Source organism: Arvicola amphibius, chromosome 4 (assembly GCF_903992535.2).
Source record: "Arvicola amphibius chromosome 4, mArvAmp1.2, whole genome shotgun sequence".
NCBI classification, from domain to species: Eukaryota; Metazoa; Chordata; class Mammalia; order Rodentia; family Cricetidae; genus Arvicola; species Arvicola amphibius.
This window is the reverse complement of record NC_052050.1, coordinates 91,276,657-91,420,159: the sequence shown is the minus strand read 5'-3', so window position 1 is coordinate 91,420,159 and position 143,503 is coordinate 91,276,657. Positions and strand designations below refer to the sequence as shown.

The window sequence follows — 143,503 nt, the reverse complement described above, 5'->3', positions numbered from 1 at the left end:
AGTCCCACGAGGGGCAGCTGGTCCCATGAGGGGTAGTGGCACGTAACCTGAGACTTTGGTGGGTCCCCCAGGCCTCGTGAGTCCCCTGTGGCCTTGGTGGATGGGAGACCGAAGCAAGTGAGAGACAGAAAGATACACCATGCAGAGAGTTTGGGTATAGAGTTTATTTAGTGGGTTATGGAGGGGAAAGGGAAGGGGGAATAAGACAAGAAAGGCGGGGGGGGGGGGGGGACAGTTGTTACCTCGACAAAAGAAAGATGGAAAAAGAGAGAGCATAGACTGGAGGAGGCAGAAGGGGAGGGTTGGGAGTAGGTGGGACTTTTCTTAAAGGGACAGGGTACCCAGGTGACAGGCCAGGCCAGCAGATCATAACACAGCATCCTCAGGAAATTGTGAAGTCAGTTCCCCTCTACCAAAAGGTGTCATTTCTCTTATTTCTGGTGGAAGGGATAAATGGCTACTTACTAGCATACCAAAGTGCACGCTGGCCTCCAGGCTCCCTCAGTATCTCAGTCCACCTGCTACACATTTCAGAGTCCATGCTAGCGTCCTAGCTCTTCTCACCTCTGCCCTAAAGCCCCCCCCCCCCAAGGCTTTCCTCCTCCAGCTACTCATTCTCCTTAGACCCCCGCTATGTCAGCTATGCCTACTTGTAATGGTAAAAGTAAAAATGCTACAGATCCCGAGTGGCTGCAGCGAGATGTGTAGCGGGGGCAGGCAGCTTGCCCCAGAGCAGCCAGTCCCAGGCAGGGACAGTGCACGAGACCACACCGCAGGTTTCTGGAGGCGGCTGGTCCTGCGCGCGAGCCACGTGGCAGGCAAGAGACAGACCAATAGGCACGCCATGCAGAGTGAGGTTGGATAATTTATTTAGTGGGTTATGGAAGGAAAGGGGGAGAAGAAGAGAGAGAGAGAGAGAGGCTCCTCCTTCCCTTTGCAGGCTCTACACCTCCTCTCTGGGACCTGAACCCCCACCCCCACCCGGAACTGGTCCCCAGCACAGTCTTCTACTTTCTCTCTGCTCTGGCCTCTTTCAGATGCCGCTGGCTGTTCTCTGTACCCTTCTACTCTGCCACGGCATGGCGCTTCACGCTGTTAGTTTATACACCAGCACCTGGGGGTTGCTTAAGGAAAGGAAGGCAGGGAGCAGGGAGCGCTAGGGCAATGGCTGCACCCAACCGCGTCCTTCCGCCCGCAGCTTTGGAGTCTTTGTTCACTACCCCTGGGTTATAGTAGCCACTTTCCTCTTTGTGGCAAATTACCTGATCAAAGAAATTCAAGGGAGAAAGGGCTTATTTTCCGTCCTGGTTGGTGTTGGCAATCTCTGCTCCAGTCTTACGCCACCCCCCATCCCAAACTTCCCCGGGATGTTCATCTGGGAACCCGCCCCATCCTCCCATTCCAGACCCTGCCCCTCAGAAAGCCCACTGAGGGCTGGAGAGATGATCAGCGATTAAGAGCACTGCCTGCTCTCCCAAAGATCCTGAGTTCAATTCCCAGCAACCACATGGTGGCTCACAACCATCTGTAATGAGGTCTGGTGCCCTCTTATGGCCTGCAGGCATACACTCAGACAGAATACTATATACATAATAAATAAATAAATAATTTTTTTTTTTTAAAAAAAAGCCCACTGAGGCTCAGCTCCTCCCTGGGAGCTGCTCAAGATCACGCCTATAGGGTATTTAAGATCTGGTTGCAGAACCTGCCATGTGATTTCTCTCCTGCCTTTCAAGACTCACCTGGGAGTTGCTTTACTTTGTTTATTAAATCTAGATTTATTTATTTGGTCTGATTTGGCTTATTGCATTGGTGGAGAAACCCAATAACTGGGGATCCAATACTTACCAGTTTTAGATTGCAGTCCATGTTGGTGGAGGGAGTCACGACAGGGGCGCTTGAATTAACCGGTCACATCCGAAGGAGCACACAGCAACAAATGTCAGTGCTCGGCTCATTTGCTCCACTTGCAGGGTCCAGAGCCCAACCCGGGGAATAGGACCACCTACAATACAGGCCTTCCCGCCTCCTTTAGCCCAGACACAGTTCAGAGGCCATTTCCCAGGGCATTCTAGAGCCGTCAAAGTCACATTAACTGTCACAGATGTCAGCTTGTAGCCTCATGGTCATCAGGTGAGCACTGACATTCGGCACTCCATCTGCATCCATGACTAATGGAAAGCTGATGGGCAACGGGTGTCTCCAGCTGAGTGCGTCCCTTTGATCAGAGGAAAACAGTCTTACTAAGAAGCCACTCACCTCATTGGTCAACAGGCCCATAGAACATGTGACCTAGTGACCGCGAGAAACATTTGTAAAATACAGTGTCTGGGGAAGGAGAAGCACTGGGAGAAGTATCGGCTCAGCAGCAATAGAGAAGTCCTGTGGCTCAATGTGTACTTTATTTTTTTAAATTTATTTATTATGTATTAGTGTTCTGGGCACCAAATCTCATTACAGATGGGTGTGAGCCATCATGTGGTTGCTGGAAATTGAACTCAGGACCTCCAGAACAGCAGTCAGTTCTCTTAACCCCTGAGCCATCTCTCCAGCCCTCAGTGTGTACTTTAAAACCCTTGTTCTGTTTGTGGGATGAAGGACAGCTGAGGGCCTGGTGAAAGGTTCCTGAGAGACTAGGAGACAGACTCCCTGGCAGACAGACAGACAGACAGACAGACAGACAGACAGACAGGACATGGCTAGGCAATAAAGACAGTGAACTCCAAGGTAGCCAGCTTCTCCTTCACTCTCTGGACCCAAGACAAAAGCCTGGCACCTTGAAACAAAGGCCTCATAGGCTTTTGTTTCTCCCTGGAAGGCCTCCTGCAGGTGGACTGACTGACCTCATTCAAGGATGTGCCAATCAACCACCTGTCTTTCCTTAGACTGGCCAGCCTTACATTAGGGGAGGGAAACGCTGTAGGAAGAGCTGGTGTTCTTTTCTTTCTGAGTCCCCACTCTGCTTTGCAGAGGGCCTTTTTGTGTGTCTGCTGCATGCGTGTGTCTTCTCATGCTACATGTGTGCTTCCTCTCTCCTGGGATCTTCAAAGCTGATTCTGTCTCCTGGTTGCTGTACCCAAGAGTTCTCCTCTGTAGACAGATTATTGGGGGGGGACAGCTCATAAATAATGACATGGAGACTTACTATTAATTTTGAAAGCTTGGCCTAAGCTTAGGCTTTTCCCAACTAGCTCTTATAATTTAATTAACCCACATTTTTAACCTACATTTTTTTGCCTGATCTGTACTGTGAGTCTGACTTCTTTCAAGTCTTGTAGATGGAGGCTACTTTTTTGTTTCCCGCTGCCCAGACCTGAATAATCACACAGAAGCTACATTAATTACAACACTGCTTGGCCAATAGCTTATGTGTATTCCTGCCTAGCTCTTATATCTTAAACTAACGGTTTCTATTAGTCTGTGTATCATCATGAGGCTGTGGCTCGCTGGAAAGGTTTCGGCAGTGGTATCTTTCTCCTTTGGCAGCTACATGGCATCTTCTTGACTCTGCCTACTCTCTCTATATCTCTGTTTGGATTTCCCACCAGGCTTTACTCTGTTAAGCCATTGGCCAAAACATCTTCTCTGTTAACCAATGGTAATAAAACATATTCACAGCATACAGAGGGGAATCCCACATCAGAGTCTTATTAGTGTCTCTCTGCCTCTCTTCTTCCCAGAGTCCTCTCTGTCCCCAGAAATCCCGCCTAACCTCTTCTTGCCTAGTTATTGGCCCTTTGACTCTTTATTAAACCAATTACAGCAATATCTCTTCTCTCAGTGAACAAATATCCCACAACACTCTGCGGCCATCTGTTGTGCTCCAGATTTTTCCTGCCGCCATTTCACCCTTTAACTGAGAAAATGAACACTATCATGACCCTACCTAGACTAACATTTCCCATACTGGGTACAAGAGGGATGCTGAGATAAATTGTGGGGAACTCCTCATCCAGGATGTGCCCTCCTTAAACCTTGCAACCAAAACTTTGCACTGGGTTGGAGGGAAGGTCCCCTCAAGGGTTTATAATTTAAGGAAAGAGCGGGGCGTGGGGAAGGGTGGGGACATCCAAACCTCAGGAACACGGCAGATAGTATCCTCACTGTGGTGACTTTTGTCACAGGCCAGGAAGTCCCCACCCAGTACTGGAGAGGATGCCGGAGCTCTGCAAGAGCTATGGAAGGCTGAAGGAACGGCACATCTGCTAGTCGGGGGTCAGTCCTCCAAGACGCGGGGGGTGGTGGTGGGGGGTGGGGGGTGTCAGTCCTCCAAGACGTCGAGGGGCGTCAGTCCTCCAAGAGGTCAGGGGTCAGTCCTCCAAGACGTGGGGGGGTCAGTCCTCCAAGACATCAGGGGGTCAGTCCTCCAAGACGGCCCAGTAGCCCAAGGTCTCCATGTGCAGCCTCAGCGGTTTTACGGAACCTTGTCCTGAGCAGGACATGTTCAGGGCCGGAGTTCCGAGTGCACAATGAGGCCCAGAGATATGGCCTGGCACTCCTAGCAGGGCATGCACCCAGGATCAGGAGCCACGGAACTGATGGACTGTACAGGACATGAACACTGCTAGGGAGTCCCCCGAGCGAGCGGGGAGGAATCAAGAAAACCCCAGCGCGCTCAGGAACTGGTCGCCAACTCCCCTCTTCACATCCCAGCCTTCCCTGGAGCCCTGGACTTCCAGGGCCCCTCCTGCTGTCGCCAGCGTGACTGAAATGAAGAGGCTCCGAAGAGAAACTTGCACCCTTCCCTTTGGCCAGCAGACTCCTGAGACAATGGGCTTGAAGAAACGGGGATTTTGCCAGGAATCTCAGGCCGGCAGAAGCAAAAGGCAAAAGCCTGGCGCCAGCCAGGGCATGACTCCAGAACAGAGAATTCGCTCACACAGCTTTACAGCTGGTCAGGCCATCTTGACCGAGAGGCTGGAGCTGAGCTGGTGATGGGCAGGACTGAAAGCACAGAAATCCTGGGGTTCGTGAGGAGGGAGGGGAGCCCCTCACCCTGGAACCTAGACGAAGCCTCTTGCGGTCCGGAACACAAGAAACCAGCACAACTGAGAAACTTCTGCTCGAGTTCTTTCTGCCTTTCCAGCCGTAAACCTGCAAGTCCTCTAGGAATTTCTCCAGAACCATTCGGTGGCGGCCATGTCCCAAACCCCTAGGCCCTATCGTTTTCCTTCATTAGACTATAATCTCATCTGTGGCAGCACCAGAGCCCCCTATAATTCGATTATCAAGAGAGATTAAAAGCACATTAAGGTGCTTGGGGGTTTCTTAGCAACCTTTTGAGATTTAAGCGGAAAACGGCCAAAGTTGAATATGTTGCCAACACTAAGACAGCCAGTTGCAAGTGTCCCTCAGGAAGCCTGGACAGTCACTAGCATGTCACTTTTCTGAGCCTCTTCTTTGAGAAGCCTACATTCGTACTTTCTTCTGAGAAATTCTCTTTCTTAACTCACATATTTAAAGTCTATATTAAACTATCTCTAATAAAATCCCTGGGGCTAGAGAGATGGCTCACTAGTTAAGAGAACTTCTCACTAGTTAAGAGAACTTGTTTCCCCACATCCACATGGTGGCTCACAAGCGGCTGTTAACTCTAGTTCCAGAGGATTTAGCGCCCTCTTGTGGCCGCTGCTGGCACTGCATGCATGTGGTACACAGCATATGCAAGCAAACACTAAACACATAAAATAAACATAAATAGATACTTAAAGTATAAAATCTCCAACTCCGTTTAATAACATCTAGTCCTGGACTTATTTTCAGCATTGAAACCATGGATCCTGGTTTGGCATCAAGGTCCCTAAAAGATTAGGGGAACATAGGCCAATAAGATGTACCAGCCTGCTGACCTGAGTTTAAGGTGGAAAGAGAGCCTCGACACCCAGAAAATTGCCCTTTGACTTCCATACTCCTACACACACACACACACACACACACACACACACACACACACACTTAATTAATTAATTAGCTAGTTATCTAATTTTAAGAAAGATTAGGGGACCTCCCAGGCTGCTGACAAGGACAATATGGGGCTGGGCCTGTGTCCCCTCACCACTGACAAGACCACATTTTGACCAGGCATTCATATCTCATGCCCTCTGTTTAAACCTAAACTTCATGTCAATGCCCCAAGATGACCTTAGGGGCATCGGCTCTCCTTACCTATTCTTCTCAGTGTGGCCATATTGATAAGGATCCCTTATCTCTTGTTTGTTTACTTGACCTGTTAAAGATTGGCAGCGAAGCCTAGCCTGCTGAGGCCACTCAGGACTCTGGCACTATAAGCTGTGGGAACAGTTGAAGACTGACTTCCCACCACCATCGCCCTACCTAAACATCTAGCCGTTGATTGGGGGCCCCGGGTAGCATCGAAGGGACTTCAGTAAGGGTAATATCAGAGGGAGGACGCCAGGGATGGACACACAGGCCTGGGGAAAAGAGGGTCAGAGTACAGGATAGAAGTGGGAAACTGGGGAAGGAGAAGAAGAGGGCAAGAACCAAGGCAGGGCTGGGGTGAGGGCTCTGGCAGGAAGACAAACCCAGCTCTGCAGATGGGGGAGGGAAGAGTAGAGAAGGGTAAGAGCATGGGACCCAAAGAAGCAGGAAGTAGCTGCAGGGGGAGAGCAACTGAGGGGAGGAGAGGGACCAGGGAGGGAGGCTGGGGGATAAGTGTGGGGGAGGGGGAAATATGGGGGATCACTACAGACAGAGGGTACTGCTGTGGGGACTCGACCAGCCATGTGCTGGCATCTGGGACACCTGAACCCCCAAGCATTCCCAGGCTCCATCCTTTACAAGCAGGTGGCTGGTCTGGCCTGTTTGTTTTTAAACAGCATTTATTTCTTTCTAACAATAATGGAAATCAAAACAACACACACAGGGCAGGTGCAGCTCTGTGCGGATGGATGGAACAATGGGAACGTGTTTCGGGATTGCACTTTCTGCATGAAGCACACACAAACCTGGACAGTGTTCTCAGAGACTTCTCACCTCCGCCATTCCTGGTAGGAGACATTGTTTAGCAAAGTCACCTTCATCACCTGTTGGAGCTGGCTGTTTCTGGTCTCGGGTATCAACCACTATAAAGACCACACTCATCCAGCCCCTGTGGCCTGGCCACTGCCCCTAGCCCTGAGAAATCCAAGCCCAGGCCTAGGGAGGGCCACCACCCGGTGGAGGACTTGGGGCCTGGGCTGCAGAGCAGTGGGGCAACAGACTTCTTGAAGCCCCAGACCTTCTCACAGCCTGAGTCACTGCTGTCATCTGCACTCCTCCCTCCTCCAAGGGGACAGGAGAGGTGACTCAAGCCTGCTGTCTCAATGTTTGCAGCTTCTTGGTGGAGAGGAATGTATGGCCTCAGTGGAGAGTCACTGCTGTTAATCAGCCGTGGCAGGGTGTAGCTGCTAAATCAGGGAGACAAAGCCTGGCTTCAAGTGCAGCTCACTCCAAGTCCTGTCATAGCAGCCCGGATCTGGCCTGAAGATGAGCCAAGCTCCATTCTCACAGAGATAAGCTTCTCGTAACCCTGAACTCCTCAGTATACCACAGCCAAGTCCCTGGGCCACAGTCCCCTTCTTCCTACCTCAGAGAAAAGGCAAGCAAGAGCAAAGATAGGCCAGGGGTCCGAGATGGAGCTGTGGCCAGGCCCATGTGCAACTTCACATCAACAACATCCCAGCATTTTTGTCCCAACTGGATTCCCATATATAGGGGGAAAAAAAACAAGAACTGAGAATAAATAATTTATTGAAACTGGAATAAATATGTGGCATGGTTACAAATAACTGTAAAAAAAATTAATACACACACACACACACACACACACACACACACACACACACACACAGAGTCCTCAACTGAGGGGCGGGGCCTTGCTGTGGGCGGGGCCAAGACTTCCCCGTTCTTCCTACAGGCCACTGGCGCCCCCCGGAGGTAGAAGACATATTTACAGCCGAGAGACCAGCAAGAGGCTGTTCTCCAGATCCCAACTTAGGAGCTCCTGGTGTCCCCACGGTCCGCCAAGCGCCCGCGCAGCTGCACCCCTTGCACGATCCTCTGCACCCAGGGGCGGTGAGCTAGGAGGCTGGTGTAGACTCCGGGCCGGTTGCGCTCCGCGCAGCCTTCTCCCCAGCTGATAATGCCCGTCAGTAGCCAGGCGTCGCCCACCTGGCACATCAAAGGACCTCCAGAGTCGCCCTGAAGAGAAGAAAGGAAGTCAGATACCCACACCGGCAGGCCGAGTGCAGAGCCCAGGCGTGTTTGGAGGTTGCAGTACTGAGCCAACCCGTCTGTGGAGGCCCTGGAAGAATAGGCCTTATGAATAGAACCACTTCTGGTGGCAGGCATGTCCTCCCCACAACCACAAGGAACAGGAGATAAGGACACTTCGTTTACAGGTTTAGAAAGTCTTTACACCAATTGGCAATGTGGGCGCCGAGGCCGGGCCGTATGCTGGCCGCCTCAGTCACGGGACTGGCCACAGAGGACAAGGGTTCTGAAGCACCCGACCCTACTCAGAATACCAGCTGCCAAGCTGAGGAGTTACAGCTGAGGAGCTCTGTACACAGCCTGTGTGTGAACAAGAAAATGGGTGACCCAGCCAGGCTAAAGGGGGCCCAGGCAGAGGTAGGAAAGGATGTCCCTTAGGAAATAGAAGTGATGGAGCTTTGGGGCCTCCCAGTTGGGGTGGGCAAAGGGTGGGCACTCACCAGACAAGCATCCCGCTCCCCTTCCAGGTAACCAGCACACAGCATGTCCTCGGTGATGGCCTCTTGCCCTGCACCCCGCCAGTACAAGCGTTTGCAGACTTCTGAGTCAATGATGGGCACCTTCAGCTTCTGAAGGGTCTGAGGGCGGGGCAGAGGCACTGGGAACAGGAAGAGAGAGTCAGCCCAGTGCTTGCATCTGGTCCCCTCTATCCCCCCAGCAGCCTTCCTCAAGGTAAATGAATCCGCTCTACTGGGCTTTCCCAAGGTGTTTTCAGGAAATCCTAATCCCAGGCTCCCCACCCCTTGGCCCAGTGAATCCAAACATGGATGCACAGCCCTAGATTCTGTGCCTTCAATAAACTCCAAGATGTCCACAGAGGGCTACACAGCATAGTGGTGTTTCTAGACTCAGACTCTAGGTTTTCCTACAAGGGCAGCGTGTTTGGTATTCCCTGAATTTCACCAAGCCCTCACCTTCCCTGGAGTTAAGATGTAGACCAAGAGAAGGCTGCAACTGCAGAGTTCCAGCATCCGCCCATGCCTGAGCAATTCTTCTGGACCCAGGTTAAGGCTCTGCCTTTCTTCCCTGCTGTCTATACCCAGTTTCTCCTTCCTGGTCTCTGCTGCGTAGTCTTTCATAGATCGTTTCTGTTCGGTTGGGCTTAACCCAAGGTCTGTCTCTCTAGTTACTGTCTGCCTTTCTTACCTCTATATTTCCTTCTGGTTTGTGGTTATAGATGGTTATTTTCCAAACCTCCATAACTGGTTTGAAAATTGTGTTTTTAGGAAGCCGTGGCAGTGGTGGCGCACGCACTCGGGAGGCAGAGGCAGGCGGATCTCTGAGTTTGAGGCCAGCCTGGTCTACAAGAGCTAGTTCCAGGACAGGCTTAGAAACTATAGGGAAACCCTGTCTCAAAAAAAAATTGTGTTTTAGGGCTGGAGAGATGGCTCAGAAGTTAAGAGCGCTGACTGCCCTTCCAGAGGTCCTGAGTTCAATTCCCAGCAACCACATGGTGGCTCACAGCCATCTGTAATGAGATCTGGTGCCCTCTTCTGGCCAACAAGCATACATACAGACAGAACACTGTATACATAATAAATAAAAAAATAGTTTAAAAAAAAGAAAAAGAAAATTGTGTTTTATGGTGATGAAGACTACATTACTCCTGGGACTTTTGCTTGCAATTCATAGATGCTGCCACCAGGGGTGACAATTCCCACTTGGAAGTCATAATGCTGATTACGTTTCCATCTTGTCCCCACTCCATGTCTACCCATTCTTGTGTCAAGAGCTTTGCAAACACCCCCCCCCAATAGGGTCTTTCTATGTAATTCTGACTATCCTGGAACTCACTCTGTAAACATCTAACTCACAGAGGTCTGCCTGCCTCTGCCTCCCAAGTGCTGGCATTACAGGCATGGGCCACCACGCCTGCCTTTTTTTCTTCATTCCTTCCTTTTGTTGTTGTTCTTGTTACTGCAAATCTCTATTGTTGCTTTAAAAGAGAGCCAGATTCCTTTCAGCTAGAGGTGACCTAAAACTGGCAGTTGAGTTCTGTGACTTCATTTCTCTAGTCCCCCAACTCACTCTTTCTTTCGTCTCTATAATGCACACATGGCCCTCTACCCTCTCCTACCCTCGTATCCATATCTGAGTGGCCTCCACCCTCGTCCCCAGCTATTCCTGACCTCTCGGAAGTTAGAGGGGAACCTCCCTCCATCACGGATGCTTGCCCCAGCCGCAATCCAGCAGTCAGTGTTGGGAGGGAGCCGTACGGAAGAATCGGGCAGGCAGATGGGCAGGATCCGCTCAGAGAATTGGATAGAGTGTTCACAGGCGCACCAGGGCAATGTCTTGCACGGGTTCCCTCCTTCAAGAATACCTAGGGTGGGCAGCACCCAGCAATACCCACTCGCTGGGGAACCTTGGGCCTGGGTTTTCCAGCTGCCAGGCCCCCAATAATACTGAGAACAGAGATGGCTTGTCCACGCTGCTGCAAGGAAAAGAAAGAAGACGTCAAGGAGAGAATGTCTGCTACAATGGCAGTAGGGATCCCTGAACCAAACCCGGACAGCCAGAGCCTGAGACAGGAAGCAAGGATGGGCCCTGAAGAATCAAGAGCAAACCCTGATTGCACATACCTCTTGAAGCAGTGCGCAGCCGTGACCACCCAGCGGTTGGTGAGCAAGGAGCCTGCACAGTGGTGGGAGCCATTCTTGAGGATGCTAACAATCCAAGGCCACTGGGCATCCACGCTGTTCCTCGCCACCCACGACGCGGTTCAGCGCTGAGGCTTGCCACAGTCTGGAGACACTGGCAGGAGGGATGTGAGTTTCCTGTCATCTCAGCGAGACCCAACTGTCTTCTAACTTGCCTGTCAAACCCACCTCCAGGTCCTCCAAGGTCTCAAGCCTGTGGCCCCAGCATGGCATGTGTCCAGCACAGTGTCTACCGCAGGTGAGTCCCTGCCCTGTCCCCCATTCCCTGTAGCTACCGGAGCACTGGCCCTTTCTTCCCTCGCAGCCCGTTAGCTGGCCTTCCCTCCACTTCCCTTAACCTTGATTTCTTTGGTTCTCTTGACTCTCATCCTTCTGTTCTTCCAGCCTTTTCTCCTCCTGGTTCATCCTCTTTTCTATACCCTGCCCCATACTCATCATCCCTGTATCCCTTCCTCATCAGCTTCCTCTGACCGCAGACCCCACTTCTGACCTACCCCATAGAGTGACATCCAGAGACCACCCATCCCACCCCCCACCCCAGCCTACTCACACTCACCAGGGATGTGGGCAGCACCAAAGGTAGCTGAGGACAAGAGAGTAAAAGGGGTCAGGCCCGGTGGTGAGGAGCCCTGATCCCCATGCCTGGGCCATCCCCCATGCTCTCAAGCAGACTCATCCTGGGCCCTCAGCACCGTTCCCCACTCCTACCACCTTTCTCTCTCTCTCTCTCTCTCTCTCTCTCTCTCTCTCTCTCTCTCTCTCTCTCCACAAACACTCACACACACACATACACACACCACACACGCATGCACACATACCACAGATACCTCCTGAAGCTCTGTTTGAAACAAAACATTTTTCAGACCCTGCCTCCCAGCTCACCAGTATTAGTCTTTCTCCACCTTCCTAAGAGTAGGAAGAGAAGCTTGGGACACATACTGCCAGCACCAGGGTTTCTCCCCAGCCCCCATGAAAGCCTGGGCAGCTGTCCTATTCCAGAACAGAAGGAGTAGACCCAAGATGGGAACCATGGGGGGGAGGGAGGAAAAAGCCGGAGGACAAAGGGAAGCTGCACTGACCGGATGGGAGAAGAGCCCCGAGCAAGCACGGAGACCAGGGCGCTTGCCCGCGTTCAGCTAGGGAAACTGAGGCACAGAGCAACGGCAGAGGCAGGGGACAAGGACAGAGGCACAGGGAAATGAATGAAAGGAGACAATGGGAAGAAGAGCCCACACTGGAGGGAAGGTGCTGAACCAGGGGGCTGGCGAGGAGGAGGGGCTGTGGGCAGGAAGGAGGAGTGAAGAGAGGAGGAGGCGAAGAGCCGCAGGCCCCGGAGCCTCACCTGTGGAAGTCAACAGCGCCAGAAAGATTGTGATCCTGAACTGGTCCCCACCCAGTGCGGGGGGAGGTCTGGAAATCACCGCTAGGGGTGGAGCCCCAGCGAGGCTGCTGACCATCTCCAAGGACCTAAGGGCTGTGCTGGCTGGGACTGGCAGGGCAGGTGGCTGTAGTGTCGGGTTCCCTGCAGGTTGCCCTAGGTTTTATCCTGTGAGGAGGAATGCTGTTGGACCAGTCCCCCCAGCTGGTGACTGGGCCACCCAGACTGTGGGTCAGGGAGGAGGCGGGGTTACCAGGAGGAAGCAACCGGCTACTGGGGCTAGGGGCAGTAACTAGAAGGGGGACTCAGGCTCAGGTTCAAGATGGGTGTCCAGGGTGCACCCTGTGAGAGGCAGAAGGGACCTGTTGACTGCCTAGAGCGTGGCTCTATCAATGACTATCTCGGGAAACAGAGATCCTGCCTGCGGCTTGCCGAGCGCTTGGGGTAGGAAGTGGCTCAGCCTGGAGTGGCTACAAGCTGGGGCAGAGAGTGTTAGGAGCCCATGGGGTCCTTTGGCTGGGGTTGCCAGGGGATCTTGCTCCTTAACGGCCCATGTCCAGCACCCTGGCTGCTTCCATGACTCAATCCAAACACTTGAAGCCTGGAATCCCGTTAGCCCACTTCCCTGAAAGCTGTGACTCAGGCCCCAAGGGGGAGGCATGATGGCCTTCTTGGTAATTTGGCCCAAGTTGGTCCCTGGTACTTCCGTCCCAGTTGTCACTAGCAGTGAACCTCAGTGACTCATTTCTTACCTGAACTCCCGGGAGAGGCCAACTCTGAGCAGGAGCCATGGCCTATGGCCCCCATACTTGGGAAGAATCACATCCTGGAACCTGTACACACAAGGACCATGGAACTAGGCTTTGGGAAGCTGCAGTACTGTGGGCTGATGTGAATCGTTCTTGAATCGTGTCCTGCCTCCTCACCTCAAGCGGAACCCACAACGCGCCCCCCCCCCGACGTATATGTCCCTCCGTCCAGTGTGAGTCTAAAACTAGACTCACTAGAAGGGCAGACCTGGTGTGGGAGGAAGCAAGGCTGAATAAAAATAATACCTCAGTCTGAGACTCTGTACCTACTTTATACTGTCCAAAGTCCCCCAAAGATTTAAAGAAAAATCAGGGAAGGTCAGTAGACTGGACACTGGGTCAACTTGAGAACTCGGTATCCCCAGCAGGATCAGAGGTGCCTGATCCTGGCGCAGGTCACATGCTCTGAAGAAAAGAAAAGTGTGGGAACAGGGACAGTAACACTGCTCCTAGGGAAAGAAAGAGAGGTTGATCTCTTTCTGCCTCTGGGCCAGCCACAGCTTTCTTGAGAGCTCTCTGGCCTGTGTCTCCCAAGCTGTCCAGAGCTGGCCCTGCAGGGCCCTGTGCTGCCCACCTCAATTGTTTAGAACCACAGAGGTAGCAGGCCCAGTTTGCATATGTATGCCCCTCTCTGGCAAGGTGATGCAGGGCACTGGTGGGCTGCAAACAGACTGGGGTGTGGGACTATGGGCCATTGTGCGGGGAAGGAGGCACGAGGCAGGTCGGGGTAAACCTGCAGGCAAGATGAGGCAGAGAGCCCCTGCCCCATCCCATTCCAAACACGCAAAATGTGTGGCCTCAGGAACCCCAGTCGATCATTCTTCTCCCCCCTGTGATTGTGGGTGTCCACCTACAGGAGCAAGCCCAACGATGAGGCCAGCTTACTCTACGTGCCCCACCCCCCAAAGTTATAGAACAAATATGGAAGAGCACTTGCCTCATCATGGTTCCCCCTAAGGGCCACTTCTGCCACCTTCAGCTGCTCCACACCTCCCTAACCCACCCCCTTGTGACACAGAGGGCCTTAGCCACCCTGGTTCATTCCACAAGCCCTGTGCTATGGTCATGGGACACTCAGTGAGGAATGGAGCTCAGGTCCTTCACCCCAGGAAACCTCACGTCTCCCCCAGGGGTAGGAAGCAGGATGAGTAGTTAACAGCAAGGTGGCCAGTGGCATGGACCTTGATTTGTGCTGTGACTCCCTGAGGAGAAGGAAGGGTGCCTCCCCCAGCCATTTTCAGATCCAAGTTGTTGCCCGCTGCCACACTGGGTTTCAGTAGATGTTGTTGAATGGAATAAGTAATTGCAGAAGAGAAGAGGCTAGAGACCAATACCTGCAGCCTCCTGCCCTCGGCACTTCCTGAGTCATTGCCCCTGGGCAACTAAGAGAGAGGCACGTACCCCAGTATGTTGCCTTCTTTGAGACGGGTGGCCCAGAAAGAAGCCCCAGCACAAGGGCTCTGTGGGAATGAGAGGCTATCCAGAAGCTAGATGGAGATTTCCAGGTACAAGCTTGGAAGAGACCCACCCCCTCCCCAAGGGCCAAGCTCTCCAGTTCCTAGGATGTGAAGAAGACCAGTCCCTGAAGAAACAGGGATGGAGCCCCTGGCATGAATCAACATTCAGCAAAATATTTACTGCGGGCCTCCATATACCAGACTCACACCCAGCATCCCAGCTGGGCATCTTCACGCTATGCAAGAGATAGATGAGGTACCCAGCCCTGCCACCCACACGGCAGTCGGCAGTCGCTGCCAGCGTGCTCAGGGGATACCAAGCCAATTCACATGAGGTGTTGATGTCTGATAGGGCTGCAGGAAGCATTTACATGCTAAGGGCCAGCTGAGCTTGCGATGCTGAAGCCAAAACCATGACTCACCAGCGGTGGCGGTTTGGGACAGACGTGGGTATGGGAGTCAGGGGACATACTCTGAGCAAGTTATCCTACAGGGCACCGCCTCCTCCTGCTGGGGCTCGTACCTATAAGTCCCGGGGTCATCGCAGGAAATAAACCACAGCCTAATAGGTAAGTCAGGCAGGCATTACTGAGCAGCAGGGGTGGGGGTCACAGAGGGGGACCCTGACCTTAGTGACAAAACTAAAATGATACCTGCCCTGGTGACTCAAATGGAAATTGAAAGTAAGGGAATCCTCCAGGCTTGCTGTCCATGTCTGTAATTCCAGCCACAGGGGAGGCGCAAGCTGGCAACATCTCTGCAAATGTGAGGCAGCCTAGGCTACAAAGCAAGTTTCTAGACAAAGCCTGGGCTACAAAGGGAGAAGCTGTCTCAAAGGTGTGAAGTTGGAGATGTACTAACTGAGGTTAGTAGAATGTTTAGCTTGCACAAGGCCTGCTTCAATCCCCAGCACCACATGAAATGAAACAGGACACGGTGTAACATGGCCTGTAATCCCAGCACTTGGGAGGATTGGAGAGACTCAGGGTAATCCTGGCTACATGGTGAGTCCAAGGGCTACATGAGAACCTGACTCGAAGAACACAACGAAGCAAAATAAAAAAGTCACTTGTTCTCCCTGAATGTTGGAACTTCCCAGTGATTTAAGTATTATTATACCACCAATGGGGCCAGTCCTATGAAAGAATCAACCCAGCAGCATCATGGCTTTGTGAAGAAAAGGTTGAATTTGTGTGAATGGGCAAGAAAGGCTGATGGCCTTGCAGGATGTGATGGTTAAATTAATTGGCTGGCCTGGAATCGCCTAGGAGACACCCCCTCTGGAAGTCTGTGAGGTGGCTGGCCTGGAATCACCTAGAAGACACATCCCCTGGGTAAATCTGTGGGGTGACTGGATTTGGAATAGCCTAGGAGACACATCCCTGGGTGAGTCTGTGGGGTGACTGGACTTGGAATAGCCTAGGAGGACACATCCTGGGTAAGTCTGTAGGGGTTTCCATAAGCTGTTTAAACTGATGTGGATGGCACCATCCCACAGGCTGGGGTCCTAGATTCCCTTGTTATTTCTTCATTGATATGATAAAAAACTCTGACAAAAGCAGACTTGAAGGAGAACGGGTTATTTTCCTTCACAAACTCATCAGGGAGGAAAGACAAAGCTGCGGGAGTGGGAGGAGGTCAAATGACACCCACTGTCTGGAATAGAGTCCAGTCCCAGCTATTGATGGGTCTTCCCACATCCATTAATGTAACTGAGATAACTCCCCAAAAGCACGTTCAGAGGCACATCACCCAAGTGATTCCAGATCCTGTTGGACTGACAGCACAGATGGGATAAAGGGGGAAAGGAGGGAGCCGCTGATCATCAGTATCCATCTCTGCTTCCTGGTTATGAGACCCCGCCCAGCTGGCCTCCTGTTCCTGATGCTGCCGGTGCTTCCCCCAGGCGTTGAAGGAAATCCCAAAATCATGTCTATCCCCTCCTATAGGGTTCCACTATAATCCAAGCTGTGGAAGAAGCAATGAGTTTACTGGGGCTTCCTTACAGATCATGGATGAGGGTTACTTCACAGAATTGTGGATGACTCCACAGCAGCCACACCTCCGGAAAGTCTCAGCCTGCATGGATGATGACTACTCCTAGCTTCATAGAAAGAACGCCCCCCTCTTCATTAACCTTCCCACTCTAGCACTGAAGGCCACGCTGCAATTAGGGCAGAGTTACATACAAATGGCCAAACAGTGCAGGAGAGCAGGTGGACTCTCAGGTGAGGGTCTAACGACCCTGACCACCCCCTCCTTCTATAAAGGAACATCGACAGCCCTCAAGCCTGTTCTCAGAGCCTCTTACAAGTGGTCATCGCTGTGCTGACGAAGACAGTGGCAGCCAGTCATACTCGGAAAGTGGCATTCTGTAGTGTGAGTATTCTGTCACAGAAAGGGACAAGGAACTAACACAGAAAACTGGTACCAACGAGAGGGCCATCGCTGTCCGAATCTGTCCACGTGGTCTGCAGGCCTTTGCAGTGGCTTGTGAGAGGAATGTGCAAGATTTGGTGTTGTAACCTCGAGAACCCTTAGAATATTATCAGTCTAATGAGCCATTCTGCTGAGAGTCCAGACTGCCCAGAAAAAACACGTGACTAGGAAAAGTTGGGCTCATGGAATTCCAGAGGAGAATATGACTACTCAGAACTGGACTACAGGCCGCCATTCATGCTATCCTCTGGCAGAGAAAGGCTTCATTCTTGACTTCAAATGTAATGGACTTAGTTGTTCCGTAGAGTGAACATAACTCTAAGCTGCAGCATGGTTGCTGCCCCTGCTTTTAATTAATTCCATCATGAGAACGTTCTAAATACAAGGGAAATGTGCAGTTTGGTAAGGAAAGGAGAAGGAGTTTAAAGATGCAGGAAAGATGGGTGCAGGAAAGAGATGGGTGCAGGAACAAGAGATGGGTGCAGGAAAGATGGGTGCAGGAAAGAGATGGGTGCAGGAAAGATGGGTGCAGGAACAAGAGATGGGTGCAGGAACAAGAGATGGGTGCAGGAAAGATGGGTGCAGGAACAAGAGATGGGTGCAGGAAAGATGGGTGCAGGAAGCCGCTGTAAGTGTAACTAGATTGGCACCATTACAGAGAAACAGTAGCACCTGCCAGGAAGACAAGACAGAGAGAGCCTGGATTGAGAACTGAAGGGTTCCCTGCTAGAAACTGCATAGGTAGTGTTTTCTCAGGCTCAGCTGACGAGGCTCAGCTGACGAGGCTCACAGAGACCAGACTACACGCTGAGGTGGGATCAGCCCTTCACAGTGTCATCCGCGTAACGCCCAGATCATGCAAGCTTGCACCAGGGTTGCAGATCACTGAGGCCAGGTAATGTGTGTCAAGGTTGGCTTCCTGGCAAGGAGGCCATTCTATAGAGCTATGAAAGTGAACCCTAAATTGTAGGGACCCTAGGTGATGATTCTCAACCTGTGTGTGTTGCAATTCCTTTGGGTCCAACGACCTTTTCATAAGGGTCACATATCAGATATCTTGCATATCAGATATTTACATTACAGTTCATAACAGTAGCAAAATTACAGTTATGCAGTAGCAACCAAAATAATTTTATGGTTGGGAGTCACCACAACATGAGGAACTGTATTAAGAGGTCACAGTGTTAGGAAGGTTGAGAACCACTGCCCTAGGGTGTTGGCTATGCCTGGGCTAGAACATCCGCCAAGGAAAGCTGCAGGCAGAGAACAGAGCTGACCTGAGAGAGGCTGCGTGTACTGCAGGCTGCAGAACGGGAAGAGTGGAGTGCCCAAACCTGCTGGAACCCGGATGAGGCCACCAGCAGCCCCAGATGCCGGGCACAAACTACAGGGTGTTCCTTCAAAATCCCCACCTTGCTTTGATCCAGTTTTCCCTCGCTACCCCTACATTCCTCCCTTATGGAGTGGAACTACTTACTTTGTATCATTCAGTAGGTTTGTTTTTGCAGATTTACATAAGCACAAATAAAACAGCATGTGAGCCTAAAACAGCATGTGAGCCTATGCATTTTCTTCACCGTGAGCCTGGTGTTGGCCTTAGTGGCTCCGACCCCAGCTGTGCGGCTCTATGGTGGCTCTGTGGTGGCTCTGTGGTGGCTCTGTGGTGGCTCTGTGGTGGCTCTGTGGTGGCTCTGTGGTGGCTCTGTGGTTCCTAGAGGAAACTTGAGTGACTGAGCACAGTAAAATCTGTTGCACTTCCAGCTCCCTACGAGGACCAGAACTTCCTCAAGTCAATGGGCAGCGTGTGCTTGGTCTTCTTGCTGCTCCCATCCTCAATGTTGGGCATCAGGATGTTGCTCTTGAGTCTTCTCTCGCCCCTGTTGATGATAATTCTGGGTTTTCTGCCAGTTTTGATTAATTGTGAGGTATCAGTCTGACTGGTGCCAGGAGAACTGCTTGAACCTCTTTTTGAGGATTTTGGGCTCCACCAGAGGTTGAAGGGCAGCCTTAACGCTGCACACAAGGTGGCAGCCACCTTGTAGGCAGCACCAAGGGAGAAACTACCCTGTGCCATTTTATATTGAAAACATTATGACTGAATATCTCTCTCTATTTACAGGGACTCACCAAACACTGCTTTGAGTCTCAGAAGAGATTTCAGCTTTTTAACAATATTAGAACTAGTAAGATTTGGGGACCTACCAGACAGTTCTTTAAGCCCAGAACTCAGAAGGCAGAGGCAGGTATCTCTGAGTTTGAAGATAGCCTCATCTATAGAGCAAGTTCCAGGATAGCCAGGGCTACACAGAGAAACCCTGTCTCAAAAACAAAAGATTTTGGGGCCTCCTACAAATAACCTAAATTCGAGCCTTGAGGGAAAGGGTAAAATGTTACAGATAGCCGGGCGGTGGTGGCGCACGCCTTTAATCCCAGCACTCGGGAGGCAGAGGCAGGTGGATCTCTGAGTTCAAGGCCAGCCTGGTCTACAAGAGCTAGTTCCAGGACAGGCTCTAGAAACTACAGGGAAACCCTGTCTCGAAAAACCAAAAAAAAAAAAAAAAAAAAAAAAAAACAATGTTACAGATAAATTGATGTGTTTGGGTATCAAATTGAGAAACAGAGGGTTTCTGGTTTGTGATAGATGTTCGGATTTGGAATCACTTGGCAGACATACTTTGTGACCTGCCAAGGGTATTTCCAGAGAAGCTTAGCTGAAGGAGGACCATATAGTCTGATTGTGGGCAGCACCATCCCCTGAGCTGAGGGCCCAGTCTGAATAAAAGAGGAGACAGGAGAAAGCCCGATGGGCACCATCAATTCTCCTCTCTCCGCCTCCTGACTGGCAGCCAAGGCTGGGAGCCCTGGGGACATGCTGTGAGGAACGGTATCCCGCCCTCCCCCAGCCCCCAGCTGTGAGCCTTCCTTCCGCTGCTTCTGACAGCTGTTTTATCACTGTGGCTAGACAAGAGAGGGGCACACATGTGAGTCTCACTGCCCTACTGGGCATGCATGCTTTTGAGGCACCTGGTCTGGGTGGCCCAGGGGATACTGGATTACTGAGGCAGCACTGCTCTCTGATGTCCCTCCTCCCACTTGATCACACTCCCAGCTGTTCTGGGAACCTTTTGCCTTGGAAACAGCAAGGCACTGGGGCTTCTCTGCCTCTCAGAAACTCGGGTCCTTCAGGACTCCAACCCAGTCCTGGGGTGTGGTCCCCCCTCAGAGCCCTCCCAAAGTCCCCATGCCCTGGACCTCACATTTCTTTGCCTTCCTTCAGGCTCCTCTAGCCCTTCTCAGCTCTTCCCCAGAGCTCTGTCCCTCTGCCCCTCCTATGAGAAGTCAACTGTCTTAGTTACGTTTCTAAGGCTGTGAGGAGACACCATGCCCAAGACAACTTGCAGAAGAGTTTATTTAGGGCTTACAGTTCCAGAGGGTCAGAGTCCAGAAGGGCAGAGTGGAGGTAGCAGGCAAAAGGTGGCAGGATAGCGGCTGAGAGCTCACACGCATGTTGATCCACAAACAGGAAGCAGAGGGATCTCACTTGAAACTGTAGGCATCTTTTTGAAACCTCAAAGCCCTCCCCAAGTAACATACTTCCTCCAGCCAGAACATACCTAACCCTCTTCAAACAACCGTTGATGACTGAGTGTTCAATGCTGGAGACTTATGGGACCCCTCTCATCCAAACCACCACACCTGAGTCCACACTGCCCCACAGCTCTCCGGTGACAAGGAAGTCAGGATGGGGCTGCATAGTGCAGACCCATGACACCCTTTCTTCCATCTCCTCTTCCCAATGCTGAGCTCTGCAGTCTGGGAACTTCCCACCCCTGAGCCCAGAGAACAAAGCTTTCCTGTAACGAAGTTCTCAGCATTTCCTACGGGTGGAGACTAAGAATTGCTCTCTCTGCTCAGCCCGCCTTCCTGTCCTCTCAGGGATCCCCAACATATACCATCCCACGCTTTCTGAACACAGACAAGGCTTAGCTATCTGATTCTGGGTGCTAGGCTTCTGAGCTCCATGCTGATCCCGTGACTCCCAGAGCATCAGGCTGACACTGTCTTCCTGGAATATGTAGCCTGGCTGGCTCTTGGGTTCCACCAAGAGGCTCAGGTATTTTCCTCAGCTGCTTTTATCCTTGCCTTTGGGGCTCCCCTTGTGTCTTTACTTTCTCCATCTTCCTTCGGAGTTCTTCCCTTCCGGAAGCTGCCTGGAAGGTGTGTTTTCAGCCTTTGTATCTTCAGTGAGTTGGCTGGAGTCGGGTGTGATGATCCACACTTGCTGTCCCTGCACTTGGGAGGCTGAGGCAGAAGGATCTTGAGGTCCAGCCTGGGCTAAGTAGAGGAGCCCTATCATGAGAAAAAAATAAGTAATAATTTTAACGATAAAATCAAAGCTTTATAAAAGAAAAGAGAAGTCGGCTTCTGGAGTTCTGAGTGTTAATCTCCTTCTCCACACTGACTTCACGGTGCTCATGGACAATGCCCACCAGCCTGGAAGGGGGTCTGGGGAAGAAGTGTCCAGCCCTCCCACAGGAATAGTCCTGGGCTCCAGGACTCTCCCCCCTATGCCCCTCGCTGCTAGAGAGAGTGGCTTCTTTCCCTCACTTCAAGGTGACTCACAGGTGAGCCTGGAGCTCCCTTTGCACTTTGATTGTCCTTAAAATCGCCTGCTAATTAGAGGGACACAGCCTGAGGGGAGATCTCTCAGAGTAGGGTGACAGGTAACTTGTCTGCCACGAGGAAAGCCACAGATCCACAGCTCAGAACCACGACAAAAATCAAATTTAAAATAGACAGATAGATGTGGTGGTAACCCCAGCACCCATGAGACCAAGGCAAGAGGACTGTATCAGGTCGGAGGCAGCTGGGCTACACGGACAGTACCAGGCCAGTCAAGGCGGGACTAACGATGAACTAATAACATGGGCTAGCAGTGCTGGTGATGGGCTTGCTAAAGCTGGGTCTGCCCGCTGGCAGGACTGACGATATCCACATAATTTGCAGACTTCAAGTGGCTGTCATCACAGTAGCATCTTGATATCAGTTGGGCTCTATCAGGTAGCTGATGCCACAAAGCGGGTCATCCCCTGGACAGAGCCAGAAGGTCCAGAGGGAGCCAGGCAGAGTCCAGCTGGGGACGTGGCCCAGGCTAAACTCTTCCTCACACTCCTGGCGACTCATCCTGACTCACTGGACAAGAGGTAGGACCTCTGAGTTCCGACATAGAGGTATGGCTGGGGTTATCTCCTGGTCAGAGGTCTCTGAGACTCACAGAGGAGTAAGAGGACCTGGCCGCACGGGGCTTCAGCCTGGCTGGAGAGTGGAGGGTGGTGTAAGGCCATGGCCCTGCTTTAGTTCCAGGGTGAGCTGAACACATAGCTGGAAGCTGCACGTCTCTGCCTTGGGGGGGGCACTTCTGAGCCGTGGCCCAGCTGTCCCCCACCCCAGGTGTGACCTGGGCAGCCACGTCATGCCTGCTACAGAGGAAACAGGGAAAAACCAGCTTGGGCCACCCCCGCAGGGTGGGAGCTACTTCCCAACCTGTTTCTCCTCCTCCTCTTCCCCCCAGGGAAATGAGTGGTTCTGCTAATTGCTGCTAATGAGCACCTTGGGGCCAGTCAGCATGGCTGTTTCTGCAGCCAGGAGGCTGACGGCAAGGGTGGGAGGCTGCAGGTGTGTGAGGGGAGCAGCAGCAGCAAAGAGTGGTCATCCTGTGTGCTGGGGCCACTGACTCCCATGCCCGCTTCCACACCTGTCCCTTCAAGCCATGACCTGGGCACCAGAACCTGGACTTTGAGCAGGTTTCTCAAAGAGATGCACGCTCGGGTTTTCCTGGCTCAGAAATTGGCAGCATGATTCCCCAGTTGCTCAAGACTTGGGCTGGGGAAACATCCTTGATTCATTTCTTTCCCCCACCTACATCTGCCTTCCACATTGCATGAACACTAGGAAGGCGGAGAAGATGCCAGTGAATCTGGGCACTGTGCTCCAGACCCTGCGACAGCCTTGCTTACATCACGCCGTTCTGATGGAGTGTGGATAAACATCACGAGACAGAGCAGATGCAGAAACTCACAGCCAAACTTTGGGCAGAGCTCTGGCTCTACCTACAGAACAAGAGAAGGAAAGATTGTAGGAGCCAGAGAGGTCAAAGGACACCAAGAGAACATGGCCCACAGAATCAGCTAAGCAGGGCTCACAGGGGCTCACAGAGACCCAAGTGACAACCACAGATCTTGCATTATGTCCTCTGCATACATGCTATGGTTGTTTAGCTGGCTTTGGTTTTGTTTTTTTGTTTTTTTGTTTTTTTGTTTTGCGATAGGGTCTCCCTGTGAAGTCTTGATTGTTCTGGAAATTACTCTGTAAACCAGGCTGGCCTCAAACTCATAGAAATCTGCCTGCCTCTGCCTCCCAAGTGCTGGGATTAAAGGTGTGCACCACCACCACCTGGCTTTAGTTGGGTTTTTTTTTATAATACTCCTAACAATGGGAATGGTGGTGACTCTGACTCTTTTGCCTGCTCTTGGGACCCTTTTCCTCCTACTGGGTTGCCTTGTCCTGCCTTGCTGGGCATTGGTGGTGCACACCTTTAATCCCAGCATTCGGGAGGCCGAGGCAGGCAGATCTCCGTGAGTTTAAGGGAAGCCTGTCTGAAGAGTGAGTTCCAGGACAGGCTCCAAAGCGACAAAGGGAAACCCTGTCTCGAAAGATTCTAAATACTGTATTTGATTGCTCTGTAAGATAATTATTAAGATTTATTTTTTATTTATATGTATGTGTCTATGTGCACATATCCAAGGTACGTGTGGATACCCAAGGAGGTCAGAAGACAGTGTTAAATCCCCGGGGTGCTAGAGTTAGAGATGGTTGCAAGCTGCCCAGTATGGATGCTGAAAACTAAATATGAGTCCTCTGTAAGAGAAGCAAGAACCCTTAATCAAGCCCACGCCAGGCCCAGTCTCTCTCAAACTCCCAATTAAATGCTTTCTGTTTTAAGTGGCCTTGGTCATGGTGTCTCTTCACAGCAATAGAACAGTAACTAAGACAGACAAAACACTCATGCACATAAAAAATAAAAAAATCTAAAAAAAATCACTGATCAATTAAAAGTCTCAAAATTTTTACTTAATTAAACAAGTTATAGATGATATATTTTATTTTATATTATTGTAATCATACTACTACACTAATTGGATTTTAAATTATAATACAGTCTGGCACCTTCACATATCAGTAAGTCACTCATAACATGGTTATTAATGTCTACATAATATTCCATTGTAAAACGCAACACTTACTTAACCTCGTGTCTTCTCAGGCTGGACACTCATTGCTTTTACTGTTACACATAATGTCTCAATAAAACTTGCTTAAAACATCTTTGAAAGCATCTCCAATTACTTCCTCAAGTTAGATTCCTAGAAGGGAAATAGCTAGGTCATAGGTTGTAAATCTATTTATAGCTGTCAATAATGTAACCTATCAGATCATGCTCGAAAAAGAATATGCTCTCCTCTCTCTCTCTCTCTCTCTCTCTCTCCTCTCTCTCTCTCTCTCTCACACACACACACACACACACACACAAACAAACAAATAAATAAATCTTAAAAACATAAGAAAAAAAAGAGCCACTTCCCTGACCTCACAGTGTCACTTGGCGTCCTCTGCTTTAGTTTCGCACTAGGCTGTGCGCAGATTTGCCAGCAGGGTGAAGGCAGCTGCCCCTGTGTGTACAAGCCTGAAACCCAGCACTTGAGAGGCAGAGACAAGAAGATAGAATACTGTGAGTTTCCAGGCCAGCCAGGATTACGGAGTGGAGAGCCTGTCTCTAACAAACTAACTAGGAGATAGATAGATGGATAGATAGATAGATAGATAGATAGATAGATAGATAGATAGATAGATAGATAGATGCTAGATGCCTGGGGACTTCAAGGGTCTCTTGCAAACCTGATAGCTCCAGGTACAGTTGATTGCTTTTACTCTTTACTCTTTTGGGGTGCCCACTACACAGTTCCCAAATAAATCTGACAGAGGATATTCTTTCTTATATATGCCAGGCCTTAGCTTGGCTTATTTCTAGCCAGCTTTTTTCAACTTAAATTGCCGCATCTACCTTTTGCCTCTGGCTTTTCTCCTTTCCCTTACCTCTGTCTGTCTTCCTTTCACTCTTGCTCTGTGGCTGGCTGTGTGACTGGGTGACTGGCCCCCGTGTCCTCCTCCAGCTTCTCCTCCCAGATTTCTCCTTCTGTTTATCCTCTCTGCCCACCAGCCCCGCCTATCCTTTCTCCTGCTTAGCTATTGGCCGTTCAGCTTTTTATTAGCCCATCAGATGCTTTGGGCAGGCAAAGCATCACAGCTTCACAAAGCTAAACAAATGCAATGTAAAAGAATACAACACATCTTTGTATCATTAAAACAAATGTTCCACAGGATAAACAAATGTAGCACATCTTAAGATAATATTCTACAACATCCAGGCTGTAAAGAGCTGCTCGCTTGGCGGGCAGTGGTGGTGCACACCATTAATCCCAGCACTTGGGAGGCAGAGGCAGGCGGATCTCTGTGAGTTCAAGGCCAGCCTGGTGTACAGAGGGAGTTCCAGGACAGTCAACACTACACAGAGAAACCCTGTCTCCAAAAACAAACAAACAAAACGAAAATAATAATAAAAAGAAAAAGAACTGCTTGCTAAATACTGAGAACAAGAAGGGACTCAAAGGAGTCCCAGCATCCTGGGCTCCGTTAGTGCTTGGTTTTCTCATTTCTTCCGCTTCCTCTCAATCTGAGCAACACCCACACTTTCCTAAGGGCCTCCTTTGGACCGCGACCTCGCACAATGTCTGTTGTCCCGGATTCACAGTTTGCAGGACTGAAGTGCCCCCAGAACCTTCTGGAACTTCATTCAAAACAACTCTGGCAGCTATGTTCAACACGGCTCCCCCACCTCACTCTACTACCCGTGTCCAAGGCGCCACCTTCCCCACTACACGCGTGAGGGCAGGAGCTCAGGAGAGAACTGGCCCCCTTTACACAGCTTCCTAGTAGGAAGGCAGGACTCAGATGTCACAGGGCCTTTTTAAGATCTTGGCAAGTCTCAGCTGCATGGGATACACATGCCTGTGTCTCTGCACCAGGGGGATGGAGGAGGATTAGGAGTTCAAGCTTAAAATGGGTGTCTTAGTCACATTTCTCCTTCTGTGAAGAGACACGTGACCAATGCAACTTATCAAAGAAAGCATTTGTTTGGGGCTTACAGTTTCAAAGGGTCAGAGTCCATGTCCATCGTGGTGGGGAGCAGGCAGCAGGCAGGCAGGCATGGTGCTGGGCAGAAGCTGAGGGCTTACATCTTGAGATACAACCACTGGGGGGTGGGGCTGAGGGAGCTAACTGGGAATGGTATTGGCTTTTGAAACCCCACAGCCACCCCCACTGACACACCTCCTCCAGGAAGGCCACACCTCCTAATCCTTCCTGAAACAGTTCCACTGGCTGGGGACCAAGGATTCAAATATGTCAGTCTATGAGACCATTCTCCTTCAGACCATCACACTGGACTACACAGCAGGTTTGAGGCTGACACGGGCCACACGAGACTGTTGAAAGAATAAAATAAACCAAAGAATTCCACCTCACACCAGGTGAAGCTCAAAACTATGCACGTATTGTGACTTAATTATGCCAGGAAAAACTTGTCCAGGAAGGCAAACTTTGTAAATAACCTTGCTGTCGAGTTCAGGAAAGTCCACTGAATCACAGACTTTCCCAAGACTATGAGACTCTCCTACCATGACACATTAGAACAATCTTGACCTACTAGAGTTTAATTGTGTGCTAACACGATCCTAGCCAAACCTTACTTGGTCTTGCAGAAACGGGCCTACCTTAAAGCAGACCCCCCCCCCCCAAACATCAGTACCCCATTTACCCCATTTCTGTCCTCTATCTGCATTCTAGAATTCTTACAAGACAGAGTTCTTCCTAAGCCAGTGCACAACAAACTCTACTGTTGTATCAGTAGTACTTTCTGGAAGCTAGTTACCGGAAAAGGAGGAAACAGAGCCTGGACACCAAGGAAGCGGGCATGTCTGCTGATGGAGCATTGGCCCAGCGAGCTAAATGCTCTGTCCAAGGTCATGCTGTGGTGTGAAACCAGACTTCCTCTTCTTAACCCTCTGGCCTCAGCTGAACAGGGAACAGGGGCCCCTAGCTGTGTGGTCCAGGTGCAGTCCGCCAGGGTGACTCAGGGAAGTGCTCCTCCAAGGGCCGTCTCAATATCCAGCTGGGCGAAAAATATAAACCAAGAGACCGGCAGTTAATTAACTCCAGCCAATTAGTATCTGGACTTCTGCGGATGCCCAGACGGGGAAATATGAACACCACTCACCGAATGCCCGCAAGGTCTGTGGGATGACGTCCAGCAAGAGAGGCAGCCAGGTGGGGTTCAGTGGCTGTTGGGGCTTTCTCGAATGGCAGGGCCACTTAGTAAAATGCTCATGGACAGCCTGGTAACTGCGAGCCGGCCTTTGGAAGCACCGGGATCCCCGCCACTCCGCCACTCCGGTTCGTGAGCCGAGAAGGTAGGAAGGAGATCCTGCCACCTCTTGGGTTTCCAGCTGCGAATCTCTGTGTCTGTTGCCCCCTAGCGGCCACGTGCAGCGCCTCAGTCCTCGACACCCTGATGATTGAATCCATGTGTATAGTTGAGCTTCTAGGCTGATGCTTAAATTCTTGTGAATCTTGCAAAATGGATATTAGAAACATTTTGTGAACATTAGCCTAGCATACTCAAGGCTCTGAGTTTAATTTCCAACAAACATGCAACCTACATACACACACAACATTTGGGGGCTCGGGATATAGCTCACAAGGAGAGCACTTGCCCGGAGCCTGCAGGAAGCCCTGGGATCCATCCTCATTACTACAGATATAACTGTGTGTGTGTTTATTAAATATTGAATTAGGAGGCGGGAGAGAAGGCTTGGTGGTTAAGAGTACTGATTGCTCTTCCAGAGGACCTGGGTTCAATTTCCACCACCCACAAGGCCAGCCATAACTTTACCTGTAAGGAGGAGTTCTGATCGCTCCTCTGGCTCCCTCAGCCTACTTTCCCACAGATCTGAGACACCTGCACTGCCCACAATGGGCTGGGCCATCCACACCAACGGGTAACTGGGAAGATGCAGCACAGATTTGCCTGCGCCTGAATCTTACGAGGAGTGTTTTCAGTTGAGACTCTCCCTTCTGAATTGACTCCAGCTGTGTCAAGTGGACAGAAAACTAGTCAGGACAACTGACCCCTTGTCAACTTGACACCCGAATACAACACTAACAACAGCCTTTCCTTCATCCCCAAGATCTCAGATTAATATCGCAATATAGACATAGGATAGACTTCAAATGTTTCAGTCTCTACAATTTCAGTACTTTGAAAATTCTGTCTCTTTAAAATACCCAAAGTTTCTTTAAAAATCCAAAGTCCCGTAGGGCATGGTGGCACACACCTTTAATTGCAGGATTGGGGAGGCCCTGCATTCGAGAGGAGCCTGATCTACATAGAGTTCCATACAGCAAGAGCTACAGAGTGAGTCCCTGCCTCCCCCCAAAATCCAAAATCTCTCTGAAAATCTTTTAAAGTCTCTCAACCATGAGCTCCTGTTTAAAAAAAAAAGTCAGCTAAATAGAGAAGCAGGGCACTGTTACCATCTAAACAAAGCAAATCCGAAGTCTGATATCATAAATAAGTCGGTGCCCAGTGCCCAGATGCTCACAGTCTTCCGGGCTCCTCTAAGGAAGGAATGGGCCACTTCTCTCTCCACCTCTGCAGTGCACACAGCTTGTCTTCTAGGCTCAGCCTAACTCCATTCTATGATGGCTACTGTCCTTGGTGGTCGTCCCATGGCACTGGCATCTTCCATACCCTGCTGCAACTGAGGTGTAAAAGTCCCCCAGGCAGCAGCGCAACCGCAACCGACACTGTGACAGAGAGTCATTCAGGCCATAAACTCAGCCCGCAGACAGCACCACCCCCGGAAACTGGAACAAAGACCTTGTCCATCAAAGTCCACAGTTCTGGGGTAGTTTCTAAATGTGCTAACCTTGCTTTTTTGCTTCTGTAGTTCACTTCTGGTTAACTGTTCTTGATAACTAGAGTATATCAACCCAGAACATGGTTTGTGTGTGTGTGTGTGCTTAAAATCTCACACTGAGCCAGGCAGTGGTGGCATGCATCTTTAATCCCAGTACCTGGGAGGCAGAAGCAGGAGGATCTGTGTGAGTTTGTGGCCAACCTGGTCTACAAACCCAGGACAGCCAGGGGCTAGAGAGATGGCTTAAAGGTTAAGAACACTGGCTGCTCTTCCAGAGGTCCTGAGTTCAATTCCCAGCAACCACATGGTGACTCACAACTATCTGTAATGAGATCTGGTGCCTTCTTCTGGCCTGCAAGCATATATGCAGGCAGAACACTGTATACATAATAAATAAATCTTGGGGGGAAAAAAAGAGGAGGCCAAGTCTAGGGATGTCTCAAAGGGCTTAGCTACCATGTTCAAGGCCCTGGGTCCCAGCCCCAATGCCACAGAAGACTAGGACTGATATAGAGAAGAAACAGGAGGAGGAAATGGGGAAGGTGGAGGAGGAGGCTGCAAAGAATGTGAAACCCTGGGTTGGAAGCTCCCCGGGGAAGCTGAGGGAGGGGACACTGGAAAGGCTGAGGCAAAGCAGGACCAGCTGCAGGTCTGGCTCCTAGTGAAGCAGAGGGTGCACTTGTGCTCTGGGGGTTTGGAATGCCCAAACTCTGTTTCTCCCACCTTCCTTCTGTGTTCTGGCCAGGAAAGGAACCTGAGTCTCCAGTATGGCTTAGAAGTCTGACTCTACATTGATAAACTGATGTAGGTGGGTCTTCTGTTTTGTGTTGATTTCATTGGTTAATAAAGAAACTGTCTCGGCCCTTAGATAGGTCAGAACAAAGGTAGGCAGGGAAGACAGAACAGAATGCTGGGAGGAAGGGAAGTGGGTCAGTCACCATGATCAGACACCATAGCTCTCCTCTCCAAAATGGACGCAGGTTAAGATCTTTCTCGGTAAGCCACCACCTCGTGGTGCTACACACATTAATAGAAATGGGTTAAGCAAGATATGAGAGTTAGCCAGTAAGAGGCTAGAACTAATGGGCCAAGCAGTGTTTAAAGGAATACAATTTACATTCGGGTGTAAAGCTAGCCATGTGGAAGTCGGGCGGGATGAAAAGCAGGCCTGCTCACCACATCACTACAATAAACAGACAGACAACTTTACCCAGTTATGGTGGCACACGCTTATAATCCTAGTACTAGAGAGACTGGAGGCAGAAGGAGCCAGAGTTTGAAGCCAGGCTAGACTATACAGAGAGACCCTGCCACACAGATAAGACATCCTTCTCCAATTAAATATGATCAACATAAAGTATCTCTGTGGGCATCTGTCTGTTGGGGTTTGGACATGGAAGTGAGCTGGAATAGGAGTTAGGTGTAGGGATTTGTTCTGATGTGACTTTGTCGGGGAAGAGAGAGGAGATGCCAGCCAAGAAGATTGACAAGGAAACATTTAGCATGGTTCTGGTGCAGAGGAACTGGGACCACATAGAACTCCACGTCTCCAGCTTTGACATCATGGGTGACCAGAGACAGAGCTGCTGCCCCCTACCCTGCAGGCTCCGCCCTTGTTGGGCCTGGACTCTGAGCAGCTCTAGTGGACGAGACCTGGTGAGGACTGGAGTGATACACATCTAACAAACAATAAACTTTTTTTGGTTTTTAGAGATAGGGTTTCACTGTAGTGAGCCTGTCCTGGAACTAGCTCTTATAGACCAGGCTGGCCTCGAACTCACAGAGATCCGCCTGCCTCTGCCTCGCAAGTGCTGGGGTTAAAGGCATGCACCACCACCGCCCGGCTCTAAACAGTAAACATTTTAAAAGGGGCTGAGGAGATGACTCAGTTGATGACATGCCTGTTTTACAAACTTGATGTGAGGATGTGAATTCAAATCTGTAACACATAGAGTCTCTTATGTATGAGAGAGACAGAAAGAAAGAGAAGAGAGAGGGAAGTGGGATCAAAGAAGACATCCAGTATCAACTTCTGGCTTCAGAGCACACACACAAGCGCATGCACACACGTATACACACACACACACACACATGCATGCACACACACATGTGCATACACACACATACACACACATGTGTGCGCATATATACACTTCCAGCAAGTACACACTCATTCACATATTCACTCATTCACTCATTCACTCATTCATATTTGTTTGTTTGTTTGTTTGTTTGTTTGTTTATTATGTATACAATGTTCTGTCTGTGTGTATGCCTGCAGGCCAGAAGAGGGCACCAGATCACATTACAGATGGTTGTGAGCCACCATGTGGTTGCTGGGAATTGAACTCAGGACCTTTGGAAGAGCAGGCAATGCTCTTAACCTCTGAGCCATCTCTCCAGCCCTCTCAGGTTTCTTATTAAGTGACAGGGTACAGACCATTGTCCCATAGCACTTCCCCCTTAAAAAAAACCACAAGAACTCTGAATAGAATCTCCTTTGTTTAGCTTTTTATCCAGATCATTTTTCATAACATCTGGTAACTAACATTCTAAACAAAGATAAATATCCATAATTCAATTTTTGGGAATGGGGGCATAGTTTTCCAGGATATGTCCTGCTGATTGGGGGCGCTGATAATCTTATGGGGACCTAAAGAAAATTTAGAATTATGACTAAGTCCTGACTGGAGCATCTTGTGAGGTTTGATTATCTCAGGCAGCAGTCTTTGAGCTGTTCTGGATGTAGAAGTCAGACATCTGGGCTATCCACTCCTATCAGAGATTTCTCAGGGGGGGTCTTCCTTGGTCAAACCTGATTTTTCTTAATGCAGAATGAATCCACAGTCCCTCATTTCCTGTGGAAACAAAGCAAAAACCTCTTCTCCAAAGTAATATATCTTTTGACTTAAATTTTAAAGTCAAAGAAATATATATATATATATTATATTGGATTAATATATATATATTGGATTATATATTGTCAAAGTCAAAGAAATATATATATATTATATTGGATTAATATATATATATTGGATTAATATATATATATTGGATTAATCCAGCAGCTTTTATAAACAAATGCCTTTTAGCAGCTTTTGTTCCTTCCTCAGTCATCAAACAATTTAAAGAGAACACAATAACATACAGTATCCAGATTCTCTGTGTATTTTTTATCTTTATGTGGCTTTATTTTAACCTCTACTTCTTTCTTTTCTATTTTTAATTTTTGGCTTTTTGAGATAAGGTTTCTCTGAGTATCTTTGGCTGTCCTGGAATTCACTCTGTAGACCAGGTTGTCCTTGAGCTCACAGAGATCTGTCTACCTCTGCCTCCCAAGTGTTGGGATTAAAGGTGTGTGTTGGGTTTTTTTTTTTTTTTTTGAGACAGGGTTTCTCTGTAGCTTTGGAGCCTGTCCTAGAACTAGCTCTTGTAGACCAGGCTGGCCTCGAACTCACAGAGATCCACCTACCTCTGCCTCCAGAGTGCTGGGATTAAAGGTGTGTGCCACCACCACATGGCTTTTTCTTTTAAGTATTTTATCTTTTTTTTTCCCAAGCCTACATATATTTTTAAACACACAGTAAAATGTTTAGAGGTTTTCTTCATCTTTGAATCTATCTTTACTGTATATCTCTCTTTTTCTGACCACATGAGTTTTTAATTTGCTAAGTGATGTGGCTAAGATTAAAGCCGTGGCTCTGACGGCTGGATCCAGTCCATTCCTCAGCTTTTTTTTCTGAGAGTCTAGCCTATGGTAGAAGTATTGCTTGGAACCATGTTTATTGCCACAACTCTATGGAATTTCAAGGTCCCTGCCACCGCCAAAAAGTATGCAGTCAGCTTTTCATCAACACCATTTAAGTGTTTCATGGCAGGACCTCTTAAAAGAGCTGCAAGGTTTTGTAGTGAAAGCTGAGTCAGGAAGCCTCTCTTAAATGAGAGTTCTTGCCTCTAGCAAGCAGAGCCCACCCAAGAAAGTGCTGATATCAAGAAGCCATGCTTAACTCTATTCTTTCCTATCAATAACATCCCAAGCTCTCTCAGGCTTTTAAGTGAATTTGATCAGCCCCATGTTGGGCGCCATTTGTTGACCAAGTTTTCTGTCCTACCTGGTTCTGTCTGGTCAGGCAACCATTTAGTCACAAAGAAATCACACAGAGGTCTACATTAATTATTAACTGATTGGCCTAGTATCTGAGGCTTCTTATTAATTCTTATAACTTACGTTAACCCATAATTCTTGTCTGTGTTAGCCACATGGCTTGGTCTCTTTTTTAGTGAGGCAGTCACATCTTGCTTGATCTGTGTCTGGCTTCCTCTCTGTCTGGGTGATGACTGCAGACTGAAACTTCTCTCTTCCCAGAATTCTCATTGTCCTGACTCTACTTCCTGCCTGGTCACCCCACCTATACTTCTTGCCTGGCTATTTATACAAGTGACAGGGTACAGGCCATTGTCCCACAGCACCTCTAGGTGCTGCTCTCACCACTGGGACCCTTTAACATCCCCAGTGGTTTGGATTCCTTGCCTTGCATCTCAGGTCTTCCTCAGCTGGAGCTTGCTGGGCTGGAACACAGCTTTTATAGTCTCCTCAGGCTAAAGCGACAATGCAGAGGCCCAATGATGACGCCAGCCTTGCAGGCCAGGAACTCCTAAATCAGTATCCCAGCTGTGACCCTTGCTCTCCAGAGTCCAGGATTTGCTATTCTGGAATTCCCCTTTGCCATCATGGTGGGAACCTTCTGCACCTCTGGTTAGGCTGTTTTCTATAGCCTGCCTCTTCTGCTTGCTTGTCTTGTTCCTTTGGTTGAAGACTGCCTTTCCTCAATAGTTCCAAGTTCAATGGCTTTCAAGAATACTGTGTAGAGGGTGGGGTAAAGGTGTGGGGAGCTTCATGCGTGAAACGGTCTCATACGTGCCTGAGAGAGTGACTTCTCATTTCCCAGCATCCTCCTCTCTGCTCCATTACGAACTCCTGCCCCGTGGGCCAATCAGGGATTCATGCCTTGGAATTGTCCACACCAATAGGGTGACAGAGTGCTCCTCTAAGCTGGGATTCCCTGCTGGAGAGTCCAAGCAGCAGCATATTCTCAACTGGGGATGGGGCAATCATCTCAGAGTCCTGAGCTTGCAGGACTCCAGAGATAGGCAGTGACCCTGGAGGGAGGATAGGCAGGCCATGTCACTGTGTCCTGTAGCTGGAGGACCACAAGAAGTACCAGGATCCCTCACCATGTCCCCAAGTCTAGGCTGGATTCCCGTCACTTGCTCTTGAAAGGGAGTCACATGATTTCAGAACTGCTAGGCAAGGCCAGACATTGTGCAGCCTTTCTTTTGGGGTGCTTCTGCTACCACTGTTATGAAATCACATTCTCTTGGTCAGGTGTGGTGGTGCACATCTGTAACCTTAGTACTCAAGAAGTTAAGGTGGGGACTGCCATGAGTTTGAGGCCAGTCTGGGCTACATAATGAGTACCAAGTCGGGACTACATAGTAAGATATTGTTAGTTGTGTGATGCACACCTTTAATCCCAGCACCCAGGAGGCTGAGACAGGCGGATTTCTGTGAGTTCTAGGCCAGCCTGGTTCTACAGAAAGAGTTCCAGGACAGCCAGGGCTACACAGAGAAACTCTGTCTTGAAGAAAAAAAAGACCTTTGTTTCAAAGTCAGAGAAAGAGAGGGGAAAAGAGGAGGAGGAAATGGAAGTGGAAAATAGGTAAGAAAGGGAGAGTGGATGAAGGAAGGTAGGAAGGAAGGAAGGAAGGAAGGAAGGAAGGAAGGAAGGAAGGAAGGAAGGAAGGAAGGAAAGGGCTGGAGAAATGGCTCGGCACTTAAGAGCACTTGTTGCTCTTTCGAAGGACCCAAGTTTGGTTCCCAGCACCCACATCTGATGTAACTGCCTGTAACTCCAGTTCCAGGAATTCCAACTCCCTCTTCCAGCACTTGCCCACGTGTGGCACACACACAGCACACAAATAAAATAAAAATAAATCTAATCTTTTTATGGTTGTACTTTTTGTAATTCTCTGTTTTCCTTCCTTTTTTCTTTCTTTCCCTCCTTTTTGACTTTTTGTCAAAGGTAGGGTCTCTCCAGTCTCTCTATGTAGTCCTGGCTGTCCTGAAACTTGCTCTGTAGTCCAGGCTGGCCTCGAACTCACAGAGTCTGCCTTGCAAGTGCTGGGATTGAAGATGTGCTCTTCCACACCAAGTTTTGTTTTGTTTTGTTTTGTTTTGGAGATAGGGTTTCAGGTACCCATGGCTGGCCTTCAGCTCCGTGTGTAAATTAGAGTTACCTTGAATGTCCAATACTCCTGCTTCTATCTCCCCAGTGCTGGGATTCCAGGCTTGCACCAACACACCTGATCTATGCCAGGGCTTTATGCATGCTCCTCAAAAACTCTACCAACTAGCATGCTCCCAGCTATTTGCTTCTCATTTCCCTTGTATCACAAGTATTTGTGTTTATACACTCTTCATAGAAATAGCATTTTTATAAATCTAATTCAGAGAGTGTACTTATTTTTTAAGATATATTTTATATATATAAGTGCTCTATTGACTTTATTCCAGAAGAGGACATCAGATCCCAGTGTAGATGGTTGTGAACTACCATGTGGTTGCTGGGAATTGAATTTAGGACCTCTGGAAGAGTAGCCAATGCTCTTAACTGCTGAGCCATCTCTCCAATACCCCAGAGGTTGTATATAAAACAAAATGATTCTTTTTGTTTTGTTTGAATCAGGGAAGGTCTCACTACATAGCCCCCGCCCCCCCCCCCCCAAAAAAAAATCTTGGTTTTCTGATTCTTCTGCTTCAGCTTCCTGATTGCTAGAATTACAGGCAGGTTTAGTTTTGCAAATGTACTATTTTTTGTCAAAATATGTTTTCATAGCCTGGGATACAGAGTGAGTTCCAGGCTAGTTTGGACACTATAACATAACCCTTTCTCAAGATAAACAGCAGTTCCCCAAGGCCGGGCCGTGCTCACCCTCTGACCCACTTCCCTGCAGCCTTGCCTAGTAGCCAGGCTCTGCTAGCCTGTAGGTGACAGCCGAGGTCCCTTTGCTGTGGCTCTGATTTGCATTATCTTAATTACTAAGGCGAACACTTCCCAGCACATGTGTTAGCCAAACTAGTTTCCTCCCCGTCACCTTGTCTACGTCCTTTACCTGTTTTACCTTTCAGATTCAGTGGGCTTTGTTTTGTTGTTTTCTGACTCATTTCTCCGAGCGCTTTGAGTAGCAATGGTGTCGCTACCCACATTTCCTATGTGGGCCATAGCTCTTTTCTATCATAGCTACCATGGCTTCTAACCTCAGAAGATGCCCTGGAGGACCAGTGAGCCGGCTCAGCAGGAAAGGGGGTTTTCTGCCAAGCCTGTGGTCTGAATCTGTCCCTGGAATCCATATGGTGGAAGGAGCGAGCTGACTGCTGCAAGTTGTTCTGTGGCTGCCTCCCCGTCCCCCAACCCCCAACACATGGACACACACCCTTCTTGAACATACACTAAATTAATAAATGTAATGATTTTTAAAAAAAAAAAAAGTCAAAATGCCCCAAAGAGCTCTTAATATTAGGAGAGACTTGATAGGACTCCTTCACTTCCTCTGTATGGGGAAGTGTGTAGAAGACGTGGCTTTTTGCTGTTGCGCATGGTCACCGGCTATGGTGTTCTTAGGCCCTGGTCCAGGACACTCCAGTCCGAGGCTGCTCGGGTATAGCCGGGGACTGGCTCACGCTCCTTTCTGTTGCTCATTTCACTTCACGGAAGAGTCATGTGGAAAGCAATTGTGTTTAGAAGAGAGAAGAGGGAGAAGAGAAGCTAGAAGCACTCCCTAGCTTCAAAAGGTCAGAGACTGTCTCAGAGGAAGGGTGGGCTGATCGCTGGCGTCTGGCTGGTGTGAGGCCACCCAGTCACCTTGAAACAGTTAACACAACTTAGGATCAGAACTTTTCCCTCAAACTTAAGGGTCTTCCTGACATGTCCATGATGCAGGGCGAGCCCTTTATTCTCCTCTGCACCCTGTTCCTAAAACTCTTTGGCATCTGTGTGCCTCTCATCCAATACTTTCAGGTGTAAACGCTGGAAAGAACAAACAAATAAGTAGTGACACATGCCTTTAATCCTAGTACTAGGGAGGCAGAAGCAGGTGGATCTCCATGAGATCTAGGCTAACCTGGTCTACCCAGTGAGTTCCAGCCTGGCCTGTCTCAAAAACAAAACACATAAAAACAAACAAACAAGGAATGAATGAACGAACGAACAAACAAACAAACGGATGTGAGTCCAGAGTCCTCTCTTCTCACAGCTTGGTCTTTTAGCATCAGAGGAGCCCCATGCCTGAGCACCCACCCGGGGACTGCGGGGACATGGCTGTATAGGAGTGGTAGAGAAGGTGGCAGTCTCTGGGGAAGTCCTGGATGAGGATACCGCCACCTCCAGGGAAAAGGGTCCCTGGAAGAGCAAACACTTCTGGCGTAGGGACAGGCACAGCAGAAGGGACCGCGCAGGAGTGGCGACGGCCACCAGAGGGCAGCACTGCACGGCAAGCCCGGCAGACCGAGACCACTGCACTTTGTGACCCTGCGCTACCCTTTTGATCCTCGGACCGCCCCCGGCTCACACCTACAGGGTGAACCGCTGCACACCCTCCTCAACAGCGGGGAAATTGAGGCGGGCTCGTGTTCCCCCTCCGCCCCCCGCTGTCTTGTGCCGTTCCCTGGCCTGGCGGGATCTGCTGTGAGACGTCCAGAAACTGGTCCTGCACCCAGTCTGTGGTCTAGAGGGAGTGGCCTCCTGAACCTTGAGTCCAGCTAGGTCTGATGTCAGTCTCGTGCCCCAAATAACTTCCTCCCAGGGACACTTCCGCCGCGGCCGCACGTCCCAGAGCCCGGCGGGCGCACCCAGGGCAGGAACTGGACAGCCATCCTGCCAGTCACTATGCCGCCTTCCCAGAAGTGCTCTTGTCACGCCCAGAAGGTGCACCTCCAGACTTGGGGGATCGGGGGATACTATGCCCTGAGTCAATCCGCAGATGGGTGCCTGTGGTCCAGGAGCGTGGGTGGGGGGCACAGGGGCTCAGTCGAGGTCCCCCTTTCTTAGTTGAACTAGCAACCTGACCTTGGTCCTTCAATGTCATTGTTTAATACCCAATAGTATAAACCCCAACCACCTTATAAACCCCAACTACCTTAGGTCACTGATGTCAGATAAAAAGTAGGTGCTCAACCTATATCAAATGAATGAATGAATGAATGAATGAATGAAATGGAAGGCCTCTGGATGGAGTAGACTTTGCCAGCTTAAGTGGGCCCTATGGTCACTTGAGGGAGCAGCCAATAGTGAGGCCTTTCGGTCAGCTCGTGTAGGAGAGGGATATCTTGCTACCAGAATCCTGAAGTGTGCAGAGTAAGGGGTCTGGCCCCTGGGGTTCAGGGCCGGGTCATGGAGTTGGTGTTCTGGGCACCTCCTTCCTCCTGAAGAGGCACTGGGCAGGCAGGGTTGACAGGTTGGGTTGCATAGCCGAGCTGACACTCATCTCCAGCATAAAACCTCACTTCATGGAGCCTGCACCTCCGTAGCACTAGGGAGAGCTCCTGCCACCGCTGACCAGGCCTCTACCAACCACCGAGCCAGAGAACATGAGGCAGCCCCACATCCCTGCCCTGCTGCTGCTGCTGCTGCCACCACTGCTGCTGAGATCTGGTGAGTTGCATACAAGGCCAGGCAGTCCCCCAGTCACAGCTCTGGAGGGGCCCCCTCTGTGCTGCTCTGAGTACCAACTGAGCACACCCCCCCCAACTCCTGGGCCTGCCTGAGCCTAAAAGAAACCTCCTCAGTGATGGGCTTCTGGTTCCAGATATTCCACCTGGAGGACCTGGCTGGGGACCTGTGAGAGGCGTGACAGAGCAAGTGGCCATGGCCCCTCAGGGCCTCTCAAGGACCCCCAAGGCAGTGGTTTGGCTAGAGCGACACCCTCATCTTCCTGGGGCTCTTGGTGTGCCATGCTCTGATTTTGGGGCTCTCCTAGAGGTCTATCTTCCCGTTCTACAAAGGAAGAGACAAAGCCTCCGTGCCTCTAGGACTTGAACCCAAGCCTGCAGTCTTTCATGTCCCTGGGCTAATGTGAACTGGGGTTGCCATCTGAGCCAGGGAGCCTTCAGAGTCTGAGGCTCAGCAGAGAGGGCTGCAGGCTGCAAAGGGGCCCAGCCTATAGAGGCAAAAGCGGTGCCTTACCCATCCTGAGCAGGGGTCAGCAAGTTCTAACCAGGTGCTCCGCCTGGCAGGTCCTTCCCTGTGGGCTGGGCTTCTCTCTACCAGGGAAACTCTCCCACATTCCTAGGCCAGATGGGCCAGCCTAGCAGCCACCACACTTCCCTGTCCTTGGTTCACCTCCCTGGGACAGACCAAGTCACCTCAAATCATGCTTCAGCTCAGGCTCAAGAGATAGGAGGACATTGGTGGGCATCTCTGCAGTGATGCCCTCTGTCCCCAATGTCATAGAACGTTTCTGTCCATGGTCTCTAGCGGCAAGGACAATGGCATTGAAAGCCCATTTCTACTGGGTGTGACATGTTAGCAGCTCCCGTGGGTGGATCAATTGAGGTCATTGCCAAAGTAGAAACGGCAGTCAGCCTTTGGCTCACAAACAGCTGCAACTGAGGTTGGACCCCTGAGTGACTTGCTCACGTCAGCCCAGGGTGACCAGCACCCCAGTAGTCCTCTGACTGGTCCTGCCTAGTTTCTTAGACCTCAGTCGCTCCGCATCAGCTTCAGGGACCTGGGGCCCAGGTGGGCATAGACTAACACCCTGGCTGAACCCCTACCACTGACAGGATGTTTCTCTATCCCTGCACGGTTTCTGTGCTTGGATCCCTAGAGGTAAGTTCTGCCTCCATAGATCTCCAGGGCCTGAGCTCTGAGTGAGATCAGATGCCCTGGTGAAGGGCAGAGAGCTCAGAGGGGCAGTGGGGGTTCTAAGACACACAGTACCAGCGGGGGCAGCTTCCACTGGAGTCGACCCTTGAGTGGACCTCAGTCTGCACTAGCACTGCGGAGGCGGCGGGGAGCCTCAGCCTGCAAGGACTAAGCTGCGGCAGAAACAGTGCGTTACAGGTCAGGAGACTGGCAGGAGGGAAAATGCACAGAAGGTTGTCGCAAGCTCCTTGCGGGTCGAGACGGGAGAGTTTTGCAGTGCGTGTGTCCTTGAGGACAAAGGGCAGCGTGGCGGGCTGACTGTCCAGGCCTGGAGAGCAGGTCCAGCAGAGTTCTAACAAGTGAGCGTGTGTGGTATGTGTGTGTGTGGGGGGTGTCTCTGGTCACATTTGCATTTTATTTTGTATTTATTTTGGTTTTTCAAGACAAGTTTCTCTGTGTAGAACTCTCCATAGACCAGGTCGGCCTCAAACTCACAGAGATCCGCCTGCCACTGCCTCTTAAATGCTGGGATTAAAGGCATGCGTCACCACCGCCTGGCTTTATTTTATTTGAATGTATTGCTTTGTCTCTCTGTCTTTTTCCTCTCTGTCTCTCGTCTCTCCATCTGTCTGTCTGTCTCTCTCTCTCCTCTTTCTCTCTCTGTGTGTTAAGTGTAGGCAGTTATCTTTGGAGACCAGAAGGGGTTGTTGGATCCCCTGGGTACTGGGAACTGAACTGGAATCCTCTATAAAAGCAGCAGATGTTCTTATCCAATGAGACATCTCTCCAGCCCTTTATTTTTTATTTGATATATTTTTATTTTACTTGTATGAATGTTTTATTTGCATGTATGCATGTGCACATAATGCCAAGGGAGGCCAGAAAAGTGTGTTGAATTCACTGGAACTAGAATTACAGACAGCTGTGAGTTACCACGTTCAGACTGGGAACTGAACCCAGGTCCTCTGCAAGAACACCAAGTGCTCTCGGCCACTGAGCCATTTTATTTGAGACAACACAGAGAGCCTCAGCTGACCAGGTCGTCATTGTACAGCTCCATGCAATCCTCCTGCCTCAGCCTCTTGAGTGGGGCATGCTGGGATAACAGCTGTGAGCCACTACACCTTCTGCATTTGCACCCTGTGAAAACAGCTCACAAGCCAGAAGTCCCGAGCACAGTCCGTTTCCTGTGACCATCACAGGTGCCCCCGTGAGAAGAACCTGGTCCTGTCCTGAGCAGTCACTTCCTCCGGTCCCCCTGTGTCCTGGTTACATTTCTGGCACTGTGATAAAATAGCAAGACAAAAAGTAGCTTAGGGGAGAAAGGGCTTATTTTTGCTCACTACTGCAGGTGATAATCCATCATTTCAGGGCAACAGGAACTCGAAACGGCTGATCACATCCAGAGTTAAGAGTAGGAGAAATGAATGGATGCGTACTACTTGTATTTAGCTTAGTTTCTTCACTCGTAATCAGTTCAGGATTAACCTACTCCCCTGTGCCTAAGGAATGGTGCCACCCACCGTGGGCTGGGGCTTCACACATCAATTAATTAAGACAATTCCCCACCAATGTATCCACATGCCAGCCCAAATTTCCAGGTGATTCCAGCTTATATCACGCCAACCACACACACAGCTAACAGCTGCGCCCTTCCCCATTGTCAAGGCCACATTCTGGATTTTGTCCCCCAGTAGCACTGAGATTTGCACAACTGGGAGCTACACAAGGAAGAATCCTGTGACATCCTTAAGGGCTCTGGGCACCGCTGGCCATGTGTGGCTCAGCCTGGCCATTTGCTGTCCCTGCGACATTTAGCATCCTGAAGTGGGTTTCCTTCTCATCCTTTCCTCTGGGCTCAGTTGTTGGGGCTTAGAAAAAAATGTGACCATCAAGGTGGAGGGCCCGACTGTGCTGAGACCCCACCCAGTTCTGACAGACCTGCCCAAGGGAGCAGCAACCAGGAGAGTAAGCAAAGGTCTGGGGTTGCCTGGGCTTGAACCTGAGTCTGGAATGGAGCCAATGGGGACTGGGTGAAAAGCTGAGCAGTGTGTAGGTGTGGGTGCTGGACGCCACTCCTGGAACCCTCAGACCTGCCCTATCCTCCTCCCTGTTCGTCCCCTCACTTTGATGGTGGTACAGTAGAGGGTCATGGTTAACAAGAGGGCCCAGTCCTCGGGAATAAAGTATTGGGAGGTTGCCCCCGATCTTTGCCAGGCCAGCTCAACCCCCTGGAGAGCAGAGAGTAGCTGTGAGTGTCTGAACCTCAGCTGGACTCGGGGAGAAGTTGAAAGAGGCCTGCTCATTCTGAAAGACTACAAGGAGGGCCCTGATGTATCCATGTGCGACCTCCAGGGTTTCCTGCCACCCAGAGCTGAGCCACTAGAGGGTGAAGAGGGGGAGGGAGACCCCACGGCTCTAGAATTTGAGGTCCATGCACTGTTCCCATTCCATACTGCAAGGCAAGAGCAGGGGTGCCGGGTGGAGGAAGGGATCCCTGTGTGGACAAGGAGAGTGGAAGCCTGACCCAAGCAGGGAGGTCAACCCATTCGGCCATAGTGCTAGCTTTCCTGGTTGTCCTCTCTGTCCTCAGAGGCCAGGGACTCTCTGATAAGGCAGAAGCAGAGAGGAACAGACCTTGACTTGGCAAAGTTGCCTAATGATCCCCTTTTCCCCACTTCCAGGGACTGAAGGGGTCAGAGCTCTGAGAGGTAAGTGGGATCAACTGAGATGGAGATGCGGCTGGACACAGAGAGGAGAGAAGGGGAGGGAGGGAGAGCAGACAAGGAGGGAGGGAGAGCAGAGAGGGGGGAGGGAGGGAAGGAGGGAGAGCAGAGAGGGAAGGAGAGCAGAGAAGGAGGGAGGGAAGGAGGGAGAGCAGAGAGGGAGGGAGAGCAGAGGGGGGAGGGAGGAAGGAGGGAGAGCAGAGAGGGAAGGAGAGCAGAGAAGGAGGGAGGGAGGGAGGGAGAGCAGAGAAGGGGGAGGAAGGGAAGGAGGGAGAGCAGAGAGGAAGGGAGAGCAGAGAGGGAGGGAGGGAGGGAGGGAAGGAGGGAGGGAGGGACAGCAGAAAAGCCAGACAGAAGTGGCTGAGCAGAACTCCAAGAGGCAGTGGAAGAAGAAACTCCCATATGATCAGCAAAACAGGACATGGTGGAAGTACCAGGATAGGGGACACCTTATCTGCTGTACCATGACTGTACCCCTGTCCCATCAGCCTGTAGAAGACATGATATATGGCCATCCTTCAGGGACCCATGCGTCCAGCTCTGGGATGGGAATTTTCCATGTCATTTCAACCTTTCTGACCCCAAGTTGGGTCTTGTCTCCTCGTCATAAGTGAGAAGACCAAGGTCCATGGGAAGGCAGAACCGGAAAGGGTCAAAATCAAAAGCCGGCTGTACTGGGGCCTCTTATCTACTAATGTTCTGAGGGGCCAGAAAGGCCTGGACACTGGCAGAAAGTGAGAGCTGGCATGAGGGTTGGGGATAGTGTTGAAGCCATGGCAGGCCCTTCCCTCAGAGAGCGCTTCCATGTTCCCCCAGCCTGCGGGCACCCAAGGATGTTCAATCGGATGGTTGGTGGGGAGGACGCCTTAGAAGGGGAGTGGCCCTGGCAGGTCAGCATCCAGCGCAATGGGACCCACTTCTGTGGGGGCAGTCTCATCGCACCAACATGGGTCCTCACCGCTGCACACTGCTTCTCCAAGTAAGTGACCCTGGCCCTTTCGGCTTCTCACCAACGGCAGGGACAAGACAAGCTGCACATAACTGTTCAGTGCCACGGACAGCGCTGGCATCAGCCTTCCACCCCCATCCCCCCACCCCAACCTTGTTCAATAACACTCAGTCTTCCAAAATTTTCCTTCAGGGACCTGCAGAGAAACCCAGTGGTTAAGAGCGTTGACTACTCTTGCGGAGGAGCAAGGTTCAACTCCTCACACCCACATGGTGGCTCACAACTGTTTACACTTCAAGTTCCAGGAGAGCCAATATCCTCTTCTGGCTTCAGCAGGCTCCAGGCGTGCACACGGTGCATTGACACACATGCAGGCAAAACATCCATACACATAATACTCAACATTTTCTTTAGGCCCAGCTCTAGGCCTTGAAGCTGCAACCGCTGCTGCAGCCCTGCTTAACCAGCTGCTCTGCCAGTGCCACCTGGGGTCCTGTCCCTATAAATGCGACAGGCACCCCCGACACACACCTCCCTTGTCTCATGCTCCCCGACCTCAAATCCAGACTCTCTCTGGACCTTGGGTATCAGCTAAGCCCAAGATTTGGAAGAGACTGTTCCTCACCCTGTCTAAGATCACCTAAGAGGACTCCCAGCTCGCACATCCTTGTGAAACAGCCCTAGAATCTCAGGCTCCCCAAATCTCAGGACCTCCTTCCTCATACATCTGCAACCCCCTTTTCCTTTATTACTGTGTGCTGGGGGGCGCTTGCGTCATGATGGGCACAAGGATGTCAGAAGACGACTTTCAGGTTTCCCCTTTCACTACGGGCTTTGCTGACAGAACTCAGGCTTTTAGGCTTGCATAGAAAGCACTTTCACCTGCTTATTATTTCCAAAATCCCATGCTTCTCTGAGAAACTCAGGCTCCGAGGTGGCCGACCTGGGGATCCAGAGGCAGGGCTCGGCCTCACTGTACTCCAAAGGGATATGTGTATTAGAACAGGCTTTTCAGGTAGTCTGTGCTCCCATCTTATGAATGAGGAAACTGAGGACAGAGAACTTGTTAGGTCACTTACCCAAGGTCACCCGGTAGCCAGAGAGAGCTGGGAATTAAAGATGGGTGATGGTCAGTTTCTACAGTCTTTTTAACATGGAGATGACATGGCTGGGAATGCAGCAGACCAGAAAAACCTGCCCCTGTAGGTCCCTTTCCTCAGGGAGGAGGGTATTCACAAGTCTGCTCTTTCTGTCAGCACTTCAGACATATCCATATACCAAGTCCTGCTGGGGGCTCTGCAGCTGCAGCAGCCAGGACCACACGCCCTGTACGTCCGTGTGAAGCGGGTGGAAAGCAACCCCCAATACCAAGGCATGGCCTCCAGTGCCGACGTGGCTCTGGTGGAGCTACAGGTGCCTGTGACTTTCACCAATTACATCCTTCCCGTGTGTCTGCCGGACCCCTCCATCATCTTTGAGCCGGGCATGAAGTGCTGGGTCACTGGCTGGGGCAGCCCCAGTGAACAAGGTGAGGGGACCGAGAGAGGACCAAGGCAGGGGAGGAAAGGGGATGTGGCTGAAGAAAGGCCAGGACAGCTGGGCAGTCGTGATACATAATCCCAGCACTCAGAAGGCAGAGGCAGAGGCAGGGGGATCTCTGTGAGTTCGAGGTCAGTCTGGTCTACAGAGTGAGTTCCAGGACAGCCTCCTTCCTGTTGATGCTGGTGTACACGGTCTCTGCTCACTGGGTAGGGCAAGGCTAAATGGAGCAGGTGCTGTAGGAAGAGCGGCCGTGCACATGGGAGAGGGAAGGGGAGACAAGCAGGGCTGGTGCTGGTGAGGGAAGAAACAGTCCATGAAGTTCTGAGGAGACCCAGGGAGGATAGAGCCAGCTGTGGTTCCTGAGACCCCAGAACCTCCGGATCCTGGTTAAGACTGTCCCCCCGAGCTGCAGGCTTCCTTTCCTCCCTAGACCGACTGCCCAACCCACGCACCCTGCAGAAACTTGCTGTGCCCATCATTGACACGCCCAGGTGCAACCTGCTGTACAGCAGAGACGCGGAGTCTGACTTCCAGCTCAAAACCATCAAGGATGACATGCTGTGCGCAGGCTTTGCAGAGGGCAAGAAGGACGCCTGTAAGGTAGGGTGGGAGGGCAGCCACTGGAGCAGGGGCTCTCAACTATCCGACCGCTTTAAGACGGTTCCTCATGTCGTGGTGACCCCACCACAAGTCCTTCATTGCTCCTTCATAGCTGTAATTATCCTAGTAATGAATAGTAATGTAAATATCTGAAGTGCAGAGTGGTTTTAGGCGACTCCTGTGGAAGGGTTGTTTGACCCCCAAAGGGGTCGCCACCCATAGGTTGAGAACCACTGCACTAGAGGGAGCTAAGCCCAGGCAAAGGGTAGGTTGTGGTTCTGGTAGCTGAAATGAGACGAGTGAGAGTCTTGAATCTGAAATGGGGCCCCAAAAGCTACGTTTTTAGCATACACCACACTGGGTGTACACCACGACAGGCGAATTGGGGCATCACAGCAAGAAGAGGGCTTGCTGGAGAGAGGACGGACAGGAAGTCCTGGGAGGGGTTCTGTGATGAGCACATGAAGGCACCTTCGTGAGGCCAAGGTGGGTTCTGATGGCCCTCTGCTTCTCCACAGGGTGACTCTGGAGGACCCTTGGTGTGCCTTGTGGACCAGTCATGGGTGCAGGCTGGGGTGATCAGCTGGGGAGAAGGCTGTGCCCGCCGGAACCGCCCAGGTGTCTACATTCGTGTCACTTCCCATCACAAATGGATCCACGAAATCATTCCAGAGCTGAAGTTTCAGGGCAGGGCCAGCAGCCAGCAGCAGCGAAGAGACCCTCGAGGTTGGCAGCACTTGGGGAACTCTGCCCCCTGCCTGGCTGCCCACGCAGTCATGCTGACCCTGGTGGTTATGCTCAGCATCCTCTGAGCTTGCCCGGGACTGGCAGGTAGCGCCCTCCCCACTGGACATTTGTAAATAGCCCCACCCCCATCTAATATGTTAGCTACTTTTATTTATGCTCACTTCCAGAAAAAAAAAGTGTCACGGCCCATCAGGGGATCCCTGCACAACACTGGGGGCCGACAAGCTCTGAATTGGGAAGATTTAGAGGAGACCCTGGCAGGCACACCCAGGCTACAACGTTCCTGACCCCAGTTTCCCTGTTTCCACCCCATGACTGCTCACCACCTGGAATACCAATGGTTTGCCTGTTCCTGCACTGTGGGCAGTTGACACTGGTGGGAAGGTCACAAGATTCCAAGCGCTTTAGTAGGAACCATGAGGATGATGGAGGGACATAATGGGGGCACAGCCTTCTTCCCCAATCCCACTTCTCTACACCATCACACAAATCTAAGGGCCCCCTAGGACCTGTGCATTCGAGAACAACCTTTACTTCATGTTCTTCCTTGATCTCTGAGAATCCTCTTCTCCTGGTCCATCCCTTAACCTTAAACTTCCCACTCTCTAGTAACGAAGCAGGGAATGGGGGGGACCAGGCACGCACAAACCATGCTCTCTCCCCACACCCAGTTACACATGTGTACTCATTACACATCCATCCACGTGCTCACACGGGCAAGCCTGTCTCAGGTGGGGCAGGCACTGTTATGGACTGAATGGGTAACCCTCAGGTGTGATGCTGTGTGCCTTTTGTCCCAACACTCGGGAGGCAGAGGCATGGGGAGTTCTATGGATTTGAGGCCAGCCAAGGCTACATTGTGAGAGCTTGTCTCAGAGAAGAAAATAAAACACAGAATGGATCACTTAGCACTTGCTATATACCAAACAAACACAGGAATCTCCTAGGGCTCCACTCCCCACTGGCCACTGGCTCTGAGGATGGGCTGTTTGCTGAGTTCCTTCTCTAGACCATGTTGAGTGTCTGGTCTAAGAATGGCTGGTTACTCTTCTACTCTAGAGAGGAAAACTAGAGTCCAGACAAGGGTGCAGGGCAGACTGTGGGGATGCTGAGGACACCCCAAGAGCAAGCTCTGGGCCATCATGGTTGGGAAGTGCTGGCCTGAGGCTCACAGGCATGGAGACTAACCCCAGCATGACTGTGATCTACCTTAGGAAGCACAGGTCTGCCCAAAAGTGCTGGGTGATGCTGTTTGCAACCATGCATTCAGACAGCTGCCACCTGGGCCCATGGGTGCCAGCCAACCAGAGGTGTGGTCCTGCCCCAAGTGGCACTTTAGCACAAGCCCAGGCATGGGCTCTGGAGAGTCCAGTAGCTGTGGACCCACTTCACGATGTCTCATTCTCTGCCTCTCCTGTCCCAACTGCTGGTTTCCCGGAACCAGAACTGTCCAAGCCATGTTCCAGGCCCCTCCAGGCCCCTCGTGACACCCTCACAGCTAGCAGGCTGTCTGCAGCTGAGACTAGATGCCCTGCCTTGTTCTAGGCTGTGAGGCAGGTCAGCATCAAGAGACCTCTCAGAGCACTGGTGCTCCCAGGCTACCTGAGCGATGTAGAGGAGTCCCATATCTCAACTAGGGCAACAGGACAGGCCCTGTCTGAACCCTTGGGTCAGTGGGCCACCAACCTGGCTGTGTTGCTTGCACGATTAGGACACAGGATACGCAAGGGTGTGGCCATCAGAGACATCCCTGTTGACCGTGGGAAGCAAGCCCTCAGAGAACCGGAAAGAGGCTGCTTTCTAGGAGGAAGAGCACGGCTTTCTGGTCCCCAGGACGCACTGCTGGAGGCAAGCACTTGCACACTTTAACACATTAACACTTGCTGAACGCATTCATAAATACACAATTTTATTTACTATTTTCAGGGGAAACTTAGGCATTAAACGGTAAGCTGATAAAATACGGATACCTAAAAAAGTATAAAAGTATAAATATCCCCTTAGAATTTTAGTGAATTAAGTCTTAATATCATTAAATTAAAAAACAAAAACCCCCACAAGCCTATCTATTGTCAAGGTCATAAATCAAACAATGCTAAGTGTCCAGCGCTCCCCAGAGTAGTCCCCATGGCCAACAGCAGAGCCACTGCCCCCAGGGCTGCTGAGCCCAATCAACCCAACAGAAAGGTTTTTATGAATCATTTAAGCCAAACATTTAACAACATACAACAGACCTTAGGAAAGGACGAGGTCAGTCCTAGATGCTGGAGAACTCGATTAATCAGTTACTGGCAGAGGAGAAGGAAGAGGGCCTAGGCAAGAAGTTTCCGGAAGCATCTGAAACAGTGTTAGAGGCTCTGACCAGCACACGGACAGCCATGGTGGTCAGTTTGCACAGCTCCCTTGGGAAGCCAGGGGTCAAGAAGCACAGAGCTTGCTTGCTTGGGCCAAGTTTATGGCCTGCTACATCCCCTAACCAGCTAAGAAAGGTCTGTCTCAAAGCCAGCAGGCGCAGCCTCTGCAGGAACCTTGGCAGCTCCAATGTCATGTCAGGTGGACAGAGCCCATGCAGGTTGTGCAGTCTCAAACACTCCAGAAATACAAGAGAAGAACTGCATAGTTATACGAGGAAATGAGAGCCAGTGAGAAGGAGACATGTTTGCGCTGTAAACATCCTGAATGTTCAACATGACCTGGAGTGTCAGCTCCAGAAGCCAGGTGGACAGGCCTCCCGCCCCAGCCTCCATCCCAGGCACAGCAAAGGCACTGGTAGGCGCCAGCTCCCCCATGAGCCCACAGGTGGGGCACATGAGGCAAAACATCTACCTCCCTTAAATGATTTAACAGATCAATCCAAAATGTAGCAACACTTTTAGGCATTTCTAAAGAGTATAAACACCGGGTGGTCTATCCACACTTTAAAAAAGGGATACAAAGTCCTCTTGCCTGGAAAATACAAATTGAGAAGCCTTGATGATCCTGGGTCAAGCTGACAGGCCACTACGAGAGCCTGGCTCTGAAGGGGTGTAGTCCACGGGAGGTGTCCAGAAGTAGTGATGTGGAGGCTGCCTTTGTCAGGAGCCTCGGCCGAGGTCAAGAGAAATCAACCAATCGTGCCCGGAGGCATAGCCGCCTCCCTGACCCAAGGATGAGGGCCTGGTGCTCAAGCAGCGCTGAGCAGGCGCCCACGCCCTAAGCCACAGTGCACTGGACTGGTGTGGCGGCTGCCCCTCCCTCCTGGCAAGGCCCAGGCTGCCTGTTGCAGACTGTGTGTAGCACCAAGGACCTTGTCCTTCAAATCATCTTCAGGAATGCGTGGGCTGGTCAGTAGCGTCCTCCTCAGTCCCACGGAGCACTCGGAAAGAACAGAGTGAGGCCGCAGAGACCGCCAACCCAGCCCCAGCTGCCTCCCTGTGGGGACGATTGGCTTGACAGCTGGGCTGTCTCTCGCCACCCACATCTGAGGCAAAAAAGGATCCACACCCAGATCTCTAGAGAAATGATCAAAAGCAGGTTTCTTCTCACAGCCATGCTGTCTACACATGGCGGTTCACTTTGTCTTGGGGAAAGATAATCATTTCTTCAGCTGTCAGTACTCCTCACATCCTTGAGCCCCGTTCTTGCAAAATCTGAAAGATAGGAAAGGCAGAGTGAAGGTGTAGGCACTGCTCAGAGAGCAGAGCTCAAAGGAGCCCTCAGCTCAGGCCAGAATCTCAGCTAGGTAACAGGGAGACTGCAATAGTGGGTGGGTGACATACTCCAGAGTCCCTTGTGCCCAGTAGGTCAGCCCCCACCCCACCCATCAGTGAGGACTACACCCCCCCATTCACTGGTCCCAGTCCTCTGCCTGACCTCAGGAAACCTTCCAGGCCAGGTCACGCTGTGGTACCCTCCATACTGGGGCTGCATCCCTGCAGCACCTGCTGCTCCTCACCCTTGGCTTCCACTCCCAGCCTCCTTAGCTAGTACACTGTGGTCAGCTGCACATCCGGGTGGGATGGAAGCCCCTGGAGTCCTTGAAAACTTGCTGGGGCTGGGCACATGAGCCTCTAGTAGCCTCTCGGGCTGGGATAGGACATGATTCCAGGCAGAAAGCTACAGAGCTGAGGAAACCTCACAGTAGCCATTTGGCATCTGTTACTGTGAGCAACCCTGTCTGGTGCAGCAGGACGAGCAGGCTCTGGGAGGCTATGAGGAAGTGCTCAAGAGAAGACCACATTCTCAGGTTGCTCCTGCATATCCCCAGCACTCAAGACACCATGCCTGCCCCTAGGACAGCCTCACTAAGAGCTGTGGGAAGCCAAAATCGCCATTCTGGCACTTCATCGGGAAGCTTCACAGGTCTATGAGATAGTGCTATTCCCTAGTCTGACAATGGCAAGCTCTACACGGCGGGCAATTTCTGAATTCTCCAGAATATCTGGAGGTGACTCTTGGCACCACCCTCTTACTGGAGAGCCAAGGTTTCAGCACCACCAGCTCTGAGCCAAGCAGAGCCAGCGCAGGTAAGGGTGTAGTTGGCAGAAGTGGTTGTGGACTGTCTGCCCAGAACAGTGTGAATTCTGAAGGAGCTGAGCTCCATCAGGACCTATAACAGCAAACCATCATCCCTCGGGCCGAGGCTAGGCAGCACTGTCTTGGATAGAGAGACTACCTTATGCATACTCCTGCCTGTCACAGGGAGGTCGGGGCATGGGGCTTCATCTGGGATCTCTGGGAGCTGGTGCCTGCTCCAGGTTTGCCTTGTAGGTGCCACTGTTTTGTTCCCACAAACCCAGGATCCCGGAGCTAGAGCCATCAAAGCATGTTCCCTAAAGACTCTCAAGAAGTCTGAGACCACAGAAAGTCACCTCCCCTCCCTCCAGGGGACTTCCAAAGCCTCTGAAGCCTGAGTACCTCCCCGTGACCTTCTCTAAGAACCCAAAGGCAAGGATGGCTCCCTTGAGTTTCTGTCAGTCCCGCCTGTCACAGCTCACACCTGAGGCAGGTCACACCTAAGTCTCCTACCCTGGTTGGCTGTGAACTCCTCCAGAGGGCTATTACAAATGAGGTCCTGAAACACAGACCATACACCCATTTCCGGCACTGGGAAGTGAATAGGGGAACAGAAATTTATCTGGGCAGCAGAGCCACAACCTATCTCTTAAATTTCACGTTTCCTTTCACCTTTTAAATGTGTTTATTTATAGACAGGATCTCACTGTGCAGCCCTGGACGGCCTGAAACTCACATAGATCTACTTGCCTCTGCCTCCAAGTGCTAGGATTAAAAGTGTGTGACACCGTACCTGGCCCTTCTGCCTTTCGAAAAGGAAGTTTAAGCACTTTGTTGTTGTTATTGGTGCATATGTACACACACGCATGTGGAGGTCAGGCAACTTCCAGGAATTAGTTCCATCCTTACACGGGTCCTGGGGAGTCAGAGTTGGGTCACCAGGCTTGCAAGGCAAGTGACTTTACCCACTGAGCCATTCCACTGGCTCTTGTTTTGTTCTGAGGAAGGGTTCACTGTGCAGCTTAGGCTGCTCTGGTACTGGGAACCCTCCTGCCCCAGGGTTACCCTTAGGGTAAAGTGCAACCTTGAGGACCTGAGATGAGAACAAAACCCCATGGCTTTCTTATTTGTTGTACCAAGACCCAGCAACTTCTGTGAGGCTACAGCCCTGTGAGCGACAAGAAGGCCACCCTAGGCTGTAGGTGGGACTGAGTGGGCACTCACTGCTCAGCCCCAGGAACACTCTTGTGGCCACACCCACAGTCTCATATGACACAAAGCCTCAATTCTGCACACAGCATCCATGGAGGGACACTATAACAGAGCAGCACCCAGCATTCAAGCAACAGTCTCCTGTCCCTCCTACAGGGAGCTCTACTGCAGACACACAGGCTCGACTATCCAAGTTTCTACCCACTACAGAACGTACAGAAGCACGAAGGAGGGGTCAAGGCAAAAGTCACTAGGGTCATGGGGCAAGGAGACTATGGTGTTGGGTCTACCTAAAGGGCTTCAGAGCTCACCGTGACATTTACACTTAATCTGAGTCACTGCCTTGGTGCCCCATCTCTTCTTCACTCTGGTGTGAACAGCAGGAAGTAAGGAAGACAGCTGTCAGCCCAGCTTGAGCAATGCAGGCCTGCAGGAGGGCTAACGAGTAGCACCCAGGAGGAAAAGCCGGGCATCCCTAGGTCTGGCTGAACTGTGCAGTCCCTCACCTGCAGCGGACACCCCCCTCACAGCCCCTGGGCAGGCCACGGACCTAGCCCTGACTCCTGAGAAGTGACTTAGAGGACCACAGGCCTGGCTCCATCAACGGCCCACTGCCATACAGAGGTGGGGCTGAGGCTGGCCGGCCAGTGGGCAGAGGTTTACCAGCCCATCAATAACTCATGTCTGTAGGAGGGCACTGTAAGAGTCACACTAGACCCACAGATCCAATGGCTTCCCTCACAGGTGATAGATACTCTGTCACCCAGTTACAGAGGGCTCTCTTGCTCTTGGCCCCAGAACTCTCCTCTGGTAGGTATACTTCTTTTTTTTGTTTTGTTTTTTTGTTTTTTTGGTTTTTTTTGGTTTTTCGAGACAGGGTTTCCCTGTGGTTTCTAGAGCCTGTCCTGGAACTAGCTCTTGTAGACCAGGCTGGCCTCGAACTCAGAGATCCGCCTGCCTCTGCCTCCCGAGTGCTGGGATTAAAGGCGTGCGCCACCACCGCCTGTATGCGCCCAACCACTCTGACTGCATTCTGAGCCAGGGCTAGATGGCAGATCAGAGTGGCTAGGAAGGCTCTGCACTTGTGGCTGGCACTAGGAGCGAGACGTTCACCAGGGTTTGCCCGGCTCACTCACAGCTCAGCCCCTTACGCAGACTACAGTCTCATGACCTGAAGAGCCTCTACTCCGACCGTTCCCACTTGAAACAGGAAGACTGTGGCAATACCGGGTGGTCACCAGATGATCAGGGGACACTGTGGACCCACTACTCTCAGAAGGGTGGCCCAGTGTATACGCTGTTTCTAAACTCCTGTTCTCTAGATCTGGCTCCCATAGGTCCCCATAGTTTTGGGGACCATGGTACCTCCTGCTGCTATGTGCATTCGGAAACTGCACTGGCTGCTTTACTTCAGAGCAAGGTGGTTTTTGGTTTTTGTTTATGTTGATTTTTACAGACAGGGTTCCTCTGTGTAGCTCTGGCTGTTCTGGAATTCTCTTTATAGACCAGGCTGGTCTCAAACTCAGAACTCTGTCTGCCCCTGCCTCCCAAGTGCTGGGATTAAAGGTGTGCACCACCACCACCCAGCCCAGAGCCAGGTATTTTTGAAGGAAGAAACAGGGACATATTTTCAAGACTTGGGCCCATGCCTAAAGCCTCCTCACAATACAGAGTAAGTCCTTTTGGCAGCTGAAAAGCCATAGAGGAAGATGAGCTCTGCTGGAGAAAGAACTCTGGTGAGCTTCATTATAAAAACCAGAAGTTTAGTGGGGTGGGGGTGGGGATTGGGGCTTCTAAAAATAACTGAAAGAGTCCTGTCATTGCTCAAAGACAGAAAAGTCCTTCTGCAATTGGGTTAGAGGTGCTTAAAGAAGGGGACGCCAGCCGGGCGGTGGTGGCGCACGCCTTTAATCCCAGCACTCGGGAGGCAGAGGCAGGCGGATCTCTGTGAGTTCGAGGCCAGCCTGGTCTACAAGAGCTAGTTCCAGGGCAGGCTCTAAAAAAGCTGCAGAGAAACCCTGTCTCGAAAAACCAGAAAAAGAAAAAAGAAAAAAAAAAAAAAAAAGAAGGGGACGCCAGTTAGATCTAAGACCCAAAAAGTTTGCCCCAGGCCAAGTGTCGGGACTCTGGCTTCCTTCAGCCTGCTGCCGAGCCTGAGCCTCGCACAACTCAAGGCAGCGTGTGCTTGGGGCAGCGATGGCAGAGGGTCTGTCCCTGCCTCATCTCTCTCGATCACACAGAGGCTAAGGACAGGAACCCAGGAGGTTCTGAAGGTGTAATATATCAGCCCATGGCAGAGACACTGTCACATCACAAAGTAGGGCAATGTGGGAACACTGCTGAGATACAGCTAGCACGGCTTCCTGGACATCCTCTGAGGAACTCTACCCGTCGGTTCTTAAGTCCTCACCCTAAAGACCAGGAAAAGCTAAATGGGAAGCTCCAGGGAGGTAGAAGCCACCTAGGGGCCACTGACTAAGGGTCAGGTTGCCATCAAGTCCCTAGCTAAAGCCCACCATGTTTGGCTTCTTCTCACCCAAACTCATAAGCACCACCCACCCATCCATTCCCCCCAAACCTCCATCCCGGGCTAAACATTCCCCTGGGCCTTACCACGGTCATATGACCTTGGACTCAGTCTAAGCAAGGCTCTGGCTCCTCCTGAGCTGGCAGCAAGGCTGGCAAGCCACCACAAAATAGCTCCAAAGCCCAGGAATCATCCAGTCCAGGCCAACAATGTACACTGCAGGGACATGAGCATCTGTGTGCCTGAGTCCCAGCCTTAAGGCATTCAGAGGAAAGGTCACCAAAGTCAGTCACTTGAGCACAATCTAAAAGTAAAGGAGGCAGGCTGCACTCTCACCTTGGCTAATCCTGCATTCCACAAGAGACAGAAGAACCCAGTGCCCTGTGGGCTAGGACTGAAGGACACACTAAACCAAATGTGAAAGACCAGTGTGTGCAGCTGAGGCAGCCGCAGGGCTAGAAACCTGAGCTTAGGGGAGCTGCCCTCTACCTGTGTCCCAAGATGTCCCCTGAGTAAACAGCCACAGTCCTGAGGCCCAATTCATCAGGCCTGAGGTCCAGAGACTTCTAGGAACAACCCTGTCTGGGGGCTGTGGACACATGTGCTGTAAAGGCCTCTGTTCTGACACGAGGCTGCTTCGTGTGACTATCTCTAGCCCGAGAAACCCAAAGAACTAAGAGTCTAGAGAAAACAGCAAATATCAGTGAGGGAAAAGAAGAAAAAGCTTTTGCCGGGGGGACAGGAACATCCTGCTGGCACTCACCTTGGCTTTCTCACTTGGCTCACTGGTTGTGCCATATGGGGTGTTGTGCAGCTCCTTGGAGACCACACAGAGGAACTCGGCCTGGTCTTCATTTCCATAGTTGTAGGAGGAGCCAATGCTGACCAGCTGAAAGGGAGAGGGAGACACAGCCTGTGACGGTACGCAGTGGCCCAGGTGTACCTGCCCCCAGGAGGAAGGCCAGGGCACAAACTGGAAGCTGAGGGGCAGGAGAGCTAGCCTTGGCCAGACTTTTCCATACAACTATCAGGAAGCAAACTCCCAGTGCACTGCAGGAACCTACACCTGCACCCCCACATAATTGCACAACATGCTGGAACACACTCTCTGCAGACTCTGAACTGCTCCTGGTGCTCCAGGCTGAACCCTAGGGGATGATGACTGTGCGCCCTGCAGAGGGAGGAGGGTAGTGGTGCAAAGGTTAAGTCGAGTGAGTGAGAGCCAAGACCAGAGTTCATGTACGAGCACCATTTGAGGACCTACTGCTGGCTGTTCTTGTCTCTGATGGCAGCCAGAAACCCTCCTGGGGTGAGCAGGGCCTAACAGACTAACTCCAGTGTCCACTTAGGGCAAAGAACCCCAGGGCTGTACTAAGGAGTTCGGGGAAGCAGAACAGAAGCCAACAGCACTAAAATCCTGGAGCGCCTGGCTTGACTGACAGGCAGAGAAGGTGATGTCTTGTGCTTCTGCAGACCCTTGCCTGATCTAACTGCCTCATAGGCCTCCAGGCCATCAGGTAAACCACTGAGCCAAGACCATGCTTCACTACAGCCACGAGTCTGAGACAAAGCTGAACACAGACATCAAGCACTTTTGTTCTTTTTTTTTAAGATTTATTTATTATGTATACAGTGTCCTGCCTGCACTTATGCCTGCAGGCCAGAAGAGGGCACCAGGTCTCATTACAGATGGTTGTGAGCCAACAAGTGGTACCTGGGAATTGAACTCAGGACCTTTGGAAGAGAGTCAGTGCTGTTAAACTCTGAGCCATTTCTCCAGCCCCATACTTCTGTTCTTTTAAACACAAAAATAACTCAAGGGAAACCACTGTAGCCACATTGAGGATGTCAATGGCACACAGTGAGTAGGCAGTAGGGGCTCAACGGCCCCTAGCACTGTGGTCCCTGCCCATGTGTCTACATATCAGAAACAAGGTCAGGAGAGACATCGCCTACACGGGCAAGCTACTACTCCACTCAGCAATGGGGGACAGACCTCACCAGGTAGGACCAACAGCAGAGGTGCTGGCCTGAATCAGGTAGTTGTAGGGAGGTCCCATTGAGGGAACACAAATGCATGTCTCCCTGAGACTCTATCCTCACAAGGTAATCGCCACCTCAGAGGGACTGGGCCTCACCCTGGTTCTCTGAAAGCTTGCCAATCTAGTACTAGTCCTGCCTTGGGGAGGCAGAGTGTACCTTACTAGCTCTCTGGGTTTTACCAGAGAGAACTGATAGCACAGAGGTCAGGATGGAGGGAAGAGGGCTGCCTGTGCTACAGGGCAGCTGAGGACAAAGTCTTCAAGTTCTGGGAGAAGAGTCACACGAGAACAGAGAGAAAGGCGCTTGGTTCCAAATGAGGCGACCCAGTTCACAGATCCAGAAATGGTGACAGCCACTTTCCAGTGTACAGTCTTTCCTGGGTCACATGCCCGGGACACGAGGGGCAGGCTCTGCCACGGTGACATCTGTTCCTGCCCAACCCTCTGATGTGATTCTAACAGGGTCTGGGCACAGCACACACACACATGCAGCCTATAAGACCTGCCAGACCCCTAGGAGGGCAGACACCAGCCAGTCCCTGATGTTTGTGTGTGGGCAGAGAGCACTCGGGAGTTGAGCGCCACACAGAGGAAGTGCTGGACATGGCACAGACCAGCCTTAAGGGAAAGCACCACAAAGGGAGTCTGGGAGGATGAGGGTTAGGGAATGGTCCCTGTGATCTGAGGATTTCCATGGGCTCCTATTCATCACCTGCTCAAACTTCCAGCCGTCTGACATGGTGGACACCATCTGTGTGAGCTCCTCCTCCTGGCACTGCAGCACACGGTACACATGCTTCACTGGCATCTATAAGGACAAACGCCCCAAGAGGTCAGGCCCCACCATGCACCCAAGCAACCCTAACCCCATACTTCAACAGGTCTGTCAGTCAGTATCCATGACAACCTTGAACATGTTCACACACATACATCTACATCAGCTGCTGCTGCTGAGGCTTTCCCGCACCCTTCAAAATATTCCTACTCTAGATTCCCAAATAAAAAGAGTCATGTTCCTGAGATCTCAGAGCACCCGTGGCTAGATACGAACATACAGAAAACCGTTTTTCTCTTTGTTTTTTGAGTCAGGGTTTCTCTGTGTAACTCTGGCTGTCCTAGAACTCATTCTGTAGACCACCAGGCTGGCCTTGAACTCTGAGATCCACCTGCCTCAGTTCCCAAGAACTGAGATTAAAGGTGTGTGCACCACCACGCCTGGCAAGAAAACCTTTACAATCTTTTACTTAACCTTTCCTGCCCAAAAGAGACTCCCTGGGAAGTTCCAGGTAGAACAACCAAGAGACAAATCTGCCCACCCAGAGTCCCCAGTATGTACAGGACGTAAGGGTTCCAAGTTGCTGTTGCTCGGGTTGTGTTTCATGCTAGTGGCGCATGGGTGACAGCCACACACTGGCTATCACACCCAATGGCAGTGGCTGCTCTGCTTCTGGGAGGCGAGGCCCTGCCAGGAGCATCTCTTCTGCCTCTACAATGTAGACAGACACTGAGGTAGCACTGATCGATTATGTGGTCTTGAATGGGACTAGGATAAGAAGAGGCAAACTGAGGGGGATGGAGGACCTTCAGGACCTTTCTAATGCTATGATGGTGAGAAGCCCCTCCTCAGATCCCTCCCTGCCACTGAGTTGGCCCAGTGGAAGGCAGAAGGCTTGGCCAGGCCTTTGCTTCACTCCCAGCCATCAGTGAGCCAGAGTGCCACCGCGTGAAGGTGCAGTAGGAAAGCGCCCAGGGGCAGCCTACCAGGAAGGCTGATCACAGGGGTGAAGCAGTGAGAGGGTGCTAAGAAGACCACGTCAGGAGATGCCAGCACTCACTTGCTGAGCTGGATGAGGGCGTAACCACTCTCAAGCGCAGACCTAGCTTGTTGATAAGAGCCATGCTGACACCCACTGAGTCCTTCCTCACGCAGCACCCACAACATACACACTTACACTGGACAGGCAGCTGAGGGCCCAGGGAGCCCAACTCTTCCCTGTGACTGCACAAACTTAGTATCTGTGCCACTACCTCCCAGATCATCCATGTTCTCTTTTCTCATGCTGGCCACAAGCCTTGTACTTGCAGACCAGGTGGTGATACTCGGCCATCAGAGGGCGTCTGCTCTCCAGCATCCACTGCCCCCCAAGCCTCTGGAGTCTCTTCCATGCGCTCACCACACAGTCTACATAGCCGCCTGTCTCCACGGCTGCAGTGGGCACCCTGGCAAGGGACCAAGCAACGACCAGCGTGTGGACCCTTCGTGGCAGATGAGAAAGAAGAGAGCAAGGTCTAGGGCACAGGATGAGGAGAGGACAGTAATGGTCCAGGCCACACACAGGGAAGCCAAACCTGCTCGCACCTCTCAGGCCTGGAAGTTGCTGGCGGACCAGCACCTCATCTCACCTGTGATGTTTTGCTGTCTCGTTCTCTGATTTTGTCCTTTACAAGTTTTATTAGTGAGGTGATATTGTAAAACTCTGCTTCCTCCAACACGCCTGAAATAGAGGTAAATAACCGTGATTTTTCTACTAGATCAGAGCAAAGCAAATAAGGACCTCATCCCAGCACTCGTCCCATCCCTGGCCTGAAGTCCGTGCGGCCAGCTTGTCACAGCATCCCACTGCCCTCCTTCAGTGTTGGCGCTTGGCAGAGGCAGGGGACCGAACATGAAGGTGAGGTCACTAGACAGACTCGTGGCACTGCCACTGCAGATGACACGCGGAGGTGACATCTGCTCTTAGCCCACAGGTACCGGGCGATAACCGGCATTTTTCTCTGCAGCCGGGAAGCTGCCTGGCTGTGCTACTAGTTCCTCCCAAAGATGACAGAACGGCATGGAAGCCACAGACTCCTGAAAGTGTCCCAGTCACATCTACCACATCTTCCCCTGCTCAAACCAGGACTGGAATTGACTGAGTCACCCCTGCTCCAAGGCGTCCCCACAGCCTGCTATCTAATGTCCCACACTCAGGACTCAAACTTCCAGAAACTTAAAACTAGAAAGCAAGAGCCCTGCTTCCGGTTCCCTCACCTGTACAGACTTCCCTCACTTCTTTCTTTTCTTTTCTTTTTTTTGTTGGGGGGGGGAGTTCCAAGAAAGGGTTTCTTTGTGTAGCTTTGGAGCCTGTCCTGGAACTCGCTCTGTAGACTAGGCTGGCCTTGAACTCATAGAGATCTGCCTGTCTCTGCCTGGGATTAAAGGTGTGTACCACCACCGCCCAGTGTCCTCCCTCATTTCTTTAGCTTTCCCATTCCTAAAGAGAAGTCAAAGCTAGACCAGGACAGCTCAGGATAACACATGGTTGAGAAGTCGGTCTAGGGCCTACTTAAAATGGCGCTACCTTTTTTGAGGCAAGATAAGATAGCCTGGTGCTGTGTATCCTGTACTCTGAGACCAGGCAAGATAAAGAGGAGAACATGCAAATGTCCAGGATCCTCGAGTTGATCTGGAAGGAGAGCACAGAGGGGCTCCACACCTCACTTCCCAGAACTTGCTATAAGAGCATTCACGAGACACAGCCTCACACTGCAGAAAGCACAGCAGATGTGAGACCTGGGAAGAGCCACCTGCACTGCATCACCAAGACACCTCAAACAGCCTGCACCATGGCCTTTGGCCTCTTGGTGCACAGCTCAGGCCCTTCAGCCATGCGGTCCTTCTGGCCTGGGGCACCTGTAACTTCAAGGAGCCAACCAGCACTTCTACCAGGTCCCAGTGCACAGTTCTTGTGTCTGCTGAAAACGGACGCCTTACCTTCCTCCGCAAGGTCTTTGTTAATAACCAGCTTTCCATGTCTCAAGTAGTTCAGTACAGGTCCGAAGTAGGTGGGATCTCTGTCAATTAAATAGGCACCCGTTTCATCCTAAAAAGAACACAATGCTGTTAGTTCTTGTGTAGAAACCGGCGGTTCTGCTGTCCGATTAAGGGCAGACCATATTCAACAGCACTGCCAGTGTAGGCCCTACAACACTCGCTCATGCACAACAACACAGCCAGTGTAGGCCCACAACGCTCACGCACCTGTCTCAGAGAACTTCAGAGCAGTCTCTGGTTCAGTCTGCTCCCATCTGACCTAAAACAGGTCCCAGCTGTCATCAAAACTACCCTTCTGTGTCTACTGATCTGAGCCAACCAGGTATTGCTCTAGCTCCAAGACTCCGAGAAATAGCTAAGAAGGTGTGATACCCATAAGCCAACCCCCACTCCCCTCACAGGACAGGTCAGCTGGGTAGGCCAGGATGGCTTTTGGCCCTGCCATGTAACCTAGGCTGGCCTCGAGTTCATAATTCTCCTGCCTCAGTCTCCCGAGTACTAATAAATGTGCACCACACCTTGCTCCATGGCTCAACTTCTAAGACTCTGGAGACTCAGGCCTTGGCAGCCGTTTTCCTTGTGTGGGGCATCCTGGGGCAGAAAGCTAAGACCCGGGAGTCAAGCAGCAGTACACAGGAGAAAACACCCTCCACAGCCGCACCCTGAAGCCTCCTGTCAGGAGCCTCCTATAGCAACAAGTGAAACCTGGGTCAGTGGTAATGTTGCAGTGACCACACAGGGTACCCTCATTTCCTTCTAAACCACAGCCCTTGGGCTTGCCCAGTGACTATGATCACTAAGGGAACCCTTCCTCTGTGGTCAGCGGTTTGTGGAATCTGACCCATCTGTAGGACAACCTGTACACCTGCCTGCTGACTGACGGGGCAGCAGCTTTAGGACTGCCATCTTCACATGCTCACCACAGCTACCTCTGAGGAGGACATCCTCCTCCAGGAGGGGACACACTCAACTCCATATGATATCTCATGCCATGCAGGCCTGCTGGACACCATGTCCCATATGAGAGCCACAGGTCTGGCTGGGGTCAGCGGAGGTATAGCGACACACACAAGTTACAAAGACATGCCCCCACCCAGGGTGTGGGTCAGTGAGTTTCTGTCACACCCTACTCCACACCTGCCACAGACTGACTGCGTATAATTTGGGGGTTCCCAGTCCAACAGGGATGTAGACCTTCTGGTGTGGACTACACAAGCTAATAAGGGGGAGCCTTCCTCCACTGCTGCAGCCTGACACCTGCTTCTGCAGCTACTCAGGGACAGCAGCCCAAGATCTCTGCTGAGGCGAGGCCACCACCCCACCTTCCCATTCATCAAGGGAAAGAAGCTGGCTCCAGAATACAACACCACGAGGCTCCTGAAGGCACAGACCACTGAAGCAGCTGCACTTGCCACCCAGTGACAGCAGCTGGCCAGGCGAGGCCGTGTCATGGGGCCTAGGACAGTGTGCTGGGTCCCTGACCCCCATGGGTGTATCTATCTGCCCACGAGTAGCAGAGCTCACAGAGACCTCAGTCACAAAGCAATGAGCCTTCAGAGGCTATCTTCATAGATGTCCATTTCTGTATTTGGGGAAAAAAAAATCTGGTGGTTTCAAGGGTCCTTCCCAACATCCATAGGCACTGGATGACAAAAACTTGCTTTTCTGAGATCAAAGGGGGACACCTGAGCTGTGGTTGCATCACGGCACCAAGGTCTGGGAGGCAGGAATGGTGGAAGTCAGGGGCCCACCCTAAGCGTGTTTCCCTTCGGGGGGGGGGGGGGTTGTTCTACCCAATGTGAATGGCTAACTCCCTAGCCCTCCTGAGGTCATCCTCATCACTTCATCTAAGGACAACACACCGGTCAAACTGCCCAGGGCTCTCCGCTCTGTTACCCGGGGCCCTGCCTTCCAGTCTCAGTCTTCTGGACCGCAGTCAGCCAAGCAAAGCCGAAAAATCACGAGAGCAGTGGCAATTATCCCCACATTACAGGGAGCCACAAGCAGTTCTCCCCTCTGCTCATGTGGAGGTGCCCCTGGAATGTGACATTTCCACATCACCACACTCAGGAATATTCATGGCTCAATGCACCTTGGCAGACCACTGACAGACCAAGAAAAAAAGGTCAGAGGAGGATGGGCTTACCCCTATCCAGGATACTCTTGGGGGCCTCTCTCTGTCACGATGGCCATGGCTTCAGAGCCCAGTCTCCCCTGGCAACAAGAAGCCTAAAGTCCTCCATCCAGGGTACTTAGGGGGAAGGAGTAAAGAGGAAAAGGAGAAGTGGGAGGAAGCTGTTTACTGAGTGCCCTCATTCAGCAGCCTCCGGGAGACTTCCAGAATGACAAGCGGCACAAGACTACGTGAAAGTGACCTAGGCCTCCCAAGTCCTGAAGGATGAGGGCACAGGCCACTGTGGCAGAACAGAGGAGCTATTAACATAGCATGAGCTGGAATCGGCACTTGGCCTGAAAACCATGAAGGGTGCTAAGCCGCAGCCCAGCCGGGTTCACTTGTAGAGCCTGGCCAGCCCACATGCTGGGTGTGGCTGATCCTCACTGAGCATGCCCTATCGGAGGCTTTCCAGCAACTCCCCTCTAGCCCAAAGCCCCTCTGGAATTCCCCTCTAGACCAATGCTCTAGGCCAAAACCTCTCTGGCCAGGCAAGAGGGCTGCACGCCTTTAATCCCAGCACTTGGGAGGCAGAGGCAGGTGGATCTCTGTGAGTTTGTGGCCAGTGAGCTCTACAAAGTAAGTCTAGAAAGCAAGTTCCAGGACAGCCAGGACTGTTACACAGAGAAACCCTGTCTTGAAAAAAAGAATACCTGAACAGTGACCCCTTCCAGGCAAATGATCAGTTAGATTGACAACACCTCCTCAGAGTACTTGAAGTGAAATCCTGGCCACAATGTGAATGTCTAACGAAGGGTGGTGTACTCTGCCTAGTGTCTCTCCCCATCTTAGAGCTGAGGGCTCACTACCACAAGCTACATCTTAGAGCTGAGGGCTCACCACCACAAACTAAATACTTAGCTACAAGCTCCAGAAACGGCAACATGGAAACAGCAGCCCAAGGAACCTTTCAAGATTTTGTTTTGAGACAGGGCTTCTCTGTTATAGCCGTGGCTATCCTAGAACTTGTTCTGGAGACCAGGCTGGCCTCAAACTTGGAGATCCACCTGCCTGTGCCTCCTAAGTGCTTGGGTTAAACATGTGTGCAACCAGCGCCGGGCCCAAGGAACCTTCTTACAGCTTCAGGCTCTTCTAGGCAGTTGTCTGTGCATGAAACCCAATGTCCTGTTTTCCTAAAACCCAGTCACAAAGGAAGGGCAAGATATGTACTTTGTCGGGAACCTTCCTCTGCATCCAGTAAAGAAGCACATTAGATGTGGAGACTTCCAGAAAAACAAGACCAAAGTAGTTCAAATATTTTGTTGAGCCAGGCTGGAGGGCAAGATGAGTAACAGAACCTGAACACATACGTAGCCTTATGTGAATGTACGTAGCCTTATATGAACACATGTAGCCTTATTTGAACATATGTAACCTTATGTGTGAAGGCCCGGGTCAGCATCAGGACCCCTGGCCACCCAGGGAAGGTGGCCTGGACTGAGTACGGCAGGGCGGGACCAGGCAGGGCAGTGACCCTCACTGGGCTATGTCCAGAGGCGGCAGAGAGAATTTCCCTCTTAGTGGGTTTCTATTGCTGTGATAAAACACCATAACCAAAGACAACTTAAGGAGGAAAGGGTTTACTTCTGCTCACAGCTCCACATCACAGTCCATCACTGAAGGGTGTCAGAGAAGAAACTCAGTCTGGACAGGAACCTGGAGGCAGGAGCTGATACAGAAGCTATGGAGGAGTGCTGCTTACTGGCTTGCTCTCCATGGCTTTTCACCTCTTCTTATAGCACCCTGGACCACCAGTCCAGGAGTGGCACCACACAGCAAGCTGGGATCTCCCACATCATTCATTGACTAAGAAAATGAACCACAGGCTGGCCCACAGGCCAATCTGACGGGGTGAACTTCTCAATTGTTCCCTCTTCCCAAATGATTCTAGACTACGGCAAGCTGATACAATTAATCAGCACAATTGACCAGTTATCATTCTGACAGAAAAACACACTGTTAAGCCGTAACCTTTCCTTTCTTGTTGTTCCCAAGATGTCAGTAATATCAATCTCACAATATAAAACATATTCCAAACTTTGAAAGTCCCAATCTTTAAAAATCGAAGCTTTAAAAGTCCAGTCTCCAGATTGGGAGAGATAGCTTGGCGGTAAGAGCACTGACTGCTCTTCCTAGAGGTCCTGAGTTCAATTCCCAGCAACCACATAGTGACTCACAACCATCAGTAATGAGATCTGGTGCCCTCTTCTGGCCTGCAGGCATGCACGTGGGCAGAAAACTATAAATAATAAATAAATAAATCTTTTTTAAAAAAAAGTCCAGGCAGAGGCAGGAAGATCTCTTGTGAGTTCGAGGACAGCCTGGTCTACAAAGCAAAGTTCCAGGACAGCCAGGGCTGTTACACAGAGAAATCTTGTCTCAGGGGAGGAAAAAAAAAAGTCCAGTCTCTTTAAAATATTCATAATCTCTCTAAAACTCCAGAGTCTAGGCTCACGCTTAGACACTCCCAGGAATCAAGGGAAAGCAGAGGATCATTTCCGAGAAGCATCGTTTCAGCTATCTGGCAAGTTTCTTCTGCTGGCTGCTTCCTTAAAGCAGGTCAGCTGCCTGAGCAGATATGGAGGCCAGAGTAAGGAGAAAGGGGTAGTGGATATGAGCACCACTCACCCCAAATCCTCCAGCAGCTGTCTGTGTGAGATCTCAACTCCACAGTATCCCATAGTTCCTCCATGACACACACTGTGTCCACTGTGGACATTCCAGGCTGTACGCGTGTTTGCAGGCGTGTGATGAATGGCTGACAAAAATGAGCCTCCAGCACTGCCCGTCCCAGTGCTGGTAATGAAGCTCAGGGCCTCCATTCTATCACGGAAATAGAGAAAAGCAGGAAACACAAATCTAAGCACAAGCCAGGTGCGGTGAGGCACGCCTTTAACCCCAGCACTCGGGAGGCAGAGGCATGCGGATCCCTGTTAGTCTGAGGCCAGCCTGGTCTACATAGTTCCAGGATACCCAGGGCTGTTACACAGAAAAGCTCTGGCTTTGAAAACAAAACAAACAATCCAAATGCAAGCCTCAGTTCACTCGTAAAATCAGTTGAGTTTTTATTTATTAAATTTTTGAGACATTATCTTTTTTTTTTCAGGCTTAGCTGGCCTTTAATTCACTGAGACCCACCTGTCTCTGCCTGCTGAGTGCTGGGATTAAAAGCATGCACCTCCCTATCAGTCCCCAAGAGGACTATTAAGATGTTGACTACAGCAACTGGGGCCAATGAAACTGGGCCTACAGTGTCACCTATGCCAAGAGCATTCGAGATGTGGAAGGCAGGCTCTCCTGAACCCAGCATTCAGAGAGCAGCCAGGGAGCCATCACGACAGGATGTCTGGGGTCTTTGTTGTCTCTTTAGTCCCACCAGGATTTAGGGGAAAGCCTCTGCTGTGTTGGTATGGTGGGTAGGTTTTGTTTTTCCATAAAGCACCAGAATTACGACTGCTCTCTTGACAATCATTTGTCTCGCCAAACCCTTCCTTCCCCACTTCTCGGGGAATCTGTGTCTGACCTACTTGCGGCAGCACTGACTGGAACTATGTACATTTCTCTCCAAAGGCATAAAAAAGGGATCACTGAACTTAGCTCTGAACATTACAACATTAGCCAACTTCCCCCACGCAAACACACCACCAGTCCACATATGCGAGACAGGTTGCTAATGCCCAAGTTGGCACTGAGTGGGCATAATGTGGACGCTGAGCCCCAAGCCTGCAGCAGAAGGAACCCTGAGCCAGGCATCTGAGGTGGGTGCCCTGGCCTTGCCAAGGGAGCTGCCCAGGGACATCTTCCCCAGGGGCAAATGGGCAAAGGCCAGGCCAGGCACAAGTCAAATATGCTCCCAGGAGGCCTAACTCCACAAATCAATTTTCAAAGGAGTGGGAAACCACCTCCAGAAACAAACTTGTCTCAAGCAGCTGTCTCTGGTGGGGAAAGACCTAGTAAGAGGCAGGCTATTAGTCATCCATCGTAACACAGTCCCATGCTGTGGCTGTCCTCTAGGGCATGACCCTAACACAGCCTCATGATTCTGGAAATAGCATGCAGACAAGTGTCAAAATCACTACGCCTCAGGCAAGACCCTAAGCTGAAGATGCAGCTGCAGAGTGTCACTCTCAAGGTTCAGACGCACCTGCACCTATCCCTGTGGAAGGGAAAAGGCACCACCAGGAAGAGAATTAGAATTCTGAACAGAGTGTTATGAACTGAATCTGGAAGCCTACTTCACCAACTAAAAGACAAATGAATTGAATTTTGTGTGTGCCAACACGCACAATCAACTTAATTACAAATGCTTAGATTTTACTCTGAAATTCCCCATTTTGGGTGACACATCCACAAACCTTTATTTCTACTTTCTTGCTTTGCTTTACAAATATTTGTCACATCTTTGATCCAGAAGAGGTCTTAGATATTCACCAACTGCAGTGAGGATACCGATGCCCAGATACAGATTTGTAGAGTGAGGCCAGACTCGAGACTCCTGCTTCCCAGGCCTGCCACTGTACGCCACCCTCTCCCTGCACACCCAGTCCCTCCCCGCCAGTACACTGGAGTTTAGGAGAGGAGAGCACTCATTTCATTTTTCTTGGGGCACCCATGCTGCCACTAAAACACAGGGAAACACAGAGGCCAGACCTTTAGGTGAGACTACGGGGTAAGAGTCTACTAGGGCTCTCTCCATCACTGCGACACTTAGTGTGGCCTTGACCATACCCCGGGAGAGCTCTGAGTCACAACTTGAGGAAAGTAGCCCTGCCACAGGCATTCATGACTTCCGCGTGTAGCTGGAAATTAAAACTGAGGACACCAGCAAAGCTTGTGAGATGTGAGATTTGTGAACTGGACCCCACGACTGAGGCTCCCGAGTCTCCTGGTGGAATCAGCAAGCTTGGAATTCATCCAGGACAGGTTCCTTGAGCTGCGATCACTGTGGGGTCCTACTGATTTAGAAGACAGGAGCTTTTCTAGGGAGAAGAGACTTCCCACCACCTGGTACGAACATCTGCATTACCACAGCAGGGGTCATCCATCCCCAGGTTTTCTCAGATGGTTTCCCCGCTAGGTACACTGGAGACAGAAGAGCCCCACACACCCTCCAGTACATACTGCCTCCTTCCAGACAGCAAGAGTGTATTTAACAGACTACTGCCATCATCACCTAGACAGGAGAAAGGAGAGACAGGAGATGTAAGCATTGAGAAGGATCCGGACCCGGTGTGCCTAAAGAGAGGCCTTTCCTGGCTCCATAGTCTTCAAGCCCATGCACCAGCATCTCCATTCTGGCTAATAGGTTGGCAGACCAGGGCACTGTGGCCAGGACAGCCCAAGCAGGGGTTCACACCTCACCCGTAAATTCCCTCAGCGATGTCCAAAGCTACTAAAATGCCATCTGTTTCAAGGTGGCCTCTACTCTCCTCACATGTGGCCAGAAGGTAAACAGCATAAAAATTCCTCTTTACCGTCTTGCTAGGCTCAAAGAGCAGACCCTTAGCTTCTCCTCTTCTCTCCCCTCATTAGAGATTATCCAGCCCCCAGTGGTACTTACTGTCCCTCGTCTGCTTGGGAAAAAATCCACCTTAGCCCATAGTCTGTGAGGAGCTGGCCAACCTTGCCTCATCTGCAGAAACTAAAACAGAAAGTGTAGAGCCCAAGTGTCAAGGAGGCAAGAACCCATCAGAACAAGGGCAGTGAGGCTGCTGGGGGGCGCATCCTACCCTAAGATGTTTGTAGGTTACCTCAAAGTCAGCTCTATGGGTACTGGGTGCTGCCCCAAAGCTCCATAGTTGTCTCTCCTAAGCTTGGATTCATCAAGTATCCTACAAGAAAGTGCAGTGCCTTACCAGGCAGCCCGCTCCTTCCCACAGGTGCCCCTAATCAAGACCTAATGAGAGTCAGCTTACACCTGAACGGGGTCAGCCTGCTGGCATTCAGCCATACAGACCCTCCCATTGGCTAGTAGCCCAGATCATGCAAAGGGAATCACAGACTAAGCACAGTGCAGACAGCTCTGAAGAGGGACAGCTGTGAACCTGCACTGATGCCTGAGGAGCAGCGGACAGCTCCCACCCCTAAGCCTCTGCTCCTGGGAACAGAAGGCACACACTCTGAGAAGGCTGGATGGTAAGTACCGCGGCCTTACTGTCCTCTTCTCCTCAACTTTCGGGACCAAAGCACCCAATACCCCACCCACAGGGGGAATAAATAAGCTCCACGCTCCAAGAACATGTGATGTGGGAAAGATGGTGGGTGGCCAGAGTTTTCCGACCCCTGGCACTGTCATCTGGAGAGGCACAACCAAATTACACTAGTAGCGGACAGAAAGAATGGCTTTGCACCTGCCAGCCACCCCACCCCCAACATGCCTCAGAGGATTCCCAAAGACAAGCTCTCTTCAGAAAGATCCAACTCCTCATGCAATGACAAGCCCACTTGACCTACTCAGGACCAAGGGGCTTCTCTGAATGAGGCACACTGACAGAGGAGACCAGACATAGTGAGAACAAGCATCTACTGCCAAGGGGGCAAGAGCCCAACACCAAGATGCACCATCAGGGCCAAGAATACACTGAGCCACATCTGTAAAGCACTGTAGGAGTAAAGCACACCTATGCCTCCCATGCCCACTTGCAGCCTGTGGCCAACACAACCTTGCCCAGCACACAGGATGCTCGTGGCTAGTTTCTCTGATTTAGTTACACAGAACAAAATCTGCCATTTATACCCTAAGTAAACCCCACTTCTCTTGTCAAGCAACTAATTCAAAGATGCTTGCATCCCATCCCTTGGCTAGCTCTCTAACCCTAAAATTCACCAGCACCAACTGCACCCAAAGCGGATACAGAGAACTGTATAGAGGCCTGGTTGTAGCAAACATTACTTCCAAAGACCCATCTGATGTAACTGTATCTCCAACCTCAAAGCTGGGACAGTGGCCCTGTTCCAAGGGCAGAGGTTCATGTGCTAGTAGCAGTTTCTCCTAGATCCAGCTCAGTCAGAGAGAGAGAACACTCTAGCTCAGGATAGCTTTCGACCACACAGTATGTGCCGTTTCCCTTTTCCTCCTGAAGCATGTCACACTAAGTCAGAGGCCAGATGAGCGACACACAACTGTTTCGGCATGCTATGGGATACTGAAACATAATCAAAACGGGTCAAATGTCAAGCCTTTGCAAAGCACTTTCCATGGGCAGCTTAGAAGTCTCACGCCCGGCCTGCCCCCAAAGTCAACACTGGAGAGAAAATGACACCCAACGGCAGATGCTCAAATGCACAACACAGCCATAGTCCCACAGGAGGATGTCCCAAGAGGAAGTGAGAATTCACTCAGGCTGTCTAGAAAAAGAACTTCCATGCCATGGCAGCAGTGGGCTCAGAGTTGGCCCATGAAATAAGAGGTCAAAGGTCTAGGGATGCATGGCAAGGTGTGTAGTTAAGTCCCACCCTGGGCTTTGAGGACATAGGGGACAGGTTGAGAGGACAGTCAAACAAGCCTTGAGTGTTTGCATTTCTACTATCCCTAGCAGTCTGTCCGTCAACAACTTTGGAAAGTGTCTTCTAGAAACTTACTTCCCTGTAGTAACTCACAGCCCTGGTACCCCAGACAACAGTCTGTCTTTGGTGTTCTCCCTGTGAAGCCCAGAAGGTTCCTGGAAGGTTTCTTTGGAACATCTTCCCTTAAATTTCCTAACTCAAGTCCCATCTGGGCATCACAGTCTTCAAAGTTAAGCACTCAATAAACACCAGTCAAAGCCGGGCAGTGGTGGCGCACAGGAGGCAGAGGCAGGCGGATCTCTGTGAGTTTGAGGTCAGCCTGGGCTACAGGAGCTAGTTCCAGGGCAGACTCCAAAACTACAGAGAAACCTTGTTTCGAAAAAACAAACAAACAAAAAAATCACCAGTCAAATAAATGCCAGAAAGGGAACTTTCCACCAGGTCCCTGTTAAAGTTCAACTCTAGGAGTATCTGCCAGGTATTCTTTCCTTGATCCTAACCATGAGGTCAGAGCTTGAGATCTTTCCATGTGAATCAACATCCTGTTTATCTTCCATCATGTAATTAATGGCCTCCATCTGTTAACACCCCTCCTTTTTAACCTCCTCCTTAGGATTTAATTAAGGTGGAATCTCTTGGGAGACTCTTTCGTCAGAACCTGGTAGAAGGGGTAGAGAGAACACAGAACACTTACAGATTTTCTTATTTGAATACTCTAATAACATACTAATAATGTGACTAATTAGAATTACTCTTTCTAGAAACTTATGACTAAAACACTATCAACCATGGTACCAAGTTTGCATCTGCTCTATTTTTCTGGAGATAGAGTCCTTGTAGCCTAGGCTAGCCTCAACTCATTATGTAGCTGAGGATGACCTCAAACTCCCAATTCTTCTGCTTCGCCCCACAATGCTTGGATTACGGCGGTTTTCTGTCATGCCTGGGTACTGTTTTACTACTTCTATGTTCTGAATTGTGCTTTTAAACTTTAGAAATCGAATGTAATTTAAGACAAAGCTTAGATTCATTTCACATTAAGTGTGTGTGTTTGCATGTACATGTATGTGTACCACATGTATGTCTGGTATCCAGAAGAGTCAAAAGAGGGTGTCAGACTCCCTAGAACTGGAGTTAGAGATGGCTGTGAACCACATGAGGGGTTCTGGGAACCCAACCTGGATTCTCTGTAAGAGCAATGAGTGTTCTTAACCACTGGGCCAACTCTCTAGCTCTAAAATAATAAATTAAAAAAATCAACTAAAACATATTCTGATAGAGAATCTCCCATTGCAGTAAAGAAAATACAAACACACATACACACATTTACATTTATTTTATTTATTTATGTGTGTATGTGTGTGGGCACACAAGTACCATAATGTGTATTTATTTAGAGGTCAGAATAGAAGTTTAAAAAAAAATTAATGATTTGCTTTTATTTTATGTGCATCGGTGTTTTGCTTGCATATATATCTGTTGGGTGTGTCAGATCTCTTAAAACTGGACTTACAGACGGTTGTGAGTTGCCATGTGGGTGCTGGGAATTAAACCCAGGTCCTCTGGAAGATCAGCCAAGGCTTCTAATCACTGAACCATCTTTCCAGCCTTTTTTTTTTCTTTTGGTTAACTTGAGACAGTGTCTCTCTGTGTAGCCCTGGCTGTCCTAGAACATACTCTGTATCCCTGACTGGACTCAAACACAGAGACCAGCCTACCTCTGCTTCTCCAGTTCTGGGATGAAAGGCGTGCGCCACCACTGCCCGGCTCAAAGTACAACTTTCAAGAGTCAGTTTACTTTCCACCACGTGGACACCAGAGACTCAACTCAAATTGTCGGGCTTGGCAGCAGGGGCCGTGTCACCGGCCCAATAAAGAGCAGTTTATAAAGTAATCTTAAGAGTCATTAAAATGAAGACATCGATTTGACTTTAACTACGCTAAGGCGAAACAGCTCTAAAGCCACTGTTCCAGTGCTGAAATTACGCAGACACTAAAAGCCAATGGATAAGGCTGATTTAAAATCGGATTTAAAGACGAGAATGGTTATAAACACTCACTGTTTGGAAAAATCAATAATAAAACATACACTCTCACTATAAAAAGAAAACCCAGTTGATAAAAGCCTCTTTCTATCCTGGAGACTTTGGTCATTTTCTGGAAAGTCAGTTCTCTAGAAGTAAAAAGATTTGATTAACTAAGAAATGGGGACAACTGGGAGAAGGGTTGTGAGGGACTAACACTCTATTATCTCAAACCCTAATTTCTTGGTTATTTTGCAGCGACTCAATTCTTATTTCCTGAGAAGATGTTCTGTCAGGCCTTTTGAAGTGAAATGGGCTCCTAACCTTTCTGGAAAAGCCTCCTGAGCAGCAGCTTCCAGGCTAGCAAAGCACAAAGTCAGGTGCCATCGTGTAGACTCAACCAAAAAACTCACAAAGTTAGTATAAGGCTCATAAACTGCCTATGGGGAAAACGGAGAGAACTATTTTTTCTAAGTTTCAGTACTGCACAGTTCTGAGCTATCAGTTATGCACTATTCCACACAACTCTTGTAATCGAAATACTTTCCATCACCACAGGTATAACAGTATTAGTATCTTAATTAAATATAAGATAAACTACAAACTAACCTGGAAAATTCCTACCCTATTGCAAAGAAAGGCAGTGGAGAAACCAAGTTTGGAAAGCAGATCGAAAAGGATTCTATACCTTGTTTCTCTTAGTCAATCCTAAGATTTTTCTACACCTGGCCCCGAACATGATACACATAATTCATATATTGGAAGTAAAATGACACTTTGGACCATTTTTACTCAGGCGGTACCTTCTAAGAGCTTTAGAGCCCCTTCATATTATGGATGAGAAGGAAAGGATGGAGCACAAACTCTGCAAGTCACTGGGAAAAAGGCAGCCACTGTGTCAACTCCCATGGCCTACGTTAATTTAAACGTCTGGAATGTGAAAAGACCAGATGAATGCAAAGGGTTCTCAGGTTCCAAAGCCAGCAAATAGCTGGGGCGGTGGTGTTCACACACCCTGGGCAAAAGAATCTAGGAAGAAGAAAGAAACTAGAGCCACCGTAAAGCCGGTCCTTCTCGACCGAAGAGCATGAAAGACGAGGCGAGGGAGAGAAGCACTGTTAATCTGAGGGCTGAGGCAGATGGGCACGAGAGTGCCACCCTCTCTCCGGCCCAGGACGCTGGGCTCAGAGTGCTCGCTCCGCTGAGTGCCCTCGGAGTGGAGTTGTGTGCCGCGGAAGGCGACGAGGGCGGCCTGCCCCCCGCTGACCCACGAGGCCCTCACCTTGTCAGAGTCTAGGTCGGGGTCCGCCTGGCACAAGCGGTACAGGAAAGACTTCGGGTCTCGGCACAGCGTCTGCCGGGTGGTGAGGAAGTAGGTGCCACCAACATTGAGTCGGACCCACTTGGATACGCCACTGGGGCGGTGTGCCAGGGCACCGAGCCCAGCGCTGCAGCGGCGGCACAGGCCACCCCCCAGCCCCGCCCCGAGGCCGCTCGGAGCCGGTGGCAGCAGCTCGCAGTGATTCTCCGCCATGATCCCAACAAGCCCCGCCACAGTGCCCCTTCTCCGGAAGCGTTCTTTAATACAGTCCTCCGAGTCGTCCCGCCCATAGGTCCACCCCAGTAAAGTGCCCGCCCAGACATGATGTGCAAGACGGAAGTTCCGGCTCGAAAAGCAGGCCGGCGACAACCACTTCCGGTCAGAGCGAGCCTTGGGTTTTCTAAGGGACCCTGGGGTTCAGCACTGGCTCCGCCCCAACCCCAGCTAAAAGAGGAACCAGGACGTCGAACATATACACTCTACATGCTTTTATTACAAGACTACCGAGCATACGAGGGAAATCCATCATCCGGTAATTACATCTAAAGCACAGATATTTGAAAAAAAAAAGAAAAAATTGTTTCATTAAATTATATGATTAAACCATGACCAAATAGAAAATTTATATAATAAAGCCAGGAAAAAGTTGTAAAATATAGTTTACAATAATTATTCACATTCAAGGCTGTACATCAATACATACAACAACGTGGCCCCAAACATGAATTCAATCCAAATAATTCATATATTAGAATTTAAATAACAGACTGAACTAGAGGCTGACAATAGCCAGCAAATAACCTTATATAAGAATAAAAATACAAAAGTGTATATCCTAGTATCATTGCATTATCTGTTTTCATAAGTATTTTTAATTTTTGCTTTGCCTGTACATCACAGTTACAGCTACAGACCAGGTAGAGAATATTACACATGTTCTAACTGACTGCCACCAACCTGAACGACAGCAGTAGACTACTGATTCATCCTACTATACGTGGCTATGAAACAGCCGCAGCAGCTCTAAATACTGTAACAGTTTAATTTGCCAATGTCCAATCAAACAATGGTCATAATGGAGGCTTTTACCTGCACAATGACTCACTTGTAGTCACTAACCCAGATGATTAAACTAGGCTGGACAACATGAGGAGAGGGAAATTTGCCTTTTGTAAAACCTTCTGTACAGTTTGAATTCTTCATTCAGATACAGGGAATTTCCAGGTATTCACATTGGTTAATTCATTTGCTTACCACTGCATAGGTGCTTTGACAGAAACAGCTTCCTTCCTAGGCCACCTTTCCACAACCATTCTGACTTATAACCCTTAAGTGTTAGGCCAGAAGCCAGTTATCTTCAGAAGCTCTGAGAGTGGTCTCAGTCCCATCTAATATGCCAGGGCCCTTGACATACATTGTACCTAAGAGGTGCTACCCCCAGTGGAGTCAGTTTATGTTGGGTTCTGCAATGAAAAAAAAGTGGAAAAAGTGTACTGCAACATCTCTAGGAACATGGTATCTTCACCATACTCATGAGTTGCTACAGTCTCCCAAGTCTCAGCTATAAGCACCCTGAGTCTATGGAGCAGTAGGGAGAAGCCTTGAGGCATGAGAAAGCGGGGAGCTGATTTTCACACATCTTGTGCCCTACACTCTGGTAGAATCAGGTAACACCGAGTATGGTGCCCAGTAAATCTTTACTTCATGTTTCCAAGTAGAGGCCCCACACAACACAGATACAACCCAATTTGGGTGTGTGGGCTTTATTCAAAGACCATAATTACCTGCAGCACACAGGAAGGTTTACATAAGCATCAGCTGGAATACCCATCCTCTGCAATGAGAAGGTCTGGCCACTGCACTCTCCCAAACTGCTAATCTGGGGGTGGGGGTGGGGGGTGGAGCAAGGACACTCACAAATGTACAAAACCCAATCATCTACATGGTTTCTTTTTCAATTAGAGCTTTGCTACTCTGCTTTGCTACTGATCCCAAGATGGCCAAATGCACTCTCTGAGTCTATAAACGTAATTACGAATTACCCATTAAGAATGTGGCAAGGTCAGTTCAACACTTTATCTCTACTGACTGTGCAGAAGCAGATTCAGTACCATTGTGGGCACAAAGTACAGGATTCTGAAAACATCACCAAGCTCTTGGAAGCCATAGCAGCAATGGTGGAAGAGAAGTAACATGCTGACCAGATTCTTGCAATGAAAATGAAGAAACTGGGCTTTGGAAAAATTGGACACAAATGGATCTGCACTAATGACATTTTAGCGTTTAAAAAAAAGCAGTCATAGTCAAACTTTCTTGGGAATACACAGCTTAGCAGGAACTGATGTGATCAAAATCTGTAGGACATGAGGAAGGAGGATTTATTACTGGAACTCAGAGCATCTAAACAGACCAAATAGGAGGAACAGCTATGAAATGAACAAATTCTTTGACCCAAAAATACCACTTGCAGGCAAATGAGAGAAAAAAATCAGAGTAAAAAAATCAAAGACATAAGTATATTCACCACAGCATTATTTAAATAGCAAAAACAAACAAACGACAAAAAACCCAAAAGGATCTGAATGTTTTACAACAGGGAGACAGTTGGATAACTTATAAATCAACCATTTGAGTCCACAATTATTGAAAACATGCTTTTGAAGAACTGCTCGTGGTATAGAGAAATGCTTAAGGGAAAAAATGTCAAGAGAAAAGGCTGGATGCAAAATGATGTGTGTCGTTATGTTCCCAGTTTGGTTTAAAAAGCAAACAAGGGCTAAGGGTGTAGCTCAGTGGTAGAGGACTTGCTCAGCACTTCTGAGGGCCCTGATTCAATTCCCAGCACTGGGACAACAATGACAACAACAACAACAAAAAGTTGGGGAGGGAAAATCAGGATCTACATCAAAATGCTCACAGTGGTCTCTGAATAATGGGCCTTTCTTTTTCTTTTACTTTCAGAAAACACATTACTTTTAAGAAAGCACACAATCACCTACAGCCCCGTTGCTGGCACTAGGAGTCTGTGCCACACTTGGCTATCTGCAAGGTTACTTCAAGCTTGGATCACTAGGGTTTTTAGCCCAAAGAGCGCTGCAGCAGGTGCAGTTTCTACCAACCTAACACAAGTCATCTTTCTCAAAGTGGTTTTTTACTGCATCTACTTGGTTAGAGTTTAGCTACATGATGGATCTGTCCACTACCCAGCCGGAGCACAGAAAAACAGGTAGAAATGACCTATTCAAGCTCAACTTCATTTGTGACACCAAGAAAAGGCATGGCTAGTGGGCAGTGAGGTACAGTCCACTGTGAGAAGCCAGAGGACAGTCTTCAACTTTCTATTCATCCTTACCATTCTTAGGACACATGACTTCTGGAGCTTCTAATGAGACATTTCTTTCTCTCCTTAGATAGATTCCCCCATTTGCTTTTATACACACACACGCACGCGTGCACACACACACAAAATTGTACAAATTGACACCCACATCCTGTCCTACAGTGTAAGGCACCTGCACACTGGGTGACGGCTCTAAGGATGACAGGAAAAAAAACTGAAAGTGATATAAGTCAGGGTAAGAAAAGAATGTGCATGGTTCTTAAAGGGAAAAAAAATCAAGGAAAAGGGGGCAGTAAGGATATAAAGGTGACCTGGGAAGAGCTCAGCTATTGTAGCATAGGGCAGTCATCATGGCCACCCACTACCAGTTCAGCTAAACCCTAATTTTGGAGGTTAGGATGGCACTTGGTAAAGCCCAGGAGGTAGTGTTGCTCTCCAGGGGAGAAAGCAACAGAGGACTCTCCCATAAGCCAGACAGGTGTTCTAACTTAAGCCACACCTCAGCCCCACATGGTCCCCTGTAGTTAAAGTGTCCTCAGAGATGCCTCTCCCTGTATCTGCATGCGACAACCAGGAAGCCACTCTTACACATGCAAACACAGGGCACAGGATACTGAGGGCTAAATAGCCACAAGGCATGAGCAAGAACAGGACTCTAAGGAGGAGACAGCCAAGTTTAGCTAGCATGGTTCTTCAAAAACCAGGAAAAAGTGTCTACTTTCACTCACAGGCTGATAGCGCGCTAAGCTATCTGTTCCCTGGGTCCAAAGGGCAGGTGTGGTCCTGACACCTGCTCCTTGGTCACCTAAAGCTCTTATCATACAATATAGCAAAGTCTGCTCCCATCCAGCACCCCTGCCAAGGCATGATGGCGAGCTTTTCATCTACACTCCACCCAGTTTGAAAGAACCACTCTTATTGTTAAACAGAATCTTTCCCCTCTCGGTTTGGGTAACCTGGCCCAAGGTGGTCACTGTGGACAGGGTCACTGCTGTGTGGACATTTGTGGAGTGCCTTTGTGAAAGTCTACATAAATGGCAAAACTGTTGCCGCCTTCACAACATGGGAGTCAGAGGTGTTCCTGTGAGCAGTCTATGAAGGCAGGTGCCTACTTTTCCCCAATAGAGACCAAGGGTCACCCATTAAGGACATCAGAGTCAGAGAGAGGTACAGCCAAGTTGCTCAGAAGCACTCTGCAAGTGTACTGAAATAGTCCAGGCCATCTGTATCACAGAACAAAACACTGTCAGGTCAGCATCAGGGTATGCCAGCACAGGCAAGCTCAGGCTTAGGTGGGCTGTCTCTGTGAGCTAGACAGTGATAACATTCTTTCCAGGCAAGGTCCATGCTTTATGGTACCAAGTGACCAAGCAACATGAAAAGGCTTTCAGATTTTCAACAGAGATATAAAAACTGAGCTAGCTGAGAAGTGTTTACCCACAGCACCAACAGGTGCGTATGAGACTGGGCAGGAGACTGGCACACAACCCGGGATTTTCTCAGTCCCTGTCTCACAGAGCATGTGGCCTACACATTATACCTATGCAGAAACTCCCAAGAAGGCCTGGACATCACTCCTCCACATGGGAGCGCCAGTCTTGTCCAAGTCAGGGCAGGATTCTGTACCCGATAGTGATCTAGTTGATGTTATCTAGGTGCTGGTATGACAGCACCCCTGCTGGACACGTGCTTAGTGTCTCATTCTCTGGATGAAGTGCTAGGAAGTGGAATGCTAGAGCAGAGCCCAATGAGAGCAGACTGTAACCACAGCAGCCTGCATACTTCTCACCATCAGCCTGCCTATGGTAGGGCAGGAACCACAGAAACATACCTGACCACATCTCTAGGGCCATATAAGGGACTCAGGGAAGGAGGTACACACACAAGCTAAGAGCCCTGTACCCACAGTGAGCTGGTGATCAACCCAGCAGAGTAAAGAGGCTCTCTGGTGAAGGAGAGCCAGATACACCCGGTCCCTCAGTTACAGCAGGAGCTGTGTTTATCAGGTGGGGAAGGGTAGAAGCAGGCATGCAGTTCCTGTGGATGCTAGGAGGGGCTGGTGATGCCAAATCTGGTCACTGGTCTGGGCAGAAGCTGAGCTACCGTGCAAGGAGCTGGGTCTCCATGGCCACAGCAGCACATGGAAGCCACCACAAAGCACAGAGAGCAAGCAAAGCGACCCTGAATTCCTGCTTGTTGGTTATTTGTTTTGTTCTTTGTGTGGCTGGGTTCTTTTTTTCTTTTCTTTTAAATAAAAAAGCTGCAAGGTTTCCACCATCCATGTTCTCCTTGAGATGGCTGGCAGGTGGTCTGGAAGCGTCCTGGGTGGCGGCCGAGCCGCGCTGGGGCAGGTGTCCTGGCAGCGATAGGCAGCCCGGCCGCAGGCCGCGTCACTGCACAGCAGCATCTGGATGGCTCTGGTACCGCTGCCTCCAAACCTCCTGGATCTTTCTGCACCACTTGTGAGCATTCCCGCTTGGATCCATCAGGTAATACGTCCTGTTAGGCTGCAAAGACAGAGCATCTGATGTCCTCCAGGGAGTCCCGTCCCCACCCAGCCTGTCTTCCTGTCAGTGCTGTCAGCACCGTTTGAAAGCCTGTGGGCACAGTGGACTTCTTCTTTCTACAAGTACATAAACTAAGTACAAAGGTGGGTGACCTACCAAAAGCAAAAATCAAAACAGAGTACCTCCTAGCCCATTTCAGGCCTAAGTTGTTCATACAGGTCTCTGAGACACAGAAAGCTGACATGACCCTAGATACTTCCTTGGCCAAAGCAAGGGACACTTCCAACCGAGATGCAGAAGCCTGTGGTGACACTACAATCAGAGGCCTTATAGGGAGACTCACCGTGTGGACAAAAAACGTTTTAAAATTCTTGGCCTCTGGTCGGAGTTCTTGTGACCATGGAATTTCACCTTTCAAGACTTTGTTGACAGGATCAACATAATATAAATGTGGCCCTTCCGTGAGTAATAACTGCCGTCGTCTTGCAAATAAACCCTGGTACAAATAAAAACAAACTGATCAAGGCACAGATGGGACTAACTTATAAGTAGTGCAGGGCATTGTGACTGCCAGCTATCCATTCACCTAAGACACCTCCTCCTCAACCTAAGCCCAGCATCTTACATCAAGAAAACATAAGTATGGGTCTCTGCTGTTTAGTTCACAATATGCCCATCGATGGATAGCTTGTAGTCTCCCCTGTGTCTTCAGCTTCTCTCAGGCACAGAGTCTGCCCTTGGCAGGCCAGCCCTCAACCCACTTTCATGGAAATTCTCACTTCCAGAGTATACAGAGTCAAGAAGGATGTTAGGAAGTCCCTGTTAGCAGAGTCTGATATATCCTGCACTATCTGTTGTCCATAAAATGTAATAAACAGCAAGACAGTGACGGCCCATACCTTTAATTCCAGGACTCAGAGGCAGGCAGATCTCTGTGAGTTCGAGGCCAGTCTGGTCTACAGAACCAGATCCAGAACAGCCAGGGCAACATAGTGAGACCCTGTCTCAAAAACGAATAAACAAATAAGCTTAATAAACAACAACTCCTGTATTTTCAAATCTTCTAATGAAAGACCTACTTGCTGGGTTTTCAGAAATGATACGTCCTCCTCAATGTGACAGAAACCTTAGCGTAGTGAGACGAGCATCGTGCGACCATGAGAAGTCACGCGCTGTGACTAGAGCATGAGGCTGGTTTTCCAAACGCCACACTGCTTCCCTGAGAGCCTGAGTGTTCCCAGCTATAAAATCTAGAGATGATCTCTAAAGATCAGGCCAAAATGCCATATCTAACGAACCATGGCGGACCCCAGGATGAAGAACTGATCTGATCTGAAGCAACAGGAAGTCAGAGGATGAAGAACATCAGGGACTTGACTCACCTTTCGCTTATCCACTGGGCCCATTTTTAATATTAGATTATTTTCTACAAACTGGTGCCTAAAAAAGAAAGAAAGAAGAATGAGACAGCAGTTCTCCAAACACTGTCCTTCGGATAAACTCCACGGGGCCTCTGTAGACTTTTTATCAGTCAAGTTTGCCCCCGACTCCACCACACAGTTGCAGCCTCTTTTCCAGAGATACTCCAGATTACATGTGGTCCAGTCTACACTCCTAGAGTCATCTTCCAGTTGGAGATATCTGCATAGTAGAGGAAGGTTGGGAGAGAACGCCACAGAAACAAGGTAACACACAGCATCAACATCATCCTAATTAACATCCTCATTTTAAAATGCTGCAGTGGGGCTGGGTGTGGTGGTGCACAACTTTAATCCTAGCACTTGGGAGACAAAGGCAGGCAGATCTCACAGAGGTTTGGATGCCTCTGCAAATCAATATTAGAATCTACAAATTACTTCCCAAATCAGGACACCTAACAGTGCCTAGAGTCCAGAGTTCTAGAGAAGCACAAATCCTTAAAAAATAGCTTCAGAATTTCTTTTCTGGGTTGAGGTGTATTGCTTAGTGGTATAGGGGTATTTAACATGCACCAGGTGCTAAGACCCTGGGTTTTCAATTCCCAAGATGGTGATAGGGGTGGGTTTTTTTTCTCCAATATTTTTACCATATTGATAAAAAAAAATTTATTCAAATATGCCAAGAATTTGGTCTGACCAGGGGCCTCAAACCAGACCCGTGACTCTTTGCAACAAACACTTGCAAACAGAGATATATGGACCAAGGAATATACAGCACGACTTGCTGGGTCGCTGTATGACTCATGGGGTCACAGTGCAGCTTCCCTGTCGAGACTTTTAATTTCTTCCCCCTTTTTAAAATTTTTTTTTTTTTAAAAAAAATCTTCTCATTTTATTTTCTTCATTTTTTTTCTCATATTCTGGAGGGGGGGTGCAGGGTGGAAGGCAGATGTGAAGGGACAGGGATTGAATAGGATCAAGATACATGATGTGAAAAAAAATAGAATAGTTTATTAATTAAAAAAAAAATGGTTTGAGGTTCTGCAAGTAAAGGCACCTGATGACCAAGTTCAATCCCTGGGAAGCACACGGTAGAAGGAAAAAGCTAACTCCCTTAAGCTATCCTATGACACACGTGTACTACAACATGAACATTTGGAAGGAGAAAAGTAACTCTTCCAAGTTGTCCTCTGACATCCATGTGTACAAACAATAAATAGATAACGCTAAAATTTTTTCAAAGATTTATTATTTATACAGTGTTCTGCCTGTATGCCAGAAGAGGGCGCCAGATCTCATTACAGATGGTTGTGAGCCACCATGTGGGTGCCGGGAATTGAACTCAGGACCTCTGGAAGAACAGCCAGTGTTCTTAAGCTCTGAGTCCATCTCTCTAGCACCTAAACAGTTTTCTTAAAGAATTTAGCTTGACTTAACTACATGAACAGCATGTGTACTTCTGTCTCCTCAGAGTCAAAGATGGTTTAACATCTAATTATTACTTTATTGGGGTTAAAGCTACCTTTAAAATACCTCTCATGCCCCCCCCTTTTTTTGGTGATACTATGACAGAACCCATTGCTTTGTGTATCCAAGCAAGCACTCTTCCCGCCTGAGCTACAGTTCAGCCCTATGCCCTGTCTGATGCCACTTCTACTATAAATACAAAACAAAAAACTCATTTTCTATCTGAAAATTGTCCAAGTCAAGCATGTAGATACTCTGAAACCTCCCTGAGGAGCCAGAGCACTTCAAGGCCTCACTACCTGACCCACACAAAACCAACCAGACTGCCCTTCCAAGGTATGCTGCACAACCAAAATCTTGGTCTCAAGTCACATACACTATAGTACTGTGTGGACTTTGAGAACAACTAAGATTCTGAAAAGGACAGAGCAGTGATCCACAAGAAAAAGTGAAAAACAAAAACAAAAGTCTCCAAGAGGTTTTACTAACCAAACACCCAACTCAAAACACAGGGGGAAAGGGCTGATCCTGAAAGGAACATTAGCAGAAGGTATGAAGCACTAAGATGTGCAGGCAACACTGCAGGGCCTGCCAGAATGTTCACCTAAGAAGCAGACTCTGCAATATTTTAACATAAGCGAAGACTTACAAGAAAGGAAAGACCTACTAATTAAATTATTGGAGGAAAAGCAAGCAACATAGAAAGCAAACATGCTCCTATAAATGAGCATCAGCCTGCCCCTTGTTCATTCTGCAAAGAGAATGTACTCACACCCCAACATCCTATAAGTCTTTGTGTGTGTGTGTGTGTGTGTGTGCGCATGAGAGAAAGAGAAATATAAGGCCAAGGAAGCTCCATTAGCAACAGCAATACCACAATCTACTACTTAATCGGCCACTTGCAACAGGTTACTGTTATCAGCCTGCTTTTTTTTTTTTTTTTTTTTTGATTTTTCGAGACAGGATTTCTCTGTCCTGTCTTTGCAGCCTGTCCTGGAACTAGCTCTTGTAGACCAGGTTGGCCTCGAACTCACAGAGATCCACCTGCCTCTGCCTCCCTAATGCTGGGATTAAAGGCGTGCCACCATCACTGCCCGGCCCAGCCTGCTTTCTTTCTCTTTCTTTTTTTCTTCCTTTCTTCTTTCTGGTGGTAGTGGAGGTAGAACCTAAGGCAAGCATTCTATCACTGAACCATATCCTCAGCTCTGTTTATCTACTCTGAAAAGATTACTTCAAAGACTCATCTGGACTTTATAAAAAGAATTATAGGCCAGGGTCTTAGGGGCACAAGCCTTTAATCCCAGAACTCAGGAGGCAGAGGCAGGCAGATCTCTGTGAGTTTGAGGCCAGCCTGGTTAAAAAAGCAAGTTCCAAGACAGCCATGGCCATTAAACAGGGGGTGTGTGCGGGGGTAGGGAGTGGTGGTGGTGGTGATGGTGGTGGTGAATTATGTGCCTGATGTTTTGTCTGCCTGTAAGTCTGTGCCTGCGGAGACCAGAAGGAGGTCTACAGGAACTGGAGTTACAGATAATTGTGAGCTGTCATTTGGGTGCTGGGAATCAAACCCTGGTCCTTTTAATGGCTGAGCCATCTCTTTAGCCCTATTGACTCTTTACTGCAATGTCAATCCCCACTCCTGGAGAAGCTCCAAGCTCACCTTAAGCACCTTTCTCCCTGGAAGATTCATAGCTAAAAATACACCTGAAAGAGAGCCACAGAACTACTCAGTTCATGGTTTCCCATTCACACATAGCAATGTGGCTCTCCCAAAATAGGCAAATTCTGTCATTGGTGCCAAAGAGATGAAGACACAGAGGCTGAGGGGTTTGTTTCACCCACGGTCAAATCACAATAATAGCAATGCAAAACTCCAAAGCCTGGTTCTCTCCTCTGCTATCTGTACAAACCCCAAGACTATCTCCAGGACCTGAGCCCAAGGCCCCCAAACAGCTTCACTGTTTGTTGGAGAGCACAGTACAGCTGTAGAACTGAGAGTAGCCCCTGATACCTGAGATGTTTCCACAGAGCTGGTGTACTTGGGTAAGTACACCTGTGGTGCTGGATAGCAGGCACTAATCTGTTTCAAATGTCAGCAATCTAGCCTTCAGGCCTCATTTTACCTTATTTTACTTTTTATTAGACTTGTTTGTTTTATGAGTGGTGTGTGTGTGTGTGTGTGTGTGTGTGTGTGTGTGTGTGTGTATGTGCATGACCTGTGTACTTGGTGCCAATGATGGCCAGAAAAGACATGGAATCTCCTGGAATTAGTTATGTATGGTTGTGAACCACCACTTGTTGGAAACTGAACCTGTGTATTCTGCAAGAGCAGACAGTGCTCTTAGCCACTGAGCCATCTCTCCAGCCCAGATCACATCAACTTTACACTCCACTCCAACATTCAAGGAAGCCCCATTAGCACTACTCTATCTCAACTATAGCCTCGATCCACAGTCCAGAAAATTTCAACACCTGCTTTCAAGTACTTATCCATCTGCTTTACTTTGCCTGGAACTTTCATAGAGCTGACTGGCCTCAACCCTCTTGCCTCTGCCTTCTATGTGCAGGGATTACAGACATGTATAACCATTCCCAGCTTCAAATACTTAATTAAAAGTAATAAACCTGGGAGCTGGAGAGATGGCTTAGCAGTTAAGACACTGACTGCTCTTCCCGCGTTCCTGAATTCAGTTCCCAGCAACCACACAGTGACTCACAGGTATCTATAATGGTATCTGATGCCCTCTGGCATACATGCAGATAGAGAAACATATACATAAAATAAATAGATCTTTTAAATTTTTTACTTTAAAAATAAATAAATAAACCTGAACCAGCCAGATGACTAGGTTATTAAAGGCTACCTCTAAGCCTGACTTCCACACATGCTTTGTGGCACTGTACATGCACACACATACATAAAAATTATTTATTAGCATCTATTAGCATACACACATGCATGTGCACACATATACTCACATGTGTGTCTACAAATGATCTACTTTATACTGAGTAGTATCCCAAGTGCCTCCTCCTCCTTTTTTAAACTGACAAATTGTTGAAGTAATTATTGACTTAGGCTCTGCAATCGTATGATCAGGTCTCGTTTCCTGATGGTGGAAGGCACCTGCTTAATGTTCTTAAAAGGACTGTGCCAGCTAGTGCTTCACTTGCGATCTTCCTGGCTCTTAGACCTTCCACCCCAACATACTTCCGTCCAGTGATTCTCAGAACTGTTCTCTTCACTGTGAGACTCTTCCTTTGCATATCATAAGGAACAAACTCTCTACAGTGACTCTATGCTGGACTGGGTAGGTTAATTCTAGTTCAGTGAACTGCCAGCGTTCTACAGTGTTCCTCTGCTATCCATAACCTCCTTATGGTGTTCCTCTGCTATGCTATAACCTCCTTACCAATTTACTCCTCTGTGATGGTGAACAGTATGAGCCAGAAAGAATGACACAGATCTGCAGCTCCTGCAACCATGCCTTCTTCAAAAAAACTCAAATCTTCTGTGTGTACACACACATGTGTATACACTAGGTGTCTCCCTCAACTGATCTCCAGTTTTTAGTTTATGTGTATGAGTTCTCCACCAGTGGTGGTTAGAATGAAAATGGCCCAATAGGCTCATATATTTGAATAATTAGTCACCAAGGAGTGAAACTGTCTGAAAGGATTAATAGGTGTGGCCTTGTTGAAGGAACTATGTCACTAAAGGTGAGCTTTGTGGTTTCAAAAGCCTATAACTGACCCAGTCTGTCTGTCTCTGCCTGCAGATCAGGATGTAAAGTTCCCAGCTAATCCGACAAACCTTCATGCAGCCGTGCTTCCTCCCCACCATGATGATAATGAACTAAGCCCCTATTAAATGCTTTCCCTTATAAAACTAAGATTCCACCTTATTTTTTTCTTTTTTAGATTTATTTTATGTATATGAGCCTGCATGTATATATGTGCAGTACATGCATGCCTGGTGCCTGCGAAGGTAAGAAAAAGAGTACTGGATCTCCTGGAACTGAAGACACCATACGGGTGTTGGGAATTGAACCTGAGTTCTCTACAATAGTAACAACTGTTCTTAACCACGAGCCATTTCTCCAGGCCCTTTCCAACAAACCTAGGATTCACCAATTTGGCTAGTTTGGCTGGCTAGCAAGCTGTTGATCAGAGATCATACTATTTCTTCCTCTCCAGCATTGGGAATGCAGATGTGCATTTCCACGTCTAATCCTTTATGAGGTTGCTGGGGATTGAACCCAGGCCCTCAAGCTTGCACAATAAGGATTTTACCGACTCAGCCATCTCCACAGACCCTTACACCTTTTCAGACTTAAATGGTGCTGCTGTGGCAAAGAAAAAAAAATTTAAGTCAATGATCCATGTTCACATTTGAATTATAAATGTTCATTTACTTTATAAAAGTATTAATATCAAAAGTAGATATTTTAGATAAAATTTACAGAACTTTATAGTATTTTTAATATTTTTTAATACTATCACAAAACAGGCCAACAAAATTTACTTGCATTTCTATCTATATAGGTAAATGGTCAGGATTTGAAAGTAATGACTTACTAGATAATTAAAATTATGAAGTAATTATAGCATGTATAACTGAAGATTTCTCATTAAGAATATAGTAGAAATCAAATACATTAATTTCAAATTTTTAAGTCATAATCCTACTACAGAAAATATCATATACATGCATTCTATATACTGTCAAGATAATGTCCACCTTCCAGTATGTGGTCACTGAAAAACTCCACTGCATACTAGCAGCAAATAACAGTAAGAAGAGATAAATATTATCTTAATATTAACATATTAGTTTTGTCATAAGAAAGACAGTAAATCCATGAAGTTCTCTGCAGAGGCATCATTTTCCACATGATGTGGAATTCCCTTCTGTATGTTATGATACAAATATGTTTTATTACCATTGGTTAATAAAGAAGCTGTTTTGGCCAATGGCTTAGCAGAGTAAAGTCAGGTAGGAAACTGAACAGAGACATAGAGAGAGAATAGGCAGAGTCAAGGAGACACCATATAGCTGCTTAAGGAGGCAGACACCATGTAGCTGCTCAGGAAGTAAAAGGTAACGAACCACAAGCCCCATAATAGAATATAGAATAATAGAAATGGGCTAATATGTAAGAGCTAGCTAGAAATACACTTAAGACATCGGCCAAGCAGTGTTGTAATTAATATAGTTTCTGTGTGAAAATTCAGGTCTGGGTGGCTGGGAAACGAATGAGCAGTCTCTGCTTATACACACAGAGCTGCAATTTTTTTGTTTGTTTTATTTTTGTTTTTCTAGACAGGCTCTCTGTAGCCTTGAAGGTCCTGAACTAATTGTAGACCAGGCTGGCCTCAAACTCAAGATTTCTCCTGTCTCTGCCTCCTAAGTGCTGGGATTAAAGGGGTGCCCCACTATGGCCTGGCTCTAGACCTGAAATCTTAAGGAAAGGATAGAGAATCCCAAACCCAAAAGAAGTGGGCAAGTAATCTTCCTGTTCTGACTAGCACGCACAGTCCCATGCAGAAGAACCCAGAAGAGATGAAACACACACCCCTGAAGACAGAGCTTCTGACCAGGCTCTTAGAGGAAGGGCTCCTGCATGAGACTCTAAAAAGCAGGACAACTGAGGATTCAGCACACACAAGCCTAGGAAGCATACACACAAAGCTCCTGCTGGGAACTGTAGCTAGAACTGCTCAAATTGTTTTTATCAAAAATCTTCCTTACATTAAAGAATGGAAAAAAAAATTTACCATCCACACTTCACATAGGGGGGTTAATATTTAGAACATATAAAGAAATATAAACACTTAAAAAAACTCAAACTGCCAATCAATAAATAGTTAAGAAACTAAACAGACAGTTCTCAAAAGAAGTACTACAAATGGCTAACACATTTTAAAGTGTTCAATATCCTTAGCCGCTAGGGAAATGTAAATTAAAACTATTTTGAGATCCTATTTCATCCCAGTCCAAACAGCCACCAACAAGAAAACAAGCCTGGTGTGGCAGCACGCGACTTTAATCCCAGCACAAGGAGACAGAGGCAGGAGGATCTCTGTGAGTTCAAGGCCAGCCTGGTCTACAGACAGAGTTCCAGGACAGCCAGAGCTTCAGAGAGAAACCCTGTCTCGAAATAAAAAAAAATAAAAATAAAAAAAAATTAAAAAAAAAAAAAGAAAAAAGAAAAAAAGAAAAAGAAAAAGAAAGAAAGGAAAAAGAAAAAGAATGCACGTGATGTGAAAGTGGAAAGGAGATACTGGGGGTAGGAGGTGTACAGGGGTACAAACCTGAGGGTGGCAAGGGAATGGGAGAAAGAATCAGCAAAAACAAAGTACATATGGAAATACCATGATGAAGCCATGTTAATTAAAAAATAAACAAATAAGGAGCTGGAGAGATGGCTCAGCTTTTAAGAGCATTTACAGCTCTTCCGAACGACCTGAGATTAGTTCCCAGCACCCACATTAAGTGGCTCACAGCTACCAATCATTCAGCTCTAGGGGACCCAACACCCCTGGCTTCCCCAGGTACCTGCACTCATGTGCACAGACCCACACATATACATAATTAAAAATAATAAAGAGAAATAAAAATAAATCAAAAACAAAAATTCTTTTCCATCCCTGATAATAATACTGCCTTAGGGAACAGGGAGTTAAAGGACAAATTTAAACTCCCAGAATTGTAGATTATTTCTAGGAGCAGTATCTATATTTAATTTTTCTAGAGAAAGTAAGTTTTGATGGCAAGACATTTTAGTCTTAGCCATCTGCATGTCATTGGAAAAGCTACTAAGGGTTCTCCTCCCTCTTTATAAAGTCTGAGTCTTGTGCATTCTCTCTCCCGCCTTAACAAACCCTCAATTTTCCTCCTCACATTGCACTCGAAGAGACCCCTAAGTGTAATGGGAGTAGACATGCTCAAAATACATTAGATCCATGTATAAAATTGTCAAAGAATAAATTTTTAAATTAAAAGCATAAAAATACTAGAAGAAAATAAAGGTAGTCAGGGATATGGTACACATCTTTAATCCTAGCACTTGGGAGGCAGAGGCAAATATATCTGTATTGTATCTGTATCAGTTTGAGGCCAGGGTAGTCTATATTGCTAGTTCCAGGCCAAGGTAAGACTTTGTCTCAAAAAGAACAACAACAAAGAGGGTGCAGGTGCCAGGTAAAAATACTGAAGCCCTCTCAGACTTGGAAGGAAAACAAGATTAGAACAGGAACAGGTTAGATGGACCTTGTAAAAATTTTCAACTATAGGGCTGGAGAGATGGCTCAGAGGTTAAGAGCACTGACTGTTCTTCCAGAGGTCCTGAGTTCAATTCCCAGCAACCACATGGTGGCTCACAGCCATCTTTAATGAGATCTGGTGCCCTCTTCTGGCATGCAAGCATACATGGAAGGAATGTTGTATACATAATAAATAAATAAAATATTTAAAAAAAAAATTTTCAACTATAAAGCAATATCCACCAATAGACTGAGAGGTAAGCTGAAGAAAATGCTGGCAGAGAATGGCTTTCATACATATAGTCTTAAAATCAATTTTTAAAAATGCAAAAACATAAGAACACAACGTAATTCAAGTTCCAGCTCCAGGGTCTCCTAATACCCTCAGGGAGCACGTTACTCTGAAGAGCACTGCAGAGGTGAGGCAGGACAAGCAACCAGCCCATGTCTGATTACTTTTAGGTGGGGTGCTGATGCCTATAGTTCTTACCAAGGGTTTCCACCGGCTTGCTTTTCCAATAACAACCTTTTTTCATCTTCTGAAAACTGTAAGTCTAGTTCAAAAGAGTTAGTGTCCAAATCATGGATGTACTGCTCTATGTTGCTGCCTGACCTCTGGGGCAGGCTGGTATCCACCGCAGATAGGGAGTGGGAAGAGGAGGAGGATGACACCTGCATGCAGCCAAACTGACTCAGGAGATTGTCATACTGCAAGAAAAAAAGGAAGGAAAGATGTACCTTAATTTGTCTGTAAGGTCAAAGACTCCCTCCCACATTGCCTGCCCCCCCCCCACAGCGGATCACAACCTGGTAAGCTTAAACACACTTCAAAGGTGTATATAGACAGATTCTCTTCCAATAGCCATCTGGCCACTGAACCAAGGCAAGGCTGGACCTTCTTGCTACAGGTTCCTCTTCTGATAGAAACAGGGGTCAGAGAGAGGCTACACTGAATCCTTCATCTCCAGGGAGAAGGAACCTGGAACCCTTACCCAGCACAGTACCTCAAGGCAGGAACCTCTACAGCAGCTACCTTCTGGCATGGAACTCAGTGCTTGAGCACACTTCTCTTTTAGTCCTGGGATCTTAGTTAGGTTCCAGAGTCACTGTATAGTCTGATTTAGCTTACGTTTGTTTTTTAAAATATTCTTTAATCTTAGCAATGGTTCTAGAAAAATACAAGCCAGTGTTGACACAGAAAACAGAATATTCACAACATGCCACATGGGCAGTTCATATTCTAGCACACTTCCAGGCAATGACAGGGCCAAAGATCTTTGAGCATAGGTAAAGGTAGGTATGGTCACCTTGGTCAGCCAGCTATGCTGGCTACAGGCTTCTCACTCCTGAGTTCTGCCTTCCATACCCTGAGTCTCCAGAAAGAGTCCTAGCTACTATTCTACAGAGGTCAGTCCTTCCCCACTGCAGATTCTATAAGTTCTATGCCCACCTCCTTGCTGTTGCCCAGTGGCACTCTGCAGAATTTATGCTTCCACAGACTCAAGCAGTCACAGCCCCATCTTGCTGATTCCAGATTCACACCCTAGAGTACTGTCTCTACTTCATTCCTAGAGGTTTCCCAGTGAGAGAAATGATGTACCTGCATCAGTTTACAGAAGTTACTACTATAGTTCTACTGGGAGGAGGGGCATCCCCACAAAAACTTTTAGAGCCATTAAGGTGGCTTCAATTTCTGACATAGAAACTGAAGCTCAGAATCACATTCCTCTGGCCAACACTGACTTTAAAAGCTTCTCCACATCACTGAGCTGCTCCAATCATGAAAAAGGAATACCTACAGAACAGACTTCCCCTGTCCCAGCATTCCCCAGGCCCAGTCTGGGTGAACTTTGACACAGACTGTTCTACGCCTAGATGCTTATGAAGCCCTTAAAACACACTGGAAGAGCTAAGCAGCCACCCAACCAAACCAAGTTGCTGCCATTGAGAGAGCCAGATAATACAGGTAGAAGTCAAAGCTTCCCCCCCCGCCCCCCAAAAAATCCCTGTCTTCAACAATGCAGACCAGGCCTTCAGAGATGCTAGGGGTATATATGCATGTAGAAATACACATGAAAAAATAATCCTGACTGCTAAGATTGAAGATAATGGAGCCTACACAGCTCTTTTGCCAATCAGCTGCCTTTGGCAGTAATGGTAAGGGACAGAGTACACAGGCTTAAGGACTGCCTGTCAGTCCTAGTTAACTTCTACAGGATTAACAGTTTTAGTAAAGAGGACCCCAAGGTTTCCATCAGCACTCTCTAATATGACCCAAAAGGACACCACTCATGAGCTTTTAGGAAGCAAGTAGGGCAGGGGGAGGACCTCCTGGCTCAGGGCCTGAGTATGCTGCAGTAGGCATATGCAGAAATTGGCCAATGTCAGAAGAGATGCACTTCGTTTGTTGAGAGTTTCACTCCCAACAAGACTGGACACAAAGAACATTTTAGGAGAAAATGGAGATATGCCAAACAGCAAGTAAAAGACATAGAATTCCTTGATCTCTAAGAGGCAAAAAAATAGCAATGGTTTTAATTTAGCTTTAGAAGACCCTCTTTCTTTGGGTTTTTTGTTTGTATGTTTGTTATGTTCTGAGACAGCGCCTAACTTTGTAGCCAAACTGACCATGAACTTTCAATCTTGGCATTTATTATTTTATGTATACAGGACTTCTGTGTGTGTGCACACATGTGTGCACCTAGTGCTCCCAGAGGCCAGAAAAGGTGTTGGATCGCCTAGGACTAGAATTACAGACAGTTGTGAGCCAATATGTGGGTATTGAGAACCGAACTCACAACCTACGCAAGGACAAAAAGTTCTCTTAAGCATTGAGCCATCTCTCCAGCCCCAACTTTCAATCTTCTTGTCTCAGCCTTCTCAATGCTGAGAACACCCAGCCCTTAACCCCCACAAGCCTGGCTGCTTTGGAAGGCTTTTAGGAAAATGTCAGAATTGCTCAGTCAATTGAATAGAACTCCACGAATGACAACTAGTTAGATAAAATAAGTTAAGAAAACAGAAATCAAATGAGAAAATTGACTTGAATCAATGACTGTTTAAAAAATTTAAATATGGAGGTCACAATGGGAGTAGAGTCTGGGTAAGACTGAAATTATGGAGGGAAACTATAGTTTCTTATTTCTGTCTCTTTTGCTGGAGTTTCTCATTTTTTATAAAGAAAATTTTAAAATATCAAGTATATTTAAGGTCTTGTGTCTGTAGTCAATTATTTGGAGGCAAGCTGCTTTGAAGCCAGTGACAGCAACTGTCCATAAACCCAAGGGGGTAGTCCCCTGAAACAGAGCAGGTACCTATTGCAGGTACCCGCCCACACCACATCCCTGGAAATTCAAATCAGTAGCATTCTGGGTTCTCTTGAAAAAAATAAGAAGTATTCCAGAACATTAATATATATGATATAGATATAGATATAGATATAGATATAGATATAGATCAAAAAGGCTCTGAGCCAAAAGTTGTCAATGACGAGCTTCAAGAAAACCCAGTGTCAGGAGGTGAGAGATTAGGGCAGGGCACTGGTCTCTCATCCACAAGTCCAAACCTCCTCCCATCCCCATCCCCAAATAGGTAAAAGTTCACCAGCTGAGGAAATAAGAACAGGAATCAGCGCACACAAGGTGTGTTGGTCCTTTACTCATCAGAGCAAAGCATTCCACCACCACCAGGTCCACAGTATTCACTCACACATCTTAACCAGTAGTCACACAAATTACAGTCCCAAGGAATCATATCCACACAACACGGCAAGCAGAATTCTCTTTGCCTGTACTCCCCATGGGTGCCAGCTTACGTTGCCATAGCAGTCTTCATCATCTTCTGACATGGCTGGCAAATAAGCTGTAAGTTTTGGAGGTGTCTGCTGGTGCAGATTCTCCCATGTGATGGACTCAAAGAATGGATGAGCTTTGAGAGGCTCGTACCCTTCCATCTCTTCACAGCCTAAACGCTTTGTGGCATCTAAAACCTTAAATGATAACCAAAACATGTCACTGTCAGGTTTGAAATGTAATTATCTGTTTATTAATTTTGTGCAAGTGGTTTCAAGTTCTGAGACCTTCTGGAAAGAGTAGGGACACCGCGGTCCATACCTAGGCCTGCCCATGCCATTGTGGAAAAAGCCAAGATGACCAGGACGCTTACCTCAACCCAAGGCTCTGCCCTTTTCTTCCCACAAGTAAAACAAATCTCAACCTCAAAATAGAGGGTGGCAGCAAGTATCTTTTTAAAGCCTGCAGCTAACAAATGTTATAAGATGATGTGAGCTCTGGTAAGCTGACCACACACTGGGGCAGGCTCTACTCCCAAGACTAGCTGGGTAGCACAAACTGGATTTGAAGAAGAAATTCCAAAGCTGGGAAGGTATGGGAGGATGATAATCGAAGGAACTGGGGAGTGTATATGTTGAAAACACAATGTCTGAAATTCTCAAAGGATAAAAATATTGTTTAAAAAGAGAAACAGACTTGAAAGGCAGTGGCAGGCAGATCTCTGTGAATTCGAGACCAGCCTCATCTACAGAGTGAGTTGCAGGACTGGCTCCATAGCTACGGAGAATTCTATGCCTGCAAGGTTAACTCAAGCCCACTCCCTACTGAGGGCAATGAAGGAAAAGCACCCAGAAGGATGGCTGGGAAGAGTAACCTGGGGCCTACCTTGATTCCCAAAGAATTAGGAAGGAAGGAGGTCAGGATGAAAAGCTCCAGGGCAGAGATCCTGTTTCTAAACAGAAAACGGCACATCTTTCTTGGGTAAACCTGTTTCTCTCTGCTTTGTTACCCAGGTTGATCTTTAAAGCCTTCATGTAGCTTACACTCCAAAGTTAACATGGGCAGATGTCAATGAAGCAGGATTAACAGCCATCTGCCGCCGGACAGTGGTGGCGCACGCCTTTAATCCCAGCACTTGGGAGGCAGAGGCAGGCGGATCTCTGTGAGTTCGAGACCAGCCTGGTCTACAAGAGCTAGCTCTAGGACAGGCTCTAAAGCTGCAGAGAAACCCTTTCTCGAAAAACCAAAAAAAAAAAAAATAAAAATAAAAATTCAAACAGAGAAAAAATTCAAACAGCCATCTGCCACTGGGATAATCCCAGTCACTCAGTGACAATCACTTAAAATGTGATGTTAATGAACACATGCAAAATAATATAGTAACTTCCTCTCTTATTAAAGTCAAGAATTAGGTACTTGGAAAGTGAAAGAGATTATAATGAGATGAAATAAAAATATTTAACTATCTATAGCACTATCTACCTTAAGCACATTTTTCAAAAGGATACCCATAAGTGCAATGAAAGTCAGGAGGTGGCAATGATGATTCCTCACCACAGAAGATTCAAAATACTTACCAAGAGTTTTTCCACAAGATCTCTTGCCTTAGGAAAGAATTTCTCTGGGAAATCATATTCCAGCTTAATAATCTTCTGAAATATAAGATATTCATTTCTGTGAATTAAAAAAAATGTTGCTATTTGAGCAAGAGTCAAATCTCTAGTACTAGGTGTACTTTTACAGAACAACCCAACATCACCCTCACCTCCCAGGACAGCTCTTACTAAAATCCCCAAGCACCACATATTTATAAGTTATGGTGGAAGTTTGTCCCCACTGGGACAACCTTTGTCCAGATCTCCCAGTAGCTGTTAGCAGTGGGGTATGCTGTGATAGGCTCAGAAGTCTGAGATGTACAGAATCCCTCTTACCCGGCTCTGAACGGTGGAAGTCCTGCCACAAGCTGATAGATTATACATCCAAGAGCCCAAAGGTCTGAACTTTAAGGTAGGGAAAATACAAAGAAAAAAATGGCATTGGTGTAATTTAAATGACAAATAAGGCTCGTTTTACTGTCTCTGTCTATACCACCCTACCTTCAGCTTCCAATGTACTTCTACCCCTTAAGACCAGGTATGTAGGAAGTTTGAATTTGCTTTTCCGGACATCTTCTATGGTATTATTCTTGGCAGGAACAACTACCAAATGGTTCGGCTCCCCTGAAGATAACTATTACAGGTTAAAAACTTCTACATATGTCCTTGTCTCACTCTGACACCTAGCTTACTATTTTCTATACCTGGTTTTCTTTAGTGCTTTCTCTAGGTAAAATAGGGGGAGAGGAAGAAAAAAAAACCAAGTAGCAAAGTAGCTACAAAGAAGCAGCAGAAGGGTCATTTGCATTTGGCTTTGGAAGCAGCATATCAAGACTCTCTAAAGTCTCAGATGGGGCAAGTCTTGAAACCCTGAAGCAGGAACTCCAGAGTTCCAGCTCTGTCTGTTTTATCAGAGTGATGAGGGGGTAAACCTGAGGTCAAGGGCCTATACCATCCCCAGGGTATATATAGGCAAATCAGCACCACCCATAGAACATAATAGTTCAATAAAGTAAGAAAAGCCTTCTTCTTCAGCAACAATATATACTGGAAAACAGCACCCACCACTTAGCACTGCTGACACTGGCCAGATCATCTTCACATTAAAATATGCTAAATGATATCCCTGGCCTTCATCCATTATAAGCCAACACACCCTACCCCAAGCTGCAACAGTTAAAAAGCTTAAGGGCTGAAGAAATAGCTCAGTGGTTAAGAGTACTTGCTACTCTTGCAGAAGACCCAGGTTCAGTTCTCAGTACCCGCAATGGCAGCTCACAATTATAATTTCAGTCTTCTCTGGCCTTTTGCCAAGCCCTGGGTACATATATGATAAACATACATACATAGAGGCAAATATTAATACACACTTTAAAAAAAAAAACAAAATAAAGAGGGGCTGGAGAGATGGCTCAGTGGTTAAGAGCATTGTCTGCCCTTCTGAAGATCCTGAGTTCAGTTCCCAGCAACCACATGATGGCTCAAAAGCATCTGTAATGAGATCTGGTGCCCTCTTCTGGCCTGCAGGCATACATGCAGACAATACCAAGAATACTGTCTACATAATAAATAGATTTAGAAAAAGAAAAAAGAAAAAAAAAAAAGATCTGACCTAGTACAACATCTGGCCCAAGTTAAGAACTCAAATTCTGATGTAATTGTTTGTCCCTTTGGGTACACCTCTAGATTTTCCGAAGTCAGCGCTACCTAACCAGATTCATGCATTTATTTACACAGGTAAATTGCAACCTGCTAGAGTAGAATACCTATGTTCAGAACTCACAAAAGGCCAGGCAGCTGGGGCTAAACCAGATACAAAGCAGTTTACCGCAAGACGAGAAGCACCCAGCCATAAGGAACAGGCCCTGTCTCCTGAACCTGCTCTCCAAGCCTTGAATCCACATCCTAATGTGGTTCCTTAGTCTCCAAGACAGTGCCTTGAACTGGCATGGCCTCAGGCCATTTACTCCCTCCAGAATGACCCTTCTTTATTTTTAGCATCTGATCTTTAAATAAATAAATAGATAGATGAATATATAAATAAATAAATTAGTAGGTGGATCCCTACCCCTTGGAGCCTGGAGAGATGGCTCAGTGGTTAAGAGCACTGATTTCTTCTAGAGGACCCAGGTTCCATTCCCTGAACCTTACATGGTGGTTTACAACCATCCATAACTCCAGTTTCAAGGTATCTGACATCCTCTTCTAGTCTCCAGGGATACCACACATGCCCATGGTACACAGACATACACATAGGCAAAACCCCACACACATTAAAAACAAACAAAAAACAATAAAAAAAATTGTTACGGTGCCAGTCTCTACATTACTCTACATACTCCATGTTTCTGATATGCATGACTAGGCCTCCAAGAAGATTCAGCTGCATCTCTCAAACAACCTCAAGGCTAACCCAAGGCTATATGCCCTGAGCTCAAAATTTCTTCCTTCTGTCTCTCCAGGGCTTCTATCCACCTCCAGAGAACCCATTGCACTACGATGAGCACAGGCCTGCTGTAATCCTGTGGCATGGCAGCCACACTTACCCACTGGACAGATTTTCTAAATGAAGCTTCCTACACCAAAATCAACAACCAGCAAGGAATTATCAATTATAAAAACAGAATGCATACATAGCAAATGACAAGTACATGTTTTAAAAAACCAGGAGACTAACTTTTTTGAGTGTCACTATGTAGCCCTAGCTGGTCTGGGAACTTGTTATACAGACTAAGACGGCTTTGAACTCAAAGATCTACCTGCCTCTGACCCTGAGCATTAGGATTAAAGGCATGCACCACCATGCCCAACCATTTTTGTTTGCTTTGAGACAAGGTTTCACCATGTATCGCTGACTAATCATGATTCTCCTAATCCATCCTTTGGGATTATAAGGGATGTATCACTGTACCAGGCTCATACTTAGCTATTTAAGACCTACTAAAGTCTCTCTTTCAAATAGTAATTCCTCATGACTAAACCTAGTAGAAATCACAGAGAAAAGGGAAGGGCAGTTATATTAAAAGCAGGTTACCTCTTACACGCCGACTTCTCTGTGAGCAGCTCTGGAGAAACATACTGTGCTGTTCCTACAAATGAGTTGGCCCTAGCTAAGTAGAGGAGGAAAAAAAGAAAAGGTCATACTTGAAAATACAATCCTTGGCCCCCAACCACACTGGCTCCCCTGTGTATTCTTCAGAGTGTCAATGGGAGGTGGCTGTCAGCTCAGCTGGTCACCTGGACTAGACTGAGCAACCAAAGGACCTTACCTAAGGATACCTGCTATATTCTATCCACCTGACACCTCTTACCTAACAACCAGCTGTAGGAGGTACTCATCACATTCATCCATCATCTTGCCACTAGAGCAAAGCAATGTTAAGGATAGAGGTCCTGTCTGTGGTACTCACTGTTGGGCCTGTGGCATCTAAATACCCACTGAACACACAGCGGGCACAAATAAACAGCTACAGATCAGAGACCATCCTCTTTTTAGTCACCACTAGCTTGGGCATTCAAGATAACTAGAGCAAAAAGACTTAGCTTCCAGCCCAGGGACTGTCTACACTCCCTGCTTATAGTCCTGGCCCATGAGACACTCATCTGCAAGCCACAGGGTAGACACCAGATGCTTTGAACCCACATCAGAGTCCACATCCCATTCACTCCAGGCCCCTGAGGAACGTTAAGAACTCAGCTTCCATGTGGCAGATACAGCAGGGCTACATTTTTATACTTTTTTGTTTTGTTTTTTGTTTAAACAGTTTGTTTTTCAAGACAGGGTTTCTCTGTAGCTTTGGTACCTGTCCTGGAACTAGCTCTTGTAGACCAGGCTGGCCTCAAACTCAGAGATCCACCTGTCTTTGCCCCTCAAGTGCTGGTCCAGGGGGACAGAGACATGGATAGGCACGCCATGCAGACTAAGGTTGGATATTTATTTAGTGGGTTATGGAATGGAAGGGGGGAGAAGGAGAAGATCAGGGAGAGAGAGAGGGAGACAGAGAGAGAGAAAGGAGGGAAGGGGAAAAGTGAGGAGAGGCAGAAGCTGCCTCTTCAAGAGGGAGATGGAAAAGGAAGCAAGATCAGCCAGCCTCAGCAGAGGGGGGGAGTGGGCGGGGCTTGTCTCTTAAAGGGGACAGAACAAACCATTACAGTGGCTATTTGGTATAACTTTAAAATGGACAATGTTCACGGTTATAATATAAGGTTAGACCAAGTCTATAAAATCAGCATTGTTGGATAGAAAGATAACTACTACTGACTTGGAATGAGTCAGTCAGGTATCAGGTTTAGCAATGACAGAAGGGGCAGCAAGGGTACAATACTACACCACCTAAGGAAGCCTCTTTCCTCAAAGGCAAGGCTTGCTATCCCCAGAAAGTAGTATAGGTATGTCACCAGTACAGAAGGACTGTACAGAGGCAAAGAACATATAAAGTCTGACAAAGAACATGTGTGGGAACAGCACACAGAAGGAAATGCAAGGTTCCAGCTGCCATCTCCTACAGCACCATGTGAACAAAGCTTGTTTCATTACCTAGTCTCTATTTCAGTCCCAGCTGTAATCCTCCCTGGTTCCCATGTATCGGCTTGCTGATTGTAGAAACAGGCCATAAGCCTACTACACTGTGCTCTTGCATGGTCTTTTCCAAAAGATAGCCATAGCCATAAAACTACACACTGCAAAGTGCCTATCAGACTCTTCCTTCCATTAAAACAACTGTGCTCTAAGCCTGTGGCCAACCATATCCCACAGTGCCTTCCTTAATGGTCTTTCTCTCTCTCACTGAGACCCCAAGCATAGGCAAAAAGGTCACACAGCTCAAAAAGAGTCACATGCATCTCGAAAACAAGGACCCTTTGCAAAGTCATTATTAACCTACCAGGCAGCTTTCCTTCCCCCAGACAGCATCATCAGTGGGTTATTGTCTCAACCCAATGCTGTGGCAGAGTCCTTAGGAGTCTAATTGTTATTTTTTATATCTCTAGAGTGGGCAGTTTCTATCCACTGAGGATGTTAGTGGCAGAAGGGCAACAAGCCATCCCACTTTTCTGGCCCAAATGGAGTCTCAGCAGCTCTACCACCCCTACCCCCGACAGTAAAGGTGTCACAGTATGATCCAAGGCTATGTACTAACACTGAACAGAACTTGAAATAAATAGGCAAAATTAGTCCTTGCTCATATAATTTTCCTAGAATCTTCCTGAGGGGAAGTATCACCTGTAGTACATATAGCTGCCACCAACTCTACCCTTAGTTCACAAGTGACCTGACATATGTTCTATGGAGCAAGAACTAGCCGAGCTATCTTTGGTCCTTATCTACTACTAGATTTCACACACTATGAGGCGTCAAAAAGAATCTCTGTATTAGCGGTAATAATCATACAATGTAACATGTTGCTCAAAGTTGCTCTCGGCATCAAGCCTAAAACAAGGCTCTACTGAAAAATCAAGCAAACATACCTTGTTTGCTCTCTGGGGATAACACTTTTGCTGTTCCAAAATCTGTGATCTGGATGTGCATGTCTTCATTTAACAAAATGTTTTCTGGTTTAAGGTCTCTGTAAAAGTAGAATTTTACCTTTAAGATGAAATGTTTAAAAGCAGCAGCATTATCATACGCTGTACATTTTGATGGAAACACAATAAAGGGATGAATCTTTTCCTTTAGAGACTAAAAACCAAGAATACAATCCCAAAGTTCATATCAAACAAGTATCAACAGCATAGAATATAGGCATTCCCAAATCATTTTATAACTGTATTACTTTTATCTTCAAGCAGGTGAGTTGTTACAAACATCTTAACACCTCCGCTTCCATGGCTACCCTCTCTGCTTCATCTACCATTTTTATTTAACTTTTATTTTAGTTCATAAATCACAGTTCTAATTTGCCTTTATCAAAATGAAGAAATGAAAAATGTGGCCAGAATTAAATAGATACAAAAGCTATACAGCTGACAAAATAAAATGCGCCAGATATCTGATCTGTTAGTGTCACAGGAAGACACCTCACCCAAGTTGAACTGATGACTTAGACATGAGACTTTGAAGTGCAGATTCCTTTCATTTCCAGCCTGTTTTCAGTTTTCTCAAGTGAGCCATCACCTGGAAATACCTACATCATAACTTTTATAAAGCCAGCCAACGCTGACCCCAGAGAGCTGGTGTGGGTTATCTGTGTCTCAGATAATGTAATGAATGGGTTATCACTCATTACAAAGGACTATGCTGTACACACGATCTGGAGCAGTGTCCATTACCTGTGAATGATGCCCTTTCCGTGCAAGTACTCTAAAGCAGACACAATCTCAGCCGTGTAAAAGCGGGTACAGGTTTCATCAAATGAACCAATTTTGCGGATGTATTTAAGTAACTCTCCATTTTTGGCATAACTAAGGCCAAAATCTGAACATTGGCAGTTAAGGAAGAATGGAAAAATATGTTGTTGTTGTTGTTTTCTAAAAATTAACCTTAAGAGCCCCATAAGAACTTTCTTTTCATCAAGTGCAAATTGAAGGTACCTATGCTGCAAGACCAGGTGTCAGCACAGAATTTCTAAGAAGACAATGACAGTCCCTGAAAAAACATAGACAGCACATGGTCCTCAAAGGCCTCTGTGGCCCAGGAAAGCAGCCTCGAGATGGCTGTTGGACCAACTGACCATGGCTAAGGCATTAACAACTTGTGGACAGCTTTAAAGTGCAGGAGAACATAGTTCTGAAAACAGCATCCTAACAGAACTGAGTGGCTACACCATGGCCCTTGCCTGAACTTGCCGCTTCCACCGGCTATGCTAACAATCCTGTGCATAAAAGTGACATGCTTTATAACAATTTTAATTTTCCGATTCATTTGATCTATTTGAGAAATACCTGCTGGAGAGATGAGAAATAGTCAGCCTCTCCTTCCCACACACCTCCCGCCCCCATGTTCTGCTTATGATTTTTCTTCAAAGGGGACAGAACGCTGACAAGAAACAGTTCCAAATGACTGTTTTCCTCCAAAGCACCAAACATTTGTGCTTCTTACTGGAAATCTCAAGATAACACACCTCCCTGGCAGCCTGGGACACAAGGGCCCGAATGCTGACTAAACTAAGCAGCAGTCTGAATCCAAGTTTGAAGTTATAAAAGAAGCCAAGGTGAACTACTTGCTCCGTTCTGGCTTTTGTCTGTCAAGGCATTCCTGTCAACCACCAAGGAGGGAGCCTGAGGCTCTGGAGAAGAAAACAAACCAAGAAGAGACAGGACTACAACCAAAGCTGGTAAAGATGCTCCCAGCCAGGCCCATCTCTGACTACCCTTGGCCATAGTCAGTGCTCCAGGGCAGCAAAAACTGTCACAGACTGGGTGAGCCCCTGGGAGGGCAGGCACAACCAAACGCCTAATCAGGGAGCTCAATAGCCCAATGTGTGCAATTTGCAGAGGAGGAACCTGGCCGAGAGATTAAGCAAATGACTCAAGTTCACAAAGCAAATAATGGACAGGACTAGAACCTAGTCTTGTGGTCCTGACTCCATGCTGCAACTGAGACATAATGAAGACAAGCAGGCAGACTGATCTGGTGGAAGTTTAAAGATGATAGGGGTAGAAAGAACCTATGTCTAAGAACTCTTTGGTCTTCATCTGTGTGTGAAGAGGAAGGTTCCCCCATTGGCTCTGATCAAGCCAGGACTACACCAAGATACGGAAACCTTACACTTGACCAAGCCTCTGGACTCACTTTCCCAGGCTGCTATAGTAAAATCTAATGAAGAACCCTGAGTAGTTCCTGAGTGATCTATCTTGTCTGTTTCCAGTCTATAGCTGAAGTGTCCCCAGGTTCTGCTTCATCTCACTTGTCCTGAAGGGGTGTGGGTTCATCCTGAGTCTCTCGAGGATAATGAAAAGTGAATAGACAAGGACTAGTTCCTCTCCTCCACTTGAAATTATGACTAAATGAGGACAGTGTCATATCTGGGCATTTCTTCATGCAAAAAGTTTCATTTTTCTTTTATAGTGAGGATTACTAATAAGGGAGAAGCCACTGGATCTCATTCTCATGGAAGGCAGGGGAGTCATTACGACCTTCTAGGTCTTAGACCAAGAACAGTATGTGCCATTAGACAAAGACCTAGAGTTCTTTCCACCTGGACTGATGGCCAGTATCATTTAGAAACCACCAAGCAAGGACATTCTGGTCTGGCTTCTAAGCTCTGATCCTACCACTGTAACCCTGATAGATGAAGTCAAGCATGGGTGATTCTATCTTGGCTATCCACAGTGTCTCCTCAAGGGTGCATGTGACTAGATGCTTGGTCTCCAGGTAGTAGGACTGTGAGGTGGGGCAATCTTTTTTTTTTTAATTTTTTTTAACATTTATTTATTTATTATGTATACAATATTCTGTCTGTATGCTTGAAGGCCAGAAGAGGGCACCAGACGTCATTACAGATGGTTGTAAGCCACCATGTGGTTGCTGGGAATTGAACTCAGGACCTTTGGAAGAGCAGGCAATGCTCTTAACCGCTGAGCCATCTCTCCAGCCCCAAGGTGGGGCAATCTTTAAGAAGTAGGGTTTACAGCATCTCTTTGGGGCACTGGGCTCCTGAAACTCACTGGTAATTGGAAATTCTCCAAAAAGAAGCAAGTCCAATCACAACTACTTACTCTGCCTCCTTGAGATGTGATCCCGCTTCACACAATGTCCAACATTCACTATATACTTACTACAAAGCTACACCAAGTACCATGCATACCATCTGGACACTCAGCCTCCCGTGAATTGTGAACTAAACAAATCTCTAAAAAACTAGCTGTCCCAGGCAGCACAAGGAGATGCATCCAGCAGAAGCAGCCAGAGCTGTCATCAAAAGTGGAAGTTGATGGTAGGTGTGGTAGAGCATGCCTTTAATACCAGCACTAGGGAGGCAGAGGCAGAGGCAGAGGCAGAGGCAGAGGCAGAGGCAGAGGCAGAGGCAGAGGCAGAGGCAGAGGCAGAGGCAGAGGCAGAGGCAGAGGCAGAGGCAGAGGCAGAGGCAGAGGCAGAGGCAGAGGCAGAGGCAGAGGCAGAAAGATCTTGGTGAGCCTGAGGCCAATCTGGTCTACATATTAAGTTGCAGGACAGCCAGAGCTATGTAGAAAACCTTGCCCACAAACAAACAAACAAACAAATAAATAAAGAGGTAAATAAATAAATAGAGATAAATAAATAAAATTAAAAAAACAATGAGTACGTAAATAAAAAGTAGGAAGAAGAGAGGAGGGGCTGGAGAGATGGCTCAGTGGTTAAGAGCATTGCCTGCTCTTCCAAAGGTCCTGAGTTCAATTCCCAGCAACCACATGGTGGCTCACAACCATCTGAAATGAGATCTGATGCCCTCTTCTGGCCTGCAAGCAGACACACAGACAGAACATCGTATAAATGAATGAATGAATGAATGAATGAATGAATGAATAAATAAATGAATAAGAAAAGAAGAAGAGGAATGTGGACAAACAATGCTGAACAAACATGCAAGGAGAACTGCTGGAGAGGCAGTTCAAACAGCCCTAAGGAGTGGGAGGGGCTGAGCAAGCCCAAAAGACAGAGCTACAGAGCACTCTGGGTTCCTGAATTTCTCAAAGGCCCAGTCAAGTTGTCCTTTTGACCAAACTCAGAATGGAAGAGGGTATGGAGAAGTTGATGCCAACTCTAGGAGCCTGAGAAGGCCCAAAATTATTTTTCCCCTCAGGCCCTCGCTTTTCAAAAGCAGGAGTCAATAATACCTAACAGACACTCCAGAACATTGGCTAAGGGAATGAGGGGACATTTCTGCATCAATGTCCAGCAACTAAGGCTAAAACAGCAATCCATTAGGTACAATATTTATCGATAAACACCAACACTGTGGGAAGGTTTCCCCTTCGGAGATGGCACATTAGTAAGAGCCTCAGCAGTGTGCTGGTACAATCTGTTGCCTCCAAGGATATTAGTCTCCACAGGGATCCATGTTGTGCCCTTTCCTTTCAAGGAACAAACAACATAGTCACTAATCTAAAACACAAGGTGGTTTTCAGACATCACTGACCGTGCAAAGGATACACAACTTTTCGTCGTCCTGAAATGTAAAGTAAAGTTTCACAAAGAATGGGTGATCCAGGCGTGACATCACATCTCTCTCTCTAGTTACGTAAGGGACTTTGTTCTCTTTTATAATATGCCGTTTCTCCAGAATTTTAACTTAAGAGAGAAGTAAGTTTACTAACATTAGAAAATGTGAAAAATAGTAAATTTATAAAGGTAACTGACATAAACTGTAGTTTTCCCAAAACCACCCACTCAAGCTTTCATGGTCTAGAAGACTAATCTTTGTCATAGGACTGAAATCAGCACGGGCCCTACCACTACCCTGGCTGCCATATATACAAAAGTAGCACTGCCCCTGAATCCCAGACACACAGCTCACTGGAGTTAGTACTTACTAGCATATTCTCTGGAAGTGGCCAGTTCTCGGGCCAGAACAACCTGGTTTGGGGGGGAAAAACACAGTGTAATAATGAATGAGTCAGGTAAGTCAATGTCACCCTACACAGGCTGTCCAGTCCATACATACAACTTGAGGTTACATTGGATCCTGCACTAACAAACACAGCAGAAAGCCACTGTCTGTGTTAATATTCTAAAAGAAAATAGTAACATGACAGAAAACATTAAGTGGCAAACAGTAATTGTGCCATCATTTTGAAATGTTCATAATCAGTTAGCTGCCAGAAGTTCTCATGATATAGTCAAAGTATAAATTCAAGAACCAACAGTGCACACCTATAATCTTAACACTCAGTCAGAAGCCAGAGGTAGGAGGATTCCAAGCTCCAGGCCACCCTGTTACACAGTAAGACCCTGTTTCAACACCCCCTTCACAAACAAAAGGAATTTTTTTGATTGACAAGTCCTAATACCACAAGTGGGTACTGAAAATTTCTTTAGAAAAATAACTTCAAGAATATGTCTTGCCAGGTGGTGGTGGCGGCACACACCTTTAATCCCAGTACTTGTAAGGCAGATCTCTGTGAGTTCAAGGCCAGTCTGGTCTAAAAAGTAAGTTCCAGAACACCCAGGGATGTTACACACAGAAAACTTGACTTGAAAAACAAAAAAAAGCAAAAACAAACAAAAAAAATATCTTTTCATCTCGGCAGTGGTGGCACATGACTTTAATCCCAGCAGATTAGGGGACAGAGGCAGGTGGATCTCTTGAGTTTGAGGACAGCGTGGCCTACAGAGCAAGTTCCAGGATAGTCAAGGTTACACAGAGAAACCCTATCTTAAAAAACAAAACAATTCCAGGACAGCCAGAGCTGTTACACAAAGAAACCATGTCTTGAGAAAACCAAAACAAAAAACAAAAAAGAAAGAAAGAAAGAAAGAAAGAAAGAAAGAAAGAAAGAAAGAAAGAAAGAAAGGCAGACAGAAAGAGTTAGAGAGAACATGACTTTCCAATATAGGTCCTGGTAAAAAGCTGGCTTTGACTTAGGCTTCTCCAAATAATTGCTGTCATATATTTCATTTAATAGCATGAACATAGCTATGGCTCTACTGTGTACCAAGAACTAAAATAGCACAGAACAAACCCTCTTACAGAATGCTTTCCAAACAGAGCACACCTCTGTCAGACTCTGCTTCAGGGATAGAAGACCAGCAAACTCTGCTTCAGGGATAGAAGACCAGCAAACTCTGGGCACACCTGAGGCACTAGACCAAAAGGAGCTGACAAGCCCAAGGTTTTAGCCAGAGCCTATGGAGGGGCAGCTTTGCCAAAGATGCTTTTGCCCCAACATAGCTGATAAACACAAATTGATGTGGTTTTTAGACACCTACAATGATAGACCAAGAATCAAAGAGCAAATGAAACATGCCCCCAAGAAATCACTGAGCCTGGTGGAAAATAACCATAGGAAAGGGTCACCTGTGACAGAACTCTGTAGACACAGTCCCGAAACAGTACTATGAGATGCCCACAGCTACCAGGAACAAGGCAGGATTCAAAGTATTTAAGTAGAAAGATATTAAAGAACTTTCTGAAAAAATATGTTGTATATACATGACTCACAGCCACTAGGGTGGGGGGAGCAGGCTGGAGTAGTATATTCCCCCTTAGGAATGGAGAATATATACATTCACATTCCTTCATAAACATGCATGATTAACTTCCTATGTATGAAAAGGAAAGGAGGAGTTGTTGGAAAGTACTTTGGTTTACTGGAATCAATTCCCAGGAGGGGATTGTTTGTTTGTTTTGGGGGGACAGGGTTCATTATGTAGCCTTGGCTAGCCTGGAGCTCACTATGTAGTCCAGATTGGCCTTGAACTCATAGAGATCCACCTGTTTTATCCTGCTGAGTGCTGGGATTAAAGGCATGTGCTATCATGCCCAGTTTGTGAGCTGGTTTCTAAACTTAGCATTTCATAAGCAGGTTTCCCGCAGAACAGAGAGAGTCTTCTAAAGAATTGCAAGGGACATGTTGCTCCCTGTCACCAGGAGTGATGTCATTACTATCTTGGATGTGATAGTGTATTTTGGAGCAGGTCTGCTCTCTAGCACCAGCTTCAAGCTCTGCCAAGTGAATATCCTGCTCAATCTGGCTAACCGTATGCCCTTTATTCCTCCCCTGGAAATCTAATTTAAGTGCTCGCTATTTCAGGAATAGAGAGATGAATCAGTGTAACACCTCATTTGAGATCCAGGACTACAGATTTCAAGAGCCAGGAAGGAGCCTCCTGCCGGCAGTGCTTTCCCAGGTACCTCATGGCGTAAAATTCAAAATGGCACTGAATAAGAAGGATGACTGCCACCCAGGAAGGATGGTGCGTAAAAAATATGAAGGAATAAACTGAAAAAAGGAAGAACTTCACTAGAATATCATCTGTAGGTGAGTGCAACACCCAGGGATCTCAAAGCAGTTTCCTCTTCCTGTAAGGCGTGGTGAGTTCCAAAGGCACAGAGAACAATCTTCATGATTGAAGGCTTTTTTCATAAGGCCACGATCCTATAAACAATACTATAAATCCTAGTAAACACCAGAGCTGTTACTCACAGTGAAAGTAAATTTCAGTTAATTTAAAATGAGATGTTTGGAGTATAAGTAAGCTATATTTTATATTCTTTGTATTTTAGAATCTTTCACAATTTTATATATATATGTGTGTGTGTGTGTGTGTGTGTGTGTATATACACGCACACACACACACACACATATATATATAAGAAAAAAAATTCAGCTAGTCTTGGTGACACTCATCTTTAATGTGTGCATTCAGGAGGTAAGAGGAGGCAAATCTCTGTAAGTTCAAGGCCAGCTTGAGCTACAAATGAAGTTCTGGGCTAGTTAGGGCAAGAAAGTGAGACTTTGTCCCAAAGAAAGAAAGGAAAGAGAGAAAGGAAAGAAAGGAAGAGAGAGAGAGAGAGAGAGAGAGAGAGAGAGAGAGAGAGAGAGAGAGAGAGAGAGAGAGTTTAAGCAAGCTTTCTTCAGGTAGTCCACTCAGGGAATCCATTCCCTCCAAGACTCTAGTGACATTCACAGAATGCAACCCACAAGGGCATGAAACCATGTCATGGGGAGATCAATGCCTGCTCAGGTGTTCTCAATACTCAGAGATCTCAAGATAATCCTCCACTCAATAAACAACAGCAGCAGAGGCACATACTCACTGTCGAAAAAGAGCCCTCGCCAAGGATTTTCCCAAACTTGAAGTCTTCAGGCCGCTTCTTGCGAGGCTGTGGTGGCAGCTGGGCAGGGTGCTGCTGCAAGGGGTTGGTACTTGGTCGGGCTTCGGCTGTGGTGCCATCCATGGTGGGTCCCTGCCTGGTAACACCACTAGGCATGCCAGGGGCCGAACTGGACTCAGTCTGGGACCTCACCATTGATGGGGATGGGCAGGAACATAGCACCACACTGGATTGAATGGGAACAGCATCATACTGCAAACACAGAGGAAAGAGGTGAGAGTCAAGGGGCTCTCTTGTTCTAAGTAGATAAGCCCAAATACAAAAACTTTATTATGATACTGCTGAAGGCAGGGCAGCACATCTGTCTGACTCTGGGTATCCACTGCAGCCACTTTCCCTCCTCCCTTGCTCACATCCTCAGGTAAGGCATGTCCTCACACCTCCCTCAGCACTACTCCAACCACCCCAGGGCCAGGCTAAGATAAACAGACATAATAGTGTGCATATGCAATTCTGGAGTATGTTCACTTTATACAGAGATACCCAATGCTGGCAAGATTTATGATAAAGCAAGGATACTCATGATTATGGCTAGTGTTACTGTTAAAGAGCTCCTGGAAAGCAATTTGGCAACTGTTAATAAAATGATGATAGAACAATTGTCAATGAGACAGAAAGATGAGAGGAAGCACAGTTAAAAATTGAAGCATAAGCAAGGCGTGGTGGTGCACACCTGTAATCCTAGCATGCAGAAAAATCATGGCTTCTGGGCCAGCCTGGTTACATACCAAGATCCTGCACCCAAAACTGAGGTAGGGTAGGGGTGGGAAATAGGTACACTGAGAAAGAAATTAAGTACTCAGGGCTAAACTTGCAGTAAAAATTGCAAAAATTTTACCCACATCCATAAACACATTCTCTTCAGCTCTGTCCTTTAAAAAATATAAATAAAAATTAAAAAATAAAAGCTAAAAGAAAAGGATAGAGCCAGGCAGTGGTGGTGCAAGCTTTTAATCCCAGCACTCCAGAGACAGGGGTAGGCAGATCTGAGTTTAAGGCCAGCCTGGTCCACAGAGTGAGTTCCACAACAGCTAAGGATACACAGAGAGACCCTGTCTTGAAAAACAAAACAAAACAAAACAAAACAAAGAAGAGGAGGAGGAAATGGTAGGTTGCATACTGTTCAAGTGCACGCACCACACACTCCATCCAACCATCATAAAATGAATTCAGCACACCCAAGTTACTTAGGCGCTGGTCCTTAACAGTCCTCACTCAAGAACTCTAGGAAACTTATATAATCCAGTGCTTACCTAGCATGTGTGAGGCCCTAGGTTCAATTCCCAGCACTACATAAAAGAAAATTTAAAAGTGCAATTGGATGGAGTCAGGTTCTGAAACCACCTACCTGTTCTGTAAGATAGCAGCACGGGCGGGGTTGACCAAACATGCCCCATTCAAAACTGAAAGCTGTCTGATCAGATAAAATAAGATGAACCTCAGAAAAGGCCATGAGTTCACAATGATACATAGTTTGTTTCTTTCTTTTTTCCATTTTATTTTTTAAAGTCTAACAATATAACTTTATGGGCTAAGTAGAAAGAATGGTTAACTGCTAATTTATGTAAACAAGGCAGTATGTCAGCGTATGAGTTAATTAGGTCAGACAAGGATGACTACTTTCTAGATAAACAAGGAAGGAAAAGGGAAATACGGAACCATAAAGAAGCCAATGCTCTCCGGGCAGAAGAGGCGCACACCTTTAATCCCAGCACTCTGGAGGCAAAGGCAGGAGGATCTCTTTGGAGTTCAAGGCCAGCCTGGTCTACAGAGCGAGTTCCAGGACAGGCTTCAAAGCTACAGAGAAACCCTGTCTCGAGAAAGGAAAAAAAAAAAAGAAGTTATCTTCTGGAAAAACAGCAGCCAAAAGCGAGCAAGCTCAGCTACCAAGAAGAGCTAAAGGAGACGTTCATCTTGAGATTGCAAAATGCACAACAAATCTAGAAAGAACATCTTGTGACTCAAACATGATGAATACCAAGGTGGAGAAAAGAGCAGCAGATGGTAACACGGAAGGGCGTCCTGGCTACCCCCACAGTGCAGTGTGTGAGCCTGGGCTCCTAAGAGCAGCCTCCTCAGAAGGCCAAGGCAGCAGAAGCACACTCCCAAAGGTTCTAGCTAAGCAACCACCATTAGTAACCTTGTACCTGCTCTGTGGCAGGAGGAAACAACTTTTTTCTTTCAGGTGAACCCATCATTGTGCCAGGTAAAGTATAAGATCATGTATCAAAAACATGGAGGTGCAAACCAAACACATTACCAATGAAATCTGACTACCTGACTGCAATAAGGGTCTAAGAATCTCAGCAGGTAATTAAGATTTCACTTTCCTGTGTTTGGAGCAGTGTTCAAAGTTTTAATGAAATTGTCCACAATGTAGAGCTTAAAAACTTGAATAAAAAAGGAATACAACAATACTAGCCAAGTATTTCCCATACACAAAAGCCCTTAGACAAGGGATGTCTTTAGCTTAGTGAGTAAAAGCTTGTACTGTTCAAGCCTGATGACCTGAGTTCGGATTCTGGGAACCCAGGTAAAAGCTAGAAGCATACCACTGTGTCTATGATGCATCTGTAATCTCAGCATTTCTATGGCTAGATGGGAGGCAGACAGAATTCTCCAGGAGCCCTTGGACCCGCTAGCCTGGAGTATACGGCACAGTAGCAAACAATAAAACTGCCTCAAACAAGGTGAAAAATGGACACTAATACTTGAGGTTGTCCTTTGACCAGCTTATGCACACCATGGATGGCACAAACACACCCTCACACATGAACACTTATATGATACATTACATATGCACACAAAAAATAAAAATAAATTTTAAAAAAAATCATGAATATAATTACTATTTCCAACTTAGAACTTCAACCTAAGAAAATGAAGTAACATTATTTTAAGAGCAGATTCATAAAGCATAGTGGCCAGGGGTATGACTCTTTGGTCATAGAATACATAAGGCCAAACACTACTAGGAAAAAAATTTTATCTACTATAGCTTTGGATAATTCAGCAAAAGCTGAGACCTGCTGAAAAGTTCAAGACAAAGATGATAGGTAAACCAAGGTATGCACACTTAGTTGAACACTATGTAGCCCTTAAACATAGATATAAATGGTATAAAAATATGGTTATACAACTGGAGGAGCTGGTTATGGTTATATAAGAACCATTTGTACCCTTCTAGAATTTTTTTTGTGGGGAGTGAGGATAGTTTCAAACTCAGAGATCTGCCTGCCTCTGCCTCCCGAATGCTGGGATTAAAGGCGTGTACCATCACTGCCTGGCCCCTTCTGGAATTCTTAGAAAACAAATATTAAATAACTTATAATTAAATGAAATAAAGGCTAGAAGAGTAACTCAATAGTAGAATGCTTGTCTAGCATGTGGATCACCAACACTGTTTCGTGTGTGTGTGTGTGTGTGTGTGTGTGTGTGTGTAGTGACATATATGTATAAGAGAAAGCAGAACTGGTTGAATAAAAATAGGAGACTCTATAGAAGAGAATGATGAGGGTGATAAAACAGGGTGCTGGATTGCAGAATATTACTTACTGTCATATTTTAACAGAACAAAAACCAAGTTAAATAAATATAACTTGAGGGCTGGAGAGGTGGCTCAGAGGGTAAGAGCACTGGCTGCTCTTCCAGAGGTCCCGAGTTCAACTCCCAAGCAACCATGTGGTGGCTCACAACCATTTGTAATGAGACCTGGTGCCTTCCTTGCCAGCAGTACATTGTATGCTAAATAAATAAATAAATAAATAAATAAATAAATATTTTTAAAAAAAAAAAATATAACTTGAGCCTAATGGCTCCAAGCTTTGTGTTGGTGAAAAAGGAGGCAGGTAGTTTTTCTGTGGTGAAATTCCATGTGCTCAAGAAGCTAGACTTTGCAAGATAAGGTGAAACACACTTTTAGTCCCAGTTCCCAGGAAGCAGAAATAGGGAGATTTCTGTGATCAGCCTGGTCTCTATATATCAAATCAAGCCCAGCAAGGGCTATAGAGTAAAATTCTATCTCAAAAAGTCAGTGTGCAAGCCAGGCATGGTAGTGCACACCTTTAGTTCCAGTACTTGGGAGGCAAAGTCAGGCAGATATGAATGTAAGGCTACAGAGCAAGTTCCAGAATAGCCAGCGCTACACTGAGGAAAGCCCTATCTCAAAAAGCCAAAAAGAAGGGGGGTGGCAGTGTACTAGGGAAGGAAAATCTCAGACATAAATTTAAAGTTTTGGTGTTGTTTTTGAGATAGGATTTCGTGTGGCCTAAGATGGCCTTGATCTCCTGATCCCACTGCCTCCTGAGTTACTGAGATTATAGATGTGAATCACCATACAGGCAAGACACAATTTTCTTTCTTTTGAGAGACAAAGTCTGTGTAGCCCTGGCTGGCCTGGAATTCTCTATATAGACCAAGCTTGTTTTATACTCAGAAAGCTCTACCCACCTCCACTTCCCAAGTGCTGGGATTAAAGATGTGTGCCATCACACCTGACCAAGATATAAATTCTTAAATAGACTGTGACAAGCTGACTCAGAACCTGGAAGACTTAACTGTGCACCAACACACTTGACCCAGATAATCCAGGAAAGGAGCCAATGAAGCTTCTTGGGACCAAACCCAGGGACCAAACACATGCTAGACATGCACTCTACCACTGAGTTACTATTCAGCCCATATGGAAGCCCAAATAGGAGCAAGCAACATTGTTCCTTCCTAGTAGTCAGGACCCAAGTCCCACAAGGTTCTGTGGGAATTCGAAGAACAAGGAATTCCAAAGAGCCTGCCACAATGGCTTCACAGACAGTACCACAGGTTATAGGCATTCTCCTGAGCCTGACAGTCCCCATCAAACTGGTTATTTTGAGACAGATGACCTTGATATCAAACACCCTTTCAGGGACACAAACAATAAATGCTTATACTGCCCTCAGAAACATTTACTAAGAAAAGCTATCTTTGGCTTATGCTTCCTGGCTACTAATTTTACAGTTTTGGCCCTTGAAGAGCCAGCCCACTGGGAGCATGGCTTTAGACATGTGTCTAGAACCTTTTCTTTACCATCTGAGTGGTTTCCATTGTTACAATAAAAGCCTCCAGAACATAAATTCAGAGAAGAGCATTGGTGTCCCAAGATAAGTCTGTACCTGAACTCAGTTCTACTGATCCCTTGTCCAAGCACCTACCTACAGCTGGTCAGCTCAGATGTGCCACCAAAGCTACTTCACAAGAAGAGTGCACAAGTCTAGTTTACAGGCAATTGGCTGGCCAGACACAAACACAACCTAGAGGCTGCCTCTCACAGGGCCCATTATAACAGCTATCAGGACCACATCTAAAACTCAGTCTTCAAGAAACTCAGTCCTTTAAGAAGGACACTGATGCTACTAGCACAAGAAAAACCTGAGAAACACTGGCAAATATTCTCTCTCAGAGGCTCTCAAGTAGGGCAATACCCTGACAAGTACTAGAAACATTTGGAGTTCTCACACATGGAAGAAGTGTTACTGGCACCCAGGGGATAGAGGCAGCGACCCCATCAAACATCCTAGAATGAAGACAATAACCCTACAAAGAAAGACCAGGCCCAAAGTCAACAATCCCTGTTATGAATCCACTCTGTGGTTCCTCTGGAACTGGGCAGTATGTAGCCACCTCTCAGAGCAGAAGGAAGTACAAGCCTTCTGGGGTCCCAAAGTCAGAGGAAAAGAATGAGTACACTAATTCAGGATAAGGTGGTACTACTACTTTCTTAGCAATAGAGAGTGAAATACTTGGCAAAGATGCCACAAGCCCAAATGTCTGGACAGGAACAATCCTGCTAAACAGCTGCCTATTATCTCATTTTCAACTGTGACTCTCCAACAGTGAATACAGCAAGACACCCACCCAGGCTTGTGCCTGAGGAAGTGCCAGCTTCTCTTGGACTCCTGTCACAGATTTTGGCTGTAACTCTGTTCAACAATGCTGTTTCCAAGTGCCAGTCATCTTCTGTAAGATTGTGACCAATACTACTCTGATTTAAAATTCTATTACTAGTGGAGTGAATTGTTAGGATAAAACTGAGAAGAAACACCTAAGAACTTGTATTTAGTTGCTATGAAAAACAGTTTCTCTATGTTACAGCAGCCACTCCAGAATACAAACGAGACCAGTCAAACCTTAACAGAAGTCTGGTTGAGCACAGTTATTGTTCATATTCTTCCCAGAGAGAGAGAGAGAGAGAGAGAGAGAGAGAGAGAGAGAAAACTGCAACCTAAGTCTTTCCTATCTGTGAACACATGACATTTAATGCTGGTACTTTCCTTTAAGATGCCTAACAGTATCACTCAAGCCTAAACTAAAAATGCCATTGAAAAGTTCAAAGAGGGGCTGGAGATATGGCTCAGCAGTTAAGAGTACTGGCTGCTCTTCCAGGACCTTGGTTCAATTTATAACATCCACATGATAGCTTACAACGGTCTACAACTTCAGTTCCAGGGGATCTTCTGGCTTTCACTGGCACTAGACACACCTGTGGTACAGACATATGCAGGAAAAACACCCATATACATAAAATAGCAAATCTTAATTTAAAAGTTATTTTATGTGTATGGGTATTTTGCCTGCATGAACGCCTGTGTAACACATGCATGCAGAACCTTTGGAGTTCAGAAGAGGGGTCAAATCCTCTGGAACTGGAGTCACAAACTGTTGTGAGCAGTTATGTGGGTGCTGGGAACCAACCAGAGTCCTCTGGAAGAGCAACCAGTGAGCCTCTTAAACTACTGAGCCATCATATCTCCAGGCCCTAATTGTTTTTTTAAGTTTAAAGCTACTTGGAAAACAGAGGCAGGCAGATCTCTGTGTGAGTTCAAGGTCAGCCTGGTCTACATAGCAATTTCTAAGCCTGGCAGAAATACACAGTAAAACCGTGTCTCAAAAAAAAAAAAAAAAAAAAAAGACAGAAAATGCTCAAAGTAAAACTAAGTTTTTCTTTGAAGGCACATTTAGAACTAATACAAACTAGATGTCTCTGCTGATGCCTGTCTGAAGCCATCAGCATGCCCCATGGCAGGTACAAAATACTCTGGAGCCTGAACTGGCTTCAGGTTTTTTGTTTTGTCTTTTGATTTTTTCTTAGACAGGGTTTCTCTGTGTAACAGTCCTGGCTGTCCTGGATCCCACTTTGTAGACCAGGCTGGCCACCAACTCACAGAGCTCCTGCCTCTGCCTCCAAAGAATGCAGCACCATGACCTAGCTCTTGCTTCAGTTTTACAGGCATGAAGTAGGAGGCTCAGGCAAAGTCAGAGGCAGGGTACAAATTAATGAGTTGCAGAATACAATGGGGTGGCCCTCAAAAGACAGAAAGATGGCACTCTGTGTGTAGAAGCACACCTGGAACTGCACCTTTAGCACACACCACCATCTACTTTCAACCTAAGAGCCCCAGGATTATGCTGCCCTCGCTCTTAGGAACTTCTAAGTTTGCACAGCTCACAGCATATCACCAACTCCACAGTCCCAGAAAACTTAAGAGCCAGGACCTTTAGCATACCCTGCGGCAAACAGCACAGGACAAGAAAGGATTTCTCCAAGGATGCCACATTCCTCCAGGCTCTTCTATGACTTCACAAGCACATATTCACTCTTCTTGTTCATTAGTTTCTCTAAGAACTGTAAGCTAATTGCATTATTCATCCTTTTAACTCAGCAAACACGGCTGCTGTGCTAGCAAGGCTCCGGGGCCATGCTAGCAGACAGACATGTCCCCTTGTTCTAGAACCACCCAGTTACAGTAGTGGGATAACTACATAAGATGTATGTAGGAGAGTGCAGGAGGAGCCAGGGTAGACCTGGCTACAATGTGACTAAACCATGTTTGGGCAAGTGTTTGGACAGAGTAAAAGAAGGGACCAGAGAGGATGAGGCAATTTAGACTTCAATGGTCTAGTTCAAAATATGACATGTAGAGAGCCGCCATGGAGATGCCAGGTCAGACATGCTGAATCTTTCCTGGTAAGCCACGACCTCATGATGAAATACAGATTAATAGAGATGGGTTAAATCAAGATGTGAGTGTTAGCCAATAAGAGGCTAGAGCTAATGGCCAAGCAGTAATTTAAATATTTATTTCAGGTGTAAGGAAGCTAGCTGGGCAGGACAGAACCAAAGGGCCCACAATTTACAACAGTTTGGCACTCCAACGTGGTAAACTGACTCCACGTCAAACCTGAGAGGGCTTTAAAAAGAATTCTAGACACAAATATAGAGTTTAACACAGCTTTTTGCTGTTTGCTGGTGGGGTACCGCAGAGAAATTTTCCTGACTCAGCAGCCACAGCAGGAAAAAGGCTGTGTGGTTTTAAAACGCAGCTTCCTGGGTTGTGCTGCCAGTGCGAACTCCAGCTATAAGCATTTCAGTGACATTTGTGGGCCCTGGGTGTTTCTGTGCCCACTAGGCTTGGGAGGAAACTGGCTGAGACAATGCCTGTGGCTTGGTGCTCCCTGCCTTGATGTAGGAGGGTCATCTGTCTATTTGTTGTTTCATTGGTTAATTAATAAAGAAAACTGCTTGGCCTGATAGATCAGAACATAGGTAGGCGGAGTAGACAGAACAGAATGCTGGGAGGAAGAAGGCAGTGAGGCAGACGCCATAGCTCTCCTCTCCAAGATGGACGCAGGTTAGAATCTTCCCGGTAAGCCACCACCTCGTGGTGCTACACACATTAATAGAAATGGGTTAATCAAGATGTGAGAGGTAGCCAGTAAGAGGCTAGAGCTAATGGGCCAAGCAGTGTTTAAATGAATACAATTTGTGTGCTGTTATTTCTGGTGTAAAGCTAGCCGGGAGGGAGCCGGGCAGGAAAGCAGCCCGCTGCTCCTTCTCTGTCATTTGTAGAGTTTGGAAGTTGCTTAGGTAATATTATATCCATCTCAAGTCTTTGATGGATTGAAGAATGGTTATAGTTATAGTTTTCCATTATTATGATAAAGATAAAATAGATATAAATATTACAACTGTAATTCTTGCTTGATAACTGTTTTGTTAATGTAATTTTACTATGTTAAAGTGAAAGCCTTTCTTTTTTTTAAACAGAAAAAGGGGAAATGATGTAGGTGGGTCTTCTTTCTATGTGTTGCTTTCATTGATTAATAAAGAAACTGCTTGGCCTGATAGGTCAGAACATAGGTGGGTGGAGTAGACAGAACAGAATGCTGGAAAGAAGGGAACTGAGGCATGTCTCTCCTCTCTGAGACGGACGCAGGTTAAGATCTTTCCCAGTAAGCCACCACCTCGTGGTGCTACACAGATTACTAAATATGGGTTAAAGCAAGATGTGAGAATTAGCCAATAAGAGGCTGAAACTAATGGGCCAGGCAGTGTTTAAATGAATACAGTTTCTGTATAATTATTCTGGGTAAAGCTAGCTGGTGGTCGGGAGCCAGGCGGCAGGAAGCAGCCTACAGCTCCTTCTTCACTGCCTGGGCAGGCAGTGAGATCAGGTCTACGAGGCTTGGGCAGGCAGAAGAGCATGGTGGATTCCCACTGCCATACAGAGAGATGTTTCCAGGCTACACAGTGCTCTGCATGGCAGATCTGGCTATAACTCAGATAAAAAGGGTTTATGTGCTGCACGCTCATACTCAGAGTTAAAGTGCTGAGTGCAGCTCCTACCTGGTGGCCCCAGAGCTAGCAAAAATGGTACGTCTACCAATTTTGAAATTGGAGAGAGGTGGAGCCAACATCCAGAGCAGCTGCAACCAAGCCGCTTAGCATTTTAAAAGCTTTTCTGGACAATAAAGAATAACAGATTCACAATAGGACAGATTCAGACATAAGCAACCTCTAAATAGGTCACAGTGTTGTATAAATGTATGTAGGCTTGGGAAGAGAAAATAAACAGTATACAGAGTCATAAAATAAAGTTAATACTTAAAAAAGGGTAAAGTCTTTAAAGAGACAGAGTACAAATAATCATAGATTAAAATGGAAAATTCATTCACAGAGAGTCTGGATTCTGTATATTATTATGTTTTCTTCGAATTTTTTGACTGTGAAGGAGCTAAGTACAGAGAGACGTTTCATTGTGTGGACTGCTAAGCTAAACCAGCATGTATATTATAAAGGTATTATGAAATACTTCAAAATTTGGGTCTAAGGATATGATGCTTTGAAAAAGAGGTTCTTCTTTTGTTTTCACAGAGGATGAGACCCTGTGGATTCCTTCTAGACCAATATGGTATGATAGACCATGCCCTCCTGAAAGGCTTCCATAAACACCCTCCAAAAGTTAATTCGCTCAACTGCTGACTGAGATGAACCTAGCACACAGGATATACCATGAAAGACCTGATTAACAGCGCCCCCATACAGCATGAAGCAGTTTGAAGAGAAAAAAACTGTGCTGATATTCCCAAATATTGTTTATAACTGTTCTTTTACATTTAAAGGGGGATATGATATAGATATGCATAGTTTGCATTGGTATAAATCTTGATTTATTGATACAAGTTTAAGGTCAATTTTGTTATATGTATATGTATTTCTGATCTTGATTAAGGTATTGTGATTGTCTAGCTCATCTAAAAATGTAATGTATAATTAAGAAATATAGGTTAATAGATAATCATCTATAATAGTCAAGTTTGTAGTCATGTTAATTAGATTTTCTAGATGTGCATAGATATATTTCAGATAAACATTCTTCATTTCCTTAAAAGACTACAGAATATGGCATTTAAAATGTTTTAATAACTTAGGGCTTTTCATGGCAATGAGATACATCTGCTCCTGGCAGCACCAAGCTATTTCCTGAGGAAGGTGGGCATCAAAGAGGCTCCTTATGGAGTTGGTTAGCCATTGGGGCAAGAAACTGCTCTTGCTAGGAGTGTTGCATAAACTGGACATGAAGAACCCACAGAGAGATGACTGCTAAACTTGCCTAAAGGTAAGATGATCCTTCAGGGTTCCTGATTCATAAGAGTCTGCGAGAAATTCTGCAGAATACAGAAGAAAGTAACTGAACTGCCTTTGAAATTTCCTGCTTCATGGAAATGTCTGCTGGATACTATGGGCCTGTAGGCTGAAGATGGATGCCCCAACAGTACAGAAGAATTCTGGATGACTGTAGTACAGGCAGTGAGATGACTCTGTCATTTCTAGAGTTTTGGAAGTTGCTTACTTCTAGTTTATACAGGTAATATTATATCCTTCTGAAGTCTTTGATAGATTTGAGGAATAGTTATAGTTTTCCTGTTATGATAAAAGATAAAATAGATATAAATGTTGTAACTGTAATTCTTGCTTGGTAGCTGTTTTGTTATATGTAATTTTACTAAAGTTAAAGCCTTTCTTTTTTTGTTTAAACAGAAAAGGGGAAATAGTATAGGAGGTCCTTCTGTTTATGTGTTGCTTTCATTGGTTGAATAAAGAAACTACCTTGGCCTTTTGATAGGGCAGAACTTAGGTAGGTGGAGAAGACAGAACTGAATTCTGGGAGAAAGAAAGCAGAGTGAGAGAACCGCCATGGAGACTCCAGGTCAGACATGCTGAATCTTTCCAGGTAAGCCACGACCTCATGATGATATACAGATTAATAGAGATGGGTTAAATCAAGATGTGAGAGTTAGCCAATAAGAGGCTAGCGCTAATGGGCCAAGCAGTAATTTAATTTTAAAAAATGTGACATGTGGGCTGGAGAGATGGCTCAGAGGTTAAGAGCATTGCCTACTCTTACAAAGGTCCTGAGTTCAATTCCCAGCAACCACATGGTGGCTCACAACCATCTGAAATGAGATCTGATGCCCTCGTCTGGCCTGCAGGCATACACACAGACAGAATAGTGTATACATAATAAGAAAGGTAAGAAAGAAAGGAAAGAAAGAAAGAAAGAAAGAAAGAAAGAGAGAAAGAGAGAGAAAGAGAGAGGAAGGAAGGAAGGAAGGAAGGAAGGAAGGAAGGAAGGGAGGGAAGGGAAGGGAAGGGAAGGAAGGAAGGGAAGGGAAGGAAGGAAGGAAGGAAAAAAGGAAGAAAGAAAGAAAGAAAGAAAGGAAGGAAGGAAGGAAGAAAGAGATGGAGAGATGGTTCAACAGTTAAAAGGTCAGAGAACCTAGGATTTGATTCAATACTATCTGCAACACCAGTTCTGGACATGAATATGGTGAACATACATTCAGAAAAACTCATACACATAATATATATGCAGCAGCAGCTCTTACAAGGAATGGTGACATCTGATCAAACACTCGAAGAATGCAAAGGCTCAAAAGATGTCTGTCTTCCAACAAAATACCTGCCAGTGTAAAGTTTTGGAGGCAGCTCTCAACTCAGCAGTCTAGATACGCCCACTAGATAGGCAATCCAGAAAGAGCTGTTGGGGTACCGAATAGGGACCTCAATACCCTAGATCCTTTTTGGAGTAATTTTAGACACCCTCTAGAATACTAAAGAGACAAGCATAAGACATACCACCACCAATAAGAATCCAAGCACCTTCTAATACCAGTCTAACTACTGGTCATGTATCACTGGGCTCTTGACACTAACCACCAGAAGGGCTACTCATATAAGCATGAGAACATCATCTCCTGGCAATCTAATGCTTATGTGGAATTCTGTAATTTCTTCCTGACTTGGCTATAGTGCACTAGCCAAACTCCTCTCAGGGCCTCTCCCCAGCTGGATGATGTTTACAAGGTCAATATGGTAGTGCCTCCCTCAGTGTAGTTCTAAATTGCAACCATCAATATGGTTTAATGGCTGATTTTACTTGTGTAGTAAAAGGCAATGATAGTTGCAATCATACCTTTTCAAACATCAACTGTGAAATGAAATGCCTGAGAAAACAAAAGCCCTCAAGTGTAAAGTCTACATGCTTATAATACTACAGCTGTTATTAGAAAGAACAAATCTTGTGGGGATTAAGCGACTCTGCAAGATACACACTGCCCAGAGGGCCACATGCCAAGGAGGGCCCTGCTGTCTCTTCTAACCTGTGGCCTTGAAGGGGCCCCACAGCCAAAGAACCCAGCTGATTAGGGCCTGGGGGGGAGTCATCCCCTTGAGGCACAGCCCCATCACTCTGCCACCCACTGATAAGCAAATGTTTTTGGTTACTCGACAGATTCTAAAATTTAAATTTCTGGAGAAATTTAAAGCAACAAAAGCCAGTCTAAGCCGGATGGTGGTGGTGGTGGTGGTGGTGGTGGTGGTGGTGGTGGTGGTGGTGGTGGTGGTGGTGGCGGCGGCGGCGCACACCTTTAATCCCAGCACTCAGGAGGCAGAGGCAGGCGGATCTCTGAGAGTTTGAGGCCAGCCTGGTCTACAAGAGCTAGTTCCAGGACAGGTTCCAAAACTACAGAGAAACCCTGTCTCAGGGGGGAAAAAAAGAAAGAAAGCCAGTCTACTTACCACCCTTCTCTCTGAAGTCAGAGCACCTCATTCACTTATGGCGCACACTTATGACCCCAGCACTTAACAGGACCACCAGGAGTTTGAGGAAGTCAGCCTGGGCAAAACTGCAGCTCAAAGACAAGCAGCAACAACAACAACAACAACAACAAACCCTCTAACTAATCTCACCATTCAGGAAGCAGAAGATGAACCAGGGTCAGATGGGTCTACAAACAGAGTTCCAGGCCAGCCAAGGCTATATGGCAAGATCTCATCAAAAACCAAAAATAACAAACAAAAAACACCTCTGTTTCGAGGCCAGCTGCTCTTCCAGAGGACACCAGTTTGATTCCCAGCATCCACACTGTGGCTTACAATGATCTGTAACCCCATTTCTAGGGAATCCAAGACATGCACATGGGCACATATGTATGCAGGCAAAACATTTATACACATAAAAATAAATCTAATAGTTTTTTTTTAAAAAAAACTCTACCTGTCCTAATAACACCTTGTTATTTCAAGAACCACATCCTCTCCCCCAGTCACAAACTGACCACTTGCCTTTCCTACATACACATCTATTCCTAAATCCTAATCACTCTCATTTGTGATTAGGACTGAAAACTTCAGCCAGGCAGTGGTGTCGCATGTTTTTCATCCCAGCACTCAGGAGGCAAAGGAAGATGGATCTCTGTGAGTTCGAGGCTAGCCTGGTCTACAGAGTGGGTTCTAGGACAGGATCCAAAGAGCTACACAAAGGGCTGGAGAGGTGGCTCAGAGGTTAAGAGCACTGACTGTTCTTCCAGAGGTCTTGAGTTCAATTCCCAGCAACCACATGGTGGCTCACAACCATCTGTAATGAGATCTGGTGCCCTCTGCTGGCCTATAAGATATATGTAGGCAGAATACTATATACATAATAAATAAATCTTATTTTTAAAAAAAGAAAGAAACAAACAAAAAGCTACACAAAGAAACCCTGTCTCAGAAAACTAAAGGCTTAAAGCTTCAGCCAGGCATAGTGGTGCACGTCTTTAGTCCCAGCACTTGGGAGGCAGAAGCAGACGGATTTCTGTGTTCTAGGCTAGCCTGGTCTACGAGTGAGTTCCAGGACAGCCAGGGCTACACAAAGAAACCCTGCATGATCCCCCACCACCTGCCTTAGCCTCTACCTCCGGAATACTGCAATTAAAGGCATGTGGCACCATCGCCTGGCTCTGGCTTCAGTTTTACAGGAATGAAGTAGGAGGCTCAGGCAAAGTCAGAGGCAGGGTACATATTAATGAGATGCAGAATACAATCAAATACAATGGGGTGGCCCTCAAAAAACAGGGGGATGTACTCTGTGTAGAAGCACACCATGGAACAACAGCACCTTCTCTCAAGTCCCACATCAGACATCTTGAGTCTTCCAAAGCTAGACAATAGCTTCACTCAGGAGACTAATAAACAGGTACATAGAGACTTATTTATGTTAAATGTGGAGCCATACATTTTTTAAAGAATGCACAGTCCCTAATTACCTGGTAGCAAGTTGACCTTGCAATGGGGCTGAGGTTAAAGTAGAAAGATGGAACAACTGGCTTAGCTTACAAGGGAAGCCACAGCTTGTGGTAGGGCAGCCTGGTCTACACACGGATGAAGGCCTGCTAAACAGTGATGTTCCTGTCCAAGATAGTTCTCAGGTATTTAAAAATAAATGAATGAATGAATGAATAAATAAATAAATAAATAAATCAGGGGCTGGAGAGATGGCTCAGAGGTTAAGAGCATTGCCTGCTCTTCCAAAGGTCCTGAGTTCAATTCCCAACAACCACATGGTGGCTCACAACCATCTGTAATGAGATCTGGTGCCCTCTTCTGGCCTACAGGCATACACACAGACAGAATAGTGTATACATAATAAATAAATAAATGTTTAAAAAAAATCAGGTCCACCCTGATACCCCATGCCTTTAATTCCAGCACTCTGGAAACAGAGGTCTGAGTTTAAGACCAATCTGGTCTAAATTGAAAGTTCCAGTCAAGCCAAGGGTTACAACATGAGGCCCTTTCTCAAAAGGAGGGAGGGTACACGAATTATACACCACTCTAAGAAAAATTTTAAAGAAATACATGTGGCCGGGCGGTGGTGGCGCACGCCTTTAATCCCAGCACTCAGGAGGCAGAGGCAGGAGGATCTCTGAGTTCAAGGCCAGCATGGTCTACAAGAGCCAGCTCCAGGACAGGCTCTAGAAACTACAGGGAAACCCTGTCTCGAAAAACCAAAAAAAAAAAAAAAAAAAAAGAAATACATGTGCAACTTTTAGGGGAAAGTAAGACAAAGCATCTGGTATACAATAGGAATCCATCAATGAGTTAACAGTGATGAGTTCTGAGGGAAGGACAGACTGTTAACTCTTAATATCCTGACAGCTGCAAAAGACAGAGTGTTCTGCAGCAGGAGCAGCAACCTGGACAAGCACTGGAAATGAAAAAACGTGGGTAGGAGTTCTTGGTGGGGACAGGTATGAGTTTCTGAAGAACCTTATCAATGAGACTACATGAGGTCTTTAAAGTCTTTTGAACTTCCATGTTCATTCATTAGCTTTTTTTGAAATGAGTGATTAAATACTAAGGGATTTTGCTAAAGAACAGATAAATGAACTAGGACCTTCAGAATGCAGATTTGTATACAGGACAAGAGGATATCAGTAACTACAAGAGCTGTGTTAGAAATAGCATGATACTTTGTGACTGGAGAGATTGCTCAGCAGTTAAGAGCACTGGCTGCTCTTCCAGAGGTCCTGAGTTCAATTCCCAGCAACCAATGGTGGTTCACAACCATCTATAATGGGATCTGAGGCCCTCTTCTGGCATGCACAGATAGAGTGCCATATACATTAGGTAAATAAATTTAGAAATAGCATGATACTTAAAAATAATTCAACCTATGGGATAATTTCATTTCGAGGCCTGGAGAGAGCGATCAGTGACTAAGAGCACTTGCTCTTGCTGAGAGCCCACGTTCAGTTCCCAGCAAGGGCATGGTGGCTCATAAACTGCAACATCAGTTCCAGGGACTCCAAAGCCGCCTTCTGGCCTCTGCACACATGTGGTACATATACACACATGTAGGTAAACAGTCATATACATAAACTTTTATAAAAATTCCATTTTACTGCCAAAAACTTTTGAATAAAATTTAGAATAAATATCTATTAAAAGCTTTACTAAGTATAATCTACTCTTATCCGGCAAACAATAATAGGTTCTTGCTTTTGTTTTGCTAAAATTTAAAATATTAAAGTTGACAACTAAGAATAATTGTGTTTCTAATCTGAAATCCTATTATATACCACTTAACCGTGATTCTCTTTGGGAATTAAATTCATTCAACAAATGTTTTTCCCCACAGTCTAGTCTGAGAATTAAAATGATGTTTCAGAGCCTGCAGGCACAGAGTACTTCCCTTCCAGACTAGAGTTCTGACCCTGGCGCCTGTAATCAGCTTCCAGCTTCAGTACTAGGTTCCTTATAAGAACCTTGGTCTCCAGGACTCCAAGTCAAAAGCTAAGATGAACTCTTGAATATTGTCATACAACAAAAACCTTCCTCCAGGGCTACATGGCAGGGGACGCAGTGAAAGGAAGAGAACACATACACATACTCCCAAGTGTGGGCATTCTCTAGAGTTCCTGCCTTATCAAACCACTCCCTTCCATGGCAGTCTGTGATCTGACGAGCTAAGCTCCTCCTGCAATGTCACTGTTGCAGTTACACTGCTTATGTTCACTCATACTCGCTCACTGTCTTCCCCTCCCACTGTCCTTCAACTCTATGCTGGCAAGGCATAAGATCCCTTGGGAGCACAACAGGGGACTAACAGGAAGTTCCAGAGTCCTGAAGACACTGTTTACCCAGTATTTTCCATGTATGAATGTACAACCGTAGTAATATGACTATTACAGTTGAGAGACCCTAATGGAAAATGCTGGACTCATGGGTCGAACTTTTTTTTAAAACTCCTTACAAGCTATTCTCTGCTTGAAAGGAGAATAACAAAACCAGTCCCTACATGAGTAACAGTAACTGGGCAGAAATCCCCTCCAGCAGGCTCAAGAGCTCAGTTTATCCCTAACCATCTTTCTGCTGGGCTCCTTAGCTACACATGCTTAATAAAGAATTTCTTACTGAAATCAATAATGACCAAGTAAAACACTCTGTACCACACTATTCATAACTAATTCCAAAGGAGAATTTCAAAACATCCTCAACATATACAGAAAGATCTGTTTATCTTTCTGTGTGTCTTTCTGTACAAGCATGACATTCACACATCTACCAATTTAGAACTGTCACCAGAAATGGGAAGAAAAGGGAAAGCACTGAGCCACATTCTTGCAGCTAATTCTTGAAAACCTAACCACAGGTTTCAACAGGCCAGAAGTCCTTTGGTCCTCCACCTATGAGCCACTGTTCTAGAGGCCCTAATTATCAACATCCAGAAAACAATGTCACCCTTTCCTCAAAGTACCTCCCCATTATATGCAGTGCTGTCCTATCTTCTTATCTATCCTACCTTTGTGCTTGTTATGTGTATATGTGAATGCATGTGGGAATGCATGGAAGCCAGAGGCTGTCATTGGGTGTCTTCCTTAATCACTTCAACAGCATTTTTTGAGACAATCTCTCACTAAATCTGGAGCTCACCAACAGGTTACTGGCTGACCAATGAGCTATGGGGATTGGCCTGTCTCCAGCTTCCCAGCACTGGGGTCACAGATGCTTACCTGACTTTTACATGGATGCTAAGAATTACAACTCAAGTCCTCATGCTTGAGTGGCAGGCATTTTCCTGAATGAGATCTTAACCCCTAATTTCTACCTTCCTACCATCTACTGATGCCATGTGGAGAAAAGAAAAGACCAGTGGTTCTCAACCTGTGGATCATGACCCCTTGGAGATTTGAATGACCCTTATATGGGAGGGGTTGCGTGTCAAATATTTGCATTTCAATTCTTAACAGTAGCAAAATTACAGTTATGAAGTAGCAATGAAATAATTTTATGGTTGGGGGTTAGCACAACATGAGGAACTGTATTAAAAAGTTGCAGCATTAGGAAGGTTGAGAACCACTGCTGCAGATTGAAGCAAACAAACCAAAGTCCTGCCTTTTCTGACATGCCTATCTTCCAAGTTCTGTACCTGAAGAAATTCCACACTTGGTTCAATCTAAAAAAAAAAAAAAGAAAAAAAAACCTACAGAAAAGTGGACATAGTAGCATGTGCTTATAATCCCAGCTATTGAAAGGCTGAGGCAGAAAACTGAGTTTAAGGGGGGGAGGGGAGGGAAGGAAAGGGAGGAAAGGGAAAGGGGAAGAGAAGGAAGAAGCAGAGGAAGAGGAGGAGAAGTCTCAAGCTAGTGAGATACGTCAGCAGGTAAATAAACTTTAACCTTTCCTTTCAACTGAGTTCAATTTCAGGATACATTTGGTAGAAGAAATGACTCAGAGAAGTTGTCCTCTGACCTCTACATATGTACTGTGGCAAACACATGCTCACAACCACATAAAGTAAACAAATAAATAAATGTAACTTAAATTTAATTTTTTGTTTTGTGGGTTTTTGGGGGGGGGGAGGAAAACATTTATTTTATCTTTCAGATTGCAGTCCATCATCAAGAAGAGCCAAGACATGAACTCAAGGTAGAAGCCCACAAGAGAAATCACCAACACATGTTGCTCGTGGACTAGTTCTCGAGCTCTGTTTTGTGTTTTTGAAATGGTCTTTCTTCATAGCTCTGGTGTCCTGGAACTTACTCGGTAGATCAGGCTGGCATTGAAAACCTGCCTCTGCCTCCCAAGTGCTGGTATTAAAGGTATACACCACCATGCCTGCTTTAAATTTTTTTTTAGAGAAATCAGTCCTATCACGGAGCTCACACTCACTGCACTATTGGGATGTCTGTTCCTACACAGTGTCCTAGAAGTGTCTAAGCCTGCAAATAGTGACTGTCTGGAGAGTCTGCACTCCAGGCCAGTTCCAACCTTCACCAGTCAGGAACTCTTCAAATCTCCAGGGTCTTTATCTAGGAGGACATGACTAGATAAGCAGAATGGTTCCTTCCAAAATAAAAGTATCTATAATAAATGACACACACTGTAAGCATCATTGATCACAGGCTTCATTTTAATAAAGTACAATGAACTTCATCTAACATCATCAGTCATATGGACAAAAGGATGCAGAAGGCATCTCACTTCCATAGGGTTCCTTATAATCATCAAATAAGGGGCTGGAAAGATGGCTCAGCGTTGCTCTGTTCTTCTAGAGATCCCAAGTTCAATTTCAAACAACCACATGGTGGTTTATGATCTGATGCCCTCTTCTGGTGTGCAGGCATACATGCAGACAAAATACTCATACATAAACAAACAAACAAACAAAAATAGAAGCCGAGTGGTGGTGCGTGCATTTAATCACAGCACTCAGGAGGCAGAGGCAGACAATCTCTTTGAGTTCAAAGTCAGCCTGGAATAGAGAGTGAGTTCTGGACAGCCAAAGCTACACAAAGAAATAATGTCTCAAAAAACCAAAAAGAAAAAAAAATCAGACAAATCCAGATTATGAGATATAAGATATCTGACCAGTATTCTCCCCAAAAGGAATAAAAGATCATTAAAAAAAAAAAAAAGGAAAATCACAGGGTCTCTCTCTATTTATTTATTTGTTAGGGATACAATATTCTGTCTGTGTGTACATCTGCAGGCCAGAGAGGGCACCAGACCTCATTACAGATGGTTGTGAGCCACCATGTGGTTGCCGGGAATTGAACTCAGGACCTTTGGAAGAGCAGGCAATACTCTTAACCACTAAGCCATCTCTCTAGTCCACAGGGTCTCTTTTTTGAGAGAGGGTCTCTCTGTAGCCCTGGCTGTCCTAAAACTATGTAAAGACCAGGTTGCCCTGAACCTACAGAGATCTGTGTGCCTCTGCCTCCCTGCTAGGATTAAAGACATGCATCTTGATTCCCATTCCTACTTATTTTTAATTTCTATTTATGTGGTGTGCGTGCAGGAGGGGGGACATGCCACAGAACACATGTGGAAACCAGAGGATAATTTTGTGGCATTTGTTCTCTCATTCAACCTTTACATACAAAAAATGTAATTTAGAATTAAAATAACATTAGCTTTGTGTAGAAACTATCTTGATAACTTGAAAACACTTTGGGTCAATATTCAATAACTAATTTGAATATATGACTACTAAAAGAATATAGTTGAAAAAGAAAAAAAAGGTGTAGCATGAATCTTTCTTTTTGTAATGTCTCTCAATGTAGCCCAGGCTTGCCTCCAACTCACACTCCTACTACCTCCAGAATACTGGAATTAAAGGCATGAACCACTATACCAGGCTTAGTATGATTTTTTTCATTGTATTTCTTATTAAATTTTATTTCATAAATATTTACCTAGGTCCTCTGGAAAAGCACCTAGTGCTCTTAGCTGCTGAGCCATCTCTCCAGCCCCAGTATTTTACAGACAGGGTTTCTCTGTGTAGCCCTGGCTGTCCTGAAATTCACTCTGTAGACCACGTTGGCCTCAGCCTCAGAGATCCATCTGCCTCTGCCTCCAGAGTGTTGGGATTAAAGGTGTGCGCACCACCATCTGGCAGTGACCAACTTCTTTATATTACATTGTCGAATGATCTGAGTCTGCAAATAAACCCAGTCTCCAAGCAAATAAGCTAACCAACAAGCAAGATTTGCCTGATCTTCCTAACCTGCATACTGATGTGAGAGTCTTCTGTTTGTGTTGATTTCATTTGTTAATAAAGAAACTGCCTTGGCCCATTTAATAGGCCAGCCCTTAGGTGGGTGGAGTAGACAGAACAGGAAGAAGGAAGTGAGGTAGATGGCTCAGACAATTGCCCCGCCTCTCCTCTCTGGGACAGATGCCATGAAGCCAACCACCAGGACAAACATGCTGAATCTTTCCCGGTAAGACACCACTTCGTGGTGCTACACAGATTATTAGAAATGGGTTAATCAAGATGTGAGAATTAGACAATAAGAGACCGGAACTAATGGGCCAGGCAGTGTTTAAATAAATACAGTTTGTGTGTTGTTATTTCGGGGCATAAGCTAGCCAGTGGCCAGGAGCCGGGAGGCAGGAAGCAGTCTCTGCCTGCAGCCCCTCACTACAGCATGCAACAGTGCTTGCAACTAAAAACTTTCTCCACTGGGCTGGAGAGATGGCTCAGAGGATAAGAGCACTGACTGCTGTTCCGGAGGTCCTGAGTTCAATTCCCAGCAACCACATGGCGGCTCACACCCATCTATAATGAGATCTGGTGCCCAGAACACTATATACGTAATAAATAATTAAAAAAAACTTTCTCTACTCTTGGCCATGTCCCTCCCCAGGCAAACCAAACTGCCCTCCCCTCTCTTCCTTGGTATGTCCCTCTCCACCTACTGCGTCCACGTTGGGGACTAGGTCTTTCCAGCAGACCCTCTAAAGCTGCTTCAAGAAGGTTGAACCTAGCCGGGCGGCGGTGGCACACGCCTTTAATCCCAGCACTCGGGAGGCAGAGGCAGGCGGATCTCTGAGTTCGAGGCCAGCCTGGTCTACAAGAGCTAGTTCCAGGACAGGCTCCAGAAACTACAGGGAAACCCTGTCTCGAAAAACAAAACAAAACAAAACAAAACAAAACAAAACAAAAAAAAAAAAAAAAGGGAACCTTTCTGCCAGAACACCATTCTTGCCAGTCATAAACCACCTAAATACCAGACTGTTGACCTTTTCCTTCAGGCCATGGGACAGTCAGTGGTTAGCCAGTCTCACAAGAAGCAAACACCAAGCAAGCCATCTCTTAAACAGAAATGTTTCTCACCCAAGAGTTTTTTCAGGCGGGGAGCATTGAGTCCATCTTGTTCATGACCACTTCTTCTTTTTTTTTTTTTTTTTTCTTTTTCTGGTTTTTCGAGACAGGGTTTCTCTGCAGCTTTTTTAGAGCCTGGCCTGGAACTAGCTCTTGTAGACCAGGCTGGCCTCGAACTCACAGAGATCCGCCTGCCTCTGCCTCCCGAGTGCTGGGATTAAAGGCATGCGCCACCATCGCCCGGCTCATGACCACTTCTTAAACTATCCACCAGACACTCCCCGCTTGCCCTTCTGATCCTGACATAGTGCTCAGTGCCAACAGCATCTGTACAGGATAGGCTAAACCTTAAAACAAAACAGCACCACTTAGGCCATGAGGCAAGCAGGCTGGCTTTCTTTCTAAACTAAGAATAAAAAGAATCCATAAATAAATTCTATATTTAGATACACAGTTTTTAAAAACTGTGTATCTGATAATAATCAGCTATGTACATTTAATTCATAGAAGGCTATAATTTGGACCAATGAAAAAACCATGAAAGAAAAATGTCAAACTATAGTAAGAAAAAAAAATGAGTTGATAATAGAAAAAAACATTCAATAAATGCTGTGGATTTCTGTGACGGTGCACAGAGTAAGCAACACATTTTCTTTATCTGGGTCCAGAATAAGCCACAGTACACTTGGAGGAGATGTAGGATGGCTAAGTGCCCACACTGAATGGGAAGTTAGAAAACAGCAGTCAGGTCAGGAATGAGCAGCTATCATGCTTCTAAGATTCCAACTTTCCTATAATCTGGCTGCTGTGGCTATGCAGAGCAAACCTTCCTAAGGAAGGGCTAAACAAAGCCAGGGCTCAGATAATTCTCCCAAGGTGGTTCTGCTCCATCAGTATCTTAAGTAAAGGTCCATGTGATGGTACTGCACAACAGCCAGTATTAACATGCTAGCTCTGACATCTGACATAGCCTGCCTAGGATGATGAGGCTCTCAGCATTCACTCACTGCACATCATGCATGGGCACATAGCAGAAAACCCTGAACTAAAGTAGGCTGTTCTGTAACTTAAGTGCTAGGACACAATCACCACCACCACCACCCTACACCAAGACCACCAACAGCACAAATATCCTGAGAATGTAGCTGCGGTTCTGTAGGTGATTGCCCCCACCCACAGAACTCACCCTGGAAATCAGAGTCAAGACAAGCTCAGGGAAAAGACCTTTGGGACTCTGCCCCAAAGTAGGAGAGTCCAGAGCAAGCCCTATACTATACTATTAAGGAAGGTAGGTAGCTTTAGGGGACACAGGGTAAACCAATCCTAAGGATCTAAAAGAAAACAGCCTTTCTACAGAAGTAGGGAGCTTGGACTGGCATCTCTGAGGCTCTTCTACAGAAGCTGAGGGAGCAGTTGTGTAAGGACAGTGATCCAACCACACCTCACCATCTAAGACTGCAGCTTCAGCTCATGACACTGGTGCTCAGTGGTAAATTCAGCTAATCTCGATTTTTGTCTAACATTTGATAGTCAGAACTTCCTAGAACTTTAGTGTACAAAGTAAAAAAAATGTTTAGAAATTCCACTTTTCATGAGTCATGTAATTTCTGGTGAATGGGGGAAAAAACGAAAAACAAAAACACAACCAAGATGATAGAGAGATACTAAAATGACCATGTCATCTGGTGGTTCAGAATTTAGTTCTAGATCTAATTCAGATCTAGTTTTTTATGGTGTCACCATAAAGGACCAGGACACTCTTATTTTGGGGAAGGGAACTACAAAGACTGATATGAACATGACCCAGCACGAGAGCCGTATGAGGGCAAAGTTTGCACTGATGTTCTAAGCAGAAGATACGTCCCTCTCAGTTCCAGAGCTGGGCTGTCAAGCACTGCCCACCAAGGGCATGCATCCTAATATCACTTCAGCCAAAGCTCTGCTCAGATGCAGCTGACTGACCCAGTGCTAACCTTTCATAATCGAGGAGCCAAAAACCCAAACCCTCTGTGCAGATATAAGTGTAAGGTATCACCCTGCCATCATGTTACTTTTAAATTTCAATACAACCAAATGTTCCATCAGTTATGCAAATACTTATTCTCTCTCTTCTCAAAGGTGAAACTTGAAAAACAGGGTAAAAATACCATTTTTTCTTCATTTATGGTCTTCAGTAATGTCCTAACCAGGTTGGGGAGACAGCTAAATAGATAAAGCACTTGTCAAGCAAAGTTTGGATTCCCAGCACCCACATAAAAAGTTGAGCAGAAGGCTGGAGAGATGGCTCAGTGGTTAAGAGCATTGCCTGCTCTTCCAAAGGTCCTGAGTTCAATTCCTTCCCAGCAACCACATGGTGGCTCACAACCATCTATAATGAGGTTTGGTGCCCTCTTCTGGCCTTCAGGCATACACAGAGACAGAACATTGTATACATAATAAATAAATTTTTTTAAAAAAAGCTGAACACATGTGGTAGAAAACATGAAATCCAAGCACTCAGAAGGCAGAGACAAGGGATCTCCAGCACAAGCTGCCTATCTAAATCAGCTGGAATTGGCAAGTTCAGCAAGAGATACTGTCTGAACAATGACTGAGAAAACACCCATTAACTCTGAAACTCCTATACATGTACATGTACTCATTCACACACATACAAATACACATATTATGCACAAACAATTACACATACAAAATACATACAAAAATTTAAATGTCCTGAACCTATAAAGAACCTATATTCCAATACTACTTTAAAGTTGACTTTTGCTTTGTTGTTGCTGCTGCTATTGTCTGGCAATCCTAAAAGGCAAAGTAGTTCTCTTGCATCAGCCTCCTGAATGCTGGGATTAGAGGTATATACCACAATATCAACTGTTTTGTGCTGAAATTAAGTTATTTATGATTAGCAAACATTTTCAGAGTATAAAAATATCAAATGGGGCTGGAGATATGGTTCAACGAATAAGAGCACTGACTGATCTTCTAGAGGACTCAGGTTAAATTCTCTGCACCGACATGGCAGCTTACAACTTCCAGGGGACCCGACACCCTCATATAGACATACATGCAGGCAAAATATGAATGCAAATGAAATAAAAATAAATATTAAAAAACATCAAGCCAGCCAGGTGGTGATGGCTCACGCCTTTAATCCCAGCACTTGGGAGGCGGAGGCAGGTGATCTCTGAGTTTGAGGTCAGTCTGGTCTACAGAGAAGAGTTTCAGGACAGTTAGTGCTACTACAGAGAAACCTTGTCTCAAAAACAACAAACAAACAAAAATAAATTAAAACCCCATTCACTAGGGGTATAGGGTACATTGGGGCAGGGCACATTTTAGAGTGGAGAAAGCTTTGACAGCAGGCACCCTAGATGTAATGATGAAAATGATACTTAATCCCATGTATTCTCCCCAAGACCTGTAACCCTAGTCTAAGCATAAGGACACATATACCAACAGTGGGCATCCAACAGTACCTGATCATTGTTCTTCAAAACTTCAATAGGATATGGTGGTGGCGCGTGCACACAGGTGACAAGAAGCAAGCAGATTTGTGTGAGTCCAAGGCCAGCCTGGTCTACACAATGAGTTCCAGGAGATTCAGAACTACAGAGAGAGACTGTCTCAAAAAAAAACAAACACTAAGGTCATCAAAAACAATGACATATGAGAAACTGTCACAGTTACAGCCAAAGAGCCTATGGAGGCATAAGACAAAGTATAATATGTGCAAGTTAGACTCTGAGAAAACAAAAAGGATATTAAGTAAAATTTAGGGGATTCCTTCATACTTGGGAGGCTGAGACAGGCAGATGGCAAATTGTAGGCCAGTTTGGGCCACACAGCAAGACCATGCTTAAAATAAATGAATAAGTGAGTGAGCAAATGAATAACAGGGAGGAGAAGTGTTGAGCAATTTGTCTCAGCTGGTAAAGTACTGAGTTCAGATCGACAAAACCCACATACAATGTGAGGAGTGACACCATGTCAACCAGTCTTGCTGAACTGGTGAGCTCCAGGTTCGATGAAAACACCCTGTCTGAAAATAAGGTAGAGAGCTGGGGAGATAGCTTGGTGGGTAAGGTGCTGTTATGAGAGGAGAGGACCTGAGTTAGATCCCTGGCAAACAAGTAAAATGCCAGGCACGGTAGTGCATTTCTATAATTTCAGCACTGGCCAGTCATTCTAGCCAAAACAATAAAGCTACCAAACTTCCCATCCCACACTTAGGCAGGCACATATACACATATAAATGTAAATACATACACACACACACACACACACACACACATATACACACATGCAAAAAAGAAGGGGAATGTAGAGCGGGGAAGAGAGAGAAAGAAAATGGAGGGGGGAGAGAGAAAGAGGACTAGGGAGATGAATAAATCAGTAAAGTGCTTGTCTTGCAGAGGACGTGAGTTCAATTCCCAGAATCCATATAAAAAGCTGGGTGTGGTGGTGAGTCCCTATTATCTCAACACAGAGGCTTGCTGCCAGTCAGTCTAGTTGGTAAACTCCAGGTGAGAGACTTTGTGTCAAAATGCAAGGGTGGGTGTCTCTAGAGAAATGATAACAGGAGTTGAATTCTAGAGTGCGCGCGCACACGAACAGACGGACGGACGGACAGATGGACGGGGACACACACACACACACACACACACACACACACACACACACGGAGAGACAGAAAGAAGAAAAAAAAGAAAAAAAAAACAAGGTGTAGTACATACTAGAATCCCAGCACTGGAAAAGTTAAGGCAGGAGGATCTAGAGTTCCAGGTTATCCTAAAATACATAGCAAGATTCTGCCTTAAGTGATGGCACACACCTTTCAGCCCAGCACTCAGGAGGCAGAGGCAGGCGGATCTCTGTGAGTTCGAGGCCAGTCTGGTCTACAAGAGCTCGTTCCAGAACAGCCCAGGTTGTGACAGAGAAACCTGTCTCAAAAACCCAGAAAAACACAAACGAGAGAGAGGGACTGGAGAAGCAAGACTGTCCAGTGTTATCACAGGACACCTACCCAGGTATCAGAACCAAGAGGATTGAGTAAGAATAGAGCAGCCTAGAGGCTGTAAACTTAGAAAGCCAAGGGTACAACAAAGTTTACCTTAGAGAAACAGGCACGGAACATGGAATACGAACCAAGGCTTGGGGAAAGGGCAGCCACCTTGAAGCAGACTGGTCAGATAAAATTGTACAGCCACAGGAAATGTATATGAGGAGTCTTCCACTGAGGGAAATTTCTTCAGGCAAAGAGGAAGAACATGAAAAAGACAAGAGGACACTGAAAACCTGACAGCCACAAACATCCTGGACATTTGCCTGGGCATGAGTGTGTATGTGTGTATGCGCGCATATGTATACACACACACACACACACACACACACACACGCACACACACGCGCGCACATGCATGCACGTACGCAAGTGTTTGAGGCATAGACCTTGGGAGAAACAAAATGACAAACCAGGAAAGAAGAGGAGGGGGCACAAGCACTGGCACCTGGAGACCCAACCAGCAAGTCACTGGTTAACCAGGAAAGGAAGAAGCCAGAAGAAAAGGGCAATAAGAACACAAAGTCGGCAGTGGGCAGCCACATGGATGATAACATGCAAGAGATCACAACCCTGAGAGAACTACAGCCTCCCTCCAACCCACAGTTGCCGTACCTAGGACTAAGGTTCCACAGCAAGGTCCAGAAGATATAAAACCACCTTTGTAGACCCTGTCCCCTACTCCCAGTTTAGGTCTCCATAAACACTAAGAAAAAACTAAAAATTAGCTCAAGCCCCTTCTCACATTTTTTTTTTTTAATTTTCAAGACAATGTTTCTTTGTGTAGTCCTGGCTGTCATGGAACTCTGTAGACCAAGCTAATCTTGAACTCACAGAGCTCTGTCTGCCTCTGACTCCCAAGCGCTGGGAATTAAAGCGTGCACCACCACTGCCTGGCTCCTTCTCACATTTCTACTGCAGATCAAAGAACGCGCTTGGTGAGACTTTTCAGATTTGCTCTGATAATCTTACTGACAGTATCCAATATACAGATGCCACTTAGACCTACAATTCCTTCATGCAGCAATAAACTCAAGCTTCGAAAGAGAAAATCTGTTGAAGAATTGGGGCTTTAACAGCAATCTCAGAATAGTAGAAGCTGTGTCTCTGCTGAGACCTGGGCTCCCGCAGTGAGAAGGCCAGTTTTAGTTTCTCTAAGCACACACGACACATACCTCTAAGAGGAACATCCTTGGCATCTAGACAGACCTTCAAACAAGGTCTGTACTATGACTCCCTTCAGAAAGAAAATGACTTGAAACAAACTGGCACAGAGGGTAATGATCTCTCTGTGCAATGAGGGAAACCACCAGGCCCAAGAAAACCATTTGCCCACCTTCAACTGGCCTCTTGACAAAACTGCAGAAAGAAACCATATATTCATGTTCAGTAGTGAGCAGAACCTTTAGTACTGGCTATTAACCTAAAACACAACCTTGAATCAGGCACCTTGATAAGGAAACAATCCTTCCCAGTGTGGTCTGCACAAATCCCAGCACTTGGAAAGTGGAGACAGGAGGACTAGAAGTTCAAGGTCATCTTCAGCTATATACTATGTTGACTCCAGCCCATTATATGAGATTCTATCTTTAAAAACAAAAAGGTGTGGTACTGCATACCTTTAAATCTCAGTATCCAAAGTGGATCTCTGTGAGTTCTAGGTCAGCCTGACTACGCAGTGAGTTCCAACGCCAGCCAGGTCTGCACAGTGAGACCCTTTCTCAACAGTAAATATTTTAAAAGTTAATTGTTCATAACAAAGTATCTGTTTTTGTTTGTTTGGTTTGGTTTTTCGAGACAGGGTTTCTCTCTGTAGCTTTGGAGCCTGTCCTACAACTCGCTCTGTAGACCAGGCTGGCCTTGAACTCACAGAGATGTGCCTGCCTCTATTTCCCCAGTGCTGTGATTAAAGGCGCCACCACCATCAACCGGCCTTGTTTTTTTTTTTTTCAATTAAAAAAACATTTTTTATGTGTATGTGTGTTTTGCCTACATGTAAGTCTGTGCACCACTGTGTACCTGCTACCCAAGAAAGTCGGACAGGACTTTAGACTCACTGGAGCTGAGATTCCAGATGGTTGTGAGCTGCCATGTGGGTGCTGAGAATTGAACCCAGGTCCTCTGAAGAGCAGCCAGTGTTTTTAATTGCAAAGCCATCTCTTCAGCTCTTTAAGTATCTTTCTTAGCACATTAAAACAACTTGCAATGTCTCAGAGTAAAAAAAAAGTCAACTTTAACATCAAGAAAACTTTCTGGAATAACAATAAAAACAGTCTTTCTATGAGTATATAAATGCAAACAAAGGTCGGGTACCAAAGCTGCACCCAACAGCTATCCCAATTCCAAACAGCCCTTTCTCACCACAGAGAGAACACATCCCTATAACTCTAAGAAAGAGCTCACTGCCTCTGATCTAACAGCTGGAGACTGAACATACAACCTGTTCACAACATTCAAGTAACTTTAAAAAGGTCTGGCATCACACCAAACAAGTGAGCAACGTGATCCAGTCACAGAAGAATGCATGACTGAGAAGATCTGACTGATACATGTCCCAAACTTACAGTTTCCACACAACACTTCCTCCCCCATTGACTTGCCCTTTGAACCTGTCTTCAAAACAACTGCACTGCATACCCCACTGCCACCTGTCACCCTACAGACAGGCCTGGGCACACTTGCACCTGCTGAGGGAGTCATTTCTGTACCAGTGTTCCTCTGCAATGACTTACTCTCCTCATAGAACTGAAAACCACACGGGATTCCCGGTCCGCTCCACAGAAGACACATTCTGAGGACCACTCTCCGAACACATCACCTCAGTCTCATCCTACAGCACTCCCAGCTCGTCACCTTTATATGCCCATCGCTGACTCCTACCAGGGTCAATCAGTTGCCTAGGAGTACCTCAACTCCAGCTCAAGTAGAGATGAGGACTCAGGTTGAAAAAGGAGACACATGTCCCCAGGAGTCACCTGTTCCTCTTCCCCAAAACTTCCCCAAAGCAGCCTAGTGTCAAGACCTCTCTTCAGTCCTATATCTCTGCAGACAGCTGCTAACTAAGATAATATCCTCCTCGTATAATCCATGTCAGAAACATTTTTTTAAAAGTGCTCAAAGGTTAAGAGTACATCCTGCTTTTCCTTGGGACCCTAATTTGTTTTTTTTTAATATTTATTTATTTATTATGTATACAATATTCTGTCTGCGTGTATGCCTGCAGGCCAGAAGAGGGCACCAGACCTCGTTACAGATGGTTGTGAGCCACCATGTGGTTGCTGGGAATTGAACTCAGGACCTTTGGAAGAGCAGGCAATGCTCTTAACCTCTGAGCCACCTCTCCAGCCCGGGGCCCTAATTTGGTTCCTGGCACCTATATCACGTGGCTTATAACCACCTGTAACTCAAGTTCCAGGGGATCCGAGACCCTCTTCTGGCCTTTGAGAGCACCTACGATCACATGGGATTTACTACACACACACACACACACACACACACACACACACGTATATAAATGTATAAACATATAAACAAATAAATATAAAGAAAAAAGGAAACAAAACAGGTCCTTGATTCCATCTCTTATGGGGACCTTGCCTTGCCTGCAGGGTCTTCACTAGAGATGAAAATGCATCCTGTTCCATGACAAGAACAGCACCTCAAGCCTGGATGTGGCACAGCCTGAAGACATGACTCTGCAGTTAAGAGCACTTTTTGCTCTTCCAGAGAACAGGGGTCAGGTTCCCAGCATTCATGGTGGCTAACAACCATCTATAACTACAGTTCCAGAGGATCTGACGCCCTCTTTTGGCCTTCAAGGGCACTACACAACATGATGTACAGACAGGCATGCACCCATACACATAAAATAAAAACCCTTTTTTTTTTTTGAGGCAGGGTTTCTCTGTGTAGCCCTGGCATGTGTCATCATAGCCCAGATAAAAATAAATCTAAAAAAAAATAAAATAAAATAAAAATTAAAAAAAGCCAGGAGGTGGTGGTGCACATCTTTAATCCCACACTTGGGAGGCAGAAGGCAGAGGCTGGCGGATCTCTGAGTTCCAAACTGGCCAAGAATACAGAGAAACCCTGTGGGAATGGGGGCAAGAAATGTGTTAAGGCCTAGTTGTGGCACACCTTTAATCCCAGCACAAGGGAAAGCAGGTAGATCTCTGTGAGTTCAAGGTCATCCTGGTCTACATAGCAAGTTCCAGGCCAATTTAAAAAAATTTTTTTTTGGATAATCTGAAAATCTGAGGCCACTTTTTTACATGTTTTCTAAATTTCCCTGACAGATGCAGCACCCCTTGGAAAACCTAAAGCACCTTAAATTCTCCTCAATCCCCATGTCTCCTCTGACCAAACCACATCTTTTTTCCAAAAAGGAGGCCTGCAAGCCTCACCCTAGCAGAGCACCAGCCCTCAATAAAGGCAAACCACACAGAGCTTCTTCCAAGCAGGTGTTTTCTGACAGGACACAACATTTCAAAGAATGCGGTCATCTGCCCAAAGAAATATAATGTCCCTCTTCCTCTGATATGGCATAGTTACACTTAGGAGGCTCAAGCTCCAGGAAGACACCCTGGCCAGTGGTACTGAGGACTTCCCCACTCCCTAAACTGCCCACAGAGCCTCCCCTGGGAGACCCTCACATGACAGACAGGGAGACACTGGATTCTCTGCCCAAAACCAATCTGTTACTTATGAGTCATGTACTTGACCTCTCTTACCTTAGTTTTCTCACCTGTAAAATGGGAACATTATCACAACACAATATAAATGAAGTATATGTCTAAACATCTGCCTTGAAGAAGAGCTCAATAAATGGTACTTAAAAACTCTGGCCCACCTTAAGGGCAGACTGAGCTAGGCCTATTTCCACAGCCTCAGGTCGTATTGTTGGCTTTACAAGTGTAAAGGGGAAAGGCTTTGAGGAAAGTTAATTGAGACAGTGTCAGCATGCCAGGTTAAAGTTCAAATGCAAATACACTTTAACCATGCAAATCTTCCAGTCCTCAAGGAAAAGCCATCCTGGGAGTCATCTCTGTCATTCCAAACGGGAAACAAGGCATAGTCTCATATGTGGGAGGACTCTAGATGACAAAGATGCAAGGCCTAGTTCTCACTTTCTTATGGAGAAGTCTATCACTTATTCTGTAACTCTCTTCTGCTCACTAGATTATACAGTGCTTTCAACACTGAAAAAGCTGCTTGATGAGGAAACTGCAGGTATCAAATGCCCATCATGGAAGTACCAAGACCACGGGAGAAAACACACTTTCCCTCTGCACAGACACCATCAATACACACCTTCTACACTGCAACAGCATCACGGTGTAAAAGTTCACCTCATAAGCATCCACAACACTGCCACTCCGACTTCCACGACTCATGTTTTTGCCTGCTAGCCCAAGCACCCCGGGGTAAAGACATAAGTGTTGCAACACCCTTTTGCCTTTCACCATTTTTCTCAACGGGATAGGTCCTCCTCTTTTTAGAACTTGAATTAATTATCACCCATCTCTACAAGGGGAGGCCATAACTTGGAAGTCCATAGATGAACTGCAGAAGGCTCAAGAGCCTCCAGTAGCCACAAAATTCAGAGCAGCTGTGCACGCTTCTCAAACGGAGCCCTTACTTTCAGATTCTCAAAGGGGCTCCTGACCCTCCAGAAACATTTAAAAGCCACTACCACAGCCGCAGCCGAGACCATACTGGAGCAAGTGAGTTTCTTGGGTCCGCCTGAGTAAAGAGAGCTACAACTCCCTTCCCGCCCCACCCCACCCACAAGGAAGGTAGGGGGGGGAAGGATCGAGCCCAAGAGCTCTGAACGTACAGGGCAAGCAGGTGGCCGCTGAACGACAGCCCTAGCCCAAGGGGGTCTGCCTTTGAACCAAAGTTTGCTAGGTGTCTGACTTTCCATCAGCCACCTCACATCGCACACAAGGTGGACGTGCTGATCCACCTTGAGCTTCAGAACTCCAAAACAGAAACTACAACTACGGATACTTTTAATAACACAGAGAAAACAGAAACATTTCACCCAACAAGTGGTTAGTTTTGTTTTTGTTTTGTTTTTTTCTCCCTCTAAAACCCCTCCTCCCTGTCAAACTTAGGCTGCCCTCACTGGGGCCTCTAGGCCCGGCCTCCCAGGGCTTCCCACCTCACTGAGCGCAGAACCACAGGCAAGAGGAGCCCCAAAATGCCCCGCTGACCAGGAGTCTGGAGAGGAGCCGCCAGCATCAGGTGTTACAAGCAGAAACTCCCATCGCCTGCTTCCCAAGACCCTCCTCCAGGTAAAGGCCAGAGGCTTCTCCTCCGCAGGCCAGACCTCAAGGTAAGCCCAGAGGCTCGGATCCAGGCTGCGCGGAGCCGAAAACAAACTTTCCAGGCACTTCCACCCCGCCCGGCCGGGTGACACCTCCCGGCCTCCCCCGCCCTCCGCGCCCTGTCAGCGCCCCCGGCTGCCGCCGCCAGCCCGAGCCGGGGCCCGCGCTCCCCGCCGCGGCCGAGAGGCACCCTCGGACGGCGCCAGCAGTCCTGCCCGCCACCCAGCCGCAGGTGAGGCGCCGCCCGGCCCGCGGCACCGGGCCGCCCCGCCTCGCCTCGCCTAGCAGAACCCGGGCGACCGCCACGCTCCCGGGTAACGGACCGGCGCGCCCTGCAGCCGCCGCGCGCTCACCAGCTGGCTGGTGGTCCTGGCCATGAGCCCCGCTTCGGCGCGGGCGCCTCCCCCGCAGCGTTGCGCTGCTCGGCGCCTCCTCAGCGTCCTCCTCCCCGCGGCGGAGCCCCAGCAATGGCCGCCCTCATCCTGCGCCCGCCCCGCTGCCTGCCGCCCCCAGCGCCACCCCGCCCCCGCGCGACGCTGGGTGGGACTTCCGCGACGCAGACGCCGCTGCCCACGTCCATTGGTCAGAATACCTATCACTCGCCTCGGGCCGGGAGTGCCCCGCCCCCGCCCAGGAGCTGCATTTCCGGGTTGGGTCCCGGCGCGCCTGTAGAGGGGGACCGAGCGAGCCAATCGGTGGAGGCGGGGAGGGGCCGGGTCTGGAGCGCCGAGCTGTCATCCGCGTTCCAGGTCAGGTAAACTGAGGCTGGCCGGCCAGCCGGCCAAGGCTTGCCTGGGGCAGCAGCAAGGCTGGGCTTGAACCCGCTGCCTGGACTCCTTGAATTTCTTTGAGTCTCAGCTCACGAATGATCCGTGAGAGCGGTTGGGCTATCCTATTATTGGAAGCGGAAAACAAGCCGCCGTCACTGACAGCCTCGGAAACTGTTTGTGCCTATATTTTGGTGGGTGTTTTTTTTTGGGTGGGTGTCTTTTTTGGTGGGATGTCTTTGTGAACTTGCTTTT

At 47.2% G+C, this 143,503-nt stretch overlaps 3 protein-coding genes and 1 pseudogene across 3 annotated transcripts; 1 reads left to right on the top strand and 3 right to left on the bottom strand.

Moving 5' to 3' along the window:
* Positions 1-7,854: 7,854 nt before the first annotated feature.
* Positions 7,855-12,428, bottom strand: LOC119813065 (annotated as a pseudogene).
* A 25,552-nt stretch (positions 12,429-37,980) lies between these two features.
* Positions 37,981-47,108, top strand: Prss27 (serine protease 27). Its single transcript, XM_038328207.1, has 7 exons — positions 37,981-38,093; positions 38,696-38,819; positions 42,716-42,742; positions 43,574-43,736; positions 44,963-45,234; positions 45,679-45,848; positions 46,367-47,108. Exons 2-7 carry the CDS (start codon positions 38,756-38,758, stop codon positions 46,658-46,660), a joined length of 990 nt encoding a protein of 329 aa, XP_038184135.1. The 5' UTR covers positions 37,981-38,093; positions 38,696-38,755; the 3' UTR covers positions 46,661-47,108.
* Positions 47,109-49,447: 2,339 nt separating this feature from the next.
* Positions 49,448-73,964, bottom strand: Kctd5 (potassium channel tetramerization domain containing 5). Its single transcript, XM_038328138.1, has 6 exons — positions 73,670-73,964; positions 60,625-60,733; positions 59,274-59,365; positions 57,583-57,678; positions 55,592-55,717; positions 49,448-50,224 (listed from the first exon to the last, which is right to left on the bottom strand). Exons 1-6 carry the CDS (start codon positions 73,919-73,921, stop codon positions 50,195-50,197), a joined length of 705 nt encoding a protein of 234 aa, XP_038184066.1. The 5' UTR covers positions 73,922-73,964; the 3' UTR covers positions 49,448-50,194.
* Positions 73,965-78,518: 4,554 nt separating this feature from the next.
* Positions 78,519-142,952, bottom strand: Pdpk1 (3-phosphoinositide dependent protein kinase 1). The gene is made up of 14 exons (XM_038328137.1): positions 142,835-142,952; positions 108,766-109,035; positions 105,539-105,581; positions 105,159-105,296; positions 101,357-101,501; positions 100,556-100,653; positions 98,124-98,199; positions 95,426-95,494; positions 95,072-95,168; positions 93,518-93,691; positions 90,194-90,411; positions 80,938-80,995; positions 79,899-80,051; positions 78,519-79,555 (listed from the first exon to the last, which is right to left on the bottom strand). The coding sequence occupies exons 1-14, from the start codon at positions 142,856-142,858 to the stop codon at positions 79,439-79,441; spliced, it is 1,680 nt and encodes a 559-aa protein (XP_038184065.1). The 5' UTR covers positions 142,859-142,952; the 3' UTR covers positions 78,519-79,438.
* Between the last annotated feature and the right edge of the window lie 551 nt (positions 142,953-143,503).

What these genes read in the sequence shown, in the direction of transcription:
- Pdpk1 (XM_038328137.1), bottom strand. Translation starts at nt 142,858, where the DNA reads ATGGCCAGGACCACCAGCCAGCTG. An exon ending in ATGAAGACTGCTATGGCAAC is followed by an intron (nt 90,412 to 93,517) that starts GTAAGCTGGCAC and finishes TTTTTCTTGCAG; the next exon opens with TATGACAATCTCCTGAGTCA. An exon ending in AAACGTTTTTTGTCCACACG is followed by an intron (nt 79,556 to 79,898) that starts GTGAGTCTCCCT and finishes CTGTCTTTGCAG; the next exon opens with CCTAACAGGACGTATTACCT.
- Kctd5 (XM_038328138.1), bottom strand. Translation starts at nt 73,921, where the DNA reads ATGGCGGAGAATCACTGCGAGCTGCTGCCACCGGCTCCGAGCGGCCTC. An exon ending in ACGGCTGGAAGTTTGAGCAG is followed by an intron (nt 55,718 to 57,582) that starts GTGATGAATAGG and finishes TCTCCCTTTCAG; the next exon opens with CTGGTCAGCATTGGCTCCTC. An exon ending in AGCCAAGTGAGAAAGCCAAG is followed by an intron (nt 50,225 to 55,591) that starts GTGAGTGCCAGC and finishes CCTATCTTTCAG; the next exon opens with ATTTTGCAAGAACGGGGCTC.
- Prss27 (XM_038328207.1), top strand. Translation starts at nt 38,756, where the DNA reads ATGAGGCAGCCCCACATCCCTGCCCTGCTGCTGCTGCTGCTGCCACCA. An exon ending in ACCACTGCTGCTGAGATCTG is followed by an intron (nt 38,820 to 42,715) that starts GTGAGTTGCATA and finishes CCCCACTTCCAG; the next exon opens with GGACTGAAGGGGTCAGAGCT. An exon ending in GCTGCACACTGCTTCTCCAA is followed by an intron (nt 43,737 to 44,962) that starts GTAAGTGACCCT and finishes TCTTTCTGTCAG; the next exon opens with CACTTCAGACATATCCATAT.